The following is a 112,188-nucleotide window of genomic DNA, read 5'->3' as shown; positions in this document are numbered from 1 at the left end:
ATTTAGCAAGAAATTAAACATTAAAAAGCCATGCAGCATTTTATTAAAGGGATAGTTCACCCACAAATTTTAATTCTGTCATCAATTACTCACCAATCTGTTGTTCCAGACACATAAGACTTTTGTTCATCTTAGGAACAAAAATGATTAAGATCTTTTTGATGAAATCTGAGAGCTTTCTGTCCCTCCATTGGCAGCTTCGCAACTACCACTTTGACGCTTCAAAAAGTTCATAAAGAGATCGTAAAACTAATCCATTGAGCGGTTTTACGATCTCTTTATGAACGTTTTGAAGCGTCAAAAGTGTCAGCTGTCTATGGAGGGACAGAAAGATCTGATTTCATAAAAAATATCTTCATTTGTGTTCCGAGATGAACAAAAGTCTTACAGGTTTGGAACGACATGAGTAGGCTAAATTAATGACAGAAATGTTCGTGTTTGGGTGAACTATCCCTTTAAGAAACTCTGTCTATTAGTCGAAATGTTTTATAACGGCCAAAGACTCGTCTCAACCCGTCCTGTAGTATGAACACTTGTGCAAACATATTGTTGAAAAAACTTTTGAGTGACGGCTGAATAGTTTGAATAGTTGAATAGGATAGGCTATAATTGAATAGTTTGCTTGGACACAATCCATGGGAATGAAACACCCAAACCAACGAACTGATTCAAAAAGGTCAATTGAAATTCATTTTTCGCACAAAGTGGGTGAAGCGGGATTTCTACTGGTGGCAACTAATAATAATAATAATAATAATAATAATAATAATAATCTTGATTAGCATTCCCCAAGGAAGGGAAAGTACTTTAATTAGCAAGTAATAAATAAAATAATATAAAAAAGAAAAGAAAATAAGGTAATAAAATAACATAATAAAATGTTAGCACACTTAAGGTTGCATTACTTATAAAACAAAGTGTGAACGGTGTATAAAGTGTTTCTTAACTTTAGAAAAGTGTGTAGAAGAATATAACATATTAGGGATTTCTATATAATGCTTACCTTTGTATACCTGCTAGTAGCAGGTACCAAAATGCACGTACATGCTCAGACTTTGGCTATAAAATTCTGCTAAAATGTAAGACAACGTAATGAACTGCAAATAGGCTTTGGGGCTCCATAAATATTTGACTAAGCTGATAATTGTATTGTAATTTACATATACATGCATATCTATATCAATCTATATCTATTTATATCTATATATCTCTCTATCTCTCTCTATATCTATTTCTCTCTCTATCTCTCTCTATCTATTCTAATTTGAAATATTTACAATAATTTTGGAAGATTGTGCTGAGAAGTACATGACTTTATTTGGCTGTTATTTTAATTTTAATTGTATATATGTATTCATGTTTGTATATATTTTTTTTATTTACATGTTCAAATAAACTACTAAACTATCTATCTATCTCTCTCTCTCTCTCTATATGTATGTGCATGTGTATGTATATATATATATATATATATATATATATATATATATATATATATATATATATATATATATGTGTGTGTGTGTGTGTGTGTATATGTATATATATCTACCCACTCTACACCCAAACAAACACACAACTCAAAATCAAACACTGCATGAATATTATAAATTAGTTTATTGAAAAGAAAATATAGTAAAAAATATAGTATATTTTATACATTTAAGGAAGCAACAGTAAAAGGCTCACTGAGTCAGACAATACAGTAAGTATAGATGACATGTCGGGCCATCTCCTTATTACCACTGGACTGGTAAATTAGAGATAAGTTGTAGGCAATCTCTCTTCTCAAATCCACTTGATCATCATCAATCCCCTTGAAATGACAAGAGAAATCATTTGCATTTCACAAAGCATTTTAAACAGCCTATTAATGCATATATAAATATACATATTTACAGCATAGAGCCTTTGAATGTGTGTCTTGTTTACTACGTTTTGAGAATCTGGGATATTTCTGTGATGATTTATGCATGTATAGTAGTGGATCACACAGATATTAAACTGAAAGCCCCTTTCACACAGCGCATTGAACCCGGGAAATTGCCGGCAAATTGCCGGAACGCCTTCTGTGTGAACGCAAACACGACCCGGGTTTAATGCCGGGATCGATGCCGGGTTGGGGACCTAGTAACTTTGCCGTGTTCAGTCCCGGAACGCGCGCTGTGTGAACAAAAGCCGTAATAATGCCGTGTCGTAGTGATGACGCTGAAGCACGGGATCGTTCGCCAGCTGTGAAACGGTACGTAATGCGCAAGTTTATGATCGAATCAGAGAAATAAATGCACAAGCGTGGTTTCTCGAGAGAGAAATCGCAGCTCATAAGCAAACTGAAGACGCTGCTGAGACATTACAAGTCACATCGATGTCACGTGTCTTTCCGGGACATACACGGGTTGTGTGTGAACGCGCTCTCTGATTCCGGAAAATCACTGGCAGTGTGAATGAACCAAAATCAAACGAACCCGGGTCAAATCCCGGGTCACTTTATCCGTGTATTTTCCGGAATCTCTGTGTGAAAGGGGCTAAAGTGTCTTACCTCCAGTTTGAGTGGGGGGAGGGTGAGGGCTTTCTCGTAGTAGTGAATGGCTAAATGACTGAGTCCGAGCTGGTGTAAAGCCCGGCCAAGATTATACAAAGACTCTTGACAATGACCTCTGAGATCCACATAGCGCCACAGGAATGAGAAACCCTGAGGAACAACCAAAATAGGGTTATCTATGCAGATATCACACAAATTCATCAAAATAGGGACGTCTGAGCGACATCTACGGTTTTAAAATGACTACTGAAGCTTTTTAATTTACTATTACTACTATTCTTAAATTGAAAAAACTCCAATGCCAAGAAAAACAAACAAAAAAAACACATATACTAACTTTTGCATAACTAAGGGTGTGTTCGCACTTGTAGTTCAGTTCACTTGGTTCGATTGGTCCAAAAAAAAAACCTTTAGTTTTTGATCCGCTTAGCGTTCACATTGCCATTTTAACACCGAACCTAAAGATACAGAACCTAAAGGCATAGGGATATGTTCACATGCTTGAACTTTGTGTCCTTTTTAGGGTCACATCTTGTGACATCATGTCCTGTTTTTGGTTCGTTTACATGTCTTTGGTCCGTGTTGCGTTCATATTTCATTCGAACCGCACCAGAGTTTGTTTGGAAGCGGACTGAGACCCATCTTTTCAGCGTCTCGGCCCACTTGTTTGGTGGCACCAGGGTTCAGAGACGTTCACACTTATTCAAATGAACCGCACTAACAGAGCAATCGCACCAGATTAATCCAACCAAACATGCCAAGTGTGAACACGCCCTAAAATAAAGCAAATTTTAAGACCATTGTGAGGTATTGTCATTATTTTCATGACAGTTAAGCACATTTGTCCCTCAAATTCCCATTACTGCAGCAAGTCTGGGACTTAAATAAATATATAAATCTGTAATACAATGCTTTCTAAAATTGTATTACGCAGTAAATGAAAATGTATGAATATTACATACAAAAATTTAACATTTATAAATAATATAATACAGAGAATTTTAATTGTCAAAATGCAAAACATACTTTTTTCTAGCATGTTCTAGAAAGCCGACCAGAGGGGAAATTTCAGCAACTTTACACTCAAAAGTAGCTAATTTAGAAAAAAATACACATCATGCTGTACCTGTATAACGAGAGGATGCCTTTTCATGACGAACCTCTGACAGGCCATATGGAAGAACGTGAGACCTACAACCAAACTATGAAGAGGATGGTCTTGCTGGTTTCTGAAGGCCTGCATGTACTGACCTACTCAGAGAAGAGAAAGTAGAATAAAACAATCATAATAATAATAATAATAATAATACTAATTTTAATAGTGCAGGTTCCACCAATCATGTCATTTATGTACATAAACTCAAAATAAACATTTCAACTAGGTGTGACCCACTCATGAACAGAACCTAGCAATAAACACCAGAACTGTGCCATAGGAAATGGTTAAATGTCTAAACCATACCGAGTGCATGTTTGAAAGTCCCAGAAACCAGCGAGGTGTGTCCATTGAGAAGGTAGAGCGCATGGTTATCGGGGTGCTTGAGCATGAGACGCAGACAGAAACGATGATGTCTGGCATCCTGAGAGTGCAGGGTAACCTGATTAAACACGTTCCACAGCTGAGTCCGTTCCACATTGTCCATTAACATCAACCTGCAATAGATGGGGTATATATTTACAGTACTTAAAGACAAGTTCTCTACTGAGAAAGAAGCACAAATGGCCACTAAAGCCACTTCTCATCTCAATCAAATAAAAATAAAAAACATTCACCCATTTATTCCACCCTCTGTTCCTCAAGAAGAACCAGTTTATCTTGAGTTTTACACGTTCCTCCCTTCTTTATGCAGTATTTTGGCTATTTTGATCATAGTTTTATATTGTTCAAAATACAGAATACCACATTTCCACAAAATTTTTATTTATATATGTGAAAAATGCAGGAATCTGTGTTTTAAACATGAAATTCTGTATTCTGAGTCTTTAAAATATTATTAAATATAAAATAATATATATATATCAGTTTTTAAAAACAGAGAATATAATGTATAAAACACAGAATCCCACATTTACTACCAAAAGAATACAATTTTGGTGGATAATGCAGAATTCTGTGTATTTTAAAAACGATAAATTTAATGAGCCAAAATACTGCATAAACAAACAAAAACTGATTAAATGTGTAAGATTTAATTTAATCAGTTTTTATAAACACAAAATAAATAAATAACAACATGTTAAAAATCACAGAAAACGTCATTTCCCACCAAAACAAGTGAAAAGAAAACTGGTGGAAAATTTGGATTCTGTGTTTTAAACAATTTAATCAACCAAATTAGCCAAAATACTGCATAAACAAACAAACAAGGAGAGAAATGTGTAGTATTTTGACTTTTTGAATCAATGAATAATTGTATTTAGGATGTTCATGTAGACAGACTTAGTATCCAATTGACTGACCTTATATAGTCATAAGCCTTGCGGAAGTTGTGGTCGAGGAAGGCGGCGGACAGGCCGAGGTATTCAAGCTCTTTGCGCTTGACGCGGTCGTCGTAGAAGGAGTAGTACTCTAAAGTGGAGTCGACTAATAACTCGGCCTCAGCAAAGCGCTTCAACTCACATAGCACAGCCAAGCAGCGCAGTAACAGCATCCACCAGTCGTCTCTCGAGAGAACGCTTGTCTTACCTTAGAGAGAAAGACACTGTTAAACCTAAGAAGACTTGGAAAAGGTCAAATGAAGAGGTAAGATGTTTCCGAGGAGGAGCCAGTCATTACATTTTGATGCAAGTTTACAAAGGCTTGTTGACTTTAAAGAAGAGCTGGTTTAGTTTCAATCGACTGCTGCTGGGTTGTAGTATGCAAATATTATTGATCATGCAATTCATTGTGTGACCTTAAAGTCCTAGGACAGCAGTTTAACGGCACAGTGAATAAGTGCTAATGTAGTTCCATGTGATGTGCTTTACCCGTCACATCCAGATAAGCTGCCTCTTGGTCATCAATCTTCATCAGTTTGTTGCGTGACACTTTTATAAGCTTCAGATGTTTGACACCGGAGGACGTATCAGAGACGACACACACCTGAGCCCTCACCATCGCCACCTTCACAAAACAAGAAAGCACAACAATGTGTTAAAATATCAAGTCTCATAAACCTGCAGACAGGAAGTCAGAACGAACTACAAGTGGTTGACTGATATGGTCATATTAGATGGGTAATCGACTATAGACTGATTCAATACAACTAAAATAATAAACTTTTTACCAGAACTAAAACTTTAAAATAAGCATTTTCATACTTGACTTAAACATAAAATTAAATAAAATTAAACTTATTTTATTTCAGCTAGTTGCTAAGGCAACATTTCTCATTTTCGTTTAGTTTTAGTTGAAGTACTAAAATAACTAAAACAAAAAAAAAAACATTTAGACATTATAAAATGAAAAAGTAATAAAATGATAAAAACACAACAAAATGACTATAACTAACTCAGATTAAACTGAAAACAGAAATATAAAAATAAAATCTAATTCAAAACATTAACAGAAACTATAATAGCATGTCAATGTTATAACAATCAATACTAAAATAACACTGTTTCAACTGTATATGTCAGTTGTTTATGAGAAAGCATGGCGGTCACAGATTAATCTGCCTATATAAAACTGAATCTGCCAATATAGGTTTATAGCCAATGAATTCCTCAATTCAATTTGATGTATGCTAATTAATGAAAAATAGTCTTGATTAATCAGATAATATAGATAAATAGACAATGTATCTAGAGCATGGTGGCTACAAATAGACTGATAAAGGTGTGGATTAATCAGATACAGCGAGTATGGTGCAGTAAATACTATGTAAAATACACTACCGTTCAAAAATGTATACTTTTATTCAGCGAGGATGCATTAAATTGGTCAAAAGTGACAGTAAAAACACGTATAATGTTACAGAATATTTTGTTTCTTCAAATAAATGCTGTTCTTTTGAATGTTATAAAATAACATAATAATAATAATAATAGAAAAATCTGCATATTAGAATGATTTCTGAAGGATCTTGTGAGTAATGATCCTGAAAATTCAGCTTAGCATCACAGGATCAATTCAAATAGAAAACACTTATTTAGAATTGTTATCATATTTCACAATATTTCTGTTTTTACGGATCAAATAAATGCAGCCTTGGTGGGCATAAGAGACTTTTCAAAAAAGTGAGCCCTTAGTGACCCCACACATTTGAACAGTAGTGTATATATTGCAATTTCAGGTATTTTGTGTACATCTATCAATGTACTGTATCATATTGTCCACACAGCTGTCTTCATATCACCATCACACATTGAGCACAGAATCTAACCTTTAGCAGCATGGACAGCATGGTCAATACAGTATCTATGTAATCATCAGTGCGTCCTTGAGCATGCAGGAGAGTCGAGCGATGCAACAGCAGCTTCAGCTCCTGAAAAACATCACACACATAATTATACACAAGCACTTCGCATTTAAACGCAGGACTATGATATACACACACCTGCTGGGCGGCAGAAGAGTCCTGTGCAAGGGTTTCGGCATCATACATGGGCTCCAGGGCCTCGAGGGCCATGTTGGGTCGGCCCAACTGCTGCTGGAGGGTGGATAGTGCCAGACGGGCGTCTAGATGCAATGGAGCCATTTCAACAACCTTACTGTAGCTCTTCACCGCAACCTCCAAATGACCAAGTGCCTTCAGACACTCTGCAAACAAGTAAATCACAATCAGATGACCATTTGCGGTTTAAGTAGGCAGTTCTTGACCAGAAAAATACATTTTACTGTAATAACAGCAAACGTTTTTCATTGCTTTTCCAAATTTAGCGCGCCAAAAAAGGTGTGCAACCTGCGTGTCGGAGCCAAACGACCGCCAGGTTGTATCTCTCCGAGCAGACGAGGGCGGACAGCAGAGGCAGGGCAGAGTTATACTCGCCCTCTTCCATAAAAGCCTCCGCCACGTCCAAATACAAATCACCCAGCTCCTCCGGGCTCTGCTCCATCAGAGACGTCAACATGGGCTGCAGACACAAGGTCACAGGCGAGAAAATCAAACACATTTATTCTATCAGCACGCTTTCATCTGGATGATTCTTGAGAGTGTTCGCTCATTTGCAATATGTTACAATGATCCCTTTTGAATGTTAAAATTACACTTTATTTATGAATGTAAAATGAACACATTATTAAACACAAATATGATACTTAAAGTGGAAGGCAATGCTTTGCAGATAATGCACTTTCATAAACGTCTCGGAGAAAACATGTCTAAAAAAAAACATTTAGCAGACACTTCTAATGCAAGGCGACTTAAATATGTGGAAAATAATCAGAAACCAACAATATTAGCAGTATTTTCAACAGTAACAAAAGCAAAATCAGGAGCTGTATGATAGAAACAAATTCAGAATCCTATCCTATTTGTTTAGTGACCATGGTAGCTTCACTTAGTGAACTTTTTCAAACCTTAAGTCAAGAATTAAAGGGATGGTTCGGAGTTAATTCAACCTAGGGTCCTTTGCACCATGGCCTCGAGCCAAACATCCCCGCAGAAGCCATCGTTACACTACATCCTTATGCATCGCTTTCTGCCAGGACTTTTACAGGCTTTTCCCAAACCACTGAAGTGACCTCGACGTCCGGGTTAGCGGTAGCATGAGCCATCAGGCAAGTGTATTTAAATAAACTCCTGATGTACTTACAAACTTTCCAATGCCTCGTTTTATGAGTACAGAACCTATTTGTACTACTGTAGAAGTTTGGTACCATTCTGGGCATTATTAGTGGGGTAATTTAAGAGATACAACCTTGGATCCATTAGCGCCTGCACTGAGCCATCCGGCTGATATCTCTAAATAAGCTCTAACTTTAATAATGTTCGACCAAGGGAAAAAAGGCTTCTGGGGAGGGGTGTTTAGCTCCAGGTCATGGTGCAAAGGACCCTAGGTTGAATTTACTCCGAACCATCCCTTTAATTCTTGACTTAAGATTTGAAAAAGATCCTAAGTGAAGCTACCATGGTCACTAAACAAATAGGATAGGATTCTGAATTTGTTTCTATCATACAGCCCCTGATTTTGCTCTTGTTACTGTTGAAAATACTGTACAACCCTTAGGTTGAAATTACTCTGAACCATCCCTTTAAGATAGGAAGTCTCTGTAATACAGCTACAGTGACACAAATGAGAGCTTGTGTATGTGTAGGAATCTACTTACATCCAGAGGTTTGAAGACTTGCTGGTGGATGAGACACACCATCATCTTCACTCTGATGTCGACGGGAACATCATCAGGAATCACCACCTCTAAGATTTTCCCTATGCATTTAAAAACATGTTAGCGATATGTTCATAATGCTCTTCTCTGATTAACAATATTATCATCAGCCAAGTCCTACCAAACTAAACTCTGCACTGCAAAGGCAGCACAGAATATATACAGTACATCATGAAAAGATGCCTTTCAATACATTTAATTGCAGGAAACATTTTTATTATTATTACAACTATATATTTAGACACCTCTGTGGTACAGCAAAACTATGGAAGCTTGTTTCCGCCACTGAATAATAAATAAATAATAATAATTGCGGCTTTTTATCTCACAATTCAGACTTTTTTTCTCACAACTGCGAGATATGAAGTCAGAATTGTGAGAAATAAAGTCGCAATTGCGAGATATAAAGTTGCAATTCTGAGAAATAAAGTCGCAATTGCGAGATATAAAGTCCGAATTGTGACTTTTTTTTCCCAGAATTGCGAGATATGAAGTCAGAATTGTGAGAAAGAATTTGCAATTCTGAGATATAAAGTCGAAATTGCGCGATATAAAGTCGCAGTTGGGAGATATAAAGTCAGAATTGTGAGATATAAAGTCGCAATTCTGAGATATAAAGTCGCAATTGCGAGATATAAAGTCACAATTCTGAGAAATAAAGTCGCAATTGCGAGATATAAAGTCAGAATTGTGACTTTTTTTCCCAGAATTGCGAGATATGAAGTCAGAATCGTGAGAAATAAAGTCGAAATTCTGAGAAATAAAGTCGAAATTGCGAGATATAAAGTCAGAATTGTCTGACTTTATTCTATTCTGAGGTAAAAAAAAAAAAAGTCCGTCTTTTTTTCCCCGTTAGTTAGTTTATATCTCACAATTCTGAGAAAAGATGTCAGAATTGCGAGATATAACCTCGCAATTATGTGTTATAAAGTCAGAATTGCGTGATATAAAGTCGCAATTGTGAGAAAAAAAGTCAGAATTCTGACTTTATAACACGCAATTTTGACTTTATATCTCGCAATTCTGAGAAATAAATTAAGAATTGCGAGATGTAAACTCGCAATTGTGAGATAAAAAGTCGCAATTATCTTTTAAAATGTTTTATTTTGTGGCGGAAAGCCGGAAACAAGCTTCCACACAAAACACATTATGACAGAACAATCATCTTTTGTCTCACCTTTTTCCTCTTCGGAGGTTTCTTTCTTCTCTTCTCCTTCTGTATCTTGTGCAGGCGTCTGCTCACCAGTCTCTGTCTCCGTTTCCTCCTTCTCTTGTCTTTTCAGAACGATGCCACAAAACTTCACCAGTGCCTGCAGACACATACATTTTAGCACTTACATAAACATGAATACAATAGAGGAAAGGGGAGTCACAAAAAAACAGTTAATCTATTACCAGAATTTAGCGTAAACAACATGAAAGCATGGATCCATCCTGTCTTGTATCAGTGGTTCAGGCTGCTGGTGGTGTAATGGTGTGGGGGATTTTTCTTGGCACACTTTGGACCCCTTAGTACCGATTGAGCATCGTATAAACGCCACAGCCGACCTGAGTATTGTTGCTTACCATGTCAATCCCATGTTCACATCTTCTGATGACCTCCAGCAGGATAACACGCCATGTCACAACACTCAAATCATCTCAAACATGACAATGAGTTCACTAAACTCAAATGGCCTCCACAGTCACCAGATCTCAATTAAATAGAGCACTTTTGGGATGTGGTGGAACAGGAGATTCATGTCATACAGTAGATGTGCAGCTGACAAATATGCACCAACTGTGTGATGCTATCATGACAATATGGAGCAAAATCTCCATGTTGAATCTACGCCACAAAGAATTAAGGCAGTTCTGAAGTTAAAAGGGGGTCCAAAGTGGCCAGTGAGTGTGTGTGTGTGTATGACATGCATTTCTATATAACGCTGTTATATCAGCCAACTGGCACCCTGTTCTGATCTATGTATTTTGTTATTGGCCACTGATCATCCTGCTAGTCTTCATCTGGTCTCACCTCAAGAGCTTTGTCATGTTGATGGTTGGCTATGAAGAGTTCAGAAGCCATGTTGACACACTCATGTGAGACTAGTTCAGGATGTCTGTCCAGAGCTTCCTCCATGACCCCTATAGCAGAAGGCAACTCACTGCTCTCATAGTAACTCCTGAAATAAATACATGCACAGATCAAACTGTGTGGAATTCAGAAATGGTCATGGCATTGATGACACAACCAAGCACTCATATCTACATTTATACATAAACGTAAAATACATTTAAATCTTAAAATCTAATCATAAGAGTCCTCTTACATATGTGAAGTCATAAAGGTGCAGAAGCAGTAGTAGTGTTTAAATATTAAGGGTATGATGCAAATGATGTCAAAAAATCTTGGTCAACATAAAGATTCAGAATATATGTGGCCATCGTACTTTGCCATGTCTCGTGAGAGCTGCATGAACTGTTCTCCATCGGATGGCGGCAGCAGGCTGAGGATTCGGCGATACCCGTCCATGGCTTGCTTGTGCTCCCCGACCTGCTCATACAGACTGGAGCGCTCCCACAGGTACTGAACATTACTGGGGTCGTATTTAATAGCTGGGAACGCAACAGCATGCTTTAGACACATTTCACAAAGGCATCTCAGTAAACGGACAGCTGCTGATTTATAGTAAGGTACAGTAACTGACAGTTCAGTGATAATGTGGTTTGGAAGCGACACACTTCCTCTCACTTTTTGTCTTAAAATCCAAACCAAATATTTGTTTAATTTCTAAGAGTCAAAAGAGACAGATTTACAACAAGAACTTTATTTGAACAAGAACAGATTAACAATGATAATATCTATAAATAATAATACAAAATGATCATTATAATATTCATTTTCTAAATAAATCTATACGTTTTACATTTAAAATTATATACAAAGTGAATATATATATATATATATATATATATATATATATATATATATAGTTTAAAAGTTGTTTAAATGTTTGGGGTCAGTAAGATTTTAAGAGTTAAGAAATGAACTCTTATTCAGCAAGGATACACTGAATTGATCAAAAGTGACAGTAAAGACATTTATAATGGTGCAAAAGATTTATCTCTCAGATAAATGCTGTTCTTCTGAACTTTCTATTCATCAAAGAATCCTGAAAAAAATGCATCATGGTTTCCATAAAAATATTAAGCAGCATAACTGTTTTCAACATTGATATTACTAGTAAATCAGCATTTTAGAATGATTTCTGAAGGATCATGTGACACTAAAGACTGGAGTAATGATGAATAAGTAACATTTTAAATAGATTCAAATGATTATATTCATATTATAATATTAGTTATAATTTAATAATATTCCACATTATTAATGTTTTTGCTTTGGTGACCATAAGAAACATTTAAAAATCTTACCGATCCCACACTTTTGAATGCTAGTGTATCTACTGTGTGTGTACAGACCTTTAGTGTAGCAGATGATGGCTTGTTTGATGTTGTCCTGCTCCAGGGACATGTCCGCCAGCTTGACCCACTCTTCACAGTCACTGGGGTTCAGGTGAGCAGCGATCAGTCCGAACTGAAGCGCTTTCTCCATGTCCCCCTGATCCTCGTAGATCATAGCCAGCGTGGAGAACGGCTCGTATGCCACAGGAGCTGAGAGAGGTGGAAGAGACGAGGTTTATTCTCGGATTAATATGCAGGCACAACTACAATTGAAGTCGCCATTAAATCAAAATTGACCGTTCTTATTTTCTATGGTATATTGCAGTGTTTATTGTAAATGCGTTCACATCATTATTTTTTCACAATTCATATGCCCTCGTAATCTTAAACCAAAATAACTTCCTCTCCCTCTTGCAGTGACATCTCTTCTCTTCTCTGATGATGTCGTGTTTACTGGCGTGAGGGGGGGACAACCTGTCACTCACATAAGATCGACCAATAGCAAACCACAACCATCCAATAAATTCCCCACGGACAAAATCAAGCCCCGCCCTCCATTTTTTTCTTGTTCGAGAAGCCGTTTCACTCTGATATATGTCACACAGGGAAGAAAAGACTATCGCAATTTACGTTTCGTACGACTTTTAAACACCGTGGCCAGAGCCCGTCTACGGAGAGCCTGGCCACTCCCTATGAAGTCCTATTGTACCGAATTTTGGTTGTAGTTCCACCAGAGTTCCACTGGGGGCGATCGCCCATGAGTGCAGAATGAATGGGAGTCTATGGGGCTAGATGGCTAAATGTATCTCTTTCACCCGATTGCCGTTGAGAAATCTCAGATTTGATTGTAGGTTTTGCAAGTTCAACATGGGTTATAGGTCGAAAGTTGAATGAACGAGTACTTATGTCCTTTCGATTTCTTACAGGTTGAATTGTTGTTGCCCATAACACGCTAGCATTCTGCTAATGAACGCTGATTGGTCAGTGAAGGACTGATTACGACCAGAGATACCGCTTGATGGCATCGTGGCATCCGAAGCAGAACCAGAAACAAACAAAACAAAAACTCTTCTAGCACGTGTATTTACCTGTGTCAGCTGTGTTGTGTGTTTACCTGTGTCAGCTGTGTTGTGTGTTTACCTGTGTCAGCTGTGTTGTGTGTTTACCTGTGTCAGCTGTGTTGTCGATGCCTCGAGAGAAAAGAAAGTGCAGAGCGCGAAAGCAGCAAAGTGACTGAAGGATTGCCGTAAAGCAGTATCTCTGGTCGTACGATGTGTATGACGTCATTGACACTTTAAAAGACTTTTTAAAGCAAATAAGTGACTCTAAAAAATCTAACACCCAGCAATGTGTAATTTCTTTGCATCTCCTTTCGAATACAACATTCAAATCACTAGACAAAAAATTATATCCTGAGAAAAGTGGATTTTGAGGGGTATAGCGCCATAGACCTCCATTCATTCTGCACTCCTCCTGTGAGCGCCCTCATGTGGAACCAGAGTGGAACTGCGACTAGTTCAGAAGCCGGAAGTTTACTGAGAGTGAAACTTGGCTCTGTTTGTGGCACCAATACACCAAGACATTTCACACCGCAATTAACCAACAACAAAAACCCACCTTGGCGAATGATCTCCATACACATCAGGATGGCATCCTCCTTGTCTCCTCTAGCATAGCGGATGTTGGCCTCTCCCATGAGTCCCCTGAGAGCCCGTGGTAACTTACTGCGGGGACGTCTCTCCTAAACAAATAACGAGAGCAGTGTGCTTAGAAATAAACTGAAAATGTATCATGATCAATAACAGTGATGTCTGATGTTGACCTAGCAGGGCGATCTACTGACCTTCATCATTTTCTTATTCTCACGGTTCAGCTCCATTTCTAAGGCGAACACGTCTCCGGGTGTGACTTCATTGCCGTCGTTGTCCTCTTCGTCTTCTTCTTCTTCTTCTTCAGCATCATCATCATCATCGTCGTCTCCGTCCTCTTCTCCAATAACGCTCCACTCCATCTTTCCATCTTCATCCTCTTCATCCTCATCCACACATTCCTCCAGCCCGTCTCCCATCATGGAGGCAAAGGCTCTCTGAACAGATGGACTGACTCCTTCTTCTGTCGTCTCTGTCAAGACAGCACACAAAACACAACTTGTGATGTGATGCTCTCACACTGAATATTGATCCCCACATGCCTCATTCAAACGCTCCATACGTTTGCTATACGAGCAAGGATATAAAAACAAAATGATATTATCTGAAAAGTAAGACTAATTAATTACCCTATTTATTTTTGTTTTAATTCATATACTTGTTAAACATTAACAGAAAGGCAGTCATAATTGAAAGATTTACAAGCAAAAAACAGTAATATTGTGAAATATTATTCCAATTTAAAACAGCTGTTTTCTATGTGAATATACAGTAAAGTGTCATTTAATCTTGTGATCAAAGCTGAATTTTCAGCATCATTACTCCAGTCTTCAGTGTCACATGATCCTTCAGAAATCATTCTAATATGATGATTTGATGCTCAAGAAACATTTATGATTATTATCAATGTTGAAAACAGTTATTTACATTTTTATTTCATGATGCTATGATGAATAGAAAGTTCAAAAGAACAGCATTTATCTGAAATCTAAAGCTTTTGTAACATTAAACACTACCGTTCAAATGTTTGGGGTCAGTAAGAATTTTAATTTTGGGGGGAAAGAAATAAAATAAAATCAATACTTTTATTCATCAAGGATGAGTTAAACTGATCAAAAGTTACAGTAAAGACATTTATAATGTTTTAAATAAATGCTGTTCTTTTGAACTTTCTATTCATCAAAAAAATGTGAAAAGAATTTGTACAAAACTGTTTTCAACATTGATAATGTTTTTTGAGCATCAACTCATCATATTAGAATGATTTCTGAAGGATCATGCGACACTGAGGACTGGAGAAATGATGCTGAAAATTCAGCTTTGATCACAGGAATAAATTACAGTTTAAAATATATTAAAATATAAAACAGTCATTTTAAATTGTCATAATATTTCACAATATTACTGTTTTTTTTATTGTTTTTTATCAAATAAATGCAGCCTTGGTGAGCAGAAAAATCTTACTGACCCCGAACTTTTGAATGGTAGTGTATGTATATATATATATATATATATATATATATATATATATATATATTTATTTATATTGTGTATGTAAAGTATCAACAAAAGCAACAAATTATAACTGCTAGTAATTAGTTCGGACACAGTCTTAAAGTGCTGTGTTGTTTATGTAATTGAATCATTGTAATGACAGGAAAAACAGGTGAGGTTTTATAAAAATGTAAATACTATTTGTAGCCCTTTCCCCTATAGTGTTGCCCCTGTTACTCTGGTACTGTGCTGTAATGCCCATGTTACCCTGGTACTGTGCTGTAATGCCCCTGTTACCCTGGTACTGTGCTGTAATGTAATGCCCCTGTTACTCTGGTACTGTGCTGTAATGCCCCTGTTACCCTGTTACCCTGGTACTGTGCTGTAATGCCCCTGTTACTCTGGTACTGTGCTGTAATGCCCCTGTTACCCTGTTACCCTGGTACTGTGCTGTAATGCCCCTGTTACCCTGTTACCCTGGTACTGTGCTGTAATGTAATGCCACTGTTACCCTGGTACTGTGCTGTAATGCCCCTGTTACTCTGGTACTGTGCTGTAATGTAATGCCCCTGTTACTCTGGTACTGTAATGTAATGCCCCTGTTACCCTGTTACCCTGGTACTGTGCTGTAATGTAATGCCACTGTTACCCTGGTACTGTGCTGTAATGCCCCTGTTACTCTGGTACTGTGCTGTAATGTAATGCCCCTGTTACCCTGTTACCCTGGTACTGTGCTGTAATGTAATGCCCCTGTTACTCTGGTACTGTGCTGTAATGTAATGCCCCTGTTACCCTGGTACTGTGCTGTAATGTAATGCCACTGTTACTCTGGTACTGTGCTGTAATGCCCCTGTTACTCTGGTACTGTGCTGTAATGCCCCTGTTACCCTGGTACTGTGCTGTAATGCCCCTGTTACCCTGGTACTGTGCTGTAATGCCCCTGTTACCCTGGTACTGTGCTGTAATGCCCCTGTTACTCTGGTACTGTGCTGTAATGCCCCTGTTACCCTGGTACTGTGCTGTAATGCCCCTGTTACTCTGGTACTATGCTGTAATGCCCCTGTTACCCTGGTACTGTGCTGTAATGCCCCTGTTACTCTGGTACTGTGCTGTAATGCCCCTGTTACCCTGGTACTGTGCTGTAATGCCCCTGTTACTCTGGTACTATGCTGTAATGCCCCTGTTACCCTGGTACTGTGCTGTAATATCACCTGTTTGGCGTCTCCGTGTTCCTCCAGCACAGAGTTTGGAAGTGGATGGAGCAGAATCCTCCAGTTCAGCAGTTTCATCCTCATCTGACACATTCTGCTCCTGAAACACAACATGCGCTGCTACTGCACACTACTTCAACAACACCATGATGCATGCCCACATCACAATCCAAAATGAATGCTTAGTGGATATATGCACTGTAATAAACTGTACATAAGACACGTATTATATAGAAGCTGAAAGGTGAACATGTGAGCGGATCAAATTTACTAATGGTATAAAAGCAGTTAACGTTACCTTATTCTTTGCTTTTCTTTCCTCTCTCCGCCTCTCAAACTCCTCGAAAGTAATCTTTCCTTCTAAATACTCGTTCAATTCGGACATTGCAGACAAGATAATTCAGTTTACTGCTTCATGTCATACAGTACAATCATAACACGGCATGAGCGCTGTTGTTACTGCGTGTCTGCCTTTCAGCCAATTAGAAAGCTCAAACTCTTCTTCGACGGTGAGTGAAACACAAACACAGGTGACCTTATCCCCAAAGCCCTACACCGCCATCAAGCGTCCAGACACTGGTAAAGAAAGATACTGGAAATGTATTTTTCAGTATGTTTACGCAGCGGTTAAAGTGGGATTTGGCAGGTGGGGGAGCCCACAAATTTTGTGTAGGTAGCCTACCGTACAACAGGAAAAATAACTCACGGTGGGACAACATATTAAGTATTGCCACCCTTTTTGGGACGAGTGTCAGTCACTGTGGCACCAAGTATCTACATCAGACACTGACGACGATACTATGTTAAAATTGCTGAACACCACAATATGGAGCACAATATTTGTTCAGTTGCATTTTTTCCAAGTTCAAGCGGCACGTGAACTGATCTAAAGCTCTTTAGTTAATAGTAAATAAACTCGAATTAACTATGTTGAAGATACAGTAGCCTACAACTTGCTGAAATGTATCATGTAGGCTATCATGAAATTACTCAATCAGTACTTCAACCAAGGAAATAGGTCAATAACAGCTGGAGAACAAAACATTTACCTCAGAAAAGCCATTTAATGACCACGGCATAGCTAGAAAAATTAACTAGAGAGGAGTATTTTTGCTAAATATAGGCTATACGCACTGCATTACATATTATATTTTTAATCATATCATTAAAAATATTATAACTTTCTTATAAAAACTTCATTATATTTAATTCATTAAATGTTAACCTTTAATAATTATACCAACTCCCTGAATGTTTACAGCATTAGTGAGAGATTTTTCCTTGAGAAAAATTAACATGTAGGCCTAGCTATATACAGTAGCTGATATTTATACAAAATTAATTGATGTAAACATTGTAACATGTTGTTGCTAAACTTAATGAAATTCTGTTTAGTCACCAAATGTTTCACAATACACTTATTGTGATGCAAGTTTTTTTATTTTTTTTTTTTTTATTTTTTTTATCCTTTCTAATGATTTACGCTTAGGCTGCCTGCTGAACATGGGTTGAGCTCAGATTAATGCATTTAACTTTAAAATGTAGACACTTTTCTTGCCCCTGGATCTAGAAGAACTGAGGTCCACCCCTAGTCTCACAAAGTCCTGTGGATCTTCTTGACCATCACTAGTAGTCTAGTGGTAATAGGTATTACAATCTGGTTGGACCGGTCGTTTCGAGTGCTGTAGATACTAACATTTGGTTTGACCAGTAAAAAAAGAAAATCTGTCATTTCCAATATACACTGCTTAATTGCCTTTTTTATTTGAATGTGCATATTTTACAGTTGTTCAAACAACTGTAGAGTGAAAAGTGAAGGGGGTAAGTTTTTACTTTTTACAGTTCAAATTTGAAATAATAACTATGCTAAAACATACTCTATTGCTCTATAGGCCCAGCTTGTTGGATTATTTAGAATTTAGGCAACACAAAATTAGGCAATGTTTAAAAATTGTTTCTCACCTCAACTTAGGGAAAATGGGCAGTTGTGCTGTAATTATAAATAGTTATTTTTCCAATACCTTTCACACAAAGAAATAAGCTCAAAGAGTGGTTCAAATAAATATAATCTTAAACAATAGTTATATAAGAGGTTTTGGGGCCTTCATATATGGCCAAACAGTAACAGTAAGGAGCCCTCATAGTCCTCATTGTTTAAGAGGCTTTGTATGGGACACATATATTACAGCATTAATAAACATTTCATGGGTTTTCTGAACCAAACTGGATCGCGCGGCCTTAAACCAGTCAAGGGCCCCTGGGCACTGGCCCCATAGGCCCGGTCAGTAACCCATCCCTGCAGGATAGTATAGCGACCTGTTGTCATGTTGTGACATGTCCTCCTCCCATGCTGATGTCCGGGCATGTTAAAGAATTTAACACATTTAACACTTTTTGACCATTCAATGGTAGCCTACCTGTATAAAGTTGGGGTAGGTCACTCCATCAGTATCTAACCAAGAAGTTCGTGTCAAGGTCTCTGTGGATTATCCTCGTTCTCCTATTTTTCCACGCCACATTGTGCTATCGGAAACGCGAGTGTGCTTCACAAGAAGATGGATGCCTATCAGTAAGTGTGTTTTATTATTTAGTATTATTATTTAGAACCTTTATTTATGTATTTATTTATTTATTTATACGAGAGTCACTGTTAAATTGCGTTACTTAAACAGGTTCTCTGCGACCGGTGTGAGTCTTTTCGAGATTGTTGAGGAACTTTTCCTGAATCAAGCGAGTGGTAAGTATAATTACGTTTTATATTTGAATGTTGCATGTGTGTGTGTGTCTGTGTGTGTGTGTGTGTGTGTGTGTGTGTGTGATGCATAATCATGTTTTTTTTTTTTTATTACCTGGAGATCCGAATCAGGGTCTAGCACAGTAAAAAAAAACTTTCTTATGTGTATTTCCAGTAATTTAGTTTAAAAACTTTCTTCTGTGTATTTCCAGAAGGCTTATCAAACCTTGTGAGCAGGATTGAATACAAAGTAGCAGAGTATGATAATGTTTTATTTGGCTGTAATAGTGAGATGTCGAGTGTGTGTAGCGCGTGCATGCGTAGGCCTATAGGCTACAATGTGACAATGCGTTATTTTATAAATGTTGTTAACATACATGTGCAACAAGCTGTTTAAAAAACATAAAACCTACATTTGCATGTCTCTTAGACTTAGAGTATGTATTCATTTATCATTTTAACTGACTGTAATGGAGAACGGTGTGTAAAAGTGTAGACATGAAGATTTTCTCAGCCTATGGCGCCCTCAATAGCTGTGCATTAGTATTACAGGATTCATTTCACAGTCGTTGTTGGTCTGGTCTTATTTGATTGTCGTCTGTTTATATGAAAACTTAATATCTATTAGAGCAGATATAGGGTGTTATAGAGTTTGACATTTGTACCATTAAAGCACTACGAGTAGCACCAGCCTGAATTTTTCTTTATTTTCCTTTCTTTATTTTTAGTCCTAGAAATATATTATTATTAATAACAATATAATATTATTAAATAGTGTAAATCGTGTAACTTTTTTTTGTTTTGTTTTTCTCTCTTTTCAAACCCCTTTATAAATAAGAAACATTAAAAAAAACATTATTTTATCTATGTACTAACTTTTTGTTTTCTCCCTTCTTCTTAACAGAGGTGGTCGTGGTTGACAATGCAGTTCCCGATATAAATGATGTTCAGAGCTGGAGTGATGGTCTGATCGAATCGTGGGATGACTGTGTGTTTACACCCGTCCCTAAAGAAACACAGCGGCCTGTCCCATCCAGCGAACGTGTAGAATCCGACCCTGAAGAGCTGCCTTCAAATCAGGAGGCTTACAGACGGTTATCACATCCCAATATAGGCAATCAACACATAATCGGACTGATACAGGACTCTGTCAAGACCGCGTTGAACGCCTTCGAGGTGCGTTTTAACGAACGCCTTGATGCTTTTGAGAGACATTAGATGCTTATGAGAATAACGCTCTGCGACGGCAGGACGAGTATTTGGATGGTATTTTGATTAAACAAGTCATATCAGCGCAGCGGTTGCATAGTGGGGCTATCCAACAAGTAGCCAGAGATCAAAGCCTGACGGTGGAATTGTTAAAGCATGTCGTGCTCATGCTGAAAAAGAAACTCGATGATGACGATGGCAGTGTGGTGTGGTCCCCCTTGAACAGTGCAGTAACACAGAAACATTGCCCTGTTTAATTCAGACAACTGAGGATATGAATAGGTCTGAGTCTACAACTGATACATTGCTGGAATTAATAAACGTTATGAGATCGATGACAGATGAGGATCCTGAACCAAATATTGATTTTGATTTGTAAATGCCCAACATGCAGGAGAGGTGTCAGAACCTCCTCCAGAACCAAATTCTGATTTTGATCATCTTGTATCTTCTCACCAGTCAGGAGAGGGATCGGGTACCCAGTCACATCGCACACTCAATCCTGATGCACCCAACATGGGTCTCACACATGCGAATCACTTGTAAGAGAGGGTGGCGATGTGAGTGGGTACTGTACTGCCACAAACTTGGTTCAATGGTCTGGAAATCCACACAGGCTTATACATCTGCGGGAGATATCTTCTACAGATTTAGCATACACCATGTTTTTACATGACACACTTTCTAAAAATAGGGGCATTTTCCAGACTGTTACGCGGAGACTGTAGTTTAATCGTTTTGGTACCTGACCTAACCACACTATGGTTACTGACGTTTTGATTTCAGATTACAACACCCATTTGTATGTGTGTTAAGTGGTCCTTCTTTTCCTAAAATGTTGTTGGAAAATACTAAAAGTGTGATTTCTAAAAATATTGAAAACATTGTGTACATTTATGATTGAATGTCAACCTTTGTATGATGAATTGTTGAAACTATATTAAATTTACTGAAGGTATCCCACAGACCCTGAATGACAAGCGTTTGTTCCCCACCAGCAAGACAATTTTTTTGATACTGGATGATGTTATGAAAGATGCTAGAAGCAATTCTGAAGTTGAACGAGTTGTTCACCCAGGATGTACACCACAAAAAGTTTGATTGCCTTATAAACATAAAATAATAGCAGTGTGTTTAAAAAAGTGAGTAAAGCTCAAAATCCTAATAATAACTTTTATATTTCAATGCACACAAATGCATTGGGAACACTGCACATTCTATTCAAAATCAAAACATGAAGAAAAATTTATCAAATTTGTTATTACTTTATAGAAAGTGAAGAAAAGGGAATATTAGGCTGTTCAAAAAAAATAGCAGTGTCTGCATTTTTCTTTACAAAATCAAACATTTACTGTATAAACTGAAAAATGCTTGAAGATTTAGCCGTCTTGTGAATCACTGAACTAATATTTAGTTGTATGACCATGGTTTCTGAGAACTGTTTCGCATCTGTGTTGCGTGGAGTCGACCAACTTCTGGCACCCGTGAACAGGTATTCCAGCCCAGGACGATCGCACTACAGACCACAATTCCTCTGCATTTCTTGGTTTTGCCTCAAACACAGCATTTTTGATGTCACCCCACACGTTTTCTATTGGATTAAGGTCCGGGGATTGGGCTGGCCACTCCATAACGCATAATAATCAAGAAACTTTGCTGCAGTACCATGAGTCCAGCATGCGTAATGATATGACACAGCGCATGCCGCCTGATAATAGGCTATTGAGCTGGGGACTATTTTCAGGCGCTGCGTCATATCATTACGCCTGCTGGACTCATGGTACGGCAGCAAGGTTTCTTGATTATTACGCAGGAATGAGAGTATAGTTCCTAGCCATATCAGCCTAGAAAATCACAACTTTTCATTTTCCGTCGGTCTTAGTACACGATGCAACTACAGAAGAGTCAAGTTTTAAATAGGAAAAACACCAAAACTCTTTGTTCATTTCTTTGAGAGAGATGCTAATGGTCTTGTCCGGTTCAATTCATTATGCTAAGCTATGCTAAAAGTGGGACCCCCAGACCCGGAGTTCGGCTGAATGGATTAGAAAACGGTAAAACTCAACTGTTTAACTCTGGGGGAGTTGTAAAATGAGCCTATTTCCCCAAAAAAGTGGAGTATCCATTTAAAGAAAATTCTGCAGAAGAGTGTGAAAAATGTTCGTTACATTTTAAATAAAATGTCTAAAGCTATTACTTCATGGACACTGAGTCAGGAGAGTTTGTGTTAAAAGGTGGAACAATCCCAATCTTAATTTTCGGAAGTCAATATAACCACATTAAAAAGAAACACTGAGTCAATCAGTCTTATTTATTATCAAAAATCTCAGTGCATATTTATTCATTCTTTCATTATGTTTCTCACTTGGTGTCTGAGGAATACATAACTGTACAATATTGATATTACACATCAATAAATATGTATCATGAATCCATCTTTGAGTAAGATCAAAATGTCCTTCACACATGAAGGCAAATTAAATACCACAGACTTGCTCCCCTCAGGAACTGTTATGAAATTCACTCTGCTTTTGGGATGTTGTTCAGTATTTCCTGCGTTCCAGAGGATTCCTGTGCTGGAAAAATGAGCTTCTGTAGCATCTGAATCTTCTCTTCCTCAGTTTTAGAGTTGAGCTCAATTACAGGAACCTAAAAAGGATGATATAAATGAGGAAAATTATTGGAAATGCAAAATCGAGAACCAGAGATTGATATTTTGGTTACATCTCTCCAGTTGTTCATAAGCAGGTTACCCTAACAAAAAAGTACTATGTCAGTACGGTGATGTTTAGCATATTCATATGGTATTTTACATGCTGCTCCAAGGTATTTCAAAGAACACCTTAATATTACTATGATACACGACTAAAAAACATGTCTCACATGTACCAAAAATATTGAGTGTCAGGTTTTGGTGGGATTATTTAGTGTGTATCAGAGTTTAACGCACTTACCAAAACAGGTTTATAACCAAGTTTTTCGAGATGCCGAAGTTTGATAGCCAAGCTGGCTCGGGGATGTGTTGTGCCAAAGCAAAATGAAGTAGGTGGAGCGCAGACCACCGCAATCCTGAAAGATAGGACAGAGAAGAGCTTTTTGTCTCTAAAACAACCTTCCAACAATCCAGAGTTTGGGGGGGGGGGGAACATCTTGGTATGTGAGATTATCATGTGATTCTTCATATAAACATCACAGATGTCTTGTGTTTTGCTACCTTTGGGCACATTCGGGTGACCCAGAATCCTCTGCATGGAGGTCGCAGGTTTCTTCTTTTGGACGAGGCAGAGTAATCACACAGTCTAAAGCAAAGATGCAAACAATGTTAAATACAACATAAAATGTCATTCACAACATCCATAATGTGAAACTTTTCTGAGAAAAGTTATTCAGCGGGAATGTAGAGATTTGATTGATTGTCCAAAGTAATCTATTTTAGCTTATATATATTAAAATTATAATGTAAATGAGTATTAAATTAATATAATGTGCATATTAAAAACCCACTTATTAGTACGGCTTTTATGTATTTGTCTTATAATTTTTATTTTTTTTACTATTAGTTTATTTGATGTATTTTCATTAGAATTTATTTATATTCTACTTTGCTTTATGGACATTTCATTGTTGATAAATCTTATTTTATTCTATTCAAACATCTACTGTTTTATTATAAACTTTTGTTTTAATTGTCATTGCTTGCATAGTGTGTCATACGCTTGTAAAGCACTTTGCATTGTACTGGATATCTTAATGGTGCTAAAAGTTTTATTTTTATTATGCAAAATATAATTTATTGTTTTTATCCTTTTGATTTTAGAGTAAATGTAATGTTTTCCTGAAATGATTTTTTGTTTACACTTGTAAACACTCATACATTTGTCACAAGCACTTTACATTTATTGGAAGGTGCTATACACATACAGTTTTATTATTTGAAATAATATAAGAAATTAAATTACATTATATTATATTCATTAATTTAATATAATTATGTTATATTAAATATTTTTTTAATTAATATAATAATAAAAAAAATATATATATGCTAATAATATACTAATAATAAATAAATATAGTTACTATTACTTTTATCACCCCAACGCAGTTTTGGTTTCACCAATATAAAATAAGTATTTTGTAAGAAGGAGAAAATTATACTTATCCGAAAACTTTTGAACATTTCGTTTTTTTAAAGTCTGAGCTGTGTCCTAGCGATTAGCGCATCTGCCTCGACACATTGAGCTTCTGGTGCTCATGTGGTAAATGTGAGTTTGAATCCTGCCACTGTAAATAACACTAAGCTCGAACTTGGAATCAATAGAAAACTGCACAGAAACACGAGATTCATCTCACCAATGAAGTAGATGCTCTGCTCCAGCACACTGTCCTGAACCGCATCATTTCCCACAATGCTCCTGATCGCACTGAGCATTTCCTGGTTGACTGGGACTTTATGAGCAGGAACTGTGAAGTGGAAGTCTGGGATAGACCTCAGGGAGTGTGGCAGCTGAGGTTGATCCAGTCGCATACACAGAGCCAACATGTGCAGCCACTTCTGAACCTTATTCGACTGGTTGCCTTGTGAGGACACATAACAGATGACAGCTGAACTGAGATGCACTTCAGATGAGGAGAGAGAGGAAGTATAGTAAGAGATATTATTAACCTTTCTGTAGTATTTGGTCCAGGGTTTCCCGCTGTAGCAGTTTATCCAGTAGGGTTTGAGGGACGTGCTCCAGCAATGCCAGAGAGTGAATGGCTTTCAGTAGGTCGGTGGAGGACATCTTTGGAAGGTAGGACTCTAAGACCTTCGTTACACTGGCCAGAAACCTAATTAAAAAGCAGCATGTGTGAGTTTGCTGAAGTCAGAGACATGCCTGTTCTGCAAAAACAACTTTTGCTTTGGGTTTTTGGAGGACTTATATTGTTGAATATTCTTATATATAAGAATATTTATTTTAAATGGAAAATAATTTTATTGAATATACATTACCGTTCAAAAGTTTTAGGTCAGTTAGATTCTTTTTTTTCTTCTTTTTTTAAAGAAATGAATGTTTTGTATGTATTCAATTCATCAAAAGTGACAGTAGGGACATTTATAATGTTGTTAATAAAGATTTCTATTTCAAATAAAGTAAAGTTGAAGTTGAACTTTCCATTCATCAAAAAATCCTGAAAAAAATTATAGTAGTTTCCACAAAAATATTAAGTTGAAAATATTAAAGTGGTCCTTTTTAGGGATATGCGCGATGACTAATTTAGTTAACGTTTAAACAATTTTTTTTGCAACCGACTAGTCTAAACTTGTCTTATTCTCTATATCAATGCGCAGTTTCTGAACTCCCTGTAGTCGATTTTAGTCTTGAGTTCTTCGGGAACGAACACGTTACAATATTCCTCATTTAAACAATTCCCACCCACGGCATACGCAAAGTAAGTTAGTAGTGTGTTGAAACTCGCGGTTATGGTAAGGGGTGTGACATTTCTCAAACATCATAACACACTGATCCAGCTGACCAATCAGAGTACAGTGCGCTTTTCGGAAGGAGGGGCTTCATAGAGACAGGAACTGAACAGAGCGCTACTGACAGACTGTGCTGCAACAATGTCAAATATGTGAAAAATTATGTGTTTTTAAAAAAACTAATATGAAAACCTATTCTAGTGGACCCCGAAAAACAAAATCAAGACTTTGAAAAAGGACATAACCTTTATCAGCATATTCGAATGATTTCTGTAAGATCATGTGACACCGAACACTGGAGTAATGATGCTGAAAATTCAGCTTTGCCATCACAGTAATAATTTACATTTATTTCAAATAGAAATTTCATTAACATTTCACGATATTACTGTTTTACGGCATTTCTGAACAAATAAATGCAGCCTGAAAATAAAAAATCTTAGCGACCCCAAACTTGAAAGTGTAAGTGAATAAGAATTAAAACAATGGCTTACTCTGTTTTTTTCTCTTTCAGGTCATGATTGAGGAGTGAAAAGACTTTTAAAACACTAAGAAGGTCTTTCAGGGTCAGACTGTCAGGACTCTTGATGATTCTCTCCACAAATACATCCAACAGGACCACAGGTCTGAACAAGAGATCCTCAAATGATACTAGAATGAGAATAACCTGGAAAACATGAAAAAAACGAATGTTTTTGAAACATTATGCTGAATAAGACTGCATTTATTTGAGCAGAAATATTGTGCAATCCTCTTTAAATGTGCAGTGCAGTTTCACTTGGATCAGCAGATATCGCACCTGTTTGTTGGACCACATATCAAACGTGTTGGCCATGTACTCGGAGACGGAGCTGAAGAGGGTGTAGTTTCTGTAGCGAAGCTCATGGCAGGACTTCAGGACAGACAGAAGCCTACCGTAGGGGAATTCATGCACATTTTCTGCAGGAAACAATGAAAGGTCAAGTGACAGCGACTGGTCTTGATTCACTCATTCTAGCCGTTTACTGTAGTTCATGGGGATCATGGTCATTCTCACCTGCTATGTTCTTGCTGCAGACATCCAGCAGAGGTTTGAAGTTCAGGCCCATGGAAGCCAGGCTGGAGAACATGTACTGGGTGTTGGGTGGACTAAACTCATCCGCCAACGACAGAGTCTTTGTCTGAGGGGGGATAAAGAGGAATCGAGCTAGAAACTGATCATGACAAAACACTATTTCATTTCTATTTCAAAAAATAAAATGTTGTTAGACAGCTGCATCATGTTAGGATTATTTTATCCCAGAATCATAAGAAAATAAATACTCAATTATATTTTGCATTGAAAAAAATAAAAATCTATGAAGCAATATGTTTTGTGATATCATTTTCAAGACAATTAAGCACAATTTCCTTCACAAATTATTACTATCATAATGCAAAAAAATCTCATTCTCTTTCCTGTAACGTGAAAAATAACTAAATAATTTACAAAAATATGAATTATAATTAATACATTGAGAAAAAAATGTTTTCCCCAAACTGTAAAGTATTTACATATCATGGTTGTAAAAAAATAAATAAAATAAAAATTAGTATTACAGGAATGAGTAACTACTACTAAGGGTTGTTATTATTGTTGACTAAAACTAAAACTTATAAAAACAGCTCTGTTAACTGAAAAACAGCTGAAATAAAATATATATAAATATTAGTTGAAAAACTTAGAAATTGAAAATTAGAAATGTTGCCTTGGCAATAAACTGAAATAAGTTGAAGCACTGCTATCATTAACTAGAAAAAAAATAATAAAACTAAATTAACTAAATTAAACCTAAATGGCAATATTTAAAAAAAACTATGACAAATGCACATAACAAAAAAAATTAACATGAAAACTAACATTTTAAAAACTCTCCTTCAGAATATTAATAAAACTATAATAACACAAAAATACAAAAAAATATCATATCATTATCGGAAAAAGCATTTTCATTATGCAAAATGTAATTTCTTCTTTGTTTGTTTGTTTTTTGTTTAAACATTTTTATTAGATTCATCCACATTCTGTGCGAGGGTCAGTAAACAATACATTTTAGGTGATATACATTTGATGTGAATAAATCATAAATCTAACCGCCAGCTGTTTCTTCAGTTGTATCGGAGAGTTTTTGCCCACCGCACGCATCATGCTCTGCAGGGCAACCACGCTCTGGATCTCAGGAATACGATCCTTCAGCAACAACCTTCAAAACCAGAACACAAAGTGATGAAAACACACAGATGTCACACATTATAAGGTCATATTAGGGCTGTATCCATCTTCACACCTTAAAGCCTCTTTTAGGGCCTGAACGTTCCTACAGTCCTCCATCTCCCGTAAACAGCCAGCCAACACAGAAAGAGCCCTTATATCAAACTGATTCAGCCGTTCCTGGAATCAGCATAACAGAAGGATCATGTGACACTGAAGACTGGAGTAATAATGCTAAAAAAAATCAGCTTTGCGTCACAGGAATAAATTATATTAATTCAATTTTAATTATAATATTTCACAACACTACTGTTTTTACTGTTTTTTTTATCAAAAATAAATGGCACCTTGGTGAAGAGACTTCTATCAAAAACATTAAAAAAAAATATATACTATACACAGAAAATCCATTTATTAAATCAAATCTGAATTTAAATATTGTGCAACTATTACAACATTCATGATCGTGATTTAAAGGTGCAGTACGTGATTTCTGAGAAACACTGTTGATATATATGTGCAATCAACCTAAACAAGCACACATTGCTCCGCTGCCAAAATGCACAAAACGCAATGCAAGAATGGATGTCTTTTTACATTTATGCATTTAGCAGATGCTTTTATCCTTTATCATAGCTGAAGAGAATCAAAATAATGTTTCTCGAAAAATAAAGCGAAGATAACGAAGAACAGAGAACGAAAAATGCACAAGCCCTGAAAAGTGAAGCCAAAACGTCTCGATCAGCCCCCGGTGACTGGTCCTAGTATAGGTCATAAGCCCCGCCTCCCCGTGTTATTCAACGGGACGTGAGACCAACTAAACAATTAAATTACACTTCAAATATCTTTTTTCCAAAGGTGGTTTCTTTCATTTGCTGTCGTTTTTATCACGCTGATGTAAGTTCAAGTGTCTGTTTCAAAAATAAGTTGGTTTTTAGTTAGTTACGTGATGCGGTGGTGTAACGTCATGATTGACAGCTGTGATTGACAGGTTCTCTGAGCGAAGTAGTCACTGAAGCACCAACGGACATTTTTTGGAGATTGTATTTACTTTATTTTAACAAGCCTCTTGTCGTACTGCAATCAATTTTTTTTTAAAGTGCACTCAGGGATTCTGCGCGAGTGAGGGCGGAGCGCTGATTTCACGGCTTTACTTCCTGCTCACTAATGCGCAGGTCTGGTCCCGAGATCGCTACTGCGCAGACTCAAGTTCCAAGATGTCAGCGCCATATCGGGACACTGGCGGCTTCAGTTCTCACCAATGGAAGAGAGCGAAGGGGCGTCGTCCATCTTTTTTTACAGTCTATGCTCCAGACCTCAATGAAACTGTGCTGTTACTCTAGCTCATATTACAACAACAGCATATCTTGGTTCTGTGAAACATAGCAAAACTAATGTTACTCACGTATGGACGAGAAACAAAGCAACTTTGGCGTCTGTTTTCAGGCCTTCCCGCTTCGGTCTCTCCAGCGCTGGAAAGCCTTTCTAGTATTACCGCGGGTCCTAAAGCTCTTGCCTGCTCGTAACCCTTCTTTTTCCAAAGATATTCCTCTAAGCTTCTCTCTTTTGTAATGTCTCTCAGCCAGCTCTCTGTCTACAGTCTTTTTTCAAATCTCCCTCTTGCTCACTCTCTCTCCTCCCCATCATGAGTGGACACGCCCCCTACTACTGCTGATTGGCTACAAGCTGTCCGATCCACTTTCAACAGCATTTCTCAGAAATTGCATACTGCACCTTTAATGAATATTCATATTTTCAGCCTCAGAAGACAAAACCTCCAATGTGATTACATCCACAGGACTCGCCTCACCTGTATAACACGCAGCAGCGTCTGCACAACACGCGTGTTTTGTGAAACTCCCAGGTTGACGATGGCCAGCAGACTGTAGGCCAGATCTTCGCTCCTCATGCGCCAGGCTTCGGTCGCAGCCCGTTCACAGACCTCCTCAAACCCCGGGTGTTCGTACATCAGCCGCAGCTCACAGCTCCGCTGCTCATCCGTCATTTTCTTTGTGCTCTCCCAGATGCGTGTGAAGATGCTGCTGAGGACATGCTGCGACGCCGGGAACTGCTTCAGCGTGTCCAGCACATCAGTGGGGCCAACACAGTTCTGCAAATGGCTGTAGAAAGGAGTCCTTTCTGCTTTATCCAGGGGTTCGCTGGTCTCTGTAGAAGCTGCAGTTTGCTTAATCGGAAGATTAAGAGCATCAGGACCACTCTGACTGTAATACCGGACTTGTTTTAATGTGTATCCTTGTATGTGTTTTCTTCCCAGCTGAGATGATACAGCAAAGCTTCTCCTTTTATAACATAAAGACATCTGTGTCCATCTAAAAGAGTCACATGTCCACAGCGACGTGGATCTCAGAGCACATCTGAGCATGTCCAAACCTGATTTATACATGCTCATCGTGGGTGATTCTCCAAAGCTTCAGACATCATGTAACCTGTTTCAACAAACGCGAAGGTCAAACAGAAACCTCTGTACTTACTACATTTGTTTTTACTAGTGGGTGCAGGACACTATAGTTCATTTATGTAAGTGAAGATAACAAAATAAAGTAAATTTTATCCCCAAAAATTCTTCATACAGTGGACTACCAGTAAAATGTATAAAAATTTGGGACCAAAAATTAAGGTTTAAGTTTTTTCTCAAACTTTTTACACCACAGACTGAACAAAATTAAGCATTGCTTGGTAATTGGTTGACCTAAATTGGTATTATCTAATTGTGTACTTAAATTTAACAGCTGACAGCGATTCAACCTAATTCATTTGTGAGACATACTAACAAAATGGACAAAACCAGTGAAATATCAACTGATTTGATAACTCTGAGTTCTTGTCATATATTATTACCATTTTCTAAACTATAGTGAATAAACTGTGATAATATGAGAAATGTTGAAGGTGTCTGAATAAATTTTTGTTTGACTGTAGGTCACTTTTTTTAATCACACAGTTCTCTTTACCAACTTTCAGTTTGGCACAGCCGTTCATTTCACATTCAAAATGCACTAGAACTACCGAAACACTTCATATGTGTCTCAAATCAGCTAATTCTATCAACACTAGCACATTTTGTTAAACAATGAGCTAAAACACACTGACAACAGGTGCATTTTACAATGTTTTCTATTGTACATTTCTTTACAAGACAAGAATGACACTATCTCTACTAATTGTAATTCACTGCAGTATGTGTTGCATGATCCATGTTTACATTACAAAAATTATTCCTAAGTTTTCTCCTGTGGTATAGATGGATGGTAATGACACACAAAGACTAAAACCTATGTTTTTTTCAATACAGTATTACTGTATAAATGTTGCAAATTGCTGTTTTAATCACTTTTGAATTGTTAGATTTTGAACGCAAGTTTTAACTGTGTTGAAGACACACTATATAAAGATCTTGAAATATTACTAAAAACCCAGAAATAAATTTATATTTGTATATACGTATCTGTCTGATTATCCACACTAAATTTCAGCACGAACAAATAGATAGCCAAATGTTGAATTTACCTAAGGACATAAATATAATAAAGTGAAAAATGGAAATGGAAAAACCAAGTAAAATAAACAAATACACTTAGAGGACAGCAGCTTTGTGCTTAAATTGCATTCATGTCCTTGTACAGAAACCTTGAAGAAATGCCTCACTATAGCTGTACAACTATTGTATACTAAAACTATGTATACCATTTACATGTTTATAGTTAATTATGACACAGTGACATATTTTAATGCGTCCTTGATCTTTAACACTCATAATATAAGGACCGTCACCTCACCCTTCGGTTGCTGTTGTCTTCACACATGTGTACTGCTCTCACTGTGAGAGCAGCCATGACAGAAACAGGGAGCGCGCGCACGATTGCTGCCGCACGATAGTTCCGCTTGTAGTATCGCGTGGTTTTCACAATGTTATTTTTAAAACCCCGACCAAATAGTGAAATAAACACATATGAAACTTGTTTAACCCATAGTATGCACACAATATTATTTAAAAATCATAAAAAAAAAATAGATTTGAAAAAAGAAAGCGAAATCCAAAATGTTTCCTCCCCAGGAACATTTTATGCGGAACCTCTGGCGGAACCATAGGGGGCGGAACACACACTGTTACCTAGCAACGGCCGGACGCGCATGTGAATGGACTATGGCAAAATTTGTTCTTGCAGGTTGGTCAGTTTTATGGCTAATTAAACAAAACTACAGAGATTAGTACTTTAATGAAAGCAAACATTAGTCAGCGTTCTATCTATCTATCTATCTATCTATCTATCTATCTATCTATCTATCTATCTATCTATCTATCTATCTATCTATCTACCTATCTATCTATCTATCTATCTATCTATCTGTCTGTCTGTCTGTCTGTCTGTCTGTCTGTCTGTCTATCTATCTATCTATCTATCTATCTATCTATCTATCTATCTATCTATCTATCTATCTATCTATCTATCTATCTGTCTGTCTGTCTGTCTGTCTGTCTGCCCTAAATGTTATGCCACATTATAGCTGTAACTGTAGTTTCTTCTTCAGTATGATTATAGTAAATCATGTCACAGTCAGCAGCATAAATATAGCATTATCTATTCATCTGTACAGGAAAAGCTGATTGTCCTTATTATGCAAAAGCTGAGCTTCTTGCTGATGTGCTGCAAAGAAACCTGCCAGACTTTCACATTCACAAGATCTGTGTGCATCCCAGTGACTGGGAGGTAAACCTCTGAGTTCATGTGGAGCTTCAAGAGCTCTTTAATCCTTTTCACACCGTTCACAATATTTTTAAGTTGAACTAAAGATGTCCTTGACTCATTTATGTCTTTTATTCATATTGAACCATCTTTCTCTGTAGACATGGCTGGAGGAAACCTGTGCATCTAATGGATGGACGCATTCAAGCTGTCCTTTAGTATGGAGGGAGCTGATCGATCGCGGGGGGAAAGGAATGCTCCTCGGTGGCTTCAACGATTTCCTTGAGCATGCTCAGGTTTGCATGATTGGATACCAAAATAAATTGAAGATTGAGGAATCAAGCAAAAAAAGGATATAGTCCACATAAATTTGTTTTTCTGAGTTGCTTTGGCTCATTTTTTTGAAAACGCCTGCAAAATGTAGTCACTCACCAAACACATTTAATTCATGCTTAAAAAACGTATTGTGTAAAGAAAGTGGTCACTGCCACAATTTTATTATTATTATTTTGTCATCACATAGGCAGCAATTTAGATGGCAACATAGCAGTCAGTCATCCAGGCTTGTGTATCACACTAAGGTTTTTGGAAACAGATGTCAACAGAATGTAAAAGTCAATACTTATGCACATTTGTATACTAAACTGCTTTTTCTTGTAATATTGTGTTACATGTAAACAGAAAATATTCCATGTCATTGATATTTATTGAATATTCAAGTATGTGTCAGAAAGATTTTGTAATTTAATGAATCGTTTTGCATGTGATGATGATGGCTCACTCAATGAAAGAATATTTAGAAGTCAAGAGCATGACAATTTCACTGAGAATCAACTCATCTCTGCAAGCACTATTTACTCTTTTGCACACAAGTACTAAAACATGCAAATAATGAGTGAACAAGAAACTTATTGTTCAGAGATCTGAACTTGTTAATTAAATCACATCTGAGAATCGATCCAAAGCAATTGAGAAAAACTGTAATAGCTGCTGTGCAGTGATTTTTTTGCAAAACAAATGTCAGATTGTTATTTAATGTGGTTAGAAGATCCAAACTCAGCTTTATTTGGGGTAATCTACAATTGTAATTCACATCTCACACAAATGGTCACAACACAGGGCAAACAGGGAAATCCAGGAAACCAGGCAGTAGATCAGAACCATAGTACGGGAACCCAGAGAAAGCGCTCAGAAATGCAGTGTAACACAAACAAGACTTCACAACTTGAGAGTGAACACACAGGGCTTATATAGGCAAACCATAACAAGATGCCTATATTTCTATAACCACAACAATGCCTTTCCTATAGCTCAAACAGTAGAGCATTGGTGCTTGCAATGCCAAGGTCATGGGTTCGATTCCCAGGGAAAGCAAGAACTGATAAGAATGTAAATGTGTACCTTGAAATGCAATGTAAGTTGCTTTGGATGAAAGCATCTGCCAAATGCATAAATGTAAGATAATGACACAACGGGTGGAAGGGATCAAATAATAATGAGTCCAGGCAATGGGTTATGGAAAATTAAGTTCATGATGGAAAGGCGAAGGAGTCGGGAGGAGTGTCCTCTAGTGGATATCAGATTTTATTTTAGCTCTTAAATTACTGCGAGATAAAACTTAAAATTAAACAAATACCTTCCATTTTAACTCAAAGTGACCAGAAAGATCCTTTCTGCCCTGAATTATTATATCAGAAGCTAGTATAATAATACTACCTACAAGCAGGTAAGCGACATCCTGTTTCATTTAGATACTGTATGTGAATATCAATTCTTTTGTCCTCTCCTGCAGGGTTACTATGGCATTACCTCAGATATGAACTCTGATCTGATGCTAAAAATTGCAGCAGAGAATCAACAAACTAAAGAACTGTGTATGAAGGAGGAAGTTCACCGACTCAAGTCTCTCAGACCTCTGCACATCTGGATCAGCAGGTGGACGTGTTTTATCAGGCCAAAGTGCCCCTATTATATGTTTTCGGATATATATTACATTTCATGCAGTGTGTAATATAGCTGTTTGTGAATGTTAAAGGGATAGTTCAACCAAAAATGAAAATTCTGTCATTAATTACTCGTTCCAAACCCCTAAGACTTTTGTTCATCTTCAGAACACAAATGAAGATCTTTTTGAGGAAATCTGAGAGATTTCTGTCCCTCCATTGACAGCTACGCAACTACCACTTTGACACTTCAAAAAGTTCATAAAGAGATCGTAAAACTAATCCATGTGAATTGAAATAGGAGACCTCCAAAACAAAATTAGGATCCTTTAAAATAGCATAATAGGGGCACTTTAAAAGAGTAAAGAATAGTTGTTATTGTCTTTAGATGCATGACGTTTAACCTGAGAAAACCTCTTTCAGCGCTCTGAACCCCATCTGCAACAACCTCATTCCTCAGTTGTTCACCCCGGGACTGTTTCCAGGTCTCCCCCTTTTCAGCCTTCACCTCATGGACACCTGCGGCTCTGAGGAAATGATGCAAGGACTCAAGATGGAAACAGAAGACCTCACGCTACCTCAGCTCCATGAGGTCACTGTCCATTCAGACCAGACACAGGCGTTTCAGGAAGCCCACTTCATCATCTTTCTGGATGACCTGCAGCCTATATGTGAAGGTAACGATGGGCCGGATGACAAGGACCACATGGTGAGCCGGGTAGCTGAATGTTTCTGTTGCTACGGGCAACTCATCGAGGCGAATGCACGGAAAGACGTAAGAGTGATAGTGGCAGGAGACTCCTTTATTAACCTGAAGTGCTCGCTGTTAATTGAGAACGCACCCTCCGTTGACCCGCACAACTTTGTGGCAATGACGACGCAACTAGAATACGAGGCAAGAACTCAGCTTGCGCAGAAGTTATCGGTGAAGACAGCAGGTAAAATAATACATTTTTGTTTTTAATATTCAATTGCAATGCAATGATACATTCGAAATTTCATTCAGTTCAGTTTGACTATTTTGATATGAGTAATCATTATTTTAGAAAATATTCTGAAGAAACAATACGCCATTTTATACATTCACAAGCTCATGAAGGATATGTATTATTACATACAATTTTATATTAATATAAAAATGTTATATATTTTTTAATAATACATACATATATATATATATTCATTTGAATCAATAATTATATTGTTTAAATAATAAAAAATATATTTATATTAATTATAGATAATTATAATAATCATATATATATATATATATAATACATACATAATATGCATAATGTAATTATTTAATTTAATTTAAATTTAATTATTTAATTATTAAAATAATTTAAAAAGGAATCTTATTGTCTTATTGTGCTCAAATTTCCCCTTTTTATTATATTCACATATTTCATTTTTATATTAATATATATTTTTGTATAATATATATATGTGATATATAATATTAATTTTAATCAATAATTACATTGCTAAAATAATTTAAAAATAAATGCTATTCATTTTAACAAATTAATACCATATATATATTATTTTTAATAAATATATAATAAAAACAAAATTAATAAAATAAATTATGCTTTTCTTACTGTCTTTCTGTGCGTGCTCAATTATTATTATTTTTTTTATATTCACAGACATAACTGATGTTGTGGTATGGGGAAACATCAGTGGCAGTTTCCATGTTGACCTGCAGAGGGCGGAGGTTCTCAGATATGATGGCGCAGTTCGGGGACCAGATGGTTTTTCTCAGCGAGTCATGAAAATGATTTATGATTGGTAAAGGTCATTGTGGTGCATGACTCAAGCCATATGGCTCTTTTATGCAATTTATGAATTATTCTAAAGGGTGCCATTTTATCAGTAAGTAAACAAGAAATCTGACGTAGCCTAACTGGAGTGTCATCTTCAGATAAACACCTGAAATTCCATACATATCTTAAATTGTCTAAATGCATTTGCCATTAATGTACTTATACTCATGTTTTGTTTCATAAGGAAATGGCTGGAGACAGATTTTATGAGTTTAGTACGTAAACATCGTGCCACAATTTCGTCGAAGACCAACAAATCCACAGCAATATCATCAACCAATGGAATAATGACCATTTTAAGGGCCTGGAATAATGACGCTTCTCCAGAGAAAGTTTTCTCAATGGGTGTACTCAGTACAGGCAAGACCATTCAAATCATTCTCAAACATGAAATAAATATGGCTTACATTATGTAAAAAAAAAAAAAAGATGCTGCCTTAAATTTTTAAGTAGGCTTCAATCAACTTGGATGTTTAAGTCATTTCAACTTAAATTACATTAAACTGACTTAAAAAATGAGTTGAACCTTGTATAACTAAAAAAGCTTAAGTTATTTTGATGAGTTAAAGCAATGTAAATGGACATATGTTGTCATAACTTATTGATCATATAATTTTGCACAGTGTATCTTCTATAGTTACTTTATAGGCTAATCCTTGTAAATGTCTGACCTTTCTAAATCTGCAGGTCAGTTTGGGATTCCAGCAGGTTTGGTGTTTTCCATGCCCGTGAGCTTCAGGGATGGTTGCTGGACAGTGCGCTCAGATGTTACTGTTACAGATGAGCTGAGGGTAAAACTTGATGCTTGTGCTGATGAACTTAAAATGGTGAGTGCAAGAAGTAATATATATATATATAAAAGAGAGAGATTAAATGGGGTTCTAGTACTAAATCAATGAAATTATCCCATGATGGGAACCCCTTAAAGGTTATATGTATTCAATGCCTGAAAGAACCTTTAAGGTTCTACTGTAAAGTAAAGTTTTCTTAGAGTGTAAAGTTTATTAGCCAACCAGAGAATATTCTCTGCTTTTTTGGAGAGTTTTGGAAACTGCAAAGGTTTAGTGAAAGTTTGGTGGCACTTTAAATAACAAATAAATGCATGCTTTTGTAAAGTTATCCACTGGAGGCAAGTTGTAAAGAAAACCCAAGTGCAGTTTATTATAAACAAAACCAAACATGAAACAAAAGCATGAACATGAACATGAACAGTGGTTACAAGGAACAATACTTGACAAAGATACATGGCAAACATGAGGGCTTAAATACACACAAGACAAATGACTAGACAAGGGACACATGTGAACAATGAAACAATGAACCGATGACAACATGACACATCAAACAAGGGAACACATGGCAGGATCACATGACTTACTAGGGATCACATGACAGACAAGGAAACATGACATGAACAAACCCAAAAACAAAACCGTGACAGCTTTTATGTGCTTCTTTCTGATAAGACATGGCTAGAGCACTTGATCAGCTTTGATAAGATTGCAATGGTTAATCAATTTTGTTTTATGTATTTATTTGCTCTAGGAGAAAGACGTTGCTGCTAGAATATTGAAGAAAGATGAATGACGGCTCTCCAAAAGCAGACTTCGATAACTCACTCCTTCAGTAACCTGAACCCTTCATCAAAAAAATGCTGAGTTGGTTTAACCCGACTTTGGGTCAAATATGGACAAACCCAGCCATTGGGTTAAATTTTTTAATTACATTTTTAACCCAACATTTGGGTTTGTCCATTTTTTTGACCCAAAATTGGGTTAAAACAACCCAGCATTTTTTAAAGTTATTTTGTGCTGCACAATCTCAATGCTTTAAATGTGATGAACTTGGCCTATAAAAATGTTTAGCTCAATTCTTGAGAGACTTTTGTTGATAGGCTTTAATAGTGTCATGCAATTTTACCAAACAAATGTGGGTTGGAAGACTATACAATTTGTTTCAGATTCTCACTCTTTTCCTAGTAAACAAATTTGTGAATCAATGCCAGAAGACCTTTGTGCTTAAGTAATATGTTAATAGGTGATGCACTCATAGTTGCCATTTATTGGTATATGCTATAATTTCCTTAATCTAACTTTTAAAATGAATTTTCCAAAGGTTTAGAGCAGTTTTCAGGAAACTTCTAAGAGGGCTGCAGGATGTCTTTAAAGTATTTAAATTAACCAATTATTATCCATTTATTAAACTAATCTAACTTTAAATTAAAATGCTAAAAAGTACATGAAATAAACATGTAAACTCTCTGAAATCATTTCTTTTTTTCTTCCCTCAATACACTCACCAGCCACTTGATTAGGTGCAACTGCTCTTTAACACAAATATCTAATCAGCCAATCACATGGTTGTTGGTGCTATAGACGACGGTAATCACCAGACAGTTGACGGTATAGCCATTGACTTCCATAACAGGAAAGAAATACTATGGAAGTAACTGCTACTGTCTGGTTACAAACATTCTTCAAAATATCTTCTTTTTAGTTTAACAGAAGAAAGAAACTCGTACAGGTCTGGAACAACATAAGGGTGAGTAAATGATGACAGTTGTTTTATCTGTGGCTGAACTTTCCATTTAATACCAAAGACCTCTGTAATGTTTCCATACTTAGAGATTATTCACCCCCAATAATCGAGATTACAGTCACCTCCAACTATAAGCCGTGCAACCATCTGCGTTCGGTTCTGTTGCCAGCAGCTCACCGCAGGCCTGTCAACATGCTAGCCTTACCTCACATGACCTTCTTCATGCCTGGCTTTATCTCTCGCTGTTCCCTAAGCGCAGTCAGCAAATATTTCATGCAAAAACATATCAAAACCTGTACTCTTGAAGTGAAGCTTTGTGCGTGTTGATGATGGACTCGATCTACTCCATGTTTTGATCATCATTTTGTATCTGATCCGGAAATTTGTCTTTGTACAAAAATGCTCTGTGAAAGTTTTGTGAAAATTATATATATATATAAAAAAACAAATGCTGGGGCTGGCTGGCACCTTTTTTTTGTAAAACGCTGGCGGAGAAAGAGTTAATACTGTGAAGAATAAATATGTGTAACATTATATTTGGAAAATATTTAGTTTAACTAAATTAGTCTTTTTACACACTATAGTATGGAGGACCAAACCTAAACAAATGCAATATATGTATGTATAGATTTATTTCTTATTTTAATCAAATCTATTTATTTAAATCAATTTTCATTCGTTTATTATATTAAAGGGGTGGTATAATGCCCTTTTCACAAGATGTAAAATAAGTCTTTGATGTCCCCAGAGTGTGTATGTGAAGTTTAAGCTCAAAATACCCCACAGATAGTTTTATATAGCATGTTAAAGTTGTCAAAAAGGCACCGTTTTTGTATCTGTTCCTTTAAATGCAAATGAGCTGCTGCTCGCGGCACAGAGGGCGGAGCTTCAACAGCTCGTGTCATTTTACCTCACACAGACATGCACTGAAAATTTCAAAAAACTTTTAGCCTTTTATGTTAAAACCGAAGTCAGACAGTGATGGAGAGACTCAAGAAGAAGTGACAACATGTAGACAACATTTCTGAATGGTTAGTTGGTGAATTTATGTAGTTTATGTGTAGTTATCTTCTAGTCATTGATTAGCATATTCTGTCTTGATAATCTATATAAATCGTGTTCCGGGGGCGGGGTTTATGTAAATTTTAGGGTTAGTGATGTCACTAACCCGGGAGGAATGTCGTGTAGTCCCGCCCAGCCGTTTGTTGTAGTCCTTAAAAAGCAATTTCTTTAAAAGAAAATATCTTCCTTTGCTTTGCAGATGTTGTTTATGCTCAAACAGCAACATTACACACTAACTAAAGTTAGAAAAGTGAAATCATGTTCAACCACCCCTTTAAACATTTATTTAAATCAAATGTATAGATTTATTTGTATCATATTTTACTTTTGCTATTTTTTATTTTAATCAAATTTAGTTAGTTACTTAGTTTATTTGTTTTATTAAACTTTTCCACAGACCTCCTAGCACTTCCTTGCAGACGCCGGTCTGAAATACGACTTAAATCATGCTCTTTTCTTGTCCCAATGTCCACAATGAAAACCCAATTCTGTCATTTTGAAAATTCAAAAAAAAAAATAAAAAATTCCGAGCGTCCATTTTGGATCCCGTGACGCCACAACCAGTGTAAACCAGTCCAATCAATCAAGTTCAAATCGATGAGAACGCTCCCCTTTTTTGAAAGGGCAGTACACAAAGCAGTTGAAAACCAGATATTTGGAGACATTGGAGGTGCAAGTCAGTCAACAAATTGATATTCAACAATACATATTGTAGTTCAATGCTTTAAGTGCTTTTTTTTATATATATAAATCAAAGCAGTAACAGCATGAGCAAAACACAATCACTATCAAACAAAGATAATCTCCTTGGATATCTGAAAACACAAATCTGCGGTCTGGGTCAGATGTGTATGCATGAGGGTATCTACAGGAGAAGGGCCGAAACGCACTCGGTCGTGCAAAGCAAAAACACTCCTAACCAACAGACTGCGATGCGTACAAGCAACTCGTTTGTCCACTTTGAAATTAAAAATACAATCACAGCAACACAGAACATGTTTGCAACAACATGGCGCAGAACTTTTGACCAGTCAGCTTTCACAGTTGGCAAAACTCAAAATTATAATGGAAGAAACTTCTGACTGGTCGCATTATGACTTAGTTAGGACGCGGTGTAATCCATTTAACTTTCAACTTTAAAGGAATGTTAACTTGTCAGCAAACAATGAACAGTTCTGTAAAAACCGATGTTACAGGCCATTAAATATATATACACACATTTCCAGTTTAAAAGATAATTTCCCTTTAGTGTAATTAATAATTGAAAATATACATATATAGCGGATCATAAAATCATCTTATATTCATTGTGTCGTGTAAGAAGTCACTCGGACCCTTTGACATTGACATGAAGACAAAAGAATAATCAAATTCTTCAAAAATAAATCCCAAATATGCTGTTTGAGCTTTACGTCGTCAATTCTAGAATTAGCTTGATGACATATCGAGTACATCTTATAAAGATAGATAGAAATAAGGCTCAATCATTCTCTTAGGATTCCCCCTCTTATAAATGTTCGTTTCAATTAAAAAAAAGGGGAAATAATTCAGTCAAGCTCATGCATGAACTCCTTCCAAACTTTGTACAGTAAAGATTTTATCCTTTAAATTATATTTCAGGCAATCTGTGACCACTTGATGTGATTTTTTACAATGTAATACAATGTACGCTACCATTCAAAAGTTTAGGGTCAGTAATATTTTATTGGAAGAAGTTTCTTATGTTCACCAAGGCTGCATTTATTTGATTAAAAATAATTGTACATGCTGCTCAAGTAACAATTCTATTATTAATGTCAAATATTAAGCAGCACAACAGCATGAAAGTTCACATTTATTTGACTTTTATTTAAACTTTTTTTAAAAATTATGAATGTCTTTACTGTAACATTTGATCACTTGAATACGCGCGTCCTTGCTGAAATCTTACCGACCCCACACTTTTGAATTTGGGATGGTTATGAAAATCCGGGAAAAGTCTTGAGGCAAAATTTGAGCATGTACAGACCAACAAAATTTAAAAAGTGCATCCAATTATAATATATTGAACCTGAATATGGGGCATATGAAGGTTAGGGTTAGACTCCTAAATCTTCTACATGACGTGGAGGGAAAAAGCACAATGAACTGGGAATTTTTCTGCCGGCTAAAGTACGCTATGCTGCATTCACGGTCACTTTTGTGCAAAAAAAAAAAAAAAAAATTGATATATACCTCAAAAAAAAAAAAAAAAAAATTATATATAGACAATCCAATATTAATAAAAAAAAAAAAAAAAAAATCAGAAATTGATTTACAATCAAAAAAACTTTTTAAGTTCTGTGTACCAGCAACTTTATTATTTATTCGAGACATATTTAATAGTAAACTATTCTTCACTCTAACCAATTTCAATAAATAAGTCCATCCACTTCATAGGTATATAATATAGAATATATTAGTTTAGCTATTGTTATGAAAAGAAATCTTTGCCACAACCAACTTTTCGTTGAGAATTTGCAGTCATCCCCTGCTCATCCTCTCCTTAACCTCTACCAGCCCTACACGCAAATACAACTCGTGTTCTCGTGACCCGATGCATTAAACCCTATTGATAAACCAGAGGGCTCTTGGTCAGAATATACATACGGTAAACCGTTAAAACTTGTACGTCTATTTTAAGTCGCTTTTGAAATCCGAGTGGCTTGATTTGAGGCTGAAGGTTATTTGGATCTGTCAAAGCCCCTTAGCGTTTAGGATTTGTCGTACATTTTGCGAGACGAAAAGCACACCAAAGATCACAGTGATCTCACTCCCGAAAACAACAAAAAAGGCATAGTTGACTGCGACATTCCCTTTCACAAATCATGTGTGTCAGTAATTGGTATCTACACGGACTATAAATAAAACAAACAGTTTAGGTGACGGGAAGCTAGGACTCCTGCTGGTCTGCACGCTGATGACCGCTTGGGGGCGTGTCTTCGGAAGCCCCGCCCACTTCCACCTGTCCATCAACACCAAGGCCCAACACCTCATCCATCTGTTCCAGTTCGCTTTGGTCCAGTAGCTCAAAGTCCTCTTCTTCCGTGGGCACGAGCGTGACGTCCGGCTGCTCTTCGGTGCTTGCTTCGGTGACGTCAGCGTCCTCGTCCTGTTCGCTGGCTTCCTGGGCGGACGGCGACTCGAGGGGCGATTCCATCGGGCAAGGAGGCGTTTCGGTGGGAAGGAACGAAGCCATGGATGAGCCTTCGTTGGCCTCCGTCGACCTCAACAGGGCTGAGAGAGTGTTCTGTACTACGGTAGAGATGGCCGTGGTCACTATCTCCTCGCTAAGTGCTTCCAGGGACCTAGCGGGTTCCAGTACCCTTCCCTCTTTCTCAGTACCCACACTGCTTTGGTCTGCCCCCGCCGCTTGTCCGTGTCCGTTGAAGTGCGTGTTGACAAAGTGGAGCGGAGATGCTAAGTGCTGGATGAGGAGGCTGGCCGGAGACAGGGCTTCCTCCTGGAGCTCGGATCCAGGTGCTCCGGCCCGCTCGGACCCCAGAACGCCCAGCGGGAAACGGAACAGACCCGGTTCAATAGAAGGCATCTCGTCCACTGACGGAAACTCGGCGAGGTCTCTAGTGAACGCCTCCTCCGGTTCACTGTGCACGCTCTGCTGATCCAGGTCTGCTGATGAAAACAGAGTAACGCCATTAATTATCATTTCAAAGAATTAGACAGTCATTCTGAGGTTGATTCCCCTGAAAAGTATAAACAGCGTGTCTCAGTGGCACTTTCAAAACGATTCAATTACGTTAACTGAATTAAACAATTCGATTATATTTTGTAGGGGTGTAACAATACCCTCATGTCACGATTCAATGCATATCACGATGTTAAACTCACAATACGATATTACTGCGATACTCCAAGAAACATGATAAAAGGTTAACAATTTTTTTTTACTTTTGATTAAAATGCTAAATTTGGTTTTACATTGTGGGTGTAAATGAATAGGCTTAGACTTTGTGCTGGTAACCCAATGCACAGGACAATAGAGACAGAATAAAAATATTCATGATTCTGAAGCTAAAAATACAGCATTATTTCAGACGAATATGCTTGCACTGTCACTGACTAGATATATTTAAAATAATATAGGCCACTTTTTACTGGTAACATCAGACATTTGTCATTATCAGGACATTTGCATTACTATACATTATATTCAATATTATACATCGCAGTTTAATTTAGTCCTGACACTAAATCTCTGAAAACTAGAATTCTTCATTTTTATTTTGGATGAACTATACACAATATTGTCACTATCCACAGTATATATTGTTGCATTTTTGTATTGTGATATATTGTGACACGATATATTGTTACACCCCTAATATTGTGTTTAAATGCACAACATTTATGCACATTTTTATTTATTTTTTGTCATACTGAAGAAAGAATGTTTTATAAATGATTTACTCAAATTTACATGAAAAAGGTTTAACGGAAGACTAACACACATTTGAATTTGTGCAAGAATGTTTTTACATATAAATTCAAATTGTATTTCAAAAATCTGAATTTACATCATTTTACCACTCTTAAGGTATAATTCAACAGAAAATATTATAAAATATGTTTTTTGGTAAAAAAAAAAAAAAAAAAAAATCCTTTTATTCAGCAAGGACACATTAAATTTATCAAAAGTGACAGTAAAGACATTTATAATGTTACAAAAGATTTCTAATTAGAGCTGTAGTCTGTAACTTTTGCCGCCCTAGCGGTTAATTAACAGAACCTCATGTGTCTTGCGGAAGAACATTGTAGCCGGAACTACTTCTCTGTGTGTATGTCTATGGCGAGTCATGCAGGTAACTGGGTTTCTCCGCAGCGGTACGACCCGAACCAGTCTAAAATAGTCTCAATATTATAGGTGTACTGCAGTGATTCAGGATAAAACAAACACACGGTTTGGAAAATGTATTCATAATGTACTCGCCTGTATAATTTTGAACACAAAAAAAAAAGTTACAGACTGCAGCTTAAAATATTCATCAAAGAATCCTGAAAATTGTATCACAAAAATGTACACAATCAATTTCATTGCTCAATGGCTAGTTTTCAGACTGTGGTGCACCTGAAGCTCTGGTACCTTCAGAGACGTCTGTGAGCTGCGGTGTCGTGGCTCTGGACACAGAGAATCCTCCACTCTCCAGTATAGACGCCTCCTCATCCGACAGCTCTGAGTCTGTGATGGCCATCGCCAGAGCCGTGGTCTTCACATCCACCTGCTCCAACAGAGAACCAATCACTGGCTGGAAACACACTGCCCTTCACACGTTTGGGCTCAGGAAGATTTTAAATTAATAGTTTTATTCAGCAAAGTGAGAGAAAACCCACTTATAATATTGCAAACGTTTTCTACTTCAAATAAATGCTGTTGCAAATTTGCTTTCCATTCAGCAAAGAATCCTGATTTTTTTTTACCATGGTTTCTACAAAAGAAAAGTTATGTGAAATATTTGTACAATTTAATAATATTACAGTTTTTACTGTTTTTGATCTAATAAACGTGACCCTGCTGAGGATAAGAGACTTCTTTCAAAAACATTCTATAAAAAAAATCATTACGACCCCAAACTGTAATATTAGAGCTGCACGATTTATCGTTGAAAGATCACAATCTCGATTCAGACATGAGAGAAACAGTTGTCATGTACAGATATGAAACGGCTTCACAAAACACTCTCTCCCAACCACACAATTATTCTGTGATAATTCAAATGATCACAGAAGTACTGGGATAAAAGTTTATAGTTGGGATATAAACACTGATGTTTACCGTAGCGATTAAAATACAGTAAATCACCTTTAGAAAGTAAGTTGACACTTCAAATAAAGATTGTATCAATTACATCGTTGCACCAGTAGGTGGCGACAGGTGAGTGTTAAAAGAGGATTTTGTCAGTAGGCACGTTTCCATTAAAGATCTGCGCAAAACTTTTGTGATTTTTTTCTAAATATCGATAAAAAACTATTGCGAAATGATGGCGTTTCCATTAACCGATGTTATGCGACTAAAACGTTATTTTTTCCTCTCGCAATAAGTCATTCCAAAAATCATGGCAACGGATGTTGGTAAGTTTATATATATATAAATATATTAGAAATAGTCTAGAAATATTTAGACTTTTAGACTTTTTTAAGCTGCAGTATATATATATATATATCACAGCCACGTACCGCACTAGACATTATTATAATTAATGGAAGGAAACGTAGGCGTGTTATCCAAGCATTAATGGCAAGGAAAGACCCTTATTATACTTGTGAGCGGCACACATGAGGTGTTTCTGGGTGTTTCTCCCTCATTTCTGCTTCGAGGTCTTGATTGTGGCATTTATTTGAGGTTTAGAATCCAGTATTTCTGTCATTCTTTTGTCTTTTATGAATTCAATAAAGAACTCTGTCTCGTATTCTGTCCAAACACACCGCGTCATCTACGTCAGGTGACCTGTAAATGCGCAAAAACTGTTTCCATTGCAGTTTTGCGAAATATTCCTTTTTCGAATTGCCTGAAAAACCACCTCATGCGAGCGTAAAAACTTTTTTGCGATAAATGTGAGTTTTTGCGAAATTGACGTGTTTCCATTGGCCGTATTTTCAATTCGCAATTTCGATTTGCGCAATTTGAAGGGTAACGGAAACGCGGCTATTGAATCATTCAATCAAGAGATTTGTTCAAAAATGCTGATTCATCCAGTAATGAAACAAGTGAAGTCTTTATGAGCGAGTCATTGAATCATTCGTTCATTTTTTTATAAATATTTTTTTTGTAATTGTTGACTGCAGCAATAAACAATTTGTCAGAACCTAAATTACATATTTTGTTTAGTTCTCTGTTCAGAATCATGGGAGAGTTGTGATCTCTATTTTAAACAAGAAAATCGTGATTCTCTAATTATTCAGAATAATGCAGATCTATTAACAGTGCTGGGTATGGATAACTTTTAGATTACTTGGTAGATATAAAAACAGATAGAAAATAGATAGTAAGATAAATATAGTCCATTCTTTGCTTTCAACAACATATTACAAAAAACTAAAAAAAAAAAAGTACACAAATTAAACCACAAAAAAATTATAATCAAAAGATATAATTTTAAAATAAAAAATATTTTATTTGTCTACCTTATGAATGTATATAAGCAGTAGGCTGTTCAGAAAGGAACATTTAAAAGATGAAAAGTAGTATTACAAATAATTTACTGCCATTGTGAGAATTACATGATGTGATCAATTAAAAAGTAACTGTTGTCTGATTACAAGTACTTCATTCTTGGAATCTGATTATGTAATTCAGATTACATGTAATCAGTTACTTCCCAGCACTGTCTATTTATTAAATATAGAATAAGACGGGATATAGTGTGAAGGTATGGCCCCTGATCACCACAGGACAGGACACTCACAGTGGGAGCGAAGCAGGAAAGCTCCTCCTCACTCTCGCTCTCCGTCTCTGCCCTCGGCTCATCACCCTCTTCCTGCTCCTTCCTCAGCTCTACACACACACACACACACACACACACACACACACACACACACACACACACATTTTTTCCAGGAAGTGAAACACTAACAACCTTCTGTGTAAATAGCCCATAACTGTGATATCAGCAGCGGAAGCGCACAATATATCAGCACTTCAACATTCAACAATTTTTCTATAGTTTATTACTAGACAATAGTGATTAAAATGTCATTCCTAACCCAGCATGCAACTGTACATAATGTAGCCTCAAGAATTTTTATTTTGGGCTTTGAAGAGTAAAAAAGGAAACGTTAGCAGCCTAGGTCACTAATTAAAGGCAACGCTCTCACTTCTCTTGTCGTATTTGCGGCGTTGTGTGTCTCCTTTCATGCTGTAGTCGAGTTTCATCAGTATGGGCTCCAGTCCGGTGTACATTTTCTGGATGAGCTCATGGTAGACCACCAGCGGCCACAGCAGCACACTCAGCACTAATGCAGCACAGAGAAACACACAGATAACCTCCACACACACACACACGACCGCTCACATGCCTGGGGGCATAATATTTATTACGTTGAAAAACAGTTTAAATATGTAGGCTAAATTATTTCACATAATAGTACCACTCTTTAGGTAACAATTAACAGTTAAAGTATGCACTACTATTCAATCATAAGATTTCTTTTTCTTTAAATAATATTTTTACTCAGCAAGGACACATTAAATTGATCAAAAGTGACAGTGAAGACATTTATAATGTTGCAAAAGTGTTCGGTTTCAAATGAATGCCGTTCTTTAATTTCTATTCGCCCCAAAAAATAAAAAATAAAAAAACATTCCACAGAAAATATTAAGCAGCACAACTTGTTTTCAACATTGCTAATAATCAGAAATGTTTGATAATAATGTAGAATATTAGAATGATGACACTGAAGACTGGAGTTATGATGCTGAAAATTCAGCTTTGATCACAGGAATAAATTACACTTTAAAATATATTAACAAAGGTAACAGTTATTTTAAATTGCAATATTTGTTTCAGTTTTTACTGTATTTTTTTTTTTTTACAGTAAATCTCACCAACCTCAACCATTTGAACAGTAGTGTACCTAGAAATGTGACATGATGAAATATATATAATTTTAAGTCTTCAATATTCACCAGTGAACCTGAATTAGCTCTATTTAAATAATAATTAATGACTCTAAAGTAGCCCTTTTTTCTTAATGCAAAATATTTCTTTCTTTTTTTCCCTCCTTTTGATTTCATGGTAAAATACGACCAAGATTTGTACTTGAAATTCACTTAAAAAGAGAAAACACACTACTATCACACCTTGTTTGAGTTGTAGTAGTATGTAGATTAAAGACTACTGTATTTCCGTATTAAAGTGACTGCATTTTATTAACCTTGCCAAGCGGAATTGCTGGCTATATCTTCTGGAGTAATATAATTATCTTTTTATTTTGCTTCTTCAATATATACAGTAGCAATGCAAAATATAACCCGAGTGTCATGTACAGTAAGTGCAGAGGTGGACTTGAATAGTTAGTGTGTTGCATAATTTGAGTGGCTGGTGTAAAAATGGCAGCAGTGTGTGTGAAAGCAATATAATATGGAAATAAACAAACACAACAGAGGGAAGTTTGCTCACATATGATGTAGGAGATCATAATCCCGGGAATGTAATGTCCAACCATGGCCAGCATTAAACATCCCGAACACATCATGATGCAGAACTGATGAGATGAAACGGAAAGATTGATCAGTAAACACTTTCTGGACATACGGTACCGATTGAAAGTTTGGGGTCAGTAAGATTTTTTTATGTTTTTGGAAAAAAAGTCTCTTATGCTTATATTTATTTTAACTCAAAAATACCGTAAAAACAGTAATATTGTGAAATACTATTACAAGTTAAAATAACTGTGATCTATTTTAATATATTCTGAAATGTAATTTATTCCTGTGATGCAAAGCTGAATTTTCAGCATCATTACTCCAGTCTTCAGTGTCACATGATCCTTCAGAAATCACTCTAATATGATGATTTCGCAGCTCAACTGCTTTCAAAATTTATATTTCTGTGCAAACCGTGAGTTTTTTGGGTTTTTTTTCAGGATTCTTTGATGAATAGAAAGTTCAAAAGAACATCATTTATTTGAAATTGAATATATTTGTGTCTTTACTGTCACTTTTGATCAGTTGTGCTGAAAAAAATATTACTTTCTTTACAATAAATAAATACTGACCCCAAACTTTTGAACGGCAGTGTAGACTTGAGAAAATAAGAAATATTTAAATTAAAAAAAATTATTAAAAATAAAAACCCACTACTTCCTTTTTGTGTTCAACAGAATAAAAGAAAGTAATACAGGTTTGAGATGACATTAGGGTGAATAAAGCACATTATTTTTGAGTAGGGATGGGACGGTATGAAAATTTCATAACACGATAAAATAGTGACCAAAATTATAGTGATTATCAATATTGTCACAGTTTTGTTAAAACGAGATGAAAGTGTTCAAAAATAACTGATGCTCACACTGAAGTTTTATATTTGAAGATCAACAAACAACAAATAAAACAAGCAGCTCTATGCACTTTTTTTAAGCAAGATTATATTCTGTGGCATTTCTTTCCTTAAAATGACCGTCGTCAATAACAACGCACTATAACATAGCGCATGTTTCACAACGGACGCGCACGCGCTCTCTCGTTTCATTCAAATACAACTTGCCGTCTTGCGTCTCCGTTTTTGATTGTATTGAAAATGAATTCAGAGTTGATTTATTGTTTACTGAGTTTGATAATATTTTTGTGATCATGTAAGATTTAAAACATCAATCTGCCTTCCGCCCTTCCTTCTCGATTAAAAAAACAACAACATTGCGCGCTGCGCCAGCGCCAGACTGTTGCTGGCTGGACAGGATTAACAGTGAGTTATTAAAATCGCGATAATCAAACACGGTTTTAATGATAATTCAATTTTAAACGATAATACTAACCGACAGAACATTTTATCGTGGTTTATAGTGAAACCGGTAATCGTCCCATCCCTATTTTTGAGTTAAGAGAATCCCTCTCCCACCTTGCCGTGGTTTTGCCGTTTGTACTGGAGCATTTCTTGGATGTAAAGGCTGAAGGTGAGGAAACTCTCGGCGAGGTGATGGCTGAGTTCCTCCACGCTTAACAGACGTGGCTGCTCACTTAGTGTTTCTCTGTAACAACATGCGCAAGTTAACTAGGCAAATTTATTAAAGAAACAATCTTAACATACAGCAAAGGTGATATTATGAAAGGGAGCAGTCCACTCTTAAGAGACGGGGGTGCTGTTGAGACATGCAGAGATTATTCAAGACACATACCGCTCAATGACAGGCGCCTCTGGATGCCACACTGTGGAGAACAGAAGGACAAACATGAGCGAGGACTAAATAAAAGAGGCCCGACGGATGCCTGAGCCTCGTGCAATTCTTATATTGAATTACAAAAAATACATCATTATGTTTTTGCAGGCGATATAAAGTGAAGCAGCATTGTAAATTGTGCATTTTAATCAGTCATTAGGCTCCCTAAGACTGTGATTGGACTAGTTTTGCAATCCCTCCTTGTTTCGTGAGAACATGACAAGATGTTTTACATTAATAGTGTCTAAAATAGTTCAAGGGCCGGTCCGTTTCAGGTGCTCTGAATCAAAACACAGTGTATATCCATGCATTACCAGTGATCTGTGGAAGCTTGTCTTTCCATCTCTCCAGTAGAGTCAGTCCGATGAGAGACACGCTCAGGAGGAACAGGGGTCTCAAAGATGTGGACGTCAGGAGCCTAAAACACACGTACATCTATTAAATCTTCACATTCAGTTATAAAAACAACATGTGACTCACTCATATGTAACATCCAGTATGAAAATGTACCAGTTCCTGCACAGTAAAAGTAAGGTTAATTGTTGTTTTGTTATTACTATAGTAAGCAGATACCTAGTTTTTTTTATCATAAATATGTGTGTGTTTCTGTGTATATAGACTACCTGTCAAAAGTTTGGATACATTACTATTAATAATATTGTGAAATATTGTTGCAATTTAAAATAATGGTTTCCTGTGATGGTTAAGCTGAATCTTCAGCATCATTACTCCAGTCTTCAGTGTCACATTCTAATATGCAGATTTGATACTCAGTTATTATCAATGTTGGAAACAGTTGTGCTGCTTAATATTTTTTTTTGGAACCTGTGGAACTTTTTTTTTCAGGATTCATTGATGAAAAAAATAGTTTAAAAGAACAGCATTTATTAAAAATAGAAATATTTTCTAACAATATAAATCACTTTTTAATCAATTAAAAATAAATAAATAATAATTACTCACCCCAAATTTTTTGAACAGTAGTGCATATTGTTACAAAAGATTTCTATATAAAAATAAAACGTTTTAATCATCAAAAAATCCTGAAAAAAGTATTGATAACATTGATAATCAATCAACATAGAATGATTTCTGAATCATGTGACACTGAAGACTGGAATAATGATACTGAAAATTCAGTTTTAATGTTTTAAAACTTTTGACCGGTATTGTGTGTGTGTGTGTGTGTGTGTGTAAATATATATATATATACAGTACAGCATTGTATGATGGTATGGCACCATACATGGCATGACCATGTTTTTTAGACATTACACAATCACAGTTCTATGAACATATATCATTGTATTCTTATATATTTCAGTGCAGTGTAAACACCATATGAATATGGCACACATTAATGTCATCAAAGTACCATGGTATTACACCAGGTCTCACACCATGACTGTACTATGGTACTGCCATGTTACTTTTTGTAATACAGGTTAGTATGTCACAATAATCATGTGGAAATATTAAGGTACAGGATGACTACCATATTCATGTACCATGTCCATGTGCTAACTATAATAAATGTCCAAACCCCATGAATGTATAATCTGATTAACTACCATGATATTTTACATGGTTCTACAAAAATACCGTAATGATAGTTAGCACATGTCCAAAGAACGGTAATAGTAATACCACGGTAAAAGTAGCGAAACTGCAACACGGAGCAACTTCGACCTGAAGCATCTGCTAACGGGCAGATTAACCAGATTACTCGCTAGTCGCTACTCGTCAGGATTAACACCGACGAACATCTTTATTCGCGTGTCTCTCTCACCAGAACAGCGTGTTGAGCGTGAGCGCGCTGATGATGCTGTGCAGCGGCCTCTCCCACACCAGCAGCCGCTGAGCGCAGTTCACCGCGGGCTCGCACTGCGACAGCCAGCCGCGCAGACGCTCCCGTAGACGCCGCAGCTCCGGATCATCCTCGCCGCTAACGCCGCCACCGGGCGCGGGGAACCAGGCCTCCAGACCCGCCGCCGAGGAGGAGGAGCACACCGAGGCCCGTCTGCTCGCCATTGTCTCTTGTCCCGTGTTGTTTGTGTGTGTTGTTGATGATGATGATGATGACGGGGTTTGGTCAGGAGAGAGTCGTCATGGATTATTAGAAAAAACAGAAACACACAGTGGATCTTACAGGCTCTTGCAGTGTCACATGCTCCGTGTTTACTGCGCTCGTGAGTGACACCAGCTGGATCCAGCGCAAACTTCAGCTTGACATTTATATTGTTTATTTACCAAATATTATTTGGTTTTATTGATGTATTAATAGTACGTATTTATTAATAATTTGATTTTGATTTTTTAGAAATATAATTGTTTAAAATATAACTATTTCAATGTAATTATATATATAATGTTATTGAATAGCGTTCGATCAATTATTTTGTAGTATTTTTTTAAATAATAAAATGTATTATTATTATTAAATACTATTTAATTAAATATTAATTTAATATTAAGATTTTAATAAATATTTCAAAAAATAAAATGTTAATTTATTAATGAAACAAAATATGTTTTAATTTAGTTTACAAATAGTTTAACTTTAATTTATTAATAAGTGTATTTTATTAATTTAGAAATAAAATAAGCAGCTAAAATGTAACAGATGGTTAGGATTAGCAACAGAAATTATTTTATTTTGTGTAATACACAGTATTCACTTTGTGTCCTTGCTTCATATGAAAAAAATTAATAATGGGTGAAATTTGATGTTCAATGTGATGTATGTTATATATAACATACATACACACATATATATATATATATATATACATATATATATATATATATATATATATATATATATATATATATATATATATATATATATATACATGATATGGTATAATAGGATATAATATAGATGTTAATACCACGATAAATCCCCCAAAAAACAAGCATGGTATGACCCTGGTAATTGTCTAATAACAACCATAATCATACACCATGTTTTTACCCCTTACAAAAAAAGTACCATGGTATGACCGTGTTTGTTTTTTTAACATATATCATTGTATTCTTAAATCTTTCAGTACAGTCTAAATACCATCTGTATATGAATATGACAAACATTTATGGCATATATCAAAGTACCATGTTATTACAGTCTTATACCATGACTGTACTACGGTACTGCCTATTACTTTTTGTAACAGTATGCCACATGTGGTAATATTATGGTACAGGACGAGTAGCATATTCATTTAGCATGATATGTATGATAAATGTGCAAAACCCATAGGAAATTAGTATTACCGTGGGATTAATTACTTTATAATTACATGGTTCTCGAACAATACCATGGGATTCCGCAATGGTAGTATCTTACAGTGTGTTGCGGCAGATGTTTTTCTGGGTTTTAAATTTCTTATTTCTTGTTATTTGTGGAGTGGGCAATCAGACAACAACAAAAAAAGAGCACAAGGAATTGTTTATTTAAAAAACACATGATAATCTGACTATACATTTCATAACAGCACAAAAGGGCAAACTAGATGATCAATTTGATCAAAATCCCAGGCCTTGTGTGCTCACGATCATACATAAAAACTTAAAGCAACAATTCTCTTTGTCAGTATTCATCATAAACCATCTCTCAGTTAAATGAGAAATATGTTGTTTAATATATTATACACTCTATATAATCCATGAAATTGTACAATGTATCATGTAAAAAAGAGATTCTTTCTTCATTCTTGCTTGCTCATATTTTATCCTCTTTGAATATCTGAAACAGGATAAGAGAATACACTTACAAAGAGCAGAATGATTATTACCATGCTTTTTGAGCTGTATAATACCATGGTTTTCCTTCAAATACTTTGTAAAACAACCACAATATCAGCAGCACAAGGAAGTAAGTGGCTGTTTGCTGACATTATCCTGTTTCCAAACGCTCTGGTGTTAAATGACCATGACAAAAGGACCCGGGGGTCACGAGTCACGACCTGCCAGGGTATTCTCAAACATTCACATACTCATACAGCCAACAAAGAGGTCACGCACATGCATAAAGCATGCGGGGAGTACACTATTCATCAGCAATTTTCTATAATTAGTAATGCATATGGGCAACAGTTTACAGTTATTTCCATTGCTCGCTGGTTGTGAAATACCCAAAAGTAGAGAGGAAATGCTAATGTTTTAGGAGTGTCTGCCATTCATGGGTGCTGGAGCTTTATATAACAGAAGACATGACATGATATCATCAGACGATATAATATACAATAATGATTATACAGAGTATATTAATAAAGAAACATGATACTGTGGTGTAATTTGCCAGTACTAGTAAAACATTCGAACACACCTGAATGAATGTGTTTTTCACACTTTTATGCTTAATGCATAAATGCAGTAAATGTGTTTAGTAGATAAATATAAATTAGGCATATTTCTATATGATAGAAATTCCATTTAAAAAAAAAAAAAAAAAATTAGTATTATTGTTATTATCATTATATATTTATTCAGAGAAATTTATATAATTGTTTATTTCAATTAGTATTTTATTATTATTCCAATAATAATAATAATAATTACTATTATTAGAAAAAAATAAACATTATTATTTGTTATTTTATTATTATTATTATTATTATATATTTATTCAGAAAAATACCGATAATTGATTATTTAGAAAATGTATTATTTAAATTATTTTATTTACTACTACTAATAATAATTATAATAATAAACGTATTTTTCAAATAAATAAGCTGGAGTGAATAGTGAAGGAAAAGCATCAACAGGTGAACCCCAGTAATAGTGTGTCAAACAACCCATAATGCACCTCAGATTAAAGAGAATTCTAATTTGTTTAACATTTTTTGATCAATACATAATTCGATGTATGTTATTTTATAGTTTTGATGACTTTACTTTAGGTCTAAAATGTAACAAATAGTCCTAATAAAGAATGAGTAGGTGCAGAGCCGATCAGCCCTACACACACACTACGCAAGTTGCGTAGGGCCCCGCAAATTACTCAAAGCCCCGCCTCCCCCTCGTGTCAAAGCGCGTCAATCAAAGTTTACAACATCGAGGAGAAAATTAAGAGGAACTATCCGTCTGGTCACGAAAAGAGAGCATCATGAGAGTGAATTGCAGGAACAGCAATCAGGCAGACTTGTGTTCTCTCCTCTCCGAGCTTGAAGTCAGTAAAGTTAAGTTGATGTGCATCTCTCTCTAGTCTGTCTGTCTGTCTAACCTGGGCAGACACATCGGTCTGTCTGTGTCTTGCTTGCTAATGCCGGCCACTTCCAGGGCTGTGTTCTGTGACCTTGTGCCTGACAAAAGAACTGAGAGTGAAATGCAACTATTTATTAATACAACTGCAGCTCGGAAAAGATAACCGAAATGAACGAAATGAAACGCGCCCTTCCCAGCAAAACATCTGTGAGGAGTGGGGACCAGTACAATATGGGCGTGATGGCACTCCTCATTATAGGCGCACATACTTTTAAAACAATTATCTAAGTCTCCAAGTAAAGGTTTAATTTCAACTCTGCAATAAAGCAAGATGGAAAGCAATGTATTGACACTGACTATTGATTTATACGCTATATTGCATTTAAAATGTTGACATACTGGTCAATATGGATGCACATCCCTCAGTAAATAATAACCATCAAGAATCAAGTATTGCTTTTATCATTTAAAAAAAAAAAAAGCTACGGCAAGCCATTTTAGCTTTTATTCATTCACAGGATGCATATTTTATTGTACTATTTAAAATGGGAATTGGATGTGAATGTGAATACATTCTTGATATCAAGAATGTACTTTTTCTTGTAACAATGTCTATTTCTGATATCAGGAATTACATTTTCATTAGTACTAGTTAAAGGAGGGAGGATTGTAGTGGGAGCACTGGGGTGACTGTGTGGTAATGGCAAATGGTTTACATGGCTCATGGGTCAGGTAGGAGGGGTCCTTAACAGAATTTAGCTCCCCCAGGGAGGTCAGGATCGGCTCTGCGTAGGTGTGTGCAAACTTTTGACTAGTACTGTATGCAGTAGCAATGCATGTGTTGGCAAAGCTAGACTAGGAAGGCAGAGTAAAGCCTACCTGGATACTAGTGCTGGTTAGATGAGGGAACAGGAGAAAACATCTCCTCAGGTTAGGAAAACAGAGCATCAATACCTGCTGGAGATAAGACTATAGCCTGCAGCAGGTCTGAGAGAGAGATTATTCCCCGAACCACGTCATCTCTGTCCACAAGCACCAGCCTATGGACCTGGACAGAGCCAAGATAAAACATCTCAGAGAGAACACACACACACACAACACACACACACACACAAACAAACTAAAATTAAAACACAAAATTTAACTAAAAAAAAGTTAAAGTCACCTTGAAATCAAATTTGACAACTCTTATTTATTTTATGGAATATTGCAGTATTTGTGTAGCCTGGTAATACCAGACTCTGCTACTTCACTTTGCTTCGTAGACAGAGTCTGGAATAGCATAATCATTGGTTACCCGTAAGCCAATCACATAACGTTTGGTTATGGCGTGTGTTATGCGCATGCTCAGCCGCATCTAACTTCCACTGTAAACACATGTATGATGCGAAAACTAAACCATCGAGCGAAATACCGGAGTGAACATGGCTGTGAACGACTTTTGCAGATTATGTGAAGTAAATCTACGCATCCACAGTACAATCAGCGTCTCCGTCACGGCTCTCAGCCCGCCCTCTGTTCGTTGATTGGCCCGGCTGTTTTCAGGCCGGTGGAAAACTGAAAGATAGGCTGCTATCTCAGACTGACTACAGGAGCGAAATGAAATTAGCGGAAGTAGGAAGTCTGACGTAGTCAGGCTAGTATTTGTGTACCCTGGTAATCCAGAGTTCTCGCGAGAGCACAAGTTGAATTTGCTCAGCGAGTTACTCTGGTGTCGAGTAATGATGCTCATTAAATATGCCCTTGTATCCGAGCTGCACCAATCACATCGGGTTCTCTGATATAGGCGGGCCAGAGACGAGCTGAACAGATGACGACAGCGCTGCGACGTCGAAGTCATTAGTAAACATTGCAAGATGGCTATGGATGAACACCAGTTGTTTGAAACGGCTTTGGCCGCTACAATGAGCGAGTTAGACTTGGCTTTTTATCTAAAAGAGGAACAGAAGGCGGCGCTCGAACCATTCCTTTGCAAGAAGGACGTTTTAGCTGTTTTGCCGACCGGATACGGTAAGAGTCTAATCTACCAGTTAGCTCCGCTGGTAGCTAAGCATATGGGGCTTGTTGTGATTGGTCGTAGTGTTATCCAATTGCGTGCAGTGAGATTTTCAAATGCATGCTTGGTGCCGCCCCTCGAGCTGGCCGATTTTCATTAGTCGACGCCAGACCATTAATCTTTCAGATTTAGGTCTGGATTTCCAGGCTAGTATTTGTGCACATTATTATTATAATAATTTTTTTCATATGCCCTTGTCATCTTTAATCAAAATATCTTCCTCTCCCCTCTAGCAGTGACATCTCTTCTCTTCTCTGATGATGTCGTGTTTACTGGCGTGAGGGCGGGACAGCCTGTCACTCACATGAGATCGACCAATAGAAAACCACAACCATCCAATCAATTCCCCATGGACAAAATCAAGTCCCGCCCTTGCACCCTTCATTTTTACTTGTTCGAGAAGCCATTTCACTCGGATATATAATATACAATAGGGAAGAAAAGACTAGTGCAACTTCTGTTCCAATTAAATGACACTTGTTGTAAAACAAAATAACAAACCATGACAAATCTAACTCGGAACAAAACAATAAAACAGTACAATATTTGCAATTTAAAAAGACAAGACAAAAAAAAATTTGTGTGAAAAATACAAATATATTTCTATTCCAATGTATATATTTATAAAGACGAATATTATGAATATTTATATATTCACATTAATTCACATTTCTATAAATGTGCCAGTATTAGCCAACTGGCTGATTTCCAACTGTAGTCCTTCAGCCAAAGTAAACATCTCAGAAATAATGAGAGCAGCCTCAGTTTAGAAGACACATCCTTACCTCTGCCTTGACTATTCTGTCAATGACAGTTTCCAAAGTCTCGTCAGGGTAACATTTAATGACTCCTTCCACATAACAGCGCCTCCTCCGCACTGCCTCCTGCATGCTCATGCTCAGGTTATTGTAGGTTTTCTGAGCTGCAAGATTCTGTCAGAAGAAACAATCGTACAATATATTGGGTAACAAGTTCTCTCAATAACCCAGTGCTGCTTTTAATATCTGAAATTAAAAAAAGGAGAAGAGATTCTCACAATCACATCGAATCTGGAATACAGGGCAACCACTTTGCCTACAAAACAAAACAGAAGGAAGGGAAGTACATTTATTTAGTCCTGTAACACATTCATTTCTGAGTTATTTCATTGAGGTAAGCGTACCGTTGTCATCCACCACTGGGAGAGCGGACACACGTCGCTCCACAAACACAGAAAGGGCTTCGTACACAGTGGCCGTCTGTGAGACTGTGGCCACTTCTGTGAAAGTTCCTATTCCTGCATCTTTAATTTGCATCTTCAAGAAGCGTGGCTTGGGCACTGCGGCTTCCTAGAGATGAGAAGAAAATCATATTATTTATGCAACAACATGCTGATCTGTCTTCAAATGGAGCCAAGAACTGGATTGTTTTCGTCTTACAAATAAATGAAGGAACTTGAGGATCCTCTTATGGGTCAGTATGTGAAGGACATTTCCAGACTCCGGGTCGATGACCGGCAGCCTGTGGATTTTGTGTTTCAGTAAGGAGTAGACGGCATCAAAGAGGCTGTGTACGGACAGAAAAATTGAGAAATATAGGATTATATAATATATATTAAAAATAGATACACTACTGTTCAAAGGTTTGGGGTCAGTACGATTTTTTTATCGAAATAACATCAGCAGTCATGCATTAAACTGATCGAAAGTGAGAGTAAAATGCTGTTCTTTTGAACTTTCTATTCATCAAAGAAATACATCTTTTTTTTAATTAAGCAGCACCACTGTTTTAAACATTGATATTAACAAAAAAATTGGTTAATTAATTAACAATTTTAAATATATTCCAATATAAAATACGATTATACTTTATTTGAAAGTGTCTTTGTTACAATGTAATTATACTGTTAAGTAATATTAAGTAACTACATGTACTTATTATAGGGTTAGGATTAGGGTTTGGTTTGGTTTAGGGTTAGTTGCATGTTATTATGCATAATTTATAGTTATTACTATAGTAACTATATGTAACAATGACACTGTAAAATAAAGTTTTCGTTAACACTATATTTAAAACATGCATTAAAACACTTAAAAACATTTTTTTTAAAACAATTGTACAGACCCCAACATTTTGAATGGTAGTGTAAACATGAATTTCTATTTTGCATCTTATATATAAGTTACGATTACAATTATTATGTATAACAATCATACGGTACGTGGCACCAGGAACCCTGGCACCACTTGCATAACTCAAACTGTGTTTTTAATACCTTGCATCAGGCGTAATACTGATGAGATATTGATCGTGATATTGCAGATAGACGTCTGCAGAAAGAGAGAGCACGTGACGAGAGAAACAGAAAAACATTGGAAAAAATCAAATGCAAGTCGTTCATCCCAGGTGACACTGTGCAGTAAATGTGCCCTATAATCACACAATGACAGTCAATGAAAATATATCGAGCCCTGTGGAGATACAGCCAGCCTGATAATGTTTCAATACTAAATATGTCATCCTAACATCTGAAGTGATGCAAAGAATGGTTATTTAAAAAAAAAAAGTCTTATATACACTCACCTAAAGGATTATTAGGAACACCTGTTCAATTTCTCATTAATGCAATTATCTAATCAACCAATCACATGGCAGTTGCTTCAATGCATTTAGGGGTGTGGTCCTGGTCAAGACAATCTCCTGAACTCCAAACTGAATGTCAGAATGGGAAAGAAAGGTGATTTAAGCAATTTTGAGCGTGGCATGGTTGTTGGTGCCAGACGGGCCGGTCTGAGTATTTCACAATCTGCTCAGTTACTGGGATTTTCCCGCACAACCATTTCTAGGGTTTACAAAGAATGGTGTGAAAAGGGAAAAACATCCAGTATGTGGCAGTCCCGTGGGCGAAAATGCCTTGTTGATGCTAGAGGTCAGAGGAGAATGGGCCGACTGATTCAAGCTGATAGAAGAGCAACTTTGACTGAAATAACCACTCGTTACAACCGAGGTATGCAGCAAAGCATTTGTGAAGCCACAACACGCACAACCTTGAGGCGGATGGGCTACAACAGCAGAAGACCCCACCGGGTACCACTCATCTCCACTACAAATAGGAAAAAGAGGCTACAATTTGCACGAGCTCACCAAAATTGGACAGTTGAAGACTGGAAAAATGTTGCCTGGTCTGATGAGTCTCGATTTCTGTTGAGACATTCAGATGGTAGAGTCAGAATTTGGCGTAAACAGAATGAGAACATGGATCCATCATGCCTTGTTACCACTGTGCAGGCTGGTGGTGGTGGTGTAATGGTGTGGGGGATGTTTTCTTGGCACACTTTAGGCCCCTTAGTGCCGATTGGGCATCGTTTAAATGCCACGGCCTACCTGAGCATTGTTTCTGACCATGTCCATCCCTTTATGACCACCATGTACCCATCCTCTGATGGCTACTTCCAGCAGGATAATGCACCATGTCACAAAGCTCGAATCATTTCAAATTGGTTTCTTGAACATGACAATGAGTTCACTGTACTAAAATGGCCCCCACAGTCACCAGATCTCAACCCAATAGAGCATCTTTGGGATGTGGTGGAACGGGAGCTTCGTGCCCTGGATGTGCATCCCACAAATCTCCATCAACTGCAAGATGCTATCCTATCAATATGGGCCAACATTTCTAAAGAATGCTTTCAGCACCTTGTTGAATCAATGCCACGTAGAATTAAGGCAGTTCTGAAGGCGAAAGGGGGTCAAACACAGTATTAGTATGGTGTTCCTAATAATCCTTAGGTGAGTGTATATATATATATATATAGCTTTAGTAAGTCAAACCCATCGTCCTTTAAGACAGAGTTCATTAGATAAAACTGGTAATGTCCGTCCTTACAGCTGTACTAGACAACATCCCAACATCATCTGTGTAGTTCAGATTATTTACTTTGAAATGAATCACCTCTCCATGTCTCAATCTTGTGCTCCTCCAGTTCATAGATCTGAACCTACAAGAAAGAAAGCACCTGTAAAATATATAATATTAAACAATATGATATAAATATAATATATAGACTATATTAAAATATAGACTACTGATCAAAGGTTTGGGGGTCAAGATTTTTTAATGTTTTTGAAAGAAGTCTCTTATGCTCACAAAAATACAGTAAAAACAGTAATATTGTGAAATATTATTACAATTTAAATTGTGTTTTCGATTCAAATATATTTTCAAAATGCTATTTTGCAAAGCTGAATTTTCAGCATCATTACTCCAGTCTTCAGTGTCACATGATCCTTCTTGCAGAAACATTGATACATTTTTTCAGGTTTCTTTGGTGAAACAAAGGTAAAAAATAACAGAATTTAAAGGAAATCTATTGAAAATACAAATCGTTTGTTACGTTATAAAGGTCTTCACTGTCACTTTTGATCAATGTAATGCTTTTTCATTTTAATGCTGAATAAAAGTATTTTCTTTCAAAAGAACTAACCCCAAACTTTTAAACGGTAGCGTATTTAAATATATATATATTTTTAATTACTTCTCTTTATACCTATTACATAAGTTGAGAAGACAACACACATCTGGAAATGTAGTTAAAGCTGATGAGAAGATTTGGTAGCACTTTATTTTAAAGTCCTGTTCCACATGTACATACGTACTTATTACAGTAATTACAATAACTGGGATATAGCTAGGTACTAACCCTGAAGTTATTACCATCCATTACCAGTACTTTCTTTGGTAACTACACTGTTTACTGTTTCATTTTCTTTTTTTACTGGGCTGAACTGTTACAGAGACTGATTTTACAAATCAAAAGCTCAAGATATCAGATATCAGGTTGAGGAAATCATTAGTATGAAAAAAGACTGAGGCCGAATACTATTCCAAGGCATGTTATCAACTAACAAAGAGACAATATCTGTATCATGCAGCATTATGTGGACAGTCAATGCAGAAATCAATATGAGATTCAAACCATGAAGGACAACACAAGAGAAGATGCAGGGATCGCAACCCACCATAGGTGACTTGTAATACCGATGAAGAATATTGATAAAATCTGTGATTGTCAGCATACCTGAGAAAATGGCAAGGAAATTAAGTAAACACAACGAAAGAGAACAATTCATAAAGATGAAAAACATACACACAGGCTCATCTGGGACAGGCTTACCCACAAATCTCTGCAGTTTGTTGTCCCAGAGAGGGGCCGCTCTCAAGCCGTTCGCAACCAGAGCAAAGAAGGCCTTCTTCACCTGTGTCGATACAAAAGATGTGTGTTCACCTCCTCGAAACAAATATTTTGTCTAAATTAATTATTAATGTCAACGAGAATCACAATAACACCCAGAAAATGTACAGTACTGCATCCCAACCGGCAGTGTGGTGTCAAAAATGACCAGTTTGCAGCTGGTGGGAATCGCATCATAACAACAGTGTTTCTTCATGAAGTTCATATAAGCTTCTGCATTCGGATCGGGGTCTGGAAGGACATGAAAACACCAAAACACATCTTCATTTTGAAAATGCCTGAGAACCTAAAGTGCTGGATGCAAATTCTCCATGATTTATGAAATGTGCGTTGCCCTACCTGTGCTGTTCATTATATAGTCCTCATGGCAAACGTCCTGCCAAAAAAAAAAAAAATACATGTTGACATTATCATTATGTTGACTATAATTATGCGCTCAGAAATTAAATGAAATAATTTTAATTAGGTGCATTAATAATAATGCATAACATAACTGTTTTATGTGCATCATTTTATCAAAACAGTAGCTAAAAAAAATGGTATTGCTATGCTGTTACATCCCTTACAAAAAGTAATTGGTGTATCAGATCAGAATATGGTAGTATTATGGTACTTCAATACAGTATATAGTATAGGCTACCATAGATTATAATTTGTGCATCATTGGACTTCCAAACCGCCATGGTTTTGCACACATGCAAAAAAGTAATACACACAGTAGCACTATGGTATTTTTGTAAATATCGTATAAAACATGACAGCTCAGCTGTCTTGCATTTTTCATTCTCTTCAAGCCTTTATTTTAACGCATGCATCCGACGCTGATTTACACCCTTGAGAGAAGGTTTATTACCTGCTGTCACTTACCTGCGTGTCAGTGTCCATTTGTGCGTGTGCACTACAGTCGAGCTCCTGCGCGCACATCTCCGCGTCCTGCGCATGCCCGCTGATCCCGCTTCACCAGAGATATATTAGGATCAACTGAACTGAGGTCGGTTATTTAAGACGCGACGCTGCCTCTAAACGCAGTGTATGGCCGATGGACAGAGACAAAGGCAAAGCGACGACGCTCTGGTGAAAAGAAGAATATCTATTTTAGGATATTGCTGTAGGAGTCTTGTTAAATGTGGCGTAAAGATGTCTGGTTTGACACTGACAGACAACACGAAACGAGAGCTGGCATGTAGGAGAGCGCGCACAGGTTATTCCAAATATAGCGCGTGGCCTGTGTGATATGCGCGCGACCACCCATTCCTTCATGAAGGGTCCAAAATTAACTTTATGCCACACCTCCCAAAAGCCAACTAAGAAATGTCTTTGATATTGCTAAAAATATTTAGTCATTTAACTGGGTTTTAATATAATTTCCGTAAAATAAAAAATACCTTTTGATCCTGACACAAGTGGGTCAGTCTTTTAAGTAGGGATGCACGATATCGCCACCATATCGGTATCGGCCGATATGTTCATTTTTAATGTTATCATCATCCTGATAAGAACATTTGTCCGATATATTAAAGCTAAAAATGTTCTCAAAAATGATCTAAAAATCTGGATTTCCGATTTAGATGTATCGGACATTATATCTCTATTGACTCTATTATTAGAGTCAACAAACTGATTAAAGCTACACTGTGTAGGATTTTCTCCCATCTAGTGGTGAAATTGTTTATGACTACCAACTGAATATTACTTTCTAGCCCCTCCCATTCCGAGGGCGTTTTAACTCCTACGGTGGCCGTATTATTTCAAATCTGCCGGCAATCTCCCCCTCGCATTTGTCACGGTGCCACTGAGTGTAAAAACGCGAAAGGCGAAGCTTATATTTCCAGGTATGTCCCTCTTTGGCTAATGTATTTTCAAGATGGAGGTGCAACATGGCTGCCGCCATTCGAGTGACTCGCTCGTATGTATTCTAAATGGCAGATTCTACGCTCACGAGAATACTTGATTAGTTGGTAGAAGTAATTACACATTAATGAGCACGTCATTTTGAAAGAACAAAGTGTTTTTTGCTAAGAATCAACTTAAAAAATTACACAGTGTAGCTTTAAGAAAGCTGGCTCTGTTGTGGGGACTGAATTTGACATGGTCCAGCAGGTGGCGGAGCAAATAATACCCTACTCTCTAGGCTGAGATCAATAATGGACCATTCCTCACATCCACTCCATGCCCTTGGGCTGATTAACTGCACCTTCAGGAAGTCCTTTCTGTCAGCAGATCAGATTGTTTAATGTGCTATGATGAATATTCATCAGCTTCTGAATATTTAATATTAATATTCATCAACGACTAGTCGTATGGTATATAGATGAGACTCAGTAGACTATTTATTTTTGTTATGTATTAACTCTTTTTTTAATTTGTATATTGTAGATCGGTAGAGTTGGAAGTGACTTGTTTGTTAAGTGTGGTGCTGTATCTTTGTGTGTTGAAGCTGCCGTGACAATGCAGTTTCCTGTAAAGGATCAATAAAGTATCAACAACAACAATCATCAATATCGGTTATCGGCTTTCAAATATAGAGAATTACCCATATAGGCAGAAATTTTCATATCGGTGCATCCCTACTTTTAAAGAATGAGAAAACTTCAGTTTCATGTACTAAATTTAAAAGTATTGATCATTTTGTCTGTCTATCTATCTATCTATCTATCTATCTATCTATCTATCTACAAATGTATAAAATGATTGGGGAAAAAATACAGCAATTAAATCATGCCCCCAAAGTCTCTGAAGTGAAAAATTATAACCGTTTAGTATAAAGCGACAAATCCATGCTTAAAACATTTTCTATTCCACAAAAATAAATATAAATAACAATAATAAAAAGACATACAAACCAGGATTGAGATTAAGATGTTTTTTTATTACTTCCATTGTTGCAGCTATATGCTCTTTTATAATTTCTATACAAAATGTACAAAATGGGACAGAAAATATAAGTCATGAAAATAGTCCAAATTATGGTGGATATGTAAAAGATCACTAAATCAGGTGTTAAATGGTGCATTTTTATGCCCAAGCCCTAATAATATATAATTTACTTTATTACATTTAAAGAACATAAAATAAAGCCAAATTAAACTTAAAGTCAAGCAATGAACCCAAATAAATCTATTGAATTAGCCCGTTCAGCAATTCCAATATGTTATTACTTTAGGATATCAAAATACAGAGGTTTTTTTTACAAAACGGTTGCATTCTATGATGCTTTGTGGATGATGTATGGCATCAACTATCTGAACATTAGAAATCTTAGATCTATCTTCAACTAAATTGTATAACTGACATTGTAAAACTGATCCCTTTTTGCTTGTCTTCTACCAGCCGTCTCTGAAACCAAGTGAACAAAACCAGGCTTAAATCAAACACTTTCCCCAACTTGAAAATAAAGGCTTTCACAGGAAGAAACTTCATAACAATACAGCCCTCCGTCCTCACCCAAACAAACTACTCACAGCAAGAGTACGCACTTCCGGCATGAGAGCAGACCCTTTTGTGAACTTATGTAACCTTATGTAACTACGAAGCATTATTTTTGTGTGGGTGCTTTGGAGGTTTCATGTAACAGCAAAAAAAAAAAAAAAGGAAAAGTAAAGAAAAGAGACCCGTCCGCCGGAAAAGAAAAGAAAGCCTGTTCGTTCATACTGCATTAGTGTGCACTCACTGCATCACACACGTCAAAATTCACTGTCGATTAGCATATGCCAAACCTCCTCACTACCCTCTCTCCAACATACTATCCCACCACAACCCGGTTATAACCAACCTATATCACTGGTTCATTTACAACAAGGAAAACCTAGGGAGTTGACTGCGTATGTAAACTTAGCTGGTTTTATTTTGCTCTAAGACTCATCTAACCGGGCATTAGAAGAGATGGCAATTTCCCAAATGGCAAAGAAGTCTCTGGGCAACATGGGTGTCTTTGAAAAGGTGGCATTGAGCTAACATGGGGGTCTGGAAACATCAGGCCTATGCTAAACTGACCTAACCCGAGCCAATGTGCTGTGAGACGGGCATACCACGGCGAGGAAAGAGTCGTCGAGCCATTGCGAGCCATTGCGAATTGGGGGAAACCGCCCGCGTGACCGTGACAGATCACTTCGGATACCAAACAGTCTTGTGGCTGGATGTCCAACGAGGGGTTCGAGTAGGAAAAAGTAGAGAGGATGGAGCCCCAGAGGCAGAGCACCATGTTCTGATAGGATGAAGAGGTAGGAACCAGCTGCTCTGGCACGACGGTGGGCCGCGGATTCAAGCTGTCGTTGGTCAGGACACAGCAGTCGAGGTTTAAGGTTGGCCGAGTGTCGGGAAGGACCGCTGGTGTCTGAATGGACGTGTGCTTAATCGGGTCCAAGTAAGTGTGGCTGGTATTGGGAAGACGGCTGAGCTGGTGGATGACAGCGGAAGAAGCGATGAGACCGGCTACGCTAGTCAAGTACAGGAGACCCAACATACAGGTAATCTGAAGGGAGACAAAGAACACAATAACTGATTAAAGATAGGGCTGCACAGTTAAACAAAATTAAAGCATAAGCGTGATATAGCTTGGTGTGGTTATCACATCGCAAAGGGTGTGAACAAATATAGTTTTAGAGTGAAGTGTGGCACTGTGTTCATTCACACGCAATGTTTTCAGTGGCTCGGTATGCAGTTAATGTTGCTCCACATGAACTCTACGAGTGCTGAGAGTTTGGGTTGCTTATAACATGCATTTGAAAACAAGAAACACACCATCTTTTCAAACTGATAATGATGAGAAGCACTTTAAGGGCTCCCAACGGATTACAACCAAAATTAAAGTTCAATGGTTTAACGTTTGAAATCGAAGAAATTACAGCCATACATACAGACCCTTTCCAAAAAATTTGAATATCATGGAAAAGTTTATTTATTTCCATAATTCCATTCAAAACGTTAAACTTCCATAGATTATAGATTCAGGGCCCACAACTTAAAGGATTTCAAGTATTTAGTTGTTTATTTGTACATAATTTGGGCTTCCAGCTCATAAAACCCACGAAAACAGGATTTTTTTGAATATTACATGAAATCACACAGTGATACCATGGTCATTGAACCAGGTTTTGGTTCTTTTGGCAGTGTGGGCAGGTGCAAATCCTGCTGGAAAATGAAGTCAGCATCTCCATAAAGCTTGTCTGCTGAAGGAAGCATGAAGTGCTCTGAAAATGTCCTGGCAGACGGCTGCGTTGAGTGGACAGCACAGTGGACCAACACCAGCCGATGACCAACACAGACTGTGGAAACTTCACACTGGACTTCAAGCATCTTGGATTGTGTGCCTCTCCATTCTTCCTCCAGACTCTGGGACCTTGGTTTCCAAATGAGATGCAAAATTTGCTCTCATCAGAAAAGAGGACTTTGGTCCACTGTGCTTTATTAAATCCAGAGTCAACGCAGCCGTCTACCAGGACATTTTCAGAGCACTTCATGCTTCCTTCATTTTCCAGCAGGATTTGCACCTGCCCACACTGCCAAAAGAACCAAAACCTGGTTCAATGACCATGGTATCACTGTGTAATTACTGTGTGATTTCATGTAATATTAAAATTTTTTGAAATCCTGTTTCTGTGGGTTTTATGAGCTGGAAGCCAAAATTATGTACAAATAAACAACTAAATACTTGAAATCGTTTAAGTTGTGCGCCCTGAATCTATAAACTATGGAAGTTTAACGTTTTGAATGGAATTATGGAAATAAATAAACTTTTCCATGATATTCTAATTTTTTGGAAAGGGTCTGTATTAGTATTGTAATTTTATAATTATTTTTAGCATAATATATTTTTTCTTAAATACTCATTTTATTTTACAGTGAAATATTACAGTAGTAGCCTAATATTTATTATTTTGTTTAATAATTTAGTTGTAAAAATTGTGGTATTATACAGTATATATATATATATTATTTTAGTCACATTGATATATAAATAAATTTTTGTCCAAATTGTGCCACCCTAAAAAAACATGCACAGTAAACACTTTAAAAAGCACAATTTTTAATGCGAAAAATCGAAAATCCATAATTGGATTTTTTTCTCCTCAAATTGTGCAGCCTCTAATTAAAGACGATTACAAATATTGTTTCTTAAGCCATACAATTGCTTTAGCGTGAGGAACAGACCAAAATTTAAGCAGGTATTTGCTCCAAATCTTCTCTCTTGCCCCATTGTGAAATATCACTGATGTCAAAACAGTCTTGATGTGCCAAATTTGAATCAAATGGGATTTGAGTGCAAATATGGGGAAGATTTTCAGGCTTTAGATGACTTGGAATACAAGTGCACATATTATACGAGCTACTTTTTTGGTGCATTTATTAGCTCATATGGGTTTAGCTATGATTGTTCACCTTGGTAAAGTGCTGGTAGATGGCTGATAGGGCTTCCCTCCAATTGGTTTGCTCCAACAGGACGCAGAGATCCGTGTAAGTGAACCAGCCTCGCTTCATACCTTGCCGCTCCGCAATGCTGCAGGGACAAAGCACATTAAAATATTTGATCTTTTTACATTGGAACTCATAATAACATTGTAACAACAAAATGAGCACATGACTCAGAACTTAAATGCACTGCTACTCAAAATCACTCTGACAAAACAGATTAGACTAAAAAAAGGGCAGGTGCATTAAGCCCAAGGGAGCCACTGCCCAGTAAAAGCTATTAAAACAGGTCATGCCATCTAAAATTGTCTGTGATCTTTTGAAAAGAACAAAAATGCTGTGACCTCTTAAAGGCCAGTAGGGTTGTTCACTCAAAGCATATAAGGATAATATTAGATGTACGACGCAGTAAGTGCATGTTAACCAACCTGGTTTCCACCTTACTGAGGACTTTAAAGAAGTCACTGGGCTCGGTGAAGAGGTTCCAGTCCTGTAAATGTGAAAGATCTTGTTTCAAATCAATTTCAATAGAAAAATCACAACCAGCAATGAAACCTAGTCCAGTATTAGCCTTAAAAATTCATACTCTGTCTACATAAAAGGACAAAACAAGCCAAACGACTTTAAATAGCTGTGGTTCTTTGGAAAGTCACGCTTACGATCGCATTGAGGAAGTTCATCTCTAGAGTGTTGACAGTCTGAACATCCAGCTTGGCCGCAGTACCCCATTCATCGTTGAAAACCTCCTCCTCTTCTCCTTCATCATACAAATATTTACTGGCAACCATCTGGAGACGACGGAAGAAATTCAGAGAAATATGATTATCACCCACAGCATCATTGAAATTGACCAGAATAGTGAACCAGCTAATAAAAACGCTTGGATGTGCATACCATGGATATCAAAAAGAGGTCTGAGGATGAGATCTGTTGCAGGTATTCGGGGTTTCTGTGTCGCAGTCTTTCAATGTATATCAAGGCCAACATCATAGCGCAAGGAGATATACATGCTTCCCTGTAACGCAAAAAAAGGGTTTGATATTGTTCCAGTGAATATTTAACATACAGTAGGGCTGCTCGATTGTGGCAAAAATAATTATCATGATTATTTGCAGGCGATATGATCTTATTTCGTATGATGAGTAAGTTTTAATATCAGTGAAAATTTTTAACTTCAGCTAAAAAAATGGACAAATAACTTAAGTTTATCAGGAAGATGTACTAACAGAGGTATTCAGATAAGTAATAGCCTTAAATAACACTGCAGTCTTACTGTACATATTAAATATAGATTAACCTTATTAAAGCTACTTAAGTTATTCAGTCAAGATTTTCCTTTGTCATTTGTTGTTTAATTATCATTAAAGACAGACTGCAGCAGGATTATTAGGCTGCTGTCACTTTAAGACCTAATGCACGGATCCAATATACTGTTACACGCGCGTTTTCTTTCTCAACTGTGTACAATAACTTAAAGGAGAACTCCGGTCAATTTTAACATTGAGCTCATTTTTTTGTACATTTGGAGTGCTGTCAGTACAGAGAACAACGACAAAAATCGGTGTTGCCTACACCGTGTTATCCTCGTTTTAAAATTTGCACCCTGTTGACTTCAATGGGGCAAGTTTTAAACCTGCTTTTAGCCTCTTGACATCCTTGATGTGTCATTACAAGTGCACAGGTCATGTGAGTGATTCCTTCGGGGTGAACGCGGGTGAATCTGACTGCAGTAGATGTGAAAGATATGAATAAAAATGATGTTTATTCAGCCAGCGCACATACCTGTATTTACATCCTGTTTACGGTCGAAGTCCACAGTAGTCGATTGTCGAGTTCACGTGCGTGATCAAAGGTACTAAACCTATGCGCGTGAACTCGACAATCGATTACTGTGGACTTCGACCGAAAACAGGATGTAAATACAGGTATGTGCGCTGGCTGAATAAACATCATTTTTATTCATATCTTTCACATCTACTGCAGTCAGATTCACCCGCGTTCACTCCGAAGGAATCACTCACATGACCTGTGCACTTGTAATGACACATCAAGGATGTTAAGAGGCTAAAAGCAGGTTTAAAACTTGCCCCATTGAAGTCAACAGGGTGCAAATTTTAAAACGAGGATAACTCTGTGTAGGCAACACCGATTTTTGTCGTTGTTCTCTGTACTGACAGCACTCCAAATGTACAACAAAATGAGCTCAATGTTAAAATTGACCGGAGTTCTCCTTTAAGACAAAAGAACAGTGTCTCTTTTGCAGCTTAATGCGCTTTTAATAACACTGTGTTTAATATCAAACACATGATCCCGCAGTTTAGCAACAGTAGACTGCATTTTACAACACTCACTTATTTGGATGTTAACTTTTAGGGAGGAATGAAAGCGCACCGCTGTGAAGGAAAGGAAGGTGTGCTGGACGGAATACGGCAGTGGCACAATAATCGTTTTACCTCGATTATCTTGTTTTCATAATCGTTGGAAGCCCAAATTGAAATCGAAAATCAATTTTGATTACTCGCACAGCCCTAATATACAGCATGTATTGTAATGAGGTAATCCTACCTGGCCACATGTGCAGCGTATTTCTTGTGAAGTTTCCTTATGGGACTTGGGGCAGATTTCTGGAGCAGTTCCACAGCAATATCTAGTGGAAATACAATTATTATGAGTTAAGTGTATCCATCATATGTAGGCTATAGAATATGTATGTTAAAAAGTATCCAAACATGGCCAAATCTAGGAATGCAATGATATACAAACTTTGCTTGACCCCAATCAATTTCATGCAAAGACCAAGTACAAATATGAGTAAAATGTTCCCCTGTATGCAATTTTAGACTTCAAATAAAATAGTTAGAATTGTAAATAGGAGTACAAATAATTACGTCTTAATAAAAAATATACTTAATTATTAAAATAATAATCATCATCTTATAGTTAAATCACTTAAACATTTAAACAACATCATGCACATAACAGTAAAAAAAATCTACAATTATTTAATTTAAATCATTAGATTAAAATATTACGTAACTTCAAAATGTTTCAAGAAATATTCCACGTAAACACAGGAGACAAAACAAGCAGTTAAGTGAAGAAGACAACTTAAATGACATTGCATTAGTTGTACAAAAATGCAACAACAGTGCAAACTACTACAGTAGTCAACATTTGAAGTGGATCAAAACCTTTCAGCAAAGTTATACATGCATTTTGAACAATACCCGTTCTTGTCTTAGGACAACTTTGAGGAACCTTTTTTGATCCACTTCAAATGTTGACTACTGTAGTCTGCACTAGTTTTACTAGTTAACTCACCTGTCATGGGACAAGATAAAGCATCCAACGGGCTGTCAGAATCAAGACCATAATACAGTCGTTTCCTTACTCTCTCTGACCAATGCTCGTGTCTAGGCAGGAACTGATCAGGATGACAGAATGCAAAACATGTTAAAATGTCAGATATATGTCTTAGCATCATTAAAGCAATAACATAAGTAACGTTACGGGTGTGCGAGTTTCTTCACACCTAAACATTGGGCCCATTATGAAGCCTCGAACTAACAGTTAGAATACTCACAGCAAAAAGTTACTGTCTTACAGTACTAAAAAAGGAGACATTTGCTGTATATACGAGTAATCATTTTCTTTCAGTCAAATATTCTGGGCATTAAATGAAGGAAGGACATTATTAAATACACAAGTTCTTGTATCAGTCAGTTCCGCGTGAGTTTCTCGGTCACCCGCCAAAGCAGCGCAACCGGAACAAAAACATTAAAGATACTGACCGTAAACTCTTGAAAGTCAGAAAAGGTGAACGTCCGCTCATCAAACAAATCGCCAAAATCCATTTTGGGCCTCCAACGTTCATTTAAAGGGGCTGAAAACACAGAAAGGCCGAAGAAAGGCGTCGTGGAGGCGCCCTATCTCTACCGCGACAGATACGTTGCAGCGAATTCACAATCACAGTTACGCAAGTCAATGCGCTCAGCTGTGTAGAAATAGAGTAAAGGAGCGTAAACAGCAGTTAGTTAGTGTGGTTCTGACAGGGGCGGGACTTTTAGTGGACGGAAGTTGGGTCAAACATATTTATGGTTTCTAATTATGTCAGGTGCAGTGAATATTTTTGTGTGAAATTGTATTCAAAGGCTATTAACGCTCCTCGGTGTTATCTATCACGAAACACCGACCAATCGCTGTCGTTTATGATTACTCGCTGAGGCGTTTTTAAAATAATTGTATTTCAGATTGCGAAAGTAAATTTAATTTATATGTCAAGTAATTCACATGCGGAGTAATATATTTAAAATATGTTTTATTCAATGTAGAAATAGATTTGAGTGGAGTATTTCGTCTTTTTGGCCGTAAAGCGCCCACTAGAGGAAAGAAGCATTTGTGTGTGTGTGTGTGTGTTACTTTTCCAAGTTTTTTCTAGATCGGTATTATGAGTTTACCTGTCCTATTCATAGAGGTCCTATTATGGCAAAAGCTTCATGAAGTTCTTCATGCTTCGCATTCAATGTTCGCCTCACTCAGTCAAGCGTCCAATCACGTAAGGTATTTCATATCACGAGCCGTAGGTTTCAGCAAATCATATACACCTGTGATTGGTGATATTTATGATAACTGGCAGAACTGTTGTTACATTTCTGTAGGTGCTCTTTTTTGATCCAAATAAATAACTTTGTATTCCACATTTCTTTACATTTTCATATATTGTGTAAACAAACTAATCCCAAAACGCCCATGATCAGCACTTGAGATCAATAACCATACCAATAATTAAACAAACACACACACACACGTATTTATGTATGTTTATGTGTGTGTGTGTATATATATAATGTACATAAAATGGGTATTTTAATTTGTAAACAAAATATAAAGGGACTACACGTATTTGAATTTAATGTACAATACAGAGAATGATGCACAGAATAATGGATTATCAGTAAGTAGAATAAACATTACTATGAACATATGCAAGTCTCTAACTTTATTGTACAATAAAACACACACAATTTTTTAGACTTTAGCCAGTCACAACTGAATTACTTTATACAAGGCTATTTTCCTTTTTCCATGACTAAAAACACATCACAATGGCTCACTGCAACCTTGTCCCCTGAGTTTAGTCAAAATGCTATAAAGTGAGTGATCTCCTTTGTCCCTTTGATGAACTGAAGTTGTACAGTACAGCAATCTATTGCACCTAAGTACCACTCCACACACACAGCATAAGAAAATATGATCTTTAACCACACAAACGATCATAAAGACAGTAAAAAAAAAAAGTCAGACGAATGTGCATAATGTCAGAAATTAACATTAAAATTGATTGACGAGTGTTTTTCCCTTTTGCTTAAAAATTAGTCCTACATTCAAATTGAATCAGAGCTTGATTCAATGTCAATGATTTCAATGTTCAATGATTACAAATGTCAGCATTATTAGCATCTACTGATGGCACCAGAAAGATAATTATCCATTTTCAAATTAAATAAAGCCTCAAAGAATATGAGCATATTTACAACAACAAGCAGTTTTCCTCTTAAAAAGAACAGCAAATCGGAAGCATCATCGAATCAATGCAACCACAGAAATTCATTTAAATAACAGAATGTACATTCATCATAATAAGGTGTCAGCAATGTATTGCCTAAAGTTATAGATATGGAGGGATTTATGCAATGTACAATAACTCTGTCAGTCTTCTCTCATTGATGGCCATATTATTTAAGATAATAAATGCACTTAGAATAAAATGAGTGGAAAGTGAATGCAAAGAAATATATATATATATATATATATATATATATATATATATATATATATATATATATATATATATATATATATATATATAAAAAAAAAAAAACTTTAAGGACTTCAATATCTTATACATAAATCCTTAAGCAAAATGGGGCACTTTTGAGAACTGGCAAAAACATAAGAAATGTATACAAATAAATAATTATAAATCTAATATACCACAACAGCATTGGGCGAGCTTAAACCCAGGTCCCATCACGTATCTAGTGTCCCTTGTGTCCTGTTCCTGTAGTGGATGTTTGTGGCTGTAGTTTCTCTGATTTCCTGTCTTTCGTCTCGCTGTCAGAGGCGGAGTCTGAATCCTGCACCTGCTGCTGTTTCATCCACATGTCAGAGTACAGCCCTCCCTTCGCCAACAGCTCCTCATGCCTACGACAAGCAAGAATGCTGGACTTTAAACCGCATAGTTCATGTATTAGCGAGTCGGACTTTGTGTTCAGCGTACTAGTGCGTAAACTCACCTTCCTCTCTCCGCAATCTGCCCATCACGAAGCACAAGAATCATGTCGGCTCCAATGATAGTCGACAGTCTACAATAGATGCACATCAGAGTTAAGCCCCTTTCACACAGAGATGTGTCCCGGGATCGTTTGATTTTGATTTTTTTTATTCATACTGCCAGTGATTTTCCAGAATCTGTGAGTGTGTTCACACACATCCAGTAAAGATCCCGTAAAGACACGTGGTTATTAAGTTATCACTACGACACACCCCTCACGGCATTGGCTTTTGTTCACACAGGGCGCGTTCCGGGACTGATCCCGGCATTGGTACTAGGTCCCCATGCCAGGAATCGATCCCGGCATCAATCCCGGGACGTGTTTGCGTTCACACAGAAGGCACTCTAGCAATTTTACGACAATTTCCCGGGATCAAAGCGCTGTGTGAAAGGGGCTATAGCGTTATACAATAAGAAATCCTGTAATGTATAAAAGACCTTAATATCACGGTTTATGAATTATGCTTTAACTGTGATAATTGATGGGAGTTGATTTGATAAAAAAACTCTCTTAACTCTCTTAAGGCGCCGGATTATTGTTGTTCAACATTCACTGCACGTTAAAACATCACACTCTCATTAATCATTTTTAATCATGTGTTTACCTGTGTGCCACCACAATGGTGGTTCTGTTGGTGCAGACTTTAGCCAGCGATGCCTGGATATTTCGCTCAGTCTGTGTGTCTAGAGCAGACGTGGCCTATTGGTAGAGGATGAGAAAATTAGTCCATGATAAAAAAATTATAAAAATACTTGAATACTGAACAGAAAACTGGTCCTAACCAAAAAGTTTTTTTTCTTCTAATCATAAAATGACTTATTATTGGTTGCTTGTTCTGTTTCTGTCCGGTAAAGCTGAGTAGCTTCATCCACTGAAATTTCATTGGTTCAGAATTCTTCACTACTGTGAATTTGTTGCTGTTTTTTTCTTTTTGACACACTAACATTAAACATTTTGGGATTCAATTTGTTTAATGTATTTGAAAGAAGTCTCTTTTGCTTACCAAGGCTGCAGTTATTTGATCAAAAATACTGTGAAATATGATTACAATTGAAATGACTGTTTTCTATTTCAATATATTTTAAAATGTAATTTATTCCTGTGATGCAAAGCTGAATTTTCAGCATCATTACTCCAGTCTTCAGTGTCACATGATCCTTCAGAAATCATTCTAATATGCTGATTTGCTGCTCAAGAAACATTTCTGATTATTATCAATGTTGAAAACAGTTGTGCTGCTTAATATTTTTGTGGAAACCATGATCAATTTTTGTTTAGGATTCTTTGATGAATAAAAAAAAAAACTGAATTTATTTGAAATAGAAATCTTTTGAAACATAAATATTTTTACTGACACATTTTGTCAAATTAATGTGTCTTTGCTGAATAACAGTATTACTGGTAATAAAACTAATATAAAAAAAAAACTTTTGAACCTAAACTTGCTAAAACAAGTTTAAAAAAAAAATCTCCCAACAAGAAATCATAAAAAACAACATGCAAAACTGGGATAATTCCCTCATCCTAAAACGACTGTGTATGTATTCTCCCATAATGCACTGGTGACGTACCTCATCGAGGAGGATGATCTGAGGCGCTTTGAGGATGGTGCGAGCGATGGCGACTCTCTGCTTCTCTCCTCCGCTCAACTTCAGCCCCCTCTCGCCCACCTGAGTGTCATAGCCTACAAATATAAAACAATTATGAATATCAAATATGAATTCAAACATGATCTAGACTCAACATGAGCCGAATGGATGGCATAAAAACGAAATGATGCTCTGCACAATGACTAATAAAGGTCTGTGTTTCAGACCCCCTACTTATATTCATTGCTTACGTTTAATTCTACTTTTTCAATGGCAAAAATGGTTCTCACCGTCCGGGAAAGTTATGATTTTGTCATGGATGTCAGCGGCAATCGCAGCCTCCTCCACCTCCTGGTCAGTAGCAGCAACTCGACCGTAACGGATGTTGTCCCGGATTTTGTCATTAAACAGGACGGTGTCCTGAGGGACGACCCCAATGTGAGCGCGCAGAGAGGACTGCTTCACCTGAGACACAACCAAACGTATGAATTAACACAGCGCACAACAGCTTCCCAGGAAAAATGTGAAACATAAGATACAAAGGACAAAATATCCCTCCACATGCTCATGTAGGGACAGGTTTGGGTGCCTTTTATATATTACAAGCCAATGGCAGGTTCACCTTTGAGATGTCTTGACCGTCTATTTTTATACACCCGCCCTGAACGTCATAAAAACGGAAAAGCAGACGGATGATGGTGCTCTTTCCGGATCCAGACTGTCCGACCTGAAAAAAAATACAAACAGTCATGAGTCACACACACACACACACACGGGCAAAAGTTTGGGGTCAGTTTAATTTTTTTAAGAAATTAATACTTCAGCAAGGATGCTTTAAGTTGATCAAAAGTGACAGTAAAGACATTTATATTGTTACAAATGATTTCCATTTCAAATAAATGTTGTTCTTTTGAAATTTCTATTCAAAGAATAGAAAAAAAAACATAAATTTCCACAAAAATATTAACTGTTTTCAACATTGACAATCATAAGAAATATTTCTTGAGCAGCAAATCATCATATTAGAATGATTTCTGAAGGATGCTGAAAAAATTTGGAATTTGTCATAACAGGAATATTGTACATTATATTTCACAATATTACTGTTTTAATGTATTTTTGATGCAGACTTGGTGAGCATAAGAGACTTTCAAAATAATTTAACAATCTTACCGACCCCAAACTTTTGAACGGCAGTGTATATACCGAGACAAAGCAGAAAAGGCATTAACAGCGGCACGACTTGGTGTATAAAAGGATGTATAAAACAGAGCAGACTTACAAGTGCGACCGTCTGTCCGGGAAGTACGGTGAAAGAGACGTCTTTTAGAATTTCCTTGCTGCAAAAATATCCACATTGTATAAAATAAAAGTTGCATATTATTGAGAGAATACTGGTCATTTGTAAAATAAATTACTCTAATAAGAATAAGAATAAGAATAATAAAGAATAACAGAAATACATAATTACCCTTGCGTGTAGCTGAAGAAGACATTCTCAAAATCTACTTTCCCATGTCTGTAGTAGAGGCTTCCTGCGTTGACGTCATCCTTCACCTAAACAAAATCCCAAATAACATGTCATTAATTATTCAAAAGCTTCTCTGAACTGAATTTCAAAGAAAACCCTCCACTCACTTCCTCGTCCTCAGTGAAGAGCTTGAACATGCTCTCCATGTCGATGAAGGAGTTCTGGATCATTCTGTTCAAGGAAAAGATACATGCTTACTGTCGTCTTTGTTCTTTTGAAAACGCATATAAATAGTGATCTATAAACGGACGATAAACTATGAACCAAGACGAAAAAAATCTCCATACCTGTAGTATGTTCCAAACCAGTTGAGCGGAGTGTAGAGCTGGATGATGTATGTTCCAAACAGCACATAATCTCCAACCTGGAAGACAATATTGAAATAATATTTAATACAATTAAAATTATATTAATAAAAATTCAAAATATTAATATTTAATTGAAGTATTTAAAATTTGTTCTTTTTTATTTAAGTTTTTATTTAAGTTTTCTTATTTTATTTTAAAATGTATTAAAATACATTAAAATAATATTTAAAAAAAACAAAAAATCAATTCTGCACTTCATTACACTTTTTTGTTTTTTTTGCCACTGTTAGATTAATAACTTTTTCTCAAGCCATTAAACCCACCACACGCCAATAAAATATGCTTTCTATAAACTCTGACATTAGGCATGTAAATCCTCATGAGTAAGTCTGGAGTGGAAATTCCACACTGGCATTTCAATCACAATCTCAAACTTTAATCAAAATCTTTTAGTCTTAAATCTTAATAAAAGCTTAAGAAAGAAACATTAAAACGGAATTCAATTGATGTGTCTTACAGGTGTGCAATTTAAAATCTGATTGCTAATCCAATCAGATTTTAAAGCCAGAACTAATTTTTTTAAAGCCAGATCTATTTTATTAATGTACATTAGCAATCAAAAGTTTGAGGTCTTATGCTCAAAAAGACTGCATTTATTTGATCTAAAGTCCAGCATGCAAATACTGTAATACTGTGTTTTGTAGATTAATATATTTAAAAATGTAGTTTATTCCTGTGATGCAAAGCTGAATTTTCAGCATCATTACTCCAGTCTTCAGTGTCACATGATCCTTCAGAAATCATTCTAATATGATGATTTGCTACTCAAAAATATTACATAGAAACCAGTTGTTCTGCTTAATATATATATTTTTTTACATATATTTATAACCATCACACTTTTTTTTCAGGCTTAACAGATAAATAGAAAGATAAAAAACATTATTTATTTGAAATTGAAATCTTTTCTCAACATTGACTTTTGGTCAATTTAATGCATCCTTGCTGAATAAAAGTACTACTTACTTTAAAAATGTATGTTCCTTTTTTATTTGTTTCAAATCTTTTTTTCCTACTTTAAACCATTCAGAAGTTTCTGGCAGTGGCCTGATATGATGAGTTGTCCTGACTGTTCGTACCTGAAACTTTCCCTCGGTCACGAAGTACGCACAGAGCAAAGATCCGGTCAGAAGACCCAAACCGATGATGAGGTTTTGCGTTTGGTTTAAAAACGCCAGAGACGCGTTGGTCTTCCATTCCGACACCTGAGCAAAAATCAAATATAATTACGAAAGTGATATTTATGATTTATTCCTGTGAGCTATTAATCAATCAACTATAAAATACACGTTATAACAAATCTGGCGTGGAGAGAAGTCAAAAAACAATCTAAAAAAAATAAATAAAATACTACCTGATATTTCAAGATGGCATCCTCAAAGCGACTCGCTTCATAAAGCTCTGCATTGTAATATTTCACCTGTTGACAACATCATAATTCAATCACACCATATGAAATGCACATTACGTGCATTTTATTGCACAGCACTATTTTATTTATATTTTTTTACGACACATATTCAGACACCGACCTTAGACAAACAAAGAGGGAACAAAGCAAAACCATACCGTCTCAAAGTTCAATAAAGAGTCCACAGCTTTCGATTTGGCATTGTTATCTTGTGTGTTCATGTCTCGTCTGTATTTAGTTCTCCATTCAGTGATAACGATGGTGAGAGCTGAAAGAGACAGTCAATCAATCAAATGCTGATCTGGTGTATTTCTCTTCTTCTGTCTTTAGTGACTCCTGAGACGAGGAGAACCAAAACTGCACAGATTGCAGATTGTCGTATGGTGTTAACAGTGTGTGAATTTTCTATTTGCACAGAATACAAATTAAATTTGCTGAATTGTGCAGCACACTAAAGCACACTGTATCCCACAATGCAATGCACTAAACTACTTGACCTTACATTTTCAGTGTGACGAATAAGCCAGAAGTAATATCAACTGTAATTTAAACATAACATTTACAAAGTCATAAATGTGCACCAATTGCAGAATTACAATATTTTAGTATTACTAAGTATTTATAAAATGTTTAATTAACCTTTATTTAGTTATTTAATTAGATTTTTTTGTCTTTTTTTTATATTTTTCTATTTAGCTTTAATTAATTTGTGTTCAGTTTAAGTAATTTTAGTATTTCAACTTAAGTTTTTTTCATTTAGTTGCCAATATATACAAAAAACTTAATCTAATATAGCATAGATGTACGGATACTGCATTCTGTTTCACAAACTACACTTAGTAGGCAGTATATTTCTATTTCAGACGCATCCATTATTGTAATTATCACCTGAAACAGCTAGACAAGTTCTTCTGGTGTAACTTGAAATATAAGTGTAAGAAAACAAAACTCAAGAAACAAGATCTTTGGGTACGGGACAATCATTCTCTGCATGGTATACGTTTACCAGCGTATTTGAGACAATCATCATCTCTGAATGACTTTAAGAAACAGTTAAAAACATATTTTTTACATAAGCACTGTGGTCAACTATGTTGTTTTATTATGTGCTTACAGTAAGTAACAGTAAGGGAGGACAAATGTGTGTGTGTGTGTGTGTGTTCATGTATACACACTGTTAGATACTCACTGAGGTAGAGGGCCATGCAAACGAAGACTATAAGGCCAAACCAGGCATTGAAATTGGATATAAAATAGATAATGGCGATGATAATGTCAGCCATGGTGGGTAAGATGCTGAACACGATGTAGCTGTTGAAATAAACCAAATAAAAAAGTGGGATCACTTTTACTGTAAAAGCACATCTGTACAGAAGTCTGTATTCATCCAAGACTAATAAAGCAAAGTTGACCTTGTTTATACTTGCATCCAAATGCAAACACCTCGAGATAAGAAGGTTTGTGGTATCAGGACACAATTTTATCTAAAGCTAATGTCAAAATTTCAAATGATTTTTCAAGCTGTACCTCAGCAGGCTGTTGATGGAGGAGGTTCCTCTGTCGATGCTTCTCAGGACGTCTCCGGTGCGGCGGCCCAGGTGCCAGCGCAGAGACAGAGAGTGCAGGTGAGCGAAGAGACGCACCTGCACCACACGGTTAGTGTACTGCTGCACCCGAATCCACAGGAACGAACGCATGTTACTCACAAACCCAGACGCTCCTGCGGACGGATGAAGATGAGACTGTGGTCAGAATCAAACTGATATTCCACGTCACGCTACAAAGATATCATTAAATTGGGTGATGTTCCCTCACCAGCTCCACCGCCCTGCAGGAACTTCAGAAGCCCGTAAATACACACTGTAGTGGCCAGAGTCTTCCAAGAGCTCCCATCTGTCAGCTGGTTCACTGGAAAGGAGATTAATAATGTACATATGTGACCCTGGACCACAAAACCAGTCACATGGCTCAATTTTGTGGAAATTGAGCTTTATGCATCATCTGAAAGCTGAATAAATAAGCTTTCCATTGATGTGTGGTTTGTTAGGATAGGACAATATTTGACCGAGATTCAACTATTTGCACATCTGGAATCTGAAGGTGCAAAAAAAAATCAAAACACTGAGAAAATCGCCTTTAAAGTTCTCCATTTATGTTCGCGATTGTGCTGCATTCACTCACAAAAATATATGTTTTATATATTTACGGTAGGAAATTTACAAAATATCTTCATGGAACATGATCTTTACTTAATATCCTAATGATTTTTGGCATAAAAGAAAAATCGATCATTTTGACCCATACAATGTATTGTTGGCTTTTGCCACACATATACCCGTGCGACTCGTGACTGGTTTTGTGATTCACATATATTAAATATATAATTCCAGAAATTTGTTGCAAAGCCCGCACTAGTGTGGACAAAAAGACTAAGAAAGGGCTACTGACCCGAACGTACATTAATTTCCCTTATATTTCATAAATAATGCAATCATGACTGAACAAGACTCTTATTCTGCACCTATGTTCTTGTAGTAGATGGGCACAAACACATTGATGACGCGTTCCACGGCCAGCATCCCGAGACACAGCAGAACCAGCAGCTGAAGCACGGCACTGCCCTTAGGCCACATGTACGGCACCAACAGACGCACCTTCTGCCCAAAGTCTTTCCACGTAGACTGGTTCTCGTCAGAATTACCCAAGAGAGGCTGAAAAGATGCATTAATGAGATTCATGGTTATGACAGTAAGATGTATATGCAGATTTGACAACAGCAGAGTGCATCTAATGTCTTACTGCTCCGTGCTCAACATCTCGCTCGTCTTCATTGACCAGGAGCATGTACGGCCGGCGAGGCAAGCCTGGAGCTTTGAGGCCCAACAGGAACAGCAAACCTGAGCTGAAGTATCGCACCAGCCAGAAAGCAAACTCCAACTGCAGTCACAATGAACAATATGCATAAAGCGATTATTATTTGCTATTGTTTGTATCTGCTACCATCATATCATACATATCTCTGATATTGTGTAAAGAGTAAAGACCATCACTATGATGTGTCTCACATTTTGAGATGTTTGGTCGTTAGCATGCAAACAAATTACTTCAGAGTTTTTAGAATTTATGGTTTCTTTGGTTTTAAAAAAATATATTTTTTATATAAAAATTATATAATTTATATATTTTATATAAAATTATTTTTATTTTTGGTGGCATGGATTTGACTGCAATTTATCCAGTGTGTCTTATTGAATTTGTCTTCCCTAATTAATAAGTTACAAATAAAAACAATTGTATCATTAGCATGGGGAGCCAAATTTAAAGCAAACCATATACAAAAAACATACAATATTTTAAATATAAACTATATTAAAATGTTTAAATTTAGACTTAATTTTAAGTTTTAGGTCTATTTAAGGGTTATATTTTATTTGTAAATGTATTTATTGTTTAATAATGTATAAATATTGATGATGTATTAATAAAATATTATATATTGTAAAAGGGGCAAATAAATTAATAACAATTTTATTAAATTTAATGTAATAATATATATATATCACATTAAATTTAATAAAATCATATATATATATATATATATATATATATATATTTGCAAACTTTTTTTTAGAGACAAATTTGAAAACTGGAATAATTTTTGTAAATGCTCTTTTAGTTAAATCTGGCAAAATTGTTGGCCATTTTTATAACATGCTTCTTTTTTTTATATATATATATGCAATCAACTTTTGCATTCAACATTCAAAGTTTAGAGCAAGACTAGAGTAAAGACTAGAGTAAAACTGCTACCTCATGGAGAGTCACAGAAACTGTTATCTGATTGGTCAAACCTAAACGGTTGGGGCGTGGTCAATGAGGCCAAAAAAGGAATGCAGCCAGACCTGACCATGACTCAACAATATTGTCACTGCCTACTGTTTAAAAGCACAAAATGACTCAACAATACTGTGTTATTATTAATGACCAAAACTTGACAGAATTGCAGAGTCATTCAAAGAATTGTAGAGTCACTCAATATGAATTGTAAATAAAAAATCCTTTCACAAAATTACCATAATGCTGAGTCATGGTGTGTGAGCAGCATTCCTACATCTGCCACCCCTTTCAAATACTTTTGGCAGGACAATGGCATCAGTGTCGAAGGATATGCTACAGACATACATGATAGTACAATATAAAACACTAAAATCTACTAAAATCTGGTGCATAATTTGATGCAACTCGATATGAGTTGTGTTTATGAGAGGTTTGCCATTACCTTTCACCTAGTGGTAGATAAACAGGTTAAAAAAAAAAGCCCAATTATTTACATTACTGCAACAATTTAGCATATGCAAATCATTTAATTAACAGATTTATTATTACACAACAGTTTATTTTTAAACTTATTTATCGTTTAATAATGTATAATTATTTGGTGATGTATTCCTAACCAATCACACACGTACCTGTTGATCGGACGTCTCCAGAGTCCACCACCACTGAGGGCTCATCCACGACACAAACGCCAGGTTTTCAGCCGCAAAAGCTATGGCCCAGTACAGCAACAGTACCGAACTGTGTCCTCTGGTTCTGTCCCGCACCAGAACCCTCCTTCTCTCCAGACGCAGCAGAGCCACGGCCCAAAGCCAGCCCATCATGGAGAGACAGCCGTACAGGACCACGTACCCCGGCAGCTCTCCGCTGCGAGCGATCCGAAACACCATCCAGCCCAGAGCCTGCAGGACGAGCAGCACCGACAGGCCCACTTGGAGCCGGTAGAGTCGAGAGCGAGGGATGAACTTGGGCTCCATGTCTGTGCCGTAGCGGCTGTACCAAACACACAGAAACGTGCCGAAGAGGAAGAAGAGGGTGAGGAGGACGGACGGCACCAGGGTGAAGTAGAAGCAGAGAGTCAGACCGCCGTCCACCCACACCTTCTGCATGGAGACTCCAGCTTCACAGAAACTCTTCATCTCCACCATGATGATGATGATGATGATGGATCCACACAAAGAAAATCTGGAAAAAATTATATGGTGAGGAACCAAATAAACTTGTGTTTCCTACAACAAAAACATACTGTGGCAGGACCATAATACAGGGACAGTATCAGATATATATATATATATATATATATATATATATATATATATATATATATATATATAAACGTATGTACAAAAATAAATAAAACGGAAATAAAACGGAAATAAAAAATTAATAAAAACTATACAGACATATAAAAAAATGACAAAACAACAACAACAACAAAATTACTAAAACTTTATAAAAAATGTAATTGTAATAGTATCTCAACAATACTAAAATAACTGCATGGTACAGTGATAGTTTCAAATCCAGACACTGCTACTATGGTATAGAACGATTAACATAGTCATATACCATGGTTTTTATATGGTACCCCAAGGTACTTAAAAATAATACCAAAGTATTACCATACATGTACAAAAACATCAACGATAATAAAACTTGATTTTTAAAATGACATATTGTTATTATACATTATTAAATGTTCTCATTTTACTAAACATAATAAATAATAATACGTATTTAAAAAGAAAGGTTTATTGTTGAGGATGTTCATGAGCCAGACATTATAGTAATACCTTAGATTATAATGCATTATATTATAATATAATACCATTGTTTTATTATGTTTATTTGAATGTGTTGTGACCAACTTACTAATACACTACCATGATAAAACATGCATGCATAATACATGCTACTGTACCATGTACAAAGAACATGACAGTTCCACTTCTTTGTAATTGTTATTTATAACCACATATACCAAAGTACCATAGTATTACCGTGTGAAACCACGTCCACGGGAACTATAAGGCCAGTGTGAGAATATCAACTAACCTGTTTCCAATGTCAATGGGATCCTTCTAGTCTTTGGTGTGCGTCCTTGAATAACTACCCCCTCAGATGGATTATGATGATGTTAGCGCTCCTAAAACATGTCATGGTATGTGGTCGCTGTATATGACCTTACACTACAGTCAGAAACTCACGCAGTTCAACTCCAGCATCCATTACACAATAAATAACACCGGGGCAAACAAACGCCTCGTGGTCCTAGCGCCCTCATTACGCAGTCACGTGGTACATGTGACTTTTCTCAGCGCAAGTAAGAATGGTCCAATCAAAGTCCCTCGTTGATTTTTCATAATGCCGTTTATTGTAAATTAATAAATTTTGGGATTTATCCATTTAAAACACCATGTTCTTTCTTATGTCTACAAAAAGTCAAAAGACATCCTAAGATTTGAATGGGATTCAAAAGGGACCCCATATGTTTCCAATCTGCCATTTTTAGATACTGTTGCGTCTTTGCAATTCTCTGTTGTATTGAGAGAGAGAGAAAAACAAATATTTTTTTCAACGGTTCTGACCAATTAATTTATATGACTTTTGCATAATAATAATAAAGTAGTTGAATAGATAATTTATTCAATAATTCAATCAATAATTTAAAGTTTTTAATGTTGTTTATTTATAGTGTGTTCTTAATATGCTTTAAGACAAACCTTGAGCAAATTCTTTCAAAGTCAACATCGTTGCTGAGTATTTTCTTCTTAAAACTGCAGTGAAAAAAAAAAAGCGTCTTACTCACAAACTACCTTTTTAAAGTGGGAACATGGTTTGTGTAACATTAGCAACACTTTAATAGCTGTTTAATAAAGTAGTCAAGCAAAAGGATATTAATTAATTATCATTATGTGTCTTACGTTGTAGTGATCGATACATAAAAAGCATTATGGTTACCATTCTGATACACTGACTTGTAGAGGAGCCTGTATGAGTGAGTGGAGGCGGGGCTCATTTGCATATTTATGGTTCTGCATATACTAAATGAAGCAAAGTTGTGGAGTTACATTCAAGCTATTTTAAGGTATGACGTTTTTTTGTTTGTTTGGGGGATAAAATTATTGACGGGGGACTTTAATCATTAATACATTTTTATGTAATTTGCATTATATATATGTGTGTGTGTGTGTGTGTGTGTGTGTGTGTGTGTGTGTGAGTGTGTGAGTGTGTGTGTGTGTGTGTGTGTGTGGGGGGGGGGGGGTCATTCTTATGTCATATGTTTTTATGTCTTATTATTTTAAACATTGTGTAATTCATGTTTAAGGGTAATGCTGGTGATTTAAAATAATATCTGTTGATAGCACAGAGCGATTCTGTTAAGATTTTTCTTTTTTATATAATTTAGGTCAATTTGATGCCCTCTGCTGGTAATTGAATTGATCCTTTATTAAAAATAAAGTCTGTCATCATTTACTCACCCTCATGTTGTTCCAACCCTGTATAAATGTCTTTGTTTTGCTGTACACAAAGGAAGATAGTATTTTGAAGAATGTTGGTCACCAAACAGATCTTGGGCCCCATTGACTTCCATAGTAGGGGAAAACAATACTATGGTAGTCAATGGGGCCTGAGATCTGGTTACAAACATTCTTGTACAGCAGAGCAAAGACATTTATAAAGGTTTGGAACAACTTGAGGGTGAGTAAATGATGACAGACTTTATTTTAAATAAAGGATCAATTCAATCACCAGCAGAGGGCAGCATTATACAGGCTGTGTTGTGCAGCAGACACCGCCTACACAACCCCACTATAGTACATACTATTTTTAGGTAGTATGTGAAACAGCTTGCATTATTACACACTGTCAAATAATGAGTCAAAAAAAGAAGTGTTAAAATAATGGCTGTCATTACTTGCCTTGCCTTCCAACTGTCAGGTCCATAATGTTGCATTGCACGCTATTCTGACTCAGTTGCATGCTTATTTTCATCCGGATATCCCATGCATACGGACAATTAACTTATTAGCATAATATAGCCTTCTATACATACTGTAAGTGCAGTGTAGTATAGCAATAGCATATGCTTTTGCAAACACAGGCTCTGTTTTTATGTTAAAGATGGTGTTAAAGGCCCAATGAAGTGCATTGCAGCCTTATTCCATGTGCTTATGTAATTTCCACTGAAACAGAAAGACAGGGCGGGACCTATTTTTTTACAGTCTATGGGCGGGACACATCGAACAGCTCCTCCCCTTTAAAAAAAATAGCCAATAGCGTTTCGTTTATCACAGCTCGGCCAGAGCCATTGAGCTCGACAAAGCAGTATTTGCAGTATTTATATCACAGCTCGGCCAGAGCCATTGAGCGTGACAAAGCTCGACAGTATTAGCTTCTAATCAAACTGTTTCTCCATACCGCTTTAAAATATAGCATTCTGTGTAGAATTCATTTGGGTCCGACGAGTCTGATACCTTTTCTGATCTGCGCCGACTCGCACACATGATACTATCGTGTGTGTCTCTGGACCAGACTGTGTGTGCGCTGCGGCAGTTCGCGTGACGCTAATGTGAAACCAGACTTCGTTCGCCCCAATGGAAAGCATTCCCACGGGTCCTTGAAATCCTTGAAAGTTTGTGAATCTGAAAAAAAAAAAAAAATGTCAAGGCCCTGGAAAGGTTTTGAAAATAAACATGCATAGATATAAGTCCTTGAAAGTGCTTGAATTTAGTTTGTGCAAGAAGTTTTCTGGGAAAAATTCCATATACCCTCCGGTTCGCTAATGTTATTTCGCCAGCACTTCGTGGCCTATGCATACTAGCTTGCTTTATTTACGTTAGTTACGCGCATTTACGTGTTATGTTAAATGTTTCCCGTGTGAGGTACTTTGTGTTGTATGTTGCCATGATGTTCACACATGCAAAACTGTAACAATGTATCTTACAAGGTAACACAATGTAACCTTGCTCTCACTTGAAATGTGTCCCCACATTAAGTCCTTGAATTTAAGGGTATTGGACCTGGAGAGTCCTTGAAAGGTCCTTGAATTTGAAGTTCACCAAGGTGCAGGAACCCTGATTTACACTGTCTGAATAGTTCCATATCCCCTAGTGCACTATGTGCCATGCATTCACCAAATAGAAAATAGTAAAAGTGACTGATTTCAGCCGCAGCTTCAGCGTTTATCTGGGGGCGGGACGCTTTAGATTCTAGATTTGATTGGACAGAAAATCTGATGAGAAGCTAAAGTGCAGAGTGATGTCATCAAAATCATTGATCCATATTGGCGGAAGTGAGAGACTTTACATTTTTAATTCTTATATCTAATAAATGATTGTAATAAGTCATTGTTTTGGAGCACACTAGCTTATAGATAACCGTAAGGCTAACATATTCATACTAAAAGCCAAAAAACGTCCATTTTGATTTCATATGGGGACTTTAATTTTTTTTACTTATAGGCTACTCCATGTTTCTGCACAGACACTTTAAAAAAAAAAACTTGCTACTCTATTTTTTTCTTGTCCGTTTCTTGAATTATATGCGTGTGTGTTTCCAGACGAATTGCACGTTCTCGTCATATTTATTTAACATTTTATTTTATTCTCATTCTGTGGACTGTTTCTATGCTCTATTATTTTTAATAATCTAATATGGTTCCGTTTGTTAACATTAGTTAACATAGACTAACAATGAAAAATAAAGCATTTGCTAATCTTAGTTCATTTCAACGTTTCCTAATATACATCAAAAGCTTCATCAGTTAATATTTTTAAAGGACCAACTTCCCCCGACCAGTCATAAGTCATCCTCACCTCAGAATCCAGCATTAGCCGCTGAAATGACCTCTGTGTTCATTCATTTTACAAAGACAATTACCTCATCATTTCCTGAATACACTGAAGTGAAGTCTGTGATCTGAAGACATCTTATGTGTTATTAATAGAGGAGGTCAGTGAAGCCCAGACTCAGGGCCATTACACAGGCTAAGAGGAACTTAATTGTTTCCTGAGTGTCTGGATCTTGGTCTGCAAGAGAAAGGTAATTAAATCTCCTCCTCCATTATGAACATTTCATTGTTGACGGGGGTCTTAATTAAGGGGGTTAATTATGAGCTCTGACAGGGGTCGTCTCGCTCCATGACGGAGGCCTTTGTCATCTTTATCTTGGTCAGTCTACCTTCCTCATTCAAACACAAGAAGAACAGGGTCATGTACAGTGAAAGAGTTCAATAACTGAAGTGCTTCTCATAAAAACACGCTACACAAAAGAAATTACACAGTGCAAATCCAAAAAGACATCATGCACAAGTTGGCAAAAAATACAGAAATATTAATGAGTTAAGAAATACAGAGTTAAGTGTCAACATTTTCCATGTTTATGCATTTACATTCTTTTTTTACATATTCTATATTATAAGTACATTTCTAAACGGACACAAAAAGGCTGTCATACAACCATATAAAACAAATACATGAATAGATTCACTGAGTTATTATACACAGAAATATGGCCATTGGAGAAAAAAAAACATATTCAAAATAAATGACATGAAAAATAATATTTACTTTTTCTTTTCTTTTTTTTTAATACTATAGAAATATTTTACACATTTTATACTTCTTATAAAAAATGTAAATATAGCCTATATGAATATGTATGTACTGTATATATATATATATATATATATATATATACATATACATACACACATTCAAGATATATTATCTTAAAAGTAATATCTCATAAAATTTTAACTCAATTAAATTGATCTTTTTAAATATATATATATATTTAGACCTTTTAATGGAAAACAGTACAAAATACAGTTTAAAAGTAGGATTTTCTGCAATGTTTGCAGGTGTTTTTACTCCTTTTTATTATTTTTTGGTCATTAATATTTCCAACACAGAAGTAGTAAAAAGCCAAGACAAGTGTTGCATTCTTTAAAAACATACAACATAAATAGCATTATATGCATTTGGGTGTCAGCTCATTACATTAATTCTTTAAACTTGATTTCTCTGGCTAACATTATAAACAGAATGATCCTGAAAATGAAAAACAAAACAATTGAAAATTGCTCACCTTATTTGGCTTTACTTCAGTCATTTTGATTTATTATTTTGTAAAACGCATTGTAAGTTTAGCTCCTTTTAACATTTATTTTGGGTACAAATATTTTGTGATCTGGAATCATCTAGTCAAAGGCATATTTTATTTTACAACAACATAGTAATTTATCATAACTGCCCTGAATTATAAATATTTCCACATGAGCATTTCTCTCTCTCTCTCGTTTTGGGTATTTGTAAGGCAGCAAAACCACACCATAAACCATGTGGTTTATTACTCATTACTGGGTCACTGCGAGTCAATGGATGTGTTTGTAAAACACACCAATATTACACAACATCAGCTGGCTACAAACACACCATTATACTTCCATACCTCACTTCATTTTAATAAAGCTTCCTATAGCTTTTATGGCCCTTTTAATTAAGTCTATTTGTCTTCCTGTTCCCATGAGCCATGTGCAGGGATGCAGTCTGTTTCAGCAAGTGCAAGACATGGACCATAAAACTCAGTCGCCAAAATATAAAAGCCATTTTTATGGAAGTGGTTTTATATTAGTCTCATATTCGCTGACGAGAAATATAATACTTTTTTTTTTTATTCAGGTCCATTTTTAATAATTTTAATGCTGATGAAAGAAGTCTCTAATGCCAATTAAGGCTGCATTTATTTGATCAAAGACGCAGTAAAAACAGCAATTCTGTGAAATATTACAGATTAGAAGAACTGTTTTCTATAAAAAAAAAAAAAAAAAAAAAATTAAACTAATTTCTGTGATGCAAAGCTGAATTTTCAGTCATTACTCCAGTCTTCAGTGTCACATGATCCTTCAGAAATCATTCTAATGCTGATTTGCTGCTCAAGCAACATTTATCAATGCTGAAAACAGTTGTGTAGCTTAATATTTTTTGTGGAAAGCACAATGCATTTTTAGGATTCTTTTATTGAATAAAGAGACAACACTTATCTGAAATCGAAATCTTTCGTAACATTATAAATGACTTTCACTTTTGATCAATTGAATGCATTCTTGCTGATTAAAAAGTGCTAACTTTTCAAAACAATAAATGCATATCTTTTTTAACAGTGAAACTCTTATCTAGGATGTTGTTGGTTGAGCAGTCAAATCCAAAGTCAGATCTACTACTCCGAAATTCCCTTTTTTCCCCTTTGAAAACATAGAAGCACACAGACACCTACATCTGTGTCGCTTTTAAAGCGCCAGAAAGCAGTCAATGGCAAATTGTTAGCATGCTCCAAACCAGTAAACAGTGTCGCATCAGCAATTTTAAAAGTTGATGGGTCATTTACTACAGATGGGATTCCCTGAACAGAAACAAGAACCTAATGGGCTTTAACCAACTAACTGCGGGCGACAGCAGACCAAGGAAACAAACACACCCATTAGACAAAACACCTTTTATTGTCATTCACAAGTCAGCGCGCGCACTTTCTGGCGTCTTCGGCAAAACAACGTTCCGAGGATAACGACACACAAAATTCCAACTGCAACCACCAAAACAGTAATGAGCACCAACTTGGAGTACTCTGGAGAAAGAAGGTAAAGGAGTGAGGGTTATGACATGGATGCAGGACACAGACAAAACTACTGTTCTTTTGAGCTTTCCATTCAAAGAATCATAAAATAAATTCATTTCCACATAAATAAAGTGGCACAACTGTTTGAAACATGGATAAGAAATGTTTCTTGAGCGGCAAATCATCATATTAGAATGATTTCTGAAGGATCATGTGACACTGAAGACTGGAGTAATGATGCTGAATATTCATCTTTGATCACAGGAATAAATCATAAGAGACTTTAAATATTTCACCAGCCCAAACCCGTTTGCATTTTGTGGCCACTGTATGCTAAATCCATCATATCAGTCAAGTCAACGGTCACCTGCATCTTTTGATGGCTCTTGAATTTGCAGTAAAGTCTCGTTCTCCATTGGTCTCAGCTGCTGGACTAAAATCGGTCCAATAGTAGCCTCATCTTCCAACGTGGAATCTTAAAAATGCAAAAAAATATGGAAATAACATTCACGTTGCACAGCAGTAGTTTATAGCTTTCCACATATATTTGAATGAATTTAAAAGTGGAACGATACCATCAGTGTCCAGACTTCTGGCCTTCCTCATGGCACAGCTGGTGTCACAACAGCCACACACCTGATCGTCTCCGTTTGCAGCAGTCCAGCTGTTAGGACACACGGGGAAAAACTCATTGGACGTTTAATGGAGACTCCTGAAATTGCTTCTGACATTACTTCACCCATACCTGTTTATTTCATGAATAAATGAGCAGGCCTTGTTCGTCATATCAATGGGACTGGATGTTGTAGTAGCCTTTAAATGACAAGTGATGTAGATCTGGGAGAGAAAAACAAAATACTAAACTCAGTCTGTTTAATTCAGATTAACAAACAGCTGATCAAGTGTGAATGGAACAAAAACTGTAGGCTACACTCTCTCGGAAGCAAAAGTGCAAAACTTTTAGGGGTACAACAGCTTGTCACTAGCCGCGTTTCCGTTACCCTTCAAATTGCGCAAATTGAAATTACGCCCAATGGAAACACGTCAATTTCACAAAAACTCCCATTTAATTGCAAAAAAGTTTTTACGCTCACATGAGGTGGTTTTTCAGGCAATTCGAAAAAGAAATTTCAATGGAAACGCATTTACAGGTCACCTGACGACGTGTGTTTGGACAGAATACGAGACAGAGTTCTTTATTAAATTCATATAAGACGAAAGAATTACAGGAATAATGGATTCTAAACCTCAAATAAATGGCACAATCAAGACCTCGAAGCAGATATGAGGGAGAAACACCTCATGTGTGCCGCTCTCAAGTATAATAAGGGTCGTTCCTTACCATTAATGCTTGGAAAACACACATACACCTCCTTCGATTAATAATAATGGCTAGTGCAGTGGCTGCGATATAGTACATAAACCTACCAACGTCCCTTGCCATGGTTTTTGGAATGATTTTACTTATCGCGAGAGGAAAAAAAAAAAAAGTTTTAGTCGCATAAGATCGGTCAATGGAAACGCTGTCATTTCGCAATAGTTTTTTGTCAAAAAAAAAAAAAAAAAAAAGCTAAAGTTTTGCGCAAATCTGTAATGGAAACGCGACTACTGGGGTAGTACCCTTAATCATTGTACCTTATTTACTCGAAAGTTCACAGTAATACCTCAACGATACACATTACTATTCCAAGGTGCACCTTTTAGGGATTGGTAGTGTACAAAGTTGCCCTTTTACCAGTGACAAACTCTTGTAACCTTTCGCACATTTTTATGATAATGGACTCACCAATCCACGGGAATCTTGCTTAAATCTGAATGCCTCTATCTGAAACTGTAACTTGTCATCCTGTATCCTGGGCATGAACCTGGATCTGGAATTGGTCAGCTTGGCATCCAACATGCACCTAAAGATTTTACATTATAAAGCAACAATGGCGCAATAGTAAAGCGTTCAACAGGTCTGTCTAAAACAGTCGCTCACCCGCTGTTCTCGATGAACGCGTAGACGGAGTTTGATTCCCCGCTGGGGCTCAAAGTAGCAGCGCAGCTTTCCACAAACACCCGCAGGGGAACGTGATTGGCACGGACCACTGAGGCTTCCAGGTTTATGAAATCTCCCAGGAAGTAGGCGTTAGAGGGTCGCTCATTCCTCCAGTCATCTGTAGGACAGGTTAAGGCCGAACGATTAAGGCATTCAGGTTAAGAACTAACACAATGCTAAAAAGACCACTTACCACTCATGATCTTAAGGGAAAAGTGTAGGTATTCTTCGCCAGCTCTCGTGGCAGCATAGGGAACCCAAGTGGGATGCAATGAATTACTACTTACATTGTGTTTCCTGAAAGATACAAGAAAATGTACAGCATGTGGAGAACCAAAGAAAGTATGACAACTATAAAGACTTAAATTGTAAAATGAGGAGGTTAAAAATTAATGTGAAGTAAAAGTGAATAGATTAAACATTTGAGAGGGTGAAAAAACTAAAATTGTACTTCATTCTCAAAAAAGGCCTATTATAAGCTCATTCCCAAAACATTACAACTTTATTATCAAAATCTTAAATTTGTTCTGTATGTTGCACTAAAATGCTGTCATTAGCTCTTGTAAACTAAAGCCTGGTTGTCATGTAGCATTAGTTTTGCAGTAGATTTAAAGAGGTTTACCTTGGGTAGACGCAGTGAACTGCAACCCTAGCTTCATTGGTCTTTACAATGGGTGTGTTTGGAAGAGGTGAAGGTGAATACACCAAAATAAAGGAATAAAGAAGCGAATCTTCAGTCATCTGAAAATAAATAATGGTCCACATAAACACAATTTTATTCATACAAAAAAAAAAAAAGATAAAAAAAGAAAGAAATAAATGTAAATAAAAAGACAATTTAAAAAATAAAATATAGAAAAAAAAAGGAAAGGATGAAAAGAAATACAAAATAAGATATGATAAATGCTCAATAAAAAAAAAAAAAAAATAAAAAAAAAATTAACATGGCTAAATAAATTCAAAAAATAAATAGTCAACCAATATCCCAATCACATAATTCAAATATTACACATTTAGCTTTTTCATGTGGCCATGTTGAGGTCAATGCAAAAATGAAAACACCCAAAGAGCATCTTGTCTAAAAGGTTACAAAAATCCTTAAGTCCCTAATAGCCAGATTACACAACTAAAACAGAAGAAGTAAACAGCTAGAGCACCAATGCTCAGGACATACAGTACCGTTACTGTGCTTCCACATTCTTGTAGAGCTGATTCAAAGGCAACAATCTTGGCATGGTCATCAAATCCAACAGATGGACAACCACCCAGCGTCAGATCAGAAGGGTTGATGAACTGATTGTTTCCCAAGAAATCTTGCTTCACCTGCACTTTGACAGAGACCTCGCCACAATGAACCTCCACAGAGTTTGCTGGCTCTGGCGCTTTGGGTTCGAAATCTGGCTCCATAACCACCTCCTCATCATGGATGTCAGGAAAGAGGTTAGGACCTGGAATGGGCGTCTGGAGTCCCTGTTGGGTTTGTGAGAAAGTCTCAACCTTTTGCTCAGGTTTTATCAGTCCAAAATTCACTTGGCTTCGCAAAGGCATGCTAGGATGAAGGGGCACGGGTGCGTAGTTGGTTCTCTGAGGTTGTGCTTGCATTAGTAGCTCTTGCGATGAAGGTCCCACCAATGCTGGGTCGGGTCTCCAAGGAGCCACAGGTGAAGGTCCCCTGGATTCAAGAAGGTTTTGAAACATGTTGGATGCAAAGCCTACCGCACTTTGATCAGTTTGTGCAGGCCCTTGTGCTGGCATTGGATATCTGAAGACACGTGAACCCTGATCTAAAGATTGTTCCCATACATCCAATTGTTCAGCACAGCACATTAATCCACATGAAACTGTAAATATAAAATCAATAACCACTGAACTTCTTCCCATTGTTTGTCTCTCAATATATTCCACTGAGTTCTTAAGGGATATATAACAACTTCCTATCAGTCTTTAATGTTGATTGGTAGGAAAGGTCAAGTTCAAATTTGACTCCGCCCTTTTCAATTTCCCTCCAGCCCATGCCAATCAAAAAAGTTCCGTTCTTCTGCTGACAACAGGCTTGTTTGAGATGAGCAAAATCTGCGCAGAACCGATCACCGGTGATCAGCGCGAGATGCATGCCGGTTAGAAATGTGTCCGAGTGCGGTCCGCCTTGCTCTGATGTCATGCTGACGTATGTCAAAAATCTCTCGCGATCGCAAGGCGCACGTGTCGAATTCTGCAGTCGAGCGCAGTTGCTCTCCACTGACTGCGCTGATCAAAAGCACGATGGGAAACGACTTGCTGACGACACAGCTTAATGCTCATTGGTTTAAACAACTGTGATGTATTGTTCTCTTTTAAAATGTTTGATTTTAAAACTCTAATATCAGGTTTTATGTGTATATGTTATGTGTGAATATTCCCAAACTATCTGACAGTGCGATCTCTTTGGGTTATGCAATTTAATTTTTATTAAAAAAAATAAAAATAAAAACACATAGGCTATGTCTGTATTAAAGAAAAAAATATTGATAAACATGTATTTGGAATGGAATTAAATAACAAGTACTTTGGGTGTCTTGTTCATTTTATTTATTTTCATATAAAAGCAACAGAACTTGAATTGCATCCAGTTTATTAGCAACACTGTGCACGAGCATGAATCCCGCGATATCCATCTTTGATCTCACAGGTGTCAGATCCACTACGAGAAGAGAGAACTGTCCGTCTTGCCTGCGCTTTTTTCAGTCCTCCTCTCACTGCAGCCGCCTACTCTCGGCAACATTTCAGGCGAGGCAAGGCGCATCTCAAACAAGCCTAACTTCACACGCATTTCACAACAGGCTTGTTCGACAAGAACCGGCGCTGCACAGACCGATCGGTGAATGACATCAAAGTACCGCGAGAGCGAATAGAAAGTAGACGGCTCCTATATGCTTTTGAATTGCTCTCGCGGTACTTTGATGTCATAAACCGATCGGTCTGTGCAGCGCCGGTTCAAGTCGAACAAGCCTATTAATACTTTCAACTGTTGATACTTTGATCACATGACAACGTGAGGAAATGTATTTAAAACTATATTTAACAATAATATCGATTGTCATTATTATGGAAAAAAGAAATGGTTTCATAAGAAAACATTGACTCAAAGATAGGCTATGTATTTAAAATATAGGCCTATGAGAATTTGTATTAATATTAAAACAGAATGAATACTTATAATTAAAAAAGGGTACTTTTATACTTAAATAAGGAAATAAGATTAATTTATTTCAAATATAGACATATATTTATATTTTTGAACTGTAAAACATGGGGTTTCACCAGTAAATGTATTTAAAATATATCTTATATCTTATGTATAAATATGATGTTTACCTTTAAAAAAAAGAAGAAGCTATTTTATACTTATATATATAGCCTAAATAAATTAGGCTCGCGACGTCATATCAACATATATATGCAGGGCATTTATAAATGTCCAATATGAAAAGTTAAAAAGTTCATGAAGTCAAGTTGATAACCTTTGTCGAAATTTAACTTTTTAAATTAAAATTTTTCTTTGAGATTTATCTTTGTGAAAAGACACAGAACCATGCTTTTTAGTTCTTCTTTTACTCATTTATACCACTATACCATATGCTAATTAAGGGGAAAAACATAATTCTTTGATAAAATATACCCTAATATTCTCTATATTCAGAGGTTGCAAAATATTTTCACACTCTGTTCCACAAAACACACTGCAGATTCCCTCACGACTCCGAGCACAAAGCGTGTTTATCGGGTGGTGTGTTGTGTTAGTCTTTCACAGAATTTTATGACATGCTGTGCTAAACACTCTGACACAAGAGGAAGCTGTGAGAGGACAGGTCTCAGATCAGTTGGAGCTGCCTATCAACCCTATTATGCCATTCTGAGTAACTCTATTAATGGCCTCTAATTTGGCCCAGGGGATCTGAATGGGACCGGTGGCGTCTGCGACACCGGTGCCAGAAAGCAAGGGCCATCTGCTGGGGACCGCAGGAAGCAGGTATCCATGACCCCATACTCCCCACAGACACAGACAGGCAGCAGCTGCTCATTATGAAACATGCTAAATGAGCTCTGAGTACTGAGCACTCATACCACTAGAGGGCAGCGGCAGCTGTAATTATGTTGCATTTAGCAGCTGAGAGCCTTGGAAGACTTTCAGGCTGGATGAATTCAGAATAGCATACTACCCTTATCATTTCAGCTTTATATGGCAGAAAGTGTAGTGTGATTAGGCTAATTCTGCGGTATGTACACTGTACACTGTGCACCGTATGCGTCCTTTCCACATGCATGACCAACTACATTTGTCAAATATGCAGTATAGCTACAACCTTGTAGGAAATAAAAATCACACAAAAAAAAACATCTCTTTAATATCTTACTTGTTTTTTTCCAACAATGAGATTAAATGGAGAGCAAATGCAATGGAGACTAATTTCTTCTCTCTCTCTCTCTCTCTCTCTCTCTTTCTCCCTCACACACACACACACACACACACACACACACACATATCAATTTAATAATGAATGAAATCAATAATTGTAACATTTGTGTCTATTTAAACACACACACGTTGGGTTTTTATGTTTTATGGGGACTTTCCCTAAACATAATGATTTATGTAAGAATTAATTGATGACGGGCGTTGAATTATTAGAAAAATAATGCACACCCGACCCTAGTTGGTAATCCGGTCACGACGCAAAGCAGTTTTAAACTCAATTTTTTTTAACACTACATTTGTGCAGTAAAATTAACTTTAAAGAATATCTACATTTCTCATTTTCATTCATGGAGATAACATGGAAAATATGCCATGTTTTAGATTTCTGTCACCTGGTGGAAAACAAAAACTTTTAACATGAAAATGACATGAAATTTTCCATTATATCTAGTAGATGGCAGCAGAGGACCTCTCATTAGTTCATCTGACAGTTCTTTTCACGTGTTTTGGCTTCACTTGTGTTCACGGTTTCATGTGAGTTTTAAAGCTACACTGTGTAGGATTTTCTCCCATCTAGCGGTGAAATTGTTTATGACTACTAACTGAATATTACTTTCTAGCCCCTCCCATTTTCAAAGGGCGTTTTAACTCCTATGGTGGCCGTATTATTTCAAATCTGCCGGCAGTCGCGAGTAATCTCCCCCTCGCAATCGTCACGGTGCCACTGAGTGTAAAAACGCGAAAGGCGAAGCTTGAATTTCCAGGTATGTCCCTCTTTGTCTAATGTATTTTCAAGATGGAGGCGCAACTGAATGATGGAGCGACTCGCTCGTATGTATTCTAAATGGCAGATTATACACTTACGAGAATACTTAATTAGTTGGTTGAAGTGATTAAACATTAATGAGAACGTATAATTTTAAAAGAACAAAGTGTTTTTTGCTAAAAATCAACTTAAAATATTACACAGTGTAGCTTTAAAGGGGACTGAGGCGATTACGAATTAGTGTAGCCTACGTATTACGGAGAATAGCAAAATGGGCCTAGTTACACCCCTGGATGGATGACTTCTGGCCATAGTGCTTTTGATTGAATTGCACCTTAAGGTAACATAATTAGTCTTAGTATCATTTAACAGCATTGACTTGATTTACCAACAGTTTGACTTTTTTTTTGCTGTGACCCCAGAGGAAAATACATGATTAATAAACATGAAATAAAAATGATTGCAATGACTTTGATTTCAGACTTTTCTTTTCTATTCCTTTAAGCAAAAGTCTCCATTTGATCTCCATGTAACCTCATATCTGTTTAGGAGAAACAATTGAGACATTAAAAATATCTCATTTGTGATTCTCCCTTCCTACGGGTCTGCAATCTACATGATGCTTTCAGTGGTGTGTTTCTTTGTGTGGCTGCAGCGTGGCGAGAAACGATAAAGGAGCTTGCCAAAAGCTTGGCTCTGAGTGGATGAGGATGACAAATGTTTAACCGCGAGAAGTGAATCGGGCAGCTTTACGTGTCTATTGAATGATCAGAAGCCTTCTGCTCCCACACATCTGCTTGTCTTTGTTTAACCCGTGCTTTGTTATTTCAGAGCCCGAGCGCTCAGAGAGTCACATGATCACAGGCTCCTCTGAGCCCATCAGATATTTCGGAGATGCAGCTGGATTTCTCCTCCAGATAAGAGCATTCTGTGGGAGTGAGGTGCTCGAGGACCTCTGCTCGACACAAGCTTCTCTGGGCTGGTTGAGACTTAATCAAGTTTTCAGTTAAGTAATAAGTTTGTTTCTCCTTAAGTTCCTATGAGTTTAGAACAAAAGAATAGTCATAAAATAAAGTTGGACAGCAGCTCAGATCATTTAGCCGTTGGAAGAATTTGATGAGAAATGTTTGAATTCATATTGAAATCAGTGATTTCAGATATTGGTACAGATTTCCCACATAGAAATATCAGGAAATTTAAAAAAATGTCATTGTGAGGCTTGTAAACATCATGCAAATTTCTATCATTCTAATTATGGTCTCTATTAAATCTATCAGAAACTGCTCTTTATGAGTGCATATAAAAATATTTATTAAATCATATTACACACACACACACACACACATATATATATATATATATATATATATATATATATATATATATATATATATATATATATATACACATATACATACATATATATATATACTGTATATATATTGCAAATTTCAAAAAATATTTAATGAATAAATACAAATACAAATAAATAATTATTGATTGATTTGGTGAATAAATGATCTATACGACTACTTTATTATTATTATTATTATTATGCAAAATAGAAATTCATTGGTCAGAACCCTTGAAAAATCTTTCTTTTTTTCATTTCAATACAACAAAGAATTGCAAAGACACAACAGTAAAAATGGCACATTTGGAAACCTTGGAAAAATTGGTATTGCTGGACTTTGCATGAAGGAAAAAGAAAGACCATGATCACAATGACAGGCCAAATAATCGAAAAGTCGTAAGATGGTTTAGCAGTATTCTTATTTTATGACCAGCATGTGGTGATGTCAAAATCAGAGCACATTTTGAGACACTGTTCAAACTTATGTGTGAAATGACTCTTGGGTTCGTGGGATTCTGGAGAATAATTCTGAGTTGGAGTTTCAGTCTTCATTTGCTGTCCATCTAATCTCATCATTGCCGTCTAGGAGAAACAATTGAGATGTGTAAGATCTCATTTGTGTGAGAAGTGTTGTTTCAGAGAGAGAAAAAAACAACAACCTGAAATAAGGGAATATGAGTAAAAGAAAAACGAGACAAAATCAAATGTGGCGTTAAAGAAACCCAATGCCAGACATATCCAGAGGAAACAGATGGAGTAATAAAAGTGCAGCTTTGATTCACAAACCATCAGCGTTCCTTTCCAGCAGATTAGAAATGCGCTGTTATTGAAGACATGCATCACATGGTGTCTCCACAGGATATTCCACAAGATGCATCTTTCTGTACAATCTAATATAATTACACATTCAAAACACAAAAGATTAGAAACAGATATGTTAGCAGCATGTCACTAACTTGATTAGTTTTAATTAAAATGAAGTTGTGTTCACCTGTGCAAAACTCACCTCCATGATGCTTAGCTGTCGTGGGTGGGTCTTCATTGGCATGGTATTTAGCATGTTGCTGGGCTGCTAGTCCAAGGTGGTTGCTAGGCTATTTAGGTGGTTACTAGGGTGTTTCTATGCAGATGGTAAGGCCTTTGATAGGTGGTTGCAAGGATGCTTTGGGTGACTGTAAGGCGTTTTTGATTCCATGTTGACCGTGTGGTAACATTAGCGAAAATCTGCTAGCAGAAAAGTCCATTGTCTATCTTCAAATGTGTTATGATGTATGCAGAGGTGGACAGCAACAAAATACATTTACTTGAGTACTGTACTTAAGTACACTTTTTGAGTATCTGTACTTTACTTGAGTATTTTTTTTTTCTGGAAACTTTTTACTTTAACTTCACTACATTTGAAAGACAAATATCGTACTTTTTACTCCACTACAATTCTGTCAAAGTCCTTGAGTAGAAAGTAGTAATGTCAGTCAGGGGATGATTTTGGTTGGAAATGAAAGTCGGATTGACCTCAGAAACCGACTGATGTTGGTTTCTGACGTCAACCCGATTTTGTTTTCAACCACAATACAACGTCTGTCCAACGTTCGAGATTAATGTCAATCCGGCGTTGGCATTCTGACATCAACCTGATTTTAATTTTCAACGTTGGGTTTGGTCTTCTAAATGCAAATTTTGTCATTGTTTTGGTGCACACTAGCTTATAGATAACAGTAAGGCAAACATATTCATACTAAAAGCCAAAAAACATTAAATAGGGCAGTATTTGAGGGAACAGCCATGTGGGTGTCCGAAACCATTGTGGACATTATTGAGTGCACTTATTCAATCTCACATTCAATCCCACTACTGGAACTGTGTTCTAGAAATAAATTTGATATTGATATGAGGGCAGGCATACAGTAGATTCAGAGGCGTAAGGTACTGTAAGTATTACACACAACAATGCAACAATAATAAAACAATGCATTGACATTTACTTTTGATACTAAGTACTTTTAAAAACGAGTACTTTTAAAAACGAGTACTTTTGTGCTTTTACTTAAAGGATAATTCCGGTATTTAACACTTTGAGTCTATTTTGTAGTTTGTTTTGGATGAACAAGAGTGGTGGACAAAGAAATTTTCACAATGGTTCCGGTCTCGACTTTTTGACTATTTTAGAATTGCCCATGACCGCTTTAGAATGGGAGTCTATGGCCATGCACAAACATGTCCTTAAAACAACCCTTAACGTTCGTTTTCAAAACTGTGCAACTCACCGAGTGGTTAGTGGTGTTCGTTGATGTTCCAAAACAAGTAGAGTAGCGAAATACAGTTTCTGTCGTGTTTTATTTGGCATTTTGTAAAATCCCATTGATTTCCGTTGGAGGACTCATTGCTCGTTGATATTACTGCGCTACCGGGAACGGAAAAGACGCTTCAGACTCAAATATCGAGCGGAAGTTTATACGCGGTTGTGAGGTATCTGAAAAAATAGTTCCACTATAGAAAAATAAACGGATTGAAATCATACATTGCGCCGATATATTTGTTTTTAATCATCAACGAACACCACTAACCACTCGGTGAGTTGAACAGTTTTGAAAACGAACGTTAAGGGTTGTTATAAGGACATGTTTGTGCATGGCCATAGACAGCCACTCTGAAGCGGTCAAAGGCGATTCTAAATGAGTCAAAAAGTCGAGGCAGGACCCATCGTCAACATTTCTGTGTCCACCACTCTAGTTCATCCAAAACAAACTACAAAATAGACTCAAAGTGTTAAATACCGGAATGATCCTTTAAGTAAAAATCGGTCTTTACAACTTTTACTTGTAACGGAGTAATATTTGACCAGTAGTATCTGTACTTTCACTCAAGTAAGGAAGTTGTGTACTTTGTCCAGCCTCTGGATGTATGAAGCACAGCTCACATAGAAGTCACTTTCAAACCAAGCAGCTTTCTGTTGCTTCTCCGTGTTGAAGCCGTGAGAAAACTGCTTGGGGAAATCTTTCGCCCTCACTTGAACTTCCTGATCATGTGGATACTTATTGAAATGACTGGATTTCACCCACAAAAATTTACATGAAGAATTTGTTTCTTTATGAATTTTAAGGGATACAATTTTTGACTACATTTAAATTTCATTAAAATCTCAAAAGGTGCATCACATTTGCGAAATTTTGTCGATATTTTTGCAGGCAAGAAAAGGTCCATTGACTATTGTCAATAGTTGAGCAATGTATAAGCTCACATAGAACAACGTCAACATGGCAAAATTTGCATAGGAAAATATTTCACACTCACACCAAATTCCCAATTGCGTGGATATTAAACCTGGATTTCGCCCAGGAAAATATAACGGTAAATGTGACTGTACATTAAACACGAGCTCATGAGCAAAAGTGATGCTTGCTACGGCAAATAATAATGATCTCTTTTGAGAAACATTGTGGGTAGAAGGCACAAATCACCACTGCATTCAAAAGACATATTTACCTTGTTTTGAGGAGGTAATTCAGTCATCTGTCCGATAATAAACTTCAGCTCTCTGGTGCCGCAGCACATTGATGGACGTCTACTGCCTTTATTAGGTTATTCGTATTGACCACACAATATTAGCTCTCTCTTTATTATGCATCTTCATTACCATTTTTCAATCAAGGTAATGCCGTAGAGATGGAAAAATAGACTAATGCTTAGTGACAGTGAATGAAATAATGACTGCCGGTAATTTGGTAATTTCGAGTCCGAAAACTGCTCTCACGTGCATGGAAATACTATGCACATTCAGAGGCAATTACACATTCCCTCATTTCACTGCATTACTGTTTGTGAAGTTGCACTCCAAACACATTTAGCAGCCAGTTATCCATCATGTCTGATTGTGTGATTTTGCAGTAATTAAACCCCCCGGGACACACACACACAAGATATATTCTCTGGTTTATCTGCATTTGCTTTGGGAAATCTCATTATAACTTTCTCTTTGATAAATCAACACTGGTGTTTGTTAACAAAATGGAAATGCATGAAATGCTGGTGTTATATTCTCAACAATTCCTGTGGTCTGGATGACCGTCTGTGGCATCTGGAATTCACACGCATAATGAGACTGGCTGTCTTACTGAGAAACACTATGTTGTATTGTAGTATGTTGTATGTGACACAGTGTAAAACTAAAAGGGGGACCCCATATTTAATGAGCTTGAGCGTTTGGGTCTTTATCCCCACAGAACTACACAGCAGGGGACAGAGGAGGGTAGTTTGTCTTTGTCACATTAGGGAAAGACCAGGGAAAATAGTTAACTAGGCGCAGTCAGATCTCACAAATAATTAGGGGTGTTTACGAAGTCAACCATTGGTATTATTGTGTATACTTACTCTAAAGGTTAGTGATTTGAAAAATAATTAAAGGAATAGTTCACCCCAAAATTAAAATGATCCGATAATGTAGGCTACTCACCCTCAACCCATCCTAGGCGTATATGACTTTCTTCTTTCAGCCAAACACAATCAGAGTTATATTAATAATATCCTGGCTCTTCCCAGCTTTGTATTGGTATTGAATAGTGCCCGAGTTTTGCATGCATACATCCATCCATCATAAAAGAAATCCACACAACTCCAGTGAGTTAATAAATGCCTTCTTTTTTTTTATGTAAGAAAAACTTAATAAAATATAATCACTGGCTTCCGGCAGCGGCCGTATGTGCTTTCACGAGAGAGTCGAGTTCTGGCAGAAGTGTGACCTCTGACCCGATGTATGACGTAGGACGTATGATGTTGGCATAGTGTAAGTAAAGACACCTAAGACTTATATTACCTCTTAAAAATGGGCATAATAAGTTCCCTTTAATTAGAAACCATGTGCATGGACCAAACCGAATGGTCTTATCTGACGGTTCTTTTAATGACTGATCAGTTTGAGGCAGTCTGACCAATCCTTCACTGAATTGAATCTGAATATAGTCAAGGGTGGACCACGCAGTAGCCTACATTTTTGCAGTAGCCTTATCAGTAGCCTACATTTTTTTCTCTCATTCTGTCCTCTGTATTTTCCTCCAAATATAAGTGGCAAATGTATTTAATAAATAAATTGAACAGTGTCATAACCGTTTTATGTCTGTAGGTGGCACTGTGTAGCTAAAGCCAAGCACACTGCCTTCAGCGTCAATCTCACACTTCCCTCCTGGGCTTGGAAAAGATGGATATCTGACAATAACGTGCTGTTTGCTCTGAAGCCTTGAAGAGAGGTTTTAGCTTCCTGGCTGTCGAGTGACTAGCTGCTGACCTTTTGAGTTCGTGTTTTTACACACCAGCGCTGTGCGAAACTGTACATCTATTGATTTCCTTTGTAGATGTTGAAACAGGGGCACAATTAATATTAATCAGTTCACTGAGAATGAATAGTGTTCAAAATCATGTCTGTGTGGTCTTGGTTGACGTTAATTCCAAAATAGTAATCTTTTCACTTAAGCCAAATTCTTACAATTAATGCACAGAACATACAGTTTATAATGTAATCAGTTAATATTTACAGTTGGATGTAGCCTATTTGTTTAGATTATAGACTTGTGATTTTCGATATATTGAACAAGAGACTTGTGCCAGTGAGTAAACAACATAGAAACCATCCAGAATGCCCTAGCAACTACATAGCAACGCCCTAGCAACCATGTATCAATGACCTGGCAACACCCTTGTGGAGGTGTTTTGCCCTTAAAAATGTTAGAAATAAATTTTTAACATGGGACTTGATGAGGAGTAACAAAAGAATAGTAGAAGAGGTCAAATATTATAGAACGCCCTATACGGACATTTGAACAAAATTTCTATGCATTCTCTAATAATGAAGTATATGCTCAAAACACATCATTGTATTTGAGATGGAGTTGATGAACAATTTCATTGGGAGATGTACAGTAAAACTAGCAGGATGTGAAAACACAGCACTAATGCTGCCACTAATGCCAGAATTAGAACGTTTTATTGTTCCAACTATTTATGCACTTGTGCAATGCAGTACAATCACTATGAATAAATGCAGGATTGAAAAATTAAGTTTGAAGGATTAAGAAGCTTGAACGATATACCAGAAGTCTCCATTTAATCTCCATTCATTCTCAACACAGAGAAGCACTTGAGATACTAAAGACGTCTCACTTGTGATTTTTATTTCCCACGACATGATCTTCATTTCAAAATGCTTCTTTAGTCTATGGTGACTCCCATTATGATGCAAATAATGCTCATATATAGACAAAATGGCCCGAGTCTGGCCTGGATCAATTGTGCCTCTGGACTCATGGCATTTATGGAAATTATGATCATAGATCAATACATCCTGCTTACTGCAACTCAATTGTAATTGATCTGTTGTTGGATACAGAGGGCAAGACAGACTTTCTCAGCCTGAGAAAATGAGCTTCTTTGTCTTTGCTGTGGTTTGGAAAGAACTGAAAAACACTTCAAACAGAGACAAAAGAAAAGGTTATTTCTGCCTAGAATTATTTCTGCTTTATGATAAAGAGATTATTTCATAATAGATCTGAATGAACCCGTCTAGGCTGCTTTTATCTTGCTTTCCACTATTCTATGAGGCAGAGCAATCCTAAAAGGAAGTTATTTTGCCTTTCCTTTGAGTATAATGAGATTCACACACATACTTTGATTACTCGAAGTCCCTTTAAGGCAAATCTGTTCACTCTGCTGCCCTTTTGGTAACTTCCCTGTCACACACGTCATACAAGTACAGCTCTCCCATCTAACAGGAAACGTTTTGGCAAGGTTCTCTCAAAGTTATGAACAAATGTTTTTCCAGTAATGTTAATAGAATGTTTTAAATGTTACTGCTTGTTTCAGAATGTCCAGAGAACACTAAAAAGTAGCGTTTGTCAAATAGAACGATGAAATGGAATGTTCCCCTCAAGTTTGCATAACAAAGAAAAAAAAAAGTTTTCAAAATATAAAAAAATCTGGACATTTTGAATGGCCAGAGAACATTCAGAAATAACTCAATGGATACATTGGCGAAACGTCAGCTGTCGGAATCCGTTCCCCCCCCCCCATGATGAGAGATGTTGATGTAGTGGCTTTAAAGTGGCTGACTCTTTTCTGTGTGTGGATGAAGCTAAACCAGCATCAGTTTAAATGTTTTTATTTTGGTGTTTTTACCTTTTATCATAATAGGACAGTACGTTCACAGGAAACAAAGTGGGAGAGAGGACAGGTTCAGGAAGAAGTCACAAACCCAGACTTGAACTTGGGTCTCCCGAAGCACAACAGCAAGTTTTAACAATGTACTGTCCACATGCCATTGGGGCCAACTCCCTACACCCAATTTTGTAAATATTAGAACCTCATTTTGTAAGAAACATAGTGGGAACAGAATCCGACGGCAAGCAATCAGCTGTCAGAATCCGTTCCCCCATCCAAATGATGAGAGATGTTGATGTAGTGGCTTAAAAGTTGCTAACTCTTTTCTGTGTGTGGATGGAGCTTAACCAGCATCAGTTTAAATGTTTATATTTTGCAGTTTTTGCCTTTTATCATGATAGGACAGTACATTGACAGGAAACGAAGTGGGAGAGAGAGGGGGGACAGGATCAGGAAAATGTCACAAGCCGGGACTCAAACTCGGGTCTCGCAAAACATAACAGCATTATATAACAGTGTGCTGCCCACAAGGCCATTGGGGCCAACTCCCTACAACCAGTTTTGTTAATATTAGAACCTAATTGTGTAAGAAACATAGGGGGAACGGAAATCGACGGTAAACAATCAGCTGTCAGAATCCGTTCCCCCATCCCCATGATGAGAGATGTTGATGTAGTGGCTTAAAAGTTGCTGATTCTTTTCTGTGTATGGATGGAGCTTAACCAACATCAGTTTGATAAATATTAGAACCTAATTGTGTAAGAAACATAGGGGGAACGGAAATCGACGGCAAACAATCAGCTGTCAGAATCCGTTCCCCCACCCATATGAGGAGAGATGTTGATGTAGTGGCTTAAAAGTTGCTGACTCTTTTCTGTGAGTGGATGGAGCTTAACCAGCATCAGTTTGATAAATATTAGAACCTAATTGTGTAAGAAACATTGGGGGAACGGAAATCGACGGCAAACAATCAGCTGTCAGAATCCGTTCCCCCATCCCCATGATGAGAGATGTTGATGTAGTGGCTTAAAAGTTGCTGATTCTTTTCTGTGTATGGATGGAGCTTAACCAACATCAGTTTAAATGTTTATTTTTTGGCGTTTTTGCCTTTTATCATGATAGGACACTACATTGACAGGAAACAAAGTGGGAGAGAGAGGTGGGACGGAATCAGGAAAATGTCACAAACCGGGACTCAATCTCGGGTTTCCCAAAGCACAATCGCATTATATGACAGTGTACCAAAAGGCCATTGGAGCCAAAAGCCTACACCCAAATTTGGAAATATTAGATCCTTGTTTTGTAAGAAACATAGGGGGAACAGAATCCGACGGCAAACAATCAGCTGTCAGAATCCGTTCCCCCACCCAAATTATGAGAGATGTTGATGTAGTCGCTTAAAAGATGCTGACTCTACTCTGCGTGTGAAAGCTTAACCAGCATTAGTTTAAAGATATTTATTTTTTGGTGTTCACGATAGGTGATTATGTAGACTGTAAGTAAGTAAGGAAGTATATAAGTAAGGAAGTAAGCAAGTAAGTAAACTAAAAAAAATAAACTTAAAATAAAATATAAAATTAACTAAATGTTTCCGTTGCAAGTTTTTGCACACAGATTTAAAGGTGCATTGCGCAAGTCTCTGAGTTTTTGCAGAACTATGCCCCCTTCTGGCGACACGCGAAACTGAAACCAGAGTTGTGCACGCGGTTACATGGAGTTTGCGTTGGGGTTTGGGATGAACTAGAAGCCGGTCTCTTTGAATCCATCTTCTACTTTTGCAAAAGTCGCTCGAGTTGTCTTCGCTGATGCGGATAATGGCGGCGAATACACAAACCTGCCAGACATAACCTGGTGAGCGTGAACGCGCATGACGTCACGCCCAGTCGATTCCGTCCCGAATCCCTCTTATTTATTTTACTGTACAGGATTATAGAGGCAATCGCAGTGATCATAGAAGGGCTCATTCAGCCCATCAGGCAATTGTTTAAGCATGTATGGGTTAGAAAAACGGGTATTTTTAACATGAAAAGTTGCTTAATGCACCTTTAAGTAAATTTCACATTTAGTAAATTCTACTTAACCAAGTTAAGTAAAAGTAACAAAGAAATATAAGTAACTTTAACTTGGCCAGTTAAAGTTTGTTGAGTAGTTTCTACTCAGTTAAAGTTTACTTTGCAATACTCTTGTTTCAAGTACATTTTACTCAAATAATATAGCACTGAATTAAGCCAAAGCCATTAAACCATTAAAGTGTATGCCTAGAACATCTAAGTAAATACAGTAGATATTGTGTAGACAACATATCTACACTCACCTAAAGGATTATTAGGAACACCATACTAATACTGTGTTTGACCCCCTTTCGCCTTCAGAACTGCCTTAATTCTACGTGGCATTGATTCAACAAGGTGCTGAAAGCATTCTTTAGAAATGTTGGCCCATATTGATAGGATAGCATCTTGCAGTTGATGGAGATTTGTGGGATGCACATCCAGGGCACGAAGCTCCCGTTCCACCACATCCCAAAGATGCTCTATTGGGTTGAGATCTGGTGACTGTGGG

General features: G+C 36.7%; 8 protein-coding genes across 17 annotated transcripts; 1 reads left to right on the top strand and 7 right to left on the bottom strand.

Annotated features, from left to right (window-relative positions):
* Nucleotides 1–1,600: 1,600 nt before the first annotated feature.
* gtf3c3 (general transcription factor IIIC, polypeptide 3) lies at nt 1,601–17,207 on the bottom strand. Its single transcript, XM_084401782.1, has 18 exons — nt 16,949–17,207; nt 16,651–16,750; nt 14,140–14,417; nt 13,914–14,037; nt 12,315–12,506; nt 11,282–11,447; nt 10,867–11,014; nt 10,030–10,162; nt 8,793–8,893; nt 7,426–7,597; nt 7,081–7,283; nt 6,907–7,008; nt 5,510–5,645; nt 5,003–5,228; nt 4,005–4,195; nt 3,669–3,793; nt 2,540–2,692; nt 1,601–1,816 (listed from the first exon to the last, which is right to left on the bottom strand). Exons 1-18 carry the CDS (start codon nt 17,033–17,035, stop codon nt 1,694–1,696), a joined length of 2,760 nt encoding a protein of 919 aa, XP_084257908.1. The 5' UTR covers nt 17,036–17,207; the 3' UTR covers nt 1,601–1,693.
* Nucleotides 17,208–22,816: 5,609 nt separating this feature from the next.
* fastkd2 (FAST kinase domains 2) lies at nt 22,817–32,213 on the bottom strand. Its single transcript, XM_084403029.1, has 12 exons — nt 32,085–32,213; nt 30,098–30,734; nt 28,364–28,467; nt 28,171–28,279; nt 27,094–27,217; nt 26,857–26,996; nt 26,552–26,724; nt 25,260–25,423; nt 24,947–25,171; nt 23,808–23,892; nt 23,548–23,662; nt 22,817–23,242 (listed from the first exon to the last, which is right to left on the bottom strand). The coding sequence occupies exons 2-12, from the start codon at nt 30,695–30,697 to the stop codon at nt 23,114–23,116; spliced, it is 1,968 nt and encodes a 655-aa protein (XP_084259155.1). The 5' UTR covers nt 30,698–30,734; nt 32,085–32,213; the 3' UTR covers nt 22,817–23,113.
* A 134-nt stretch (nt 32,214–32,347) lies between these two features.
* mdh1b (malate dehydrogenase 1B, NAD (soluble)) lies at nt 32,348–38,435 on the top strand (the record flags this gene model as incomplete). The annotated part of the gene is made up of 9 exons (XM_084403030.1): nt 32,348–32,474; nt 32,905–33,017; nt 33,155–33,289; nt 34,786–34,928; nt 35,360–35,874; nt 36,589–36,730; nt 36,950–37,125; nt 37,453–37,592; nt 38,311–38,435. The coding sequence occupies 9 exons, from the start codon at nt 32,348–32,350 to the stop codon at nt 38,350–38,352; spliced, it is 1,533 nt and encodes a 510-aa protein (XP_084259156.1). The 3' UTR covers nt 38,353–38,435.
* Nucleotides 38,436–42,679: 4,244 nt separating this feature from the next.
* Nucleotides 42,680–53,468, bottom strand: retreg2 (reticulophagy regulator family member 2). Of its 3 annotated transcripts, none has more exons than XM_084403017.1 (9): nt 53,063–53,468; nt 51,588–51,691; nt 51,232–51,262; nt 50,955–51,084; nt 49,518–49,602; nt 48,214–48,351; nt 47,805–47,893; nt 45,485–45,620; nt 42,680–44,016 (listed from the first exon to the last, which is right to left on the bottom strand). In XM_084403017.1, the coding sequence occupies exons 1-9, from the start codon at nt 53,302–53,304 to the stop codon at nt 43,277–43,279; spliced, it is 1,695 nt and encodes a 564-aa protein (XP_084259143.1). In that variant the 5' UTR covers nt 53,305–53,468; the 3' UTR covers nt 42,680–43,276. The 3 variants fall into 3 exon arrangements, with proteins under 3 accessions (XP_084259143.1, XP_084259142.1, XP_084259144.1); XM_084403016.1 differs by having other exon boundaries at nt 43,143–44,013; nt 45,470–45,620; XM_084403018.1 differs by having other exon boundaries at nt 43,143–44,013.
* A 1,234-nt stretch (nt 53,469–54,702) lies between these two features.
* Nucleotides 54,703–65,014, bottom strand: prkag3a (protein kinase, AMP-activated, gamma 3a non-catalytic subunit). 8 transcript variants are annotated; one of them, XR_014625526.1, is made up of 13 exons: nt 64,636–65,014; nt 64,108–64,144; nt 63,893–63,999; nt 63,691–63,772; nt 63,536–63,594; nt 62,469–62,514; nt 60,792–60,846; nt 59,956–60,082; nt 59,700–59,865; nt 59,574–59,611; nt 59,323–59,469; nt 57,361–57,529; nt 54,703–55,018 (listed from the first exon to the last, which is right to left on the bottom strand). XR_014625526.1 is itself a non-coding variant. In XM_084390408.1 (13 exons), the coding sequence occupies exons 1-13, from the start codon at nt 64,690–64,692 to the stop codon at nt 55,002–55,004; spliced, it is 1,032 nt and encodes a 343-aa protein (XP_084246534.1). In that variant the 5' UTR covers nt 64,693–65,004; the 3' UTR covers nt 54,705–55,001. The 8 variants fall into 8 exon arrangements, 4 of the variants coding, with proteins under 4 accessions (XP_084246534.1, XP_084246533.1, XP_084246531.1 ...); XR_014625527.1 differs by having other exon boundaries at nt 54,703–55,466; nt 64,636–65,004; XM_084390408.1 differs by having other exon boundaries at nt 54,705–55,018; nt 57,436–57,529; nt 64,636–65,004.
* A 1,604-nt stretch (nt 65,015–66,618) lies between these two features.
* On the bottom strand, nt 66,619–74,147 carry cnppd1 (cyclin Pas1/PHO80 domain containing 1). The gene is made up of 8 exons (XM_084401949.1): nt 73,968–74,147; nt 73,498–73,600; nt 72,742–72,823; nt 71,071–71,191; nt 70,836–70,964; nt 70,605–70,666; nt 70,147–70,264; nt 66,619–68,239 (listed from the first exon to the last, which is right to left on the bottom strand). The coding sequence occupies exons 1-8, from the start codon at nt 74,028–74,030 to the stop codon at nt 67,631–67,633; spliced, it is 1,287 nt and encodes a 428-aa protein (XP_084258075.1). The 5' UTR covers nt 74,031–74,147; the 3' UTR covers nt 66,619–67,630.
* A 1,879-nt stretch (nt 74,148–76,026) lies between these two features.
* On the bottom strand, nt 76,027–87,536 carry abcb6a (ATP binding cassette subfamily B member 6 (LAN blood group) a). The gene is made up of 20 exons (XM_084394436.1): nt 87,303–87,536; nt 85,880–86,432; nt 84,210–84,347; nt 83,932–84,121; nt 83,226–83,318; nt 82,938–83,130; nt 82,600–82,721; nt 81,569–81,678; nt 81,354–81,419; nt 81,079–81,204; nt 79,919–79,995; nt 79,739–79,802; nt 79,572–79,657; nt 79,383–79,440; nt 78,723–78,827; nt 78,391–78,565; nt 78,083–78,195; nt 77,116–77,210; nt 76,473–76,541; nt 76,027–76,380 (listed from the first exon to the last, which is right to left on the bottom strand). Exons 2-20 carry the CDS (start codon nt 86,393–86,395, stop codon nt 76,215–76,217), a joined length of 2,562 nt encoding a protein of 853 aa, XP_084250562.1. The 5' UTR covers nt 86,396–86,432; nt 87,303–87,536; the 3' UTR covers nt 76,027–76,214.
* Nucleotides 87,537–93,726: 6,190 nt separating this feature from the next.
* LOC311286208 (zona pellucida sperm-binding protein 3-like) lies at nt 93,727–97,959 on the bottom strand. Its single transcript, XM_084402325.1, has 9 exons — nt 97,087–97,959; nt 96,530–96,648; nt 96,101–96,204; nt 95,848–96,025; nt 95,653–95,770; nt 94,612–94,703; nt 94,442–94,530; nt 94,234–94,341; nt 93,727–93,875 (listed from the first exon to the last, which is right to left on the bottom strand). Exons 1-9 carry the CDS (start codon nt 97,786–97,788, stop codon nt 93,754–93,756), a joined length of 1,632 nt encoding a protein of 543 aa, XP_084258451.1. The 5' UTR covers nt 97,789–97,959; the 3' UTR covers nt 93,727–93,753.
* Between the last annotated feature and the right edge of the window lie 14,229 nt (nt 97,960–112,188).

The sequence above is a fragment of the Rutilus rutilus genome (assembly GCF_951802725.1).
Source record: "Rutilus rutilus genome assembly, chromosome: 2".
NCBI classification, from domain to species: domain Eukaryota; kingdom Metazoa; phylum Chordata; class Actinopteri; order Cypriniformes; family Leuciscidae; genus Rutilus; species Rutilus rutilus.
The sequence above is the reverse complement of the archived record's forward strand: the minus strand, read 5'-3'. Positions and strand labels throughout refer to the sequence as shown.

Coding starts and splice junctions, on each gene's coding strand:
- LOC311286208 (XM_084402325.1), bottom strand. CDS start 97,788: ATGGGAAGAAGTTCAGTGGTTATTGATTTTATATTTACAGTTTCATGT. Junction 96,649..97,086: donor AATGTGGAAGCACAGTAACG/GTACTGTATGTC, acceptor ATTTATTTTCAG/ATGACTGAAGATTCGCTTCT. Junction 94,531..94,611: donor TTTATTCATGAAATAAACAG/GTATGGGTGAAG, acceptor GTGTCCTAACAG/CTGGACTGCTGCAAACGGAG.
- prkag3a (XM_084390405.1), bottom strand. CDS start 64,692: ATGTGCGCGCAGGAGCTCGACTGTAGTGCACACGCACAAATGGACACT. Junction 60,847..62,453: donor GAGAGGTGATTCATTTCAAA/GTAAATAATCTG, acceptor CTCTTTCTGCAG/ACGTCTATCTGCAATATCAC. Junction 59,866..59,955: donor TCAAGTTCCTTCATTTATTT/GTAAGACGAAAA, acceptor TCTCATCTCTAG/GAAGCCGCAGTGCCCAAGCC.
- gtf3c3 (XM_084401782.1), bottom strand. CDS start 17,035: ATGTCCGAATTGAACGAGTATTTAGAAGGAAAGATTACTTTCGAGGAG. Junction 16,751..16,948: donor AAAGAAAAGCAAAGAATAAG/GTAACGTTAACT, acceptor GTTGTGTTTCAG/GAGCAGAATGTGTCAGATGA. Junction 10,163..10,866: donor AACATGACAAAGCTCTTGAG/GTGAGACCAGAT, acceptor ATGTGTCTGCAG/GCACTGGTGAAGTTTTGTGG.
- cnppd1 (XM_084401949.1), bottom strand. CDS start 74,030: ATGGATTTTGGCGATTTGTTTGATGAGCGGACGTTCACCTTTTCTGAC. Junction 70,965..71,070: donor ACCTCTTTTTGATATCCATG/GTATGCACATCC, acceptor CGTCGTCTCCAG/ATGGTTGCCAGTAAATATTT. Junction 70,265..70,604: donor CTCAGTAAGGTGGAAACCAG/GTTGGTTAACAT, acceptor TTGTCCCTGCAG/CATTGCGGAGCGGCAAGGTA.
- abcb6a (XM_084394436.1), bottom strand. CDS start 86,395: ATGGTGGAGATGAAGAGTTTCTGTGAAGCTGGAGTCTCCATGCAGAAG. Junction 79,803..79,918: donor TGGTTTGGAACATACTACAG/GTATGGAGATTT, acceptor TTCCTTGAACAG/AATGATCCAGAACTCCTTCA. Junction 79,658..79,738: donor TCTTCACTGAGGACGAGGAA/GTGAGTGGAGGG, acceptor GATTTTGTTTAG/GTGAAGGATGACGTCAACGC.
- fastkd2 (XM_084403029.1), bottom strand. CDS start 30,697: ATGAGCATGTATAAATCAGGTTTGGACATGCTCAGATGTGCTCTGAGA. Junction 26,725..26,856: donor ATATGTGGTCCAACAAACAG/GTGCGATATCTG, acceptor CATGTTTTCCAG/GTTATTCTCATTCTAGTATC. Junction 23,663..23,807: donor TCACCCGAATGTGCCCAAAG/GTAGCAAAACAC, acceptor CCTATCTTTCAG/GATTGCGGTGGTCTGCGCTC.
- retreg2 (XM_084403016.1), bottom strand. CDS start 53,304: ATGGCGAGCAGACGGGCCTCGGTGTGCTCCTCCTCCTCGGCGGCGGGT. Junction 51,263..51,587: donor CAAGCTTCCACAGATCACTG/GTAATGCATGGA, acceptor TGTTCTCCACAG/TGTGGCATCCAGAGGCGCCT. Junction 44,014..45,469: donor TGAAGGTACCAGAGCTTCAG/GTGCACCACAGT, acceptor TTTCATCAGCAG/ACCTGGATCAGCAGAGCGTG.